General features: G+C 42.1%; 1 protein-coding gene across 3 annotated transcripts; it reads left to right on the plus strand.

The window, feature by feature from the left end:
- The first annotated feature begins 1307 nt into the window (after positions 1-1307).
- TTC8 (tetratricopeptide repeat domain 8) lies at positions 1308-60081 on the plus strand. 3 transcript variants are annotated; one of them, XM_044229715.1, is made up of 16 exons: positions 1980-2123; positions 21140-21260; positions 22574-22637; positions 22745-22904; positions 23124-23213; positions 26674-26718; positions 28858-28929; positions 30717-30722; positions 34991-35076; positions 39263-39350; positions 41476-41586; positions 51076-51215; positions 52554-52728; positions 53029-53151; positions 57306-57389; positions 59372-60081. In XM_044229715.1, exons 1-16 carry the CDS (start codon positions 2010-2012, stop codon positions 59486-59488), a joined length of 1596 nt encoding a protein of 531 aa, XP_044085650.1. In that variant the 5' UTR covers positions 1980-2009; the 3' UTR covers positions 59489-60081. The 3 variants fall into 3 exon arrangements, with proteins under 3 accessions (XP_044085649.1, XP_044085650.1, XP_044085648.1); XM_044229714.1 differs by lacking the exons at positions 1980-2123; positions 28858-28929; positions 30717-30722 and adding an exon at positions 1308-1334; XM_044229713.1 differs by lacking the exons at positions 28858-28929; positions 30717-30722.
- Positions 60082-144179: the final 84098 nt, after the last annotated feature.

Genomic DNA, 144179 nt, shown 5'->3' on the forward strand with positions numbered 1-144179 from the left:
AGATTTCCAGACATGCTACAAAATACTTGACCAATACTCTTCAGAATTGTCAAGATCTGAGATATAAGGTCTGAGAAACTGCCACAGGACCAGAGAAGGGAAGGGAGACAGAGTAACTAAATGTAATAAGGTATCCAAAGTGGGATCCCGGAATGGAAAAAGGATATCAGGGAAAACCTACTAAAATCAGAATAAACTATGGAATTAATAGCAATGTGCCAATATTGGTTCCTTTGTGGTGACTTATGTACCACAGTAACATAAAATGTTAACAATGTTAACAATAGGGGAAATTTAAAGTAAAAAATTTTGTTTAAAAATCTGTCTAGGGGACCGTATTTGGCTCAGACAGTTGAGTGGTTGTCCTCAGTTGGGGTCATGATCCCAGAGTCCCAGGATCAAGCCCCACATGGGGCTCCTGGTTCAGTGGGGGACTCTGTTTCTTCTTCTATTCCTCACCCCGCTCTCGTCCTCTCTCTCCTTTCTCTCTCAAATAAATAAAACATCTTTAAAAAAAAAATCTGTCTAATAAGGATCTGGAGTTGAGAATTACTTACATACCATCTGCTTACATTTTATCAGAAAATAAAAAGTCCCTTTGAAATACTGAGCCCAATTGCAATTGGCAGCATATGCGGTCCTAAAGCCCGACTGCCAGAAATGGTAGGCTGCTTAGGACAGCATACATTTCTAGAGGCACTTTGAGGGAAACAAAAATAGGGTAATTACAAAAACCATAACTATTTGCTTCTAAGATGCAAAAATTCAAGAAAGACTGCTTAGTAAAGGAGAAAAAAAAACCTACTCTTATTAACCCATTTCTCAGTAGAAAGTTAGTTTTGATATCTATGAAAGATAGAAATGTCTGGATTATAGATAATGTCTGCACTATGGTACTTTAGCATTTGAGAAAACTGAGTGATTTATCTTTGCTAAGGAAATTCAGACCTGACCAGAAAGTTCTTCAGTATCAAGTTAATTTTTTCTCTCTTGCTTCTCCTAGTCCTCCATAATGAAGTCTACCTGGATTTAATCCGGTCACACTTCTTTTGTCATAACCATTAAAGATATTTGTCATCTGTGTAAATCTCTAGAGCAAAGTCAGAACTGTGCCTAAAGAAATCATTCTGCACAAGTAAGCATTTGACACACAGTAATTGCTTGGAGACGGGGTTTCAGAAAGCTGCCTTTTAATTTTTTGTGTTGCGTTATTTCGTTTGTAAAAACGTCACCAATTTATAATCCAGAATCTGCACGCATTGTTGAATGAACTGTATTAACAGTCTGTAGTCACCCGGATTACAGTCCAGCTTCCTAACTTCATGAGACTTCAGGTAAATCATTTCTCTTCTCTGAGCCGATTTCAGCTTCTCTTACGTAAAATGCGTCGTTTGGACTAAGCCGTATCCAATGCCCCTTTTTATTTGAACACTGAGTTGTTGTTGTTTTTGAGGACTCGAAGAAACAAACTGGAGAATTTTAGGATGTAAGTCTTTGGGTTCTGGTGGACAGTATGGCATTGAAGAAACTGTTCTCATGGTTGTGAACATGAGAACACGTGAAGGGTCAATGATAGGGGCAAGGATGCATGCACGGGAAGAGTAGGACAGGGACCCGTATGAGGGTCAACTCCTGCGACTTCTCTCAGATTCGCCAAGTAAGCCGAGCGTTCGGCTGCTAGGCAACCGCTTCTCCTCAGCGACAGTGGAGGGCCCTGGTTGTAGGTGTCTAAGTCACTACCTGTTCATTTATCCATGGCGCCCTCTTCTCGAAATTAATGAAATATGTATCCTCTAAAAGTACACCCTCTTTGCAAACAAGGTTTGACAAGCCTTGTAGCTGTGTTCTGCTCGAGCCGGGTTTTCATTTTCCTGATCTCAGGCGCGACGCGGGCACCCCTCAGGCAAGGCCCTTGCCGCCGCGTTGCCGGGCAGAGCGGGACGCCTCCCGCTCCCGACTCCGCCCACCCGGCCCGGGCCCTGGTCCTTCGTGGGCCGCCTTCGGCCGCCATGGGCTCGGAGATGGAGCCACTGCTCCTCGCCTGGAGCTATTTTAGGCGCAGGAAGTTCCAGCTCTGCGCAGATCTGTGCACGCAGATGCTGGAGAAGTCCCCTTACGACCAGGTACCAGCCGGACCCTGTCAGCCCTGTGGATCCCAGCGAGAGGCAGAGGGCACTGGGGGGTCCCCAGGCCGCTGGGTGGGGGCTCCGGGGAGGAAGGCCCAGGGCGAACTTGACCGTGTGGTCAGCATAGGCATCTGGAACCCCTTCGAGCCCGGCTGGCTCGTCCTTGTTGGCGGCGTCCCCGAGTCCCCGCGGGACTCTCGAGTGCCGTGCCATGGCCGCCCCTCCTCAAACTTGAGCAGCCCCTTTCCTTTACGGGTCCCTTAGAGGAACACTTTAAAAATCCCGAATTTTACTTTGGTGAAGAACTTTGATAAGTCATTTATACTTGCATATGGATGGGCCCTGAAGTTCGCTGCGTGTGTATTATTAATTTATAAGACAGTGATGTATAAACAAAATCTGTAACTTCTCACCTCTTGTTGAAATAGCAGCTTTTTCTTTTCTTTTTTGGACCAAACATTGTGATCTCTCCACTTCATCTTAAGATTGTTTTCCAAGAGTGAAGGAGGCTTTGATTCTGCGGTATGAGTGCATTTTGAGGATAAATACAAGTTAGAGAAAGGTGAATCTAGGAGAGGAAGATGAGGGGGAAGACCCCTTAAAAGAAGGAATGATGAGCGTGGTTTTAAGAGAACTTAAGTTAACTATTGCTGTACTGCAGTAATAAGATGAAGTAAGATATTAAAGAGCGAAAATGGTCGTATACTCCAGTGCAGGTAGTTCCTGGAAGAGGCAAAAAGGAGAAAAAAGAAGAGCAGAGCTGTGGCAGTTTGTCAGTGCCTCTGGTAAAAGCTGGTTTTCCAACTTTTCCTCTAGTGGTGTTGCCCTGGAGATGTTAGGAAAAAAAGGGGATGTTGAGGGGAGTTACCTAAGTGCAGGTATATGTGTGAACACTGTTACTAGGCTCTGCCTTAGTTCCCAGCAAGTGGCTGGAGGATAACCTGTTGAGGTGAATGTTTTGACTTTTAGATAGATAGAACAATCCTAGAACAATCCATGCTAGTGGGAATACAAAGCTAGATTCTTTTGTGTTTGTTCATGTTAGTTAATAGGATTCCGTTTCCATGAAGAACATCTGGCCGGGAGGGGAAGGGGGAGCAGAGAATCCTCAAGCTGACTTCCTGATGAGTGTGGAGCCTGCTTCTGGCTAGGTCCCTGGGACCCTGACCATGACCCCAGCCAAAATCAAAAGCTGGTCACTTAACCAGCTGAGCCACCCAGCTGCCCCAGGAAGCATTTTTCTGAGTGTATTTTTTGCCACAGTAGTCCTACAGATGCTGCTAAAAAAAAAAAAAAAGATTCCAAAATTGAGTATGTCTGGGAATGTTACAAAATCATGACCCCTTCACATCTGTATAGCAAAAGTTTGTTAAAACTCTTTGTGATGTACCAGACATTGTTCTTGGCACAATGGTTTGCAAGTACTTTACATGCTGTTTCTGTTTTTCCATCAGTTTAGGGCAGTTTCCATTCTGTGTTCCACAGAGCAATAGTCCCAAGAACTGTTCAGTGAAAGGAAGTTTCCTCAGTCAATGCATTTGGGAACTGTACATTGCCTACTTAGAGATTCAAGATTCATACTAAAGGCCCTGGGTCTTGAAGAAAAGGAACTTAATTTTGCCCAATTTTGATTAATACAATAATTCTGAAACTTACTTTTAGAAGTGGGCAAGGCTCAGATATCTTCATTGTTATCATACTAGGGAGATGCAGTCTTATGGGGATACACTGTTAAAGGCAAAGCAGCACTGTTTTTATTAATGGTTAAGCTCCTATCATCTTGGGGGACCTGGGTGGCTCAGTTAAGCATCTGCCTTCAGCTCAGGCCATGATCCCAGGGTTCTGGGATTGAGTCCCGCATCAGACTCCTTGCTCAGCAGGGAGTCTGCTTCTCCCTTTCCCTCTGTCACTCCCCCTGCTTGTGTTCTCTCTCCCTCTCTGTCTGTCAAATAAATTTTTAAAATCTTTAAATAAAAAGATCCTATAATCTTAGTAACATAATCATAGTGAATTCACTACAGTACTGTGCCTGTGAATTCAGACTTAGTTTGTGGTAGGCACTGTGATCAGAATTTTATATGTGTTCAATTAAATTACCCTTTGTTGAATGCTTGTTACTTACCAGGCATAAGTTGTGTCAATTACATGTATTTCTGTGCTTGGAATAACACTGCAAAGTAGGTAACAAAAGTAATAGCTAACATTTATTATTTACTCTGTGTTGGGCTTGGTTCTGAGGATTTTATAATTCATCTCATTTAATCCTCGGCCATTTTAGGAAGTTGGTACTATTTCCACCATTTTGTAGATTGACTACACTGGGGCACAAGGTGAAGTAATTTGTCCAAAATTACTAAGCTTGTAAACCCATTGTCTTTATACTGTGCTGCCTCTTTGGCCCTTATGTAGCCAAATTTTTCAAAATGGTGTGTTTCTCAACATTTCCCAGTACATTTTCCCAGTCGACATGTAATGTTACATTAGTTTCAGGTGTACATTTGCCTTTTTCCAGATTTTAGCTAAATGGTAAAGAATTTTGACATATTTATGTACTTGGATTAAAGGCTCTGGAAAGTCCTGAAGAAAGGAAACTAACGAAATTCGATTAAGACAGTATTCTGCAACTTACATGATCTCTGGCGCCTTTTGGGGGATGGGGCAGAGGAACAGATGGCTCCCATATCATCTTGGAGAGAGATCATTTTGGAAAGTGCAGGGCAAAGCAGCAGTATTTTCATTAATGGTTTAGATGGGGCTGTAGAGATCTTCTTGCTCCTTTTTATCTAGGAAGAGTAAGATAAAGAGATTAAGGATTTTGTCTACAACTCCTGAATTAGCAGCTAAATAAGGTAAGGGCTTGGGTCTTTTTATTTGGTTTCTTGTACAGCTCTCATTAGGCCTCATGGACCCTCTTGGTGGATTAAAGACTTGTTACAAAGTATATTTGGTAGAACTGTGATTTTTTTTTAAAGATTTTTATATATTTATTTGACAGAGATCGCAAGTACGCAGAGAGGCAGGCAGAGAGAGAGGAGGAAACAGGCTCCCTGCTGAGCAGAGGGCCAGACGTGGGGCTTGATCCCAGAACCCTGGGATCATGACCTGAGCTGAAGGCAGAGGCTTTAACCCACTGAGCCACCCAGGCGCCCCAGAACTACGATTTTTGATAATGATAATGAAGAAAAAGACACAGGTTTCTATAGGGAAATATTGCTGTTGGCATTGGTTAACCATTGACATGGTTAAGATCATTAGGGTAGTAAGTCTTGTTAGGTCTAGGCCTATTCTATTGGCCTATTTGTTGTGGATTTGAAAGAATAGTCTATAATGTGATATAGTTAATGTCTAATACCACAGACATTAAAAAAATGTTACTCTTTGTTAGTATTTTCTTGTTTTGAGCAGGGGTTGATATGTTCAGCTCCTATAAATATCAGAGTAGGCCTAGGAGAATTAGTACCAGATCTAGAAGAAATTGATGATATTCCTTTCCTTTGTAATCCTTTTTATTTGTCTTGCTCAGGTAGTTTAATTAAGTAAGAACTATATATATTGCCAGAACAATGCACTGTTTCATCAGGAATAGAAGTTAACCTTACCAAACTGGGCTTTTGATAGCTGGATAGGGCTGTTGAAAAGTTTATAGGGTTCACTCATGTTAGTTATTTTTTGACTCAACCTTTGAACACTGTGCTTTTCCACTGTATGCTTTTTTTTTAAGTAATTATTTTTAATTTTTTAATTTGAGTATAGTCGACATGTAATGTTACATTAGTTTCAGGTGTACAACATAGTGATTCAACTTTTCTATATTATGCTGTGCTCACCCCAAGTGTAGCTACCATCTGTCACCATACCATGCTGTTACAGTATCATTGACTATATTCCCTAAGCTGTACCTTTTATTTCCATGACCTATTCATTTCATAACTAGAAGCCTCTATCTCGCACTCCCTGTCACCCATTTTGCCCACTCCCTGCACTCCTCCCCTCTAGCAACCATCAGTTTGTTCTCTGTATTTGAATCTGTTTCTGCTTTTTGTTTGTTTTGTTTTAAATGAAATCATACGGTATTTGTGTTTTTCTGCCTGATTCATGTCACTTAGCATAACACCCTCTAGGGTCCATCCATGTTGTTACAAATGGCTTGCAATTTTTTTTACATTTTTATTCTTTTTAAATTAAATTTAATTTTTATTTTTTAAAAATTTTATTTATTTATTTGACAGACAGAGATCACAAGTAGGCAGAGAGGCAGGCAGAGAGAGAGGGAAACAGGCTCACCACTGAGCAGAGAGCCTGATGCCAGGACCCTGGGATCATGACCTGAGCCGAAGGCAGAGGCTTTAACCCACTGAGCCACCCGGGCGCCCCACCTCTTATTCTTTTTTTATGACCATATAATATTCCATGGTACACACATACCGCATCTTCTTTATCTGTGGTTATGGATATGGCTGCTTTTGTATCATGGGTATTGTAAATAATGCTGCAAGAAACACAGGGGGGCATATATCTTTTCAAATTAGTGTTTTTGTTTTCTTTGGGTAAAGACCCAGGAGTGGAATTACTGGATCGTATAGTATTTCTTTGTTTAATTTTTTGAGGAACCTCTATGCTGTTTCCACCGTGGCTGCATCAACTTATATTCCCACCAGCAGTGCTTGAGAGTTCCTTTACTGTATGCTTTTCTTAGCAGAGATTTGTGTATTTTGTGCCCATTTGTTATTTCATTTTGGAAATATTTCCTGGTATGGTCTCCCTCGGTATGTAGAAATCTTGCCTTTTTCTTATTTTTATTTTATTTTATTATTTATTTTTTAAATTAACATATATTATTAGCCCCAGGGATACAGGTCTGTGAATCGCCAGGTTTACATACTTCACAGCACTCACCATAGCACATACCCTCCCCAATGTCCATAACCCCACCACCCTCTCCCTACCCCCCTCCCCACAGCAATGCTCTGTTTGTTTTGTGAGATTAAAAGTCTCTTATGGTTTGTCTCCCTCCTGATCCCATCTTGTTTCATTTATTCCTTTTCTACCCCTCAAACTCCCCATGTTGCCTCTCAACTTCCTCATATCAGGGAGATCATATGATAATTGACTTTCTCTGACTGACTTAAGCTTTGCTCAGTATAATACCCTCTAGTTCCATTCATGTCGTTGCAAATGGCAAGAGTTCATTTCTTTTGATGGCTGCATAGTATTCCATTATATATATATATAAAAAATGGAATATATATATATATATACATACATATATACCACATCTTCTTTATCCATTCATCTGTTGATGGATATCCAGGTTCTTTCCATAGTTTGGCTATTTTGGATATTGATGCTATAAACATTCAGTTGCATGTGCCCCTTCAGATCACTACATTTGTATCTTTAGGGTAAATACCCAGTAGTGTGATTGCTGGGTCGTAGGGTAGTTCTATTTTCAACTTTTTGAGGAATCTCCATATTGTTTTCCAGAGTAGTTGTACCAGCTTGCATTCCCACCAGCAGAATCTCCATATTGTTTTCCAGAGTAGTTGCACCAGCTTGCATTCCCACCAGCAGTGAAGGAGGAACGTTCCCCTTCCTCTGCATCCTTGCCAGCATCTGTCATTTCCTGACTTGTTGATTTTAGCCATTCTGACTGGTGTGATGTGGTATCTCATTGTGGTTTTGATTTGTATTTCCCTGATGCCAGGTGATGTCAAGCACTTTTTCATGTGTCTCTTGGCCATCTGGATTTCTTCTTTGCAGAAATGTCTGCTCATGTCCTCTGCCCATTTCTTGATTGGATTATTTGTTCTTTGGGTGTTGAGTTTGATAAGTTCTTTATAGATTTTGGACACTAGCCCTTTATCTGATATGTCGTTTGCAAATATCCTTTCCCATTCTGTCTGTTGTCTTTTGGTTTTATTAACTGTTTCCTTTGCTGTGCAAAAGCTTTTGATCTTGATGAAGTCCCAATAGTTCATTTTTGCCCTTGCTTCCCTTGCCTTTGGCGATGTTTCTAGGAAGAAGTTGCTAAGGCTGAGGTTGAAGAGGTTGCTGCCTGTGTTCTCCTGTAGGATTTTGATGGATTCCTTTCTCATATTGCGGTCCTTCATCCATTTGGAGTCTCTTTTTGTGTGTGGTGTAAGGAAGTGGTCCAGTTTCATTTTTCTGCATGTGGCCATCCAATTTTCCCAACACCATTTGTTGAAGAGACTGTCTTTTTTCCACTGGACATTCTTTCCTGTTTTGTCGAAGATTAGTTGACCATAGAGTTGAGGGTCTATTTCTGAGCCTTCTGTTCTGCTCCATTGATCTGTGTGTCTGTTTTTGTGCCAGTACCATACTGTCTTGATGATGACAGCTTTGTAGTAGAGCTTGAAGTCTGGAATTGTGATGCCACCAACTTTGGCTTTCTTTTTCAACATTCCTCTCACTATTTGAGGTCTTTTCTGGTTCCATATAAATTTTAGGATTATATGTTCCATTTCTTTGAAAAAAAATGGGTGGGATTTTGATAGGTAGATTGCTTTAGGTAGCATAGACATTTTCACAATATTTGTTCTTCCAATCCAGGAGCATGGAACATTTTTCCATTTCTTTGTGTCTTCCTCAATTTCTTTCATGAGTACTTTATAGTTTTCTGAGTATAGATTCTTTGCCTCTTTGGTTAGGTTTATTCCTAGGTATCTTATGGCTTTGGGTGCAATTGTAAATGGGATTGACTCCTTAATTTCTCTTTCTTCTGTCTTGTTGGTGTATAGAAATGCAACCGATTTCTGTGTGTTGAATTTATATCCTGACACTTTACTGAATTCCTCTACAAGTTCTAGCAGATTTGGTGTGGAGTCTTTTGGGTTTTTCACATAAAGTATCATATCATCTGCAAAGAGTGAGAGTTTGAGTTCTTCTTTGCCGATTTGGCTGCCTTTAATTTCTTTTTGTTGTATGATTGCTGAGGCTAGGACTTCTAGTATTATGTTGAATAGCAGTGGTGGTAATGGGCATCCCTGCTGTGTTCCTGACCTTAGTGGGAAAGCTCTCAGGTTTTCTCCATTGAGAATGGTATTCACTGTGGGTTTTTCATAGCCTTTTTGTTATTTAATTAAAACATTTAAAAATATTTATGTTGGAGTGATGATACAAATAATGAAGAGCTTTACGAAGCTTAAGAAGTTTCATTTGATTAAGAAATTGAAACCTCTCCTTCCTTCCCTTACAACATGAATCCAGGATGGCACATCTGTATGGTTATGGCACAGAGTCTGCTACACAGGGGTTCTCATTATGTATCTGCTGAATGAGTGTATTGATTGTATTCATGTTTGTGTGTGTGTGTGTGTGTGTTTTAAAGATTGTATTGTTAAGGAATCTCACACAATGCAGGACTCGAACCTACAACCCCAAGATCAAGAGTTGCATGCTCTTCTGACTGAGCCAGCCAGGCACCCCTATGTATTTTGATGGCATTATCCTTGTGTACCACCTTCCCTTCTGTTTACAAAGATCATCCTAGTTGCCTGAGGACCTTTGTGTCCTTCTACCCCCGTAGGTTCCTAAACACACATTTACCTTTTCAAATAAATGTAATTGCATTATGGACATTCTTAACTCATTTCTTGATTTGTTTTGTTTTTTTTGTTTTGATTATTCCTACCACAAAATAGAAATGGTAATTATGTGATGTGATAGGGGTGCTTTTGTGTTCCACATGACGGATGTGATAGAGGTGATAACTATCATCATAATGACAATCATCTTACAATATATAAATGTAGCAAGTGAACATGTTGTATACCGTGTTATTTTTTATTATAATTTTTAAAGATTTTATTGATTTATTTGAGAGAGAGAGAGAGAGAGCATGGGCACAGTGCGGGTGGAGAGGGTAGAGGGAGAAGGAGAAGCAGACTCCCCAGTGAGCAGGGAGCCTGATGTGGGGCTCGATCCCAGGACCCCAAGATCATGACCTGGGCCAAAGGCAGGCACCCAACCCAACTGAGTCACCCAGGTGCTCCCATCTTATTGTTTTTTTAATCAGTTAAGAAAATTCTTCCTAGATTCCTCCAAGAGAGTATTTTTGATAGTAGTTATCATCACTGGCATTTCTTATGATGCTTTCATTGTTTCAGTGGAGGAAGTTAAATGATGGCAAGACTACCGATCTATGAAAAGCTAACAGAAATGTGATCAGAGCAGAAGCAGATGGTCCTCAGCTCTGCAGTTAGCTGATTTATCTTCACATGTTCGTTTAGCCTCATGGGCTATTTTTTTTTTTTTTTTTTTTGAGGCTTCTACATTTAGAGTATTTTTCCCCCACAGCTCTCTGAATTACCATTCCTGTGCCACCAAACCAGTTTTAGTACAAATGAATGACTTGGAAGCAGTGTCTGGACACACGGAAGAGCAAGGAAGTTAAAATATTTTTTTGGTGTGCCAAATGGATTCCCCCCTCCCACTCCCAAGACAAAAATAGCTTTTGTTTGGGATGTTATTTTTCACTTTTGGTTTGCTTATTTTTGTCCCAGGTGAGGAGAACCTCTCTAAAGTGATTTGTTATTTGTTCATCTTTCTTTAAGCTGGTCCAGGGAGCTTCTCAAAAATCCCATTTTGGTCCCAATACATTAGCCTTTTAGGATAAGCCCACCTCTGAGACTGTTCCTTTTATTCCTCCTTTAAGAGATACAATTTTGGTACTATTAATCAAAAATATTTAAGTCGTGCCTTGTACTTTCCATTAGGACATCTGGATTTTATTTAATTTTGATTCTTGCCAAAGTCAGAGTAGTTAGCCTGGTCAGGGAGGTAGAGCATGGAATAGCATGTTTCCTTAGAGTAATACATTTTTATTTGGACACAAAAGGACTGAAAGATAGGTTGACTATTAAGAACATGGTATTTGGTAATGGGGCAAGGTTCTTGAAAAAGATGGATTGTGAACTGTTTTCCCCAGGTACGGAATAGTGAGAAATAAGAAGGCAGGGTCTGTAAGCATGACTTTAAGATTCTGATCTCTTGGGAATAAAGAAAGAAAGATAACTGGTTAATTTATTGTAGCTTCCCTGCTTGATAAAATACAGCAAGAACAAGAAATTCATAGAGAGGTTCTATCTTTTTTCAAAGTGTTCTTTCAATCATGATTGAACAAGTAGTTGTAAGTTGTAAGATACAAAAGGGAGAAATATAAAACGGTCTTCTTTCCGCACAGCAATGTGACCCAGAGGGAATGCTTGCTGTTACAGCTCATGTCCATCATCCTGATTAGTTGCTTAATCTGATTACTGTTCTTTGTGTTCCATATGTCAGATGCATGGCTTTAAAACCAGCCCCAATTTTTTTTTAGCTCCATTATAATTAAACAGTTCATAAAACATGCAGATTTTTTAGGCAGTGAGGTTTTTAAAAGACAGTATGCTTTTATTATAGGGTAGATTTCTGATGGATTTTCAAATTATTAAAATCAGTGATTCTGGGAGTGGGAGTGTTGGCTTTGAATGGGAATTCACATTCTCCTCCCCAATCTCTACTTATAATGAGAGATGATACAGAGAGGGGATTATTATTGTAAATGATTTGGAGATAGAGAAAAGGCTGAAAGCCACTGGCTTAGAGGAAAGACATGGAACCCCGGGGTCCCCAGTGGGCCACATCTTAGTAGTTGATTGAGACAATGATCTGGTGCTCCAGGCAAAACAAAACAAAACAAAACAAAACAAAGCCATCTTTCTGTATGATTATCTAATTTCTTTCCTCTTTGGGACCATGGAGACTCAGCCAAACTTAGTCTTTTGATTCTTATACTCTGTGGAGCAGTTCATTTTATGAATTTGTTTTCCTGCTGAATTCTAGATTTACATTCCTACTTGGCTGCTTGGTCCCTAGATCTCCCCAAACCTTCTGACATCCATCCATTTCTCTGTTCTCTTACTTTTTTTTTTTTTTCCCCTTCTTGTTACTGCTACCTTCTGAATAATGTCTCAGTAGTTTCAGAACAGAGCTGGGTCAGACTCATTAGCCAGAGTAGGTATTGGTGGCAATTAAGAAGTCACATTCAGAATTAGCTAGAGATTTGATTCCCTGAAGTAATAGCAACACCCTAAGAGAGAAAGCCTTACCCCGGGGAGGAAGGAAGGAAGCAAACTGATGTGAATTGAAGTTGATGCTAATGAGTATTTGCTGGTTCTAGGCAGTGTCACTGCTCCCTGTCCTCTCACTCACTCACTTTGAAGGAGAGTCAAAGGGAGGTCTTAATTTGATGTGCCACAACTGGGAGTTAGTTCTTTGTTCTGAAAAGGGAAGTACTAGCGAGTTTGGTGCCTTTCTATTTATTATAGAATTGTTTATGTGACTGATACTTCTTATTGAAAGTGATAGCACCTTACATTTTATTAACTGTGATAGCATATGTGAAAAGACTCTGAAAATTATGAAATATTCTTAAAAATGCAAGCTTTTCTTTTTAAAATCTCCCTATAGACCCTACTGCTCCAATTCAAGAGGAGGACTAGGTTACAGAGATTGTATGATTTGTTCAAGGTCATGCAGCTAAGTGACTCCCTGAGGATCGAGCCCAGCTCTTCTGACTCTAGGGCTAGGCATGGTGATTCTTCTTCTTTTTTTTTTTTTAAGAGAGGGGAAAGAGGGAGAAAGAGAAAGAGAGAGTACATTTGTGGGGGAAAGAGAGAGGGAGAATTTTTTTTTTAATTGTGTTATGTTAGTCACCATACAGTACATCATTCATTTTTTATGTAGTGTTCCATGATTCATTGTTTGTGTATAACACACAGTGCTCCCTTCAGTCCGTGCCCTCCTTAATATCCACCACCAGGCTCATCCATCCCCCACCCCCCTCCCTTCTATAACCCTTGGTTTATTTCCCCAGAGTCCATTGTGAGAGGGAGAATCTTAAGCAGGCTCTAGCAGGCACTAGCATGGAGCCTGACAAAGGGAGCCTGACACAGGGGTTGATCTCACAACCCTTAGATCATGACCTGAGCCGAAATCAAGAGTTAGATACTTAAAAAAAAAAAAAAAAAAGAGTTGGACACTTAACTGACTGAGCCAACCAGGCTCCCCTAGCCTCAACTGTATTGATGCCCATGGAAATAATCTGCTAGACCAAATGAACCTGACTGGTGGTTCCCTATTTGGATGGATTAATTTAAATAACAGACTCTAATTGAGAGACCCACAGATGAAAGTCCCCGTGATTAAAAAAATTTTTTTTTTGCCCTACCTCTACATTTAAAAATCCTGACTCTTCCTTATTAGCCCTGCTACTCCTGATGGATCTCCAGTCCAGACCAGCCATACCCAGCCTTGGTCTCCCTCACCATATAGTAGCCGCTTTCATGCCTTGCTATGATCTCATATACTCAGCAAAGTTCAGGCTCTTGAGCCAGAGTGTCTGGGTTCAAATACTGCCTATACACTGCCTATATACGGATGAGTGTTTTCTCATCTTTAAAATGGAGTGATAGTATGCCTCAAAGGGTTGTTGTGAGGGTTAATTAAGTTCATTAAAATATGGTGAGTGATCACAAATGTTAGCTGCTATCGTCTCTAGATAGCTAGAGAGATTTCCACGCAGGATTCATGCAATTTCCATGCAGGATCAAAATCTCTGATATTTTTCTGAAAGGATTGTTGGTAACCTGGAACGCATCTGTGAGGAAAGTGTTCAGTGAAACTGATGACAGAGTGATGTTGAATCTAGTTCATAGATCAATAATTTCCAGAATAATCTCCTTCCCTTTTCTCTGACTCCCTTCTTATCTCCCATGTATTCTGTTTTCCCCCTCTCCTATCTAAGCCCTATCTAACTGGCCCCTAACTAGAATATAGCATTTGATACATTTTACTGCAAGGTATATAACTCTGCATGCCTTCCTCATAATGTTTTCAGCACCTAGCCAGGGGACCAGCTATGTCAGGGACATGCTGTGGGACTAACGTGTTCTCTGCCTCACTCCTGGTTCTGTCTTTCCCCTTCTCCCATCTAAGCAACCTCACCTCTCTGTCCACCTTCCCATCCTCTAGGCCTCTCATTGTCTTCTCTGACCCTCTCATTGCTTGTCATTTCCCCACATGTTTTACCTGTGTGGTATGTCACAGATGTGTTCCTGTGGAGCAAAAGAACCCCAGAGAGCACAAAGACCCTTATCAGTGAACAGAACACCGAGGCTGAGCTGGTGGTTTGAATTTGGGCCACTGGAAGCATCTTCTTGCTCTTGGCAGAATAACAGGCATCCAGCTTTTACTTAACGATTAGAGGCTTCTAGCTCTTATACCTGTTTTTGTTTTCCTTTCCAAGTATTATCTGCAGTCACCTCTGGTTAACGTTTCCTCCCCTTTCTATATGGACTTATCTTGTACTCTGCTACACTTTATGCTTCAATCCTGCCTTATTATGTCCAAGTCATTTTTTAATCTCCAAGATGTGCTGGCAAGGAAGAGCTCTGGCTTCCTTGTGTGACCTCGAGCAAATTATGACCTCTCTGAACTGGTTTCCTGATCTGTCAAATGGATAAGAACATTGACCTGCCTCCCTCCGGTGGTTGTTATGAGACTTAAATGAGAGACATGTGTCATTCAGACGTGTCCACAAATAAACAGAAGAAAGAATAGACAGGGTTATGTCTTCTGTCATCTCATTGCCTGTATCAGTATGTTTAAGTATGGACTGTGAGTTCTAAGCAATCTGTACTTTTCCAGATCTTTCTTATACACACTGGACTTGAAAACCTCCAATTGCGATGTATTCTTCCTTGCTGTTTTGTGTTTGGTTCGGCTGCTTTCCAAATATTCTCTAAACCCTACCCTCTGAGGCCTTTGCTTTTCTAGCCTAGCTTAACCTGTGCCTCTCATGTTCCTACTGGGTGTCATGCTATAGAAATTGCTTATCTTTGTATGGTGACCAGATGGCTTACACATTGTTTGCGTGCATAATGTATTCTTAAAAAAATATTTAGGGTATTCTTTTGGGTTTTAGAGCTATAGAAAGCAAGGCAAGGAAGGATCTTTTCTTTTTCTTTCTCTATTTTGTTTCTTAGTAGCTTCCTAATAAAACATGCTGCCAACTGAGTGTTCAGTGCAGGTTGCTAACTGTAGATAAATAAATGTAAATGTTTTGTTAAATACATTTGTTACAACTCTGACTTTTTCCCAGTGGATTTCTATTTAGTTTGAACAGAAAAAACCCTGAGTTTATTAACACCTGACATTAATATATGTGACATAGTCTATTTATAAACATTTCTCAGAGTGCATTACAGTGAGAATTAATTTTTTATCATCAGGCACTAATCCCATTATTTATATGTGGAGCGGAAGGGCTTATAGTATGTGGATTTTCTTCCTCCTCCCCAAGTGATTAAAGTCTGAATTTTTTAACCACCATGAACTTATTTTTGAGTATAAAGAAATGTTCCCTTGGTATAGTTAGAAAATTATTGTAATTTCTGAGATTTTGTGTCTTCATTAAATAAGTAGTTAAGATAACTTCTCTGTGCTTTAAATGAGGTTAGAGTAATTAGAATTTCCTACTTGGAGAAAATTCAGCACTTGTCACTGTATATTAGTTTTACACTAATACCAATATTAGTATTAGTATATCCAAAACTCTTGAAAACAGTTGTGGGGAAAGATTGAAATTAATATTTGAATTTTTATTGAATGAGTTTGAGTCCACCTACGCATACCTAATTAGTCACTAAGACTTTTTATTTTAGAAACCGTATTTCTTAAAAATGTTTACTACCTTCTTAATGCTTTCCAGGAACCAGATCCTGAATTGCCAGTGTCTCAGGTAAAGGTTTAGTTTAGCAACCTTTAGTTTAGAGAATACTATAATTTCAATTGCTTACTTGGTCCTATAGATTAGAAAACCCGCTGCATATCTATTAGTGCTGTTATAAAATTAGCCATCTCTACCAGACGTTCTGTACCTTTTTATGTAAAGTATTATATTTCCAACATTTTTGGATGAGTAGTCTTATGGTCTTAAGACTTGGAGTTTAAATAGAAATGACCAATATTGACCAGAGGATGAGAAAATTAGAGAAGGAGGCAAGGGGAATCAGGAGTTAGAAAGCGAGCGAGCCAAGAAATCAGCAGAACCCAAGGTGTCCAAAAAGACCATGATGGATAGGACAGTGTCTGGAGCAAAGATTAGGCTAACTCTGCTTGGGAAGGGCTTGGTTTTAGAGAGCGGTGCCTGCCACCATGAGGAAGAAAGGAAGGAACACTACTGGCCAGATAGCCATGTCTACCAAATTCTTGCAGGATAGAGAGACCTGCTTAACTGGATGAGACCCAGTGAATGAGTCTGGAGGGAATCCAAGGAGAGGAGGTGAAGCTTTTAACTCTGAGGGTTTCCAGTAGGTCTGGGAATACTGTGAAGAGACGAAAGTGCTACAAAGCAGAGAGCTTCAGTATTTCCAGGTGTTTGCCCCACCACATGACAGAAAATTGTAACAGTGGTTTTTAGGTAAACAAACAGTTTGGAACCTCATATGTGGTTCATGTGAGTAATCATCCAAACTTGTAGAAGAAAGCAAGATACAAAGTACTCTGATAGAGGTCTGTGTGGCATTAAACAAGCCTGTAAATGGGTTAAAAGGTAGCACTCCATTCTTGAAAAGAATTTCAACATTGTCTACAGTGTTCATAATCATTACCAAATTGATAGATGGTACAGAACTGTTTTTTGCATAATATATGGTTGAGAAGGACCTACACTATAAATAGAGTAAGTACTCTGCTGTTTGTTTTCAGTAATTTTGGAAGATTTTGTTAAAATTAAATTAAAACACCAGTAATTTGCACTGTATGGTTTAAAAACTGTAAATGGCATTTGTAAGTTTCCAGCCAGCGCAGGAACTTGATGAAGGATCTGTATTTAGTATTGCTTTTCTGTTCTGTTACTGTAGACTGAATCATCCACTCGATAGTGATCTAAAAGAATAAAAAGGGAACAAGTCTGACAGGATTCTTTTGAGCTCATTATTCACACATTTTGCCTTCCTCCTTTGCACATTTTTACAACTTCAAAATAAATGAGGCTTCACAATAACAATTCAATATTTTGTGCCTCAGTTTTTCATTTTCATAGAGTAGGCAGAGTGTCAAATGTTACTGATTCTTATGATGGCTCAATCAGGTTAGACACACTGTTCTTTGGTGGCCTTATTCTAATAATAACCTAAAATTGTTTCTTTTATGTCTTCAACGAGTGGCCTCAAATCCTGTATTAAAAGGAACAGGGCAATTTAAACATGTTTTGCTCATTCACTAGAGTTTTCACCTTGTTTATTTTCATAACTAAAATTGGATCAACCTCACAGAAGATAGTACAAGCAAAGCATTACTTCCCTGATGTTATTGCCTCAAGAGGAATGTCCTGTAGACTGCCTCAGTAGGCGAATGAGATGGGATTATGTTTCACAGACAAAGAAGGACATAACTGACGTGATGATTACTTGCTTAGATTGGGAGAATATGTGCTTTTTCCCTTGAGAAAAGTTCCGACACTTCTATGATTTTTTTTTTAAGATTTTTTTTCTTTATTTGGCAGACAAAGATCACAAGTAGGCAGAGAGGCAGGCAGAGAGAGAGGAGGAAGCAGGCTCCCTGCCGAGCAGAGAGCCCGATGTGGGGCTCGATCCCAGGAACCTGGGATCATGACCTGAGCGAAAGGCAGAGGCTTTAACCCACTGACCCACCCAGGCGCCCCACTTCTATGATTTTTGTTGATTTCACAGTACTTCCAATGGATGGGTATTCAAGTATATTTACTACATGACCCTGTCATTTAGTAACAATTTAAACATTATCTGATAATACCAATTTATGTTTTTATGCAGATCCAAGGGGCAGTTTGGGATCATCCATTATGCTTTGTTATGCAGTTTACTTTAATCACTGATTAGTTTTGAACTTTTTTTTAAAATTTCAACAGAGGATTTTAGGGCTGTAAAACATACTTGGCTTGTTTCCAAAATAAAATTTTTAATTTTTTTTTAAAGCCAAAGCCCCATCTGCTGTTTTCATCAAAATCCTAAGAATTGTTCACATTGCCAAGAGCAGTTCTTTGAATACAGTCTGATGTTTAATCAAGCAGTGGTATGTGATTTTCAAGGTCATTTTTGTTAGGACAGAAGGAAAATCAAGAAGATTAATATTCTCAAATACTGATGAAATTTAAAATTAAGTAATGGTTAAATAGATTTTATTATAGATCTTTAAATATACAAGATTCCCATCATTATTTCTACTTCGGAAGAATTAGGTTCCAGAAACTGAAATATAGATCTCTTTACCTTTTTTAAAAAGTGAATTCTTATGGAATCACATTTTCCAAAAGATGTGAAGCATTTATTCATTTGGTGGGGAGGGAACAGTGGATTTACTTCCTTTTGTTTTGCTTAGCCTAATATTAAAAACAGTTGCACCTTCTTAATATTTAATAGTAGGTAGATAGACGTGAGGAAGCATGATGGAGTAGACTCTGACAGTAGATACATGCAAATTGTTAAAAAGATATGTGCAGGGATAATTAATGCCCAATATATAAATGATACTATAATAATTAGAACATGGCTTTTAGAAGGTCGATTTGACTGGGACTCCAAGTCATAGTTTTGAAGCTTCATGAGCTCCTCCTTATCAGGATGAAAGTCCATATACCTCACTGTGGCATCCAGGGTCTGTCATCAGCCCCTTTATCTTTTTCTCCAGTTTCTTCTCTGACTGCTGCCTCAGCCCGAACCCAATTCAACCATATACCAACTGATTTGGGTTTGTTAAACTTGTCATGAGCCTTCAAGCTAGCCTGTCCTGGTCCCGTTGCTTTGCCTATCACATGCTTTCCAGTCTTGGCCACTAGCAAACTCTTTTCTCCTACCCTTCCTCCACCCTCCAGGCAGCTGGGTGCCACTCTCTGCCTTCCCACAGTATGCTCCAGACTTTCATTATTGCGTTTTTCCAACAACACTGAAATTTGTGTGAGCTGGGAGAGCTGTGCTTTACTCATCTCTGTTCCCAGGACCTGGCATGTAGGTAGCAGATGCTCCCTAGTAATATGGGAGTGAACCTGCAGAGCCCACATCTTGCTTTACTGTTTCAAAGAAGATGCTACAGTCCTTCCTGTCCACCAGGCTGCTGAACAAGCAACGCCCTCTTGAGAAATGAAAGCCGTCAGATGCTTGCAGGGTAGTATGAGCCGTGGGGACTCAAGATAAATCAGGATTACTTCTTTGAAGTTAAATTAAACCATTAGTTCAAGCGAGGGATGACTTCCCTGACCATACTTGTATAGATCTGCCAACCTTCCTTGATCTTTGAGGATTGAAAACCTCCAATTGTTTCCACACTTTAGTGGCTCTCACAGTTAGATGCAGTTCCAATTGGAATTGATTTTTTTTTTTTTTACAAATTCTTTGATTCTGTGTTCTGCTCATTCAGTTGTGTTAAGTCCACAAAGTTGAGACATTTTATTGTAAGTTATCTGATGAGAATCCAATAAACCTTACCCAGCAAAGTATAAGCCTAAAAAGCCAATCATCTAACCAAATATAATTTCGTTTTAGGAACCTAAGTATGCAATGAAGGCAGCCTTCTTTAGTCCCATTAAAGTGAAAGCATAAAGATTTTCTTCTTTCCTTAAACATTTTTGTCTGCTGTATGCATTCCAATTATTTTAGCCCACAAAAGGATCTCTGCTTTTTAATTCCTATAAAACTTATTTTCTACACCACAAACCTGTCACTTATCATGCACTGCTTTGCCTTGACACTTAATTCAGATAGGTGATGTGTTCAGGGAAATTAAGATCCAAGTTTTAATCTTCTCGTGTTTCCTTTTCAGAACCTAGCCCAACGCCCTGTAACTAGGAGGTGTTCAGTAGATATGGACTGAGTGCATGAGTGGATGAATGCATCTTGGGTTCTTGATGTGAGGACTTTTGGGACCTCTGTAGCTCTCTCTGTTTCTCTCTCAGTCCCTTTGCCTTTCCTTCAGCCTGCTTCACAGCCTGATGTGAGAGCCCTCCTCACACCATACCCCAAGTTCCCATGCTGCTGCTTCATCTGTACTATTAGAGTCAATTCTGTGCTTCTGCTCAAGAGTTGCCTTCTTCCCAGCTCCTCCACTGGACAAGCTTTATTGCTCTTTGCTTCTATTCTCTAGTGAAACAGAAAGGTAAACATTTCTGATAAAGCCATTTTAAATGTGTAAGAAGATATTTAACTGTGTAGACCTTGACACCTAATTTCTCAAGGTAGAACAAAGCTGATATTTTCCAGATTCCTTATTTGCCTTTTCTATCTCCCCCGCCTCCACTTTCTACCAGGTTTTCTACTGGCTAGATCCCAAAGCAACCAAGATTGTGTTGATTAGTTATTGGGAATTGGGAGAAATTGATCTTAGTTCAAGTCAACATTTTTGGAATACCAATGTGTGCAAAAACCGTAGGTGTTACGGAAAATTCAGAATTGAACAAGGTAAAAAGGATTGTGTTCTGGGGAAGGGAGGGCTAACTTATGCCCAATAATTACAGTTTCTCGAGTATGGTAAGTACATAAGGACCATAAAGAGAATGCTCTGTGAGAAAGACAAGAGGGAAGCAGGTTTAGAGCTAAACCATCGAGAAGGTCTTCATGATGGACTCTGGTCCTGAAGGAGGAAGAAAGAGCACTGTGGTCGTAGCTTTAGTAATTTGTTTTCAAATTACTATTCTAGTAAAATTTTCTCTTAAGATCTTCTTTTACTTATAAAAAGTCACGTTAGAAGACTACCAGGTAATTATAACACTTTTATTTACTAGATAATTGATCTAATGGATGTTTCTTGATTAGTAATGACTTTGCCTCCTTTTATTAGTTTCTTGACATAGCTATTTAAATTAATATAATGCACTAAGTGGTAAACAGGCCCAATGGAAACTTAGACAATAATAAAGCTTCTGTAGGCAGTACTTCTAATACTACTTAATATATGCTTTATTTTATCCACGCTTATAGGCAGCTTGGATTTTAAAGGCACGAGCACTAACTGAAATGGTATACATAGATGAAATTGATGTAAATCAGGAAGGAATTGCAGAAATGATGCTGGATGAAAATGCTATTGCTCAAGTTCCACGTAAGTATTGGTTTTTCCCTTAAGTAAATGAAATGCCATTAGGAGGAAGAATCATACTCTTTGTATATGAAAGAAACATACGACATTATATACATGAAAAACATGAGAGACCATTTATGTAATAGGATATTACGTAATAGGATATTACGTAAATGGTCTCTATCTTGCCACACAGTACAAAGACTTTCCTTCCTCAATTCAATTATATTATCTTAAACTTAAGATATGAGATTGAGGTATAAAACCATTTTTCAATAAAAGCTATACTATGCATTTAAAAATTTTATATTTAAAAGGCATTCTAGCTGAACTGCTTATCTAACCTATCAGAAGATTGTTTATCTCAGAGTGGAAACACCGGAAGCACCCAAACAGCAGAAGTGTTCTAAAAGGATTATTAAAAAAAACGATGACTGGGGCGCCTGGGTGGCTCAGTGGGTTGGGCCGCTGCCTTCGGCTCGGGTTGTGATCTCGGGGTCCTGGGATCGAGTCCCGCATCGGGCTCTCTGCTCTGCAGGGAGCCTGCTTCCTCCTCTCCCTCTCTCTGCCTGCCTGTCTGCCTGCTTGTGATCTCTGTCTGTCAAATAAATAAATAAAATCTTAAAGAAAAAAAAAAAAAACAAAAACGATGACTGTAATAACTGAAGGTGGTTTGCTCTCATGCGTGATGTGAAGTGATGGGGTGATACGCTGGCCCATGAGTGCCTCTCAGTGTCGTCACAGAAGCCGGGTCCCCAGCTTACGGATGTGCTGGTGCAAATGGTATTGAGTGATTGCTGTGACACATGGTGGTCTTGCTAGAATTTGATAGTTATAACAGTTATCAGCCATTTATATGTTTGAAAGATAATAACTTTTAAAGCTTCAAATGAAAATTGAGGGAAAAAATACATATGGTTCATGTTAAAAATGAACTTTTGTCCCCCATCGTTTTGCTCTTTTGGAGCTAAACATCTAAATTCTTGATTTTGTATCAGAAATAAACTATGAGTATCTTTGGGGCTTGCTAGCCTTACTTGGAACCCCAGCTCTGCTAACGCGATGACCTCTTTGCTTAACCCTCTAAGCCTTTGCTGAATGGGTGAATATTACTTGTCTTTCAGACTTAGTGTGAGGATTACATGTGATAACATAAAATAACATGATAGATATTCAGTAAATATCAGTCTCAAACCCATTTTTTCCCTAAAATACATTTCCTGTTATTAATGTCCTTTTCACTAGACCGGCGCATTCCTGAAAATTACATTAGCTGACAGTTTTTACAGATTAGTAACTCATATATTAATTGAATTTTCCATCTCATCTCATAGGCCCTGGCACATCTTTGAAACTCCCTGGAACTAATCAGACGGGAGGGCCCAGTCCGGCTATCAGGTATGCACTTCTCTTTCATACCCTCTATCCTTAAATAGTGACCAGACTGTAGGAGAATCTTCCTTTATTGATCTTCTTTGTATTTTCACAACGTACACTTTCCACAGGCCAATCACTCAAGCTGGAAGACCCATTACAGGTTTCCTTAGACCTGGCACACAGAGTGGAAGGCCTGGCACTATGGAGCAGGCCATCAGAACTCCCAGAACTGCCTACACAGCTCGCCCCATCACCAGCTCATCTGGAAGATTTGTCAGGCTGGGAACGGTAAATTCTGACCGCTTTATTACCACAGTTTTCTATTACCAAAGTAACTTTAGGGTATATCATTTTTTGCTCTTGTTATAGTGGAAGGTTATATGGAAGGTTTTTTACAGTTAATTCTTTTTTTTTACTTCTGTTGCCTTTATAATTTTTATGCTCATTAAACTCAATTTATGTTTCAAGAGAAAGTTTCAGATCTTGTTCTGTCATTTTCCCCCATAGGCTTCCATGCTTACAAGTCCTGATGGACCTTTTATAAACTTATCTAGACTGAATTTAACAAAATATGCCCAGAAACCTAAACTGGCAAAGGTATGTACTTAAAATGATTGTATGTTATGAAGTAACATTTAGATATATTATCATAACAACATTGTAGGAAATAGCAAAAAAAATGGTGAAGGAAAGGCGGTGTCTTTTTTTTTTTTTAAAGATTTTATTTATTCATTTGACAGAGAGAAATTACAAGTAGATGGAGAGGCAGGCAGAGAGAGAGAGATAGGGAAGCAGGCTCCCTGCTGAGCAGAGAGCCCGATGCGGGACTCGATCCCAGGACCCTGAGATCATGACCTGAGCCAAAGGCAGCGGCTTAACCCACTGAGCCACCCAGGCGCCCAGGAAAGGCGGTATCTTGATTGAAATGGAAATGTTTAATTACTGAACGATGTAAAACTTCTCTTAGTCTTTTGAGTTAAGAAAAGTCCATCAGAAATAAAGTCTATATACCATCATTATAGGAAATTCTTTTTCCTCTGATAAACAACAGCAATTTTTAAAAAAAATTTAAATTCTAGTTAGTTAACATACAGTGCAATATTGGTTTCTGGAATAGAATTCTGTGATTCATCACTTACATACAACAAACAGCCAGTGCTCATCTCAACAAATGCTCTCCTTAATCCCCATCACCCATCTAGCCCATCTCCCATCCACCTCCCTCCATCAACCCTCAGTTTGTTCTGTACTGTTAAGGGTCTCTTATGGTTTGTTTCCCTCTCTCCTTTGCTTTTTCTTTCCCCCTTCCCATATGTTCTTTTTTTAAATTCCACATATGAGTGAGATCATATGGTATTTGTCTTTCTCTGACTTGATTTGTTTCACTTAGCATAACACTCTCTAGCTCTAGCCACATCATTGCAAATGGCAAGATTTCATTCTTTTTTGATAGCTGAGTAATATTTCTTGTGTGTGTGTGTGTACGTACACACCACATCCTCTTTATCCATTCATCAACCATTGGACATTGGGGCTTTCTCCATAGTTTGGCTATTGTTGATAAAGGAACAGCAGTTTATAACAAAGAAAGCAGATAGGCAGAATCATCTTAGTGGAAGGGAGCTTAGGAGGTCATCTGTGTCTGTGTTTTCTTTTTCATCTTGAACTCTTCTCAGAAAAATGATTTGCTATCCTTGTAGAGTTTTAGGACTGTCAAAAGGAAGATAAAAAAATATGTACTTCTAATTTGTAATTAGGCAGGCAAATCAATGTCACTGTCTGGCCTGAGTGATCCTTATGGAGAATTATGTTAATAATTCTAACTATTCAAAGAGTAGTTGCTTGGGGCACCTAGGTTACTCAGTCAGTTGAACGTCCAACTCTTCCTTTAGATTCAGGTCCATGATCTCAGGGTCGGGACATGGAGCCCTGTATCTGGCTCTGTGCTCAGCAGGAAGTCTGCTTGAAGATTTTCTCCCTCTTCCCCTCCGCCTCCCTCCCATGTGCACACGTACTCTCTCTCTCTCTCAAATAAATAAATAAATCTTAAAAAATAGGTTAGATGCTCCTTTAAATTAAAGAGAAAGAGTGAAAGTAAGTGTGTGTATGCATGGTAAGAGAGAGTGAGAAAGAGAAAAAGAGCCTGAGAGGTCCATGACCTTTTCAGTCTAAAGATAAACTTGGAGTTGTTTGGACTAGTTCAGAGACATGAGCACTTAGCTGGTGATGAAACTGGCCTAAGCTTAGCCCAGGTTTGTAACTGTAATTTTTGTGAATTCTGTGCATTAGCGCTGAGTGCATTCTGAATCTTAGTTCTAATGGTGTTTAACATATTTACTAAATGTCAAACACTGGGGAATGTAAGAGTGGTTGTTAGCCATACAGGGTTGAAATTAAAATCTGAAAAAGAAATGTCACTTTATAGGGAATTATCCTATAATAACTCTGATGACATTTTTCTTAATTTCTTATTTGAAAGCAATCTGGTCAACTACACTTAGCAGAATTGCAAAGTTATACTTATTTCCCTTTGTGAGAGTGGTATATTAACAGGAACTCATACGGAATATCTAGTTCCCCTGCCCTTTTAGGCCATTTACTTGAGGTGGCTGGATGGCTAGTTGGTACCATTGCTGTTTTCTTTTTCAAAGATTTATTTATTTGAGAGGAGAAGAGAGAGACAGAGGTGGGGGGATGGGGATGCAAAGGCAGAGTGAGAGAGGGGAACTTAAGCAGACTCTGCACTCAGTGTGGAGCCTGATGTGAGGCTCGATTCCATGATCCTGAGATCATGACCAGAGCTGAAATCAAGAGTCAGTCACTTAACTGACTATGCCACCTGGCCCCTGCCCACCCCTCCCCTGCCAACAGTGCCCCCCATTGCTGTTTTCTGTCCAGGGAGTGCAGTCCCATGAAGGCATCTCTGGTAAACTCAGATGCTTCCAGAACAGACCTAGTCTATGTTAATAGACTTAAACTGAACTAGATTTTGTGCTTTTTTAGTGTGTTGTAGAAATAATGCCCAGTAAGGGTGTCTGAGTGGCTCAGTCCATTAAGCATCTGCCTTTGGCTCAGGTCATGATCCCAGGGTCCTGGGACTGAGCCCTGCATCGGGCTCTCTGCTTCTCAGGGAGCCTCCTTCTCCCTCTGCCTCTGCCTTTCTCTCTCTCTGTCTCTCATGAATAAATAAATAAAATCTTAAAAAAAAAATAAAAAGAAAAAAAGAAAGATTGCCCAGTTTTCCTATCTTTGGTTTCCAATCCACGTTTCCTCATTGGAACACATTTCTAATGAGCTTCGTTTCACAGCAATGGTAGCACCAACCACACTTTTAACTTTTCCTTTTTATAACAGAACAAATGGAGGGTTAGGTATCGTTTTTAAAAGAAGGGCCTGCTCCTGAGTTCTTTTTTTCTTTGGTTGCCTCTTAAGTTTTCTTTGGTAATAACCTTGATACACTAGCCTCTTTGCAAGTGTACAGTAATGGCTTTATGGACAAATGTGATACCATCAAGGGGTAATTCAGTAAATGCTTACTTACCCAGATGAGCTGAGGGAAGTAGCACAGTAATGGGTCTTACAGTCATCATCTACACAGCCTGTTTTACACTCAAGCTCTACTTTGTTTCAAAAGGAACTTCCAGATCTCCCCCATGTCTAAAGTGTCATTATCAATATCGTAATCACTATACTACAGATGTAGAGTGTGTAATAGAATGGACTGAATCTGTTTTGGGCACTTCCAAAGTTGGTCTTTTCGTTTGTCTCTTTCTAGTAAAATAGTATGTGTAATACAAAAAACACTGTTTAGTTATTTGAGTTTTCCAGTTCGTATTCTATAAAAACAGGAATCAGGTATAAATCGCTATATTTTAAAATGGTGGTTGTAATAATGGATAGACCCTTAACTTGTAAAGGTACTTTTATTTATTTATTGTTATTGTTCTTTTGGTTCAACCCAGCTGCTGTCAAAATGGTCTTTCAGTCTTGATATAACAATACAGTGCTTTTGTTAAAATAAAATCTAATGTATTTTTGGCATTTTTTTTCTTCACAGGCTTTGTTCGAGTATATCTTTCATCATGAAAATGATGTTAAGACCGTAAGTTTTGAATTCATGCCATTTTCTCTTGTAATTTTTTCTGACATTGGGGATTTTGATTCTGAAATGTTCTATTTTTTACCTTATAAACAGATGGAATTATTAAAAATTGGAGCATTACTGATACTTTCAAATCCACTGTCAGTTACAACAGGAAAATTTATTATAAATATAGAATTGGTAAGAACTGTGCCTGGTCCAAGAGAGTATGTAGATATCCACTGAAGAGCAAGATACAGATAACTGAGAATATTGCATAGTGTGTTTATGCTACAGTATCTTTTTCATGCTAATAGTTAGCACTGTTGATTCATTTTTTTCCTGTAGTCCATATAGGGTATTATTATAGGTCATGTGAGTGTTTCTTATTTCTTTGTAATGCACCCCTTCCCCCCACAACATTATATGATAGAAAAATTCAAACACACACAAGTAGAGAAAATAATAATAATGAGCGAGTATCACCCATCACCGAGCTTCAGTAATATTCAATTACCTTGGTAGCTTCTTAGCAGAGTTTTGTTATATACTTATGACTTTATTTATTTCACTTTTACATGCTAATATGCAAATGACCACTTACCTCACAAATTTTGTCAAATTAAACATAGTTAATTCTGCAGTGTCTAATGATAGTGTTTTCCCTCATTTTATTTTTAGTTTAGGGAAAAAGCTTTATAACCATATGTTAAATATTCAGGAAAATAAAAATGTTTTCCTCAGTTGTGTTTTCAACCACTCTGCTATGTACTAGGAAAACTAATAAAAATATTTGTTTCTTGACTCTATAAGCTGTGCAATCTAGCTGAGAAAAGAAAATTGGCATAATGAAACAATTAAAGAGGTTATTGCCAAGCTGTGAAATTGTCACCAGGTAGCAAAGGGAAAAAAAAAAATCAGAGGGGTGATATCAATAAAGAGCCAAAAAATCAGTCAGATTTTTTGGGAGAAGGAAGGAAAATAAATGTGAAGAAAGAGTAAAAACATGAACAGGGTATAGAGTGAGAAATAAATAGGCCATCTACTAAGAAATGGGAGCATCAAAGAGACCTTTTAAAGGAAGAAGTGACAGAACATGATGATAAATTAGATGTGGAGGACAGAGGAAAGACACACATCAAGTCTGCCTCCTAAAAATGTTATGAGAAGAAGGATTGTTTTAGTAACAGAAATGGGATAATTAGGGAAGGAAGTCAATTTCTACGGAAGCTGCGTAATTCACTTGAAGGCATTTTGAGTTTGAGATTGTGACAAGCTGTCCAAGTGGAGATACCACTGGTACTAACTGTTGGCGGAAACCTGCACACCACACGCACAACGTCGTGTCTGTTGTGAGGTGCTAGTGCGTGTGGCCATGTAGGGAAGAAGAGAAACCAAGTCTGGAGCAGGTGTCATGCACGTTTCCTGTGAGTAAGTCGGTACATGCCACTTTCACTTAATACAAAGCTGGGCAGAGGCTTCCAGTGAGACATGTAATATCATGTAGTTAAACTGCCCTTATAAAGAAACATCCGAATAAGGGAGTCAGTCTCTATATAGCAGAAAGCTGTGTCTTGGACTTTTTGAGGATTAATTCAGTGATTGAAGAGACATATATGCTTTCATCTAAAACCGTCTGGACCACGACAAGGTGCCAGCCACTGTTCTAAGCCCTAAGATCACAGAGTGAAGTAGGAGACAAAATCTCTGCTCTTGTGTTGATTATATCCTGGTTGTGCAAGGAATAGAGAGAACTAGCAAATTTAGAAACACATCACATGTCCTGGGATGAGACGTACGGCGAGAGCAGCAGAGCCCGAAAGTAGGGAGGGGATTGGACAACGCTGCTGGGGGAAGATACTGTTCTGGGGGTGGAGGGTGGTAGGTGGTCAGTGATATCCACTCTGCAAAGACACTTAAACAGAGATGTAATGGAGGGGCACAGACCCTATAGTCCTGTGTAGGAAGAATCTGGAAGTCAGAGAGAATTTGAACTGCAAAGGCCTTGAGTGGAAGCACGCTTGGATTGTTCAAGAAATAGTAAGGAGGCCAGGGTGGCTGGGGTGCGGTCTGTGAGGGGAGAAGTTGCAGATGATGGGTTCAGAATGTAGACGGATTGTACACTGTTTGTAGATCATGGTGATGTGTCTTTAGCGATAGATTCATCTTGAGGCTGTCATTCTACATCTTGGCATTGATATGATGGTGTTGAGGAATAGCAACCACATTGAAATAAAATAGGGTTTATTCTCTGCACTAACTGAACTTATATTCTATATTCTAAAGATTCTAAGGACTCTGTAGAGTCTAACAGACTTTGACCTTTACTTATTATCTGAGTATTTTAGAATGTTTTCACCATTCTTCATATTCATTGATTGAAAAAAAAAATCTGAACATCTTAAAATTTGAAAACCTTAAACAAATAGAGCAGTGACTTTCAAATTTTTTCTTGAAGCAGCACAACCTTTCTATTCAAATGAAATCTCCTCCAGATCCTGCTGTGTAAAACACACATAAGCAGGGCTGCTTGAATTCAAGCAGAAGTAGCTGACCACGAACACACCCACCTGGCCTCCTCCTCACTCCACTGCGTGAGCTCCAGCCCCTCAAAGCCTAGGGCTCTTAAGTATTTCCTAAATCCTACTGTTTCTGCACCACCTGGTGATTTTAACATAATGGATTTCTGGATCCGTGCTAGACCCTCTGAATCAGAATCCCCACAGGTATGTCTGGTAAATTTGTTGTTAATAAAAGCTCCACAGGCAATGTGAATTTTCAGCCAGGGTTGGGAACTACTGCTGAAGAATATGGTTTGAAAGGCATTGATTAATAGAAAGCTGGAATGCTAGACCTCCCAATGTAGGAAAATAGACCTGGGAGCATGAACAGAACTTGAAGGCCAGAGCTCCCTATAACAGACAAATAGGAGGGAGTGTGTCTTCTTTCTTTCTTTTTTTTTTTTTTTAAAGATTTTATTTATTCATTTGACAGAGAGAGATCACAAGTAAGCAGAGAGGCAGGCAGAGAGAGAGGAAGGGAAGCAGGCTCCCTGCCGAGCAAAGAGCCCGATGCGGGACTCGATCCCAGGATCCTGAGATCATGACCTGAGCCGAAGGCAGCGGCTTAACCCACTGAGCCACCCAGGCTCCCTGGGAGTGTGTCTTCTGACTCAAGGGAGAAAGTCCACAAATTAAGAGAAAAGGCACAGCAAAAATTATTGTCAGATCTCAATAGTAAGGGAGTATTACAAAATTATGTTTGAGAGCTAAAGTTTCCACCTACAAATTTTTTATTTTTATTCTTAGGAACAGTGAAAGACTCTTTAATACTCCAAAAACAGGCAACATTGAGTGCGTTTTTTTTTTTTTTTCACTCTTTTTGAAACAGAGCCTTATACTTCAGTAAACAACACTGCTGAGAAAATTTGTTTAAAGACTTCCTTGTAGACATTTGATGACTGAAGAATTTTTTAAAAAATTAAACCAGGGGCACCTGGGTGGCTCAGTGGGTTAAAGCCTCTGCTTTCGGCTCAGGTCATGGTCCCAGGGTCCTGGGATTGAGCCCCACATTGAACCCCACATCAAGCCCTGCATCGGGCTCTCTGCTCCGCGAGGAACCTGCTTCCTCCTCTCTCTCTCTTCCTGCCTCTCTGCCTACTTGTGATCTCTGTCAAATAAATAAATATAATCTTAAAAAAAAATTAAACCAGTAAGCAATAGAATAGTTCACAGATTTGGTTGGATTTATGAAGCAATCACAAAGGATAAAGACTTAACTGATTCATTTATATCTCTGCACAGTGAGCAGAAACAAAACAAAATGAAACATAGAAGGACAACAGAGGGGTGAAATATGTATATGAACATGATTTTAAAATGTTAGTGTTTGTAAATAGGAAAAAGCTCATCTGACTTTGTTAGGAAATGTTTTATGGAAATGGAAATGATCCAGTAACAGAAAATTTACATTAGAGAAAAACCAGTAAACAAGCACATTAGAGGTGTACTTTCTAACACAAAAATGTAAGTTAAAGGAATTTTGGACTTACAATTTTATGTTTATGAAAGTTGGGAAAAATGCTGGGAGAGAGAAGAGTAATTTTTATACTGATACTTTATAGATAATATTTTAAATGGTATAATATTTTGGAAAAGAGTATGATAGTATGAAACAGATAGCTGTAAACATACTTAATTTGTTTCTGTAATTTCCCTTCTCAAGAAATTTCCCAAAGAAGTGCTGTAGTTACAAAGATGTTCATTGTCACATTGGTCGTAGTAGCAAAGACGACTACGATAAACTATATGTTCAATGATAGAAGATGAGCTTAATAAATTATAACATACTGCATGCTGGGTCTTTATGCAGCCCTTAAAAGTTATAATCATAAAAATTGGGCAGAAACAGAAAAGTGTTTATAATGTTAAGCCAACAAATATATACTTTAACACATACATTAAAAAGAATTATCACTCTAAACATATATATTTATAACATATACTAGAACGTATTACCAAAAATTGGAAATAAAAGCATTACAGGGTTGATATTGTATTAATTCTACAAATATTTATTAATGCCTTCATGGTGCCAGTAGCTTACATTACAATAGTAAATAAAAATCTATACCTCATGGCACTAATGGAAATTATCTAATTTGACTAGAATTTTATCCAGTTTTTTCCAAAATTTTTAATAATATTTTAATGACATTTCATTTGTAAGTTTAGCTACAAATTAGGGGCAGTAATAAATTAAAATGCTTGTAATTGCATGCTGCTTGTTATTTTCATCTGCTTACTCTCAATACACATATTTTACGGAACATGAAACTAAGCAATTTTTGTTTTTACTTAGTAAAAAGCACAAATTGTTCATTCCTCTGTTTTTCTTTTATTCATTAATTTATCAATTGGCTTTTTGCTTGATTGGGTTATTCTTCAAACACGGAACTGAGAGCCTGCGTACTGGTGCTATGATGCATGTGAGCGGTATCGAGTAAGACAGACGCCCTGTATCTGTTTTTTTACTCTGTTATGGGCTCATCACATTATAGTTCTGTTATGGATCAGCTCGTTCCATTAAGATGTCATTTTAGATTTTTACCACAAATGTTATTTTCTCAATGGGGGAAGGATTTAGGAAATGAGCAGAAAGCATGCATTTGTGCATTTTTATACCTTTTTTTCCCCAAACTATGTTTTACAACTATAGCTGGAAAGAGAAGAGAGAAATTGGTTTTTTAATACCCTTAAGAAATCAGAGGTGCTTTTATATTAGTTACTTTGGGTGGCCTCCAAATTTCTTTTTCAGTAAACTATTTCACACAGATACAGAGAATATTATAGACAAATAGGATACTGTGAAGTTGTACTTAAATGTTAAAAAAGAATAAAATTGATCTTCCGTGGAAAACTATCCTCCTGTCTTTCCATTCTTAATGCTTCTTCCGTTTGTGTGGGCAATACTGACAAAACTAAGTGCCATGTGGGTTGATGATTCTGTATTTGTCTATAGACAAATCTGGAGGATAGTGTACGTAACTATAGAGAATGTTACGAGTGACAGGCGATAAGTAAAGTTGATTTATGGAAAACTCTGTTTCTGCCTTTGAGTCCTTACTAACCCCCTTCCCTCCTCGCTTGTGCCTTTTGGGGTGATAGTGGCTCTACTGGCAAAATTAAAGTGGCACGTGGGCTGATTCTGGAATCTTTTATTTCCATATGCTCTTTAATTTCATCATCCTAAAGTTGTTGCAACTCAAACAATAGCTAAAAGATGGCTGTTTTTTAAAAAAAATATTAGTGGTTGGAGCACTGTTAACTCAGAAATACACTGGGACCCTCAGTTGGGCATTTTCACAAACATCATGTGGTCTAGATCTGCCAAGGTCCCCTCTCCTTATGGACTTTTATAAACATGTCCTTTTAAGGACATTCTAGACCTTCATTAATATCTAGATATCAGATTGATTAAATTATTCAAAGATTCTTAAATATTATGTAGTCATTTGTTTTTAAAAATTGGGAAAGAAAGAAATATAGATCTGTCATTGCTTTAACATTTTTTTTTTTTAAAGATTTTATTTATTTATTTGATGGAGAGAGATCACAAGTAGGCAGAGAGGCAGGCAGAGAGAGAGAGGAGGAAGCAGGCTCCCTGCTGAGCAGAGAGCCCGATGCGGGACTCGATCCCAGGACCCTGAGATCATGACCTGAGCCGAAGGCAGCGGCCTAACCCACTGAGCCACCCAGGCGCCCCTTGCTTTAACATTTAAAATGTTAATAGCTTTTCATTATGAATCTTATTACTATGACAGTTTGTTTGGCTCTTAAGTTATTTTCAATAAAAGTCAGAAATAAGGAACAGAATTAATTCAATCAATACATCATTCCCGAGTGCCTTTTAATGATATGGTGAGTGCTATGAAGTGTGTAAGCCTGACGATTCACAGACCTATACCCCTGGGGCAAATAATACATTATATGTTAATTAAAAAAATAGAAAAAAAAATAGCATAGAAACATATCAGAACAACAGAGATGTGTAAGAGGAAGTACCTTTCCTCAGGGAGCTTAAGGCCCATTTGAAATGTTCACAAATAGTTTTGTCTAGTGAACCCTTAGTGTCATATGATGAATGATCACTAAAATGTATTTTTTTTACAATTTTTATTCTATATCAACAATTCATGTTAATCAGTTCAGTACAAACATGAGACATCTAACATAGGAAGACTTGTTTTAGAACCATCAGCAAACTCAGCAGCCTGTAGTAAGTGCTACACCTAATCTTGGGAAATTGAAATATGTGACAAATTTAGAGTGACATATTTTTCTGAAAAACTAGAAGGTCTGTTATATTAAACATGAGAGTGAATATGATCTATCTGCTGGAAGAGTTCTTTGTAAAGATTAAGTTAAAATTAATATGTTCAGATATTTACAATGGAGTCCTCAATTGAGCTGATCAAAAATACGATTTTTGAGTATTTTCAGAGATAAGGCTAATGAAAGTTATACTTCCCCCCTGCATTTTTTGGCTTCCACTTTTATTTCTGGCTTGGGGAAAAAGGAAAATAAGCATATGTGGCTTGTTTTAAATTCCCATAGCTTTCCAATAGAGGTGTTGATTTTTTTCAGGTCCATTAGAACCTCAATGTGGTGATATCATCCCTTTATAAAGAGCTTGCATATTTAGAAGTCTCCCCTGGAGCAAGAAAAGATAGGGAAACACAAAGAAAAGTTATTAATTCTGCGGTAGGAACTCATCTGGCTTGCATTTCAGGAAAGAGTTCATATTAAGACATGGACAGTAATATGGGATATATACTGAGCTAATAGAACTGAAGTCTGAGAGTTACTTTAACTGTTGCCTAGCACGGTAATACTAACACTGGCTAAAGAATAAGAGCTTTCCAACCTTGAGAGAACGAATCATAAATATAACAAAACATGAGAATTCTCTTTTAACTAATAACCTGAGTTTTAATTCACCAGATCTTCACCTGAGCTTCAAATTTGTGTAAAGATGGACTTGCTTTCCTTTTTGTCCAAAAGGTTTCCGCTTCTTTTGTATAAAATCCTAAGTCCCTTTTAGTCATCTCATGTCTGACCTTGAATAAACACTAGAAGGAACAAACTAGAAGACATGAGAGAGAAAGGGATAAACACATGTAAAATAAGAAAGCAGCTCAGCAGATCTGTTTCAGTCTGCAGCATCACTGGATGTGAGCTGGGGTCAGAATGATAGAACAGTGGTCATGGAAGATGACGGATATCCAAGTGCCCTTGCTCCTTTGGTGCTTCATGATGCTGTTTTCCAGACCTCCTCCTCTCTGCTTACTTGCTCTTTGTCTATTTCTCTACATCTGTCTTCAAGTGGGGCCTGCAGTTGGACCTGGCTGGCACACCGAAGGCTTGGCTGCCACTGAGTTTAGAGGTGCTTTGACCCATTGGATGGTAGATAAAGGGTGGGGAGAGCATGCAACTTAGGGGATTTTTTTAATAGCCATTTTGTGCTCTGTATATTAAAACTGTATTCTAATATATTGTACATCTGCTTTTCTTTGATCAGTTTTTACTATTCATCTGCTGCCAGCCCTCCAGTCTGGAACTGATTATTTAGGGAAAATTGGTGGAGCCATCTGGAAACATGAGCAACTTGAGTTTCTGTCTGATTTCTAATGCATGTTTTGATTGATGCTAATTATATGGTTTATTTCATTATTTATTGTTTCTGTTCATTGTTCAAAAAGAAAATCCTAATCCAAAATGAATTGTTTTCGAAGGCTTTGGACTTGGCTGCCCTTTCCACAGAGCACTCTCAGTACAAGGACTGGTGGTGGAAAGTGCAGATTGGAAAATGTTACTTCAGGTAAAATTTTGATTATTTGTGAAGGGCTTAGACAGGTAGCATATTTTAGAGTCTCAACTCTGATGTTATTTTTTTGTGGGTTGATTTCCTTGGGAAGAAATGAGAACTGTGTCTTTGATTTAGGTGTGAAAACATTTAAGCACTAAGAACTCCTACCTTTGGAATAATAAAATGGTAATGCTGGCCAGAGGAAACTCTGAGACCATCAGATCCAACACCCCTTTTCAGGTGAGGAAGCTGAGGCCAGAGAAAGCCTGTGATTTGCATCAGGAACTCCTTAGTGAAAGACTAGTTAGTAACGGACCTGTTAGAACAGTCTGGTGATTCCCATTCCTCTTCTCTTGCTCGCACATCTTTTTATGTCCCTTGATGCCTCACATCTGTAAAGTGCTTCACAGTTGAGAGCTTGCTTGTCCGCATGTAACATTATCTCACTTAAATCTCACAGCACCTGGAGATTATTGCTATTATCATTAGCTCTTTGGCCAGATGAGAAAAATTGAGCCTCAGAAAGGTAAAGTGACTTGTCCAAATTCACACAGTCCATAATTCTTGCAGAACAAGAATTTGAGCTCAGCTTTCTGACTCCAGTTCTTATTACTTGTATAATTCCAGTGTTTAGGATCTGAATATTCTTACATTAATTCACTTAATGTTTAAACACACTTTTTGGGGGGAGGGGGAGAATGTGCACACAAGTGGGGATGGGTCAGAGGGTGAGACTCTTCAAGCAGACTTCCCGCTGAGCATGGAGCCCCACACAGGGCTCGATAGCATGATGCTGAGATCATGACCTGAGCTGAAATCAAGAGTCAGACGCCTAACTGACTGAGCCACCCAGGTGCCCCTACACACATTTTTAAGCAAATTAATTGAAAGGTCAAAAATTGTAATTAATTTTATAATATTATACAGCAAGTAGTAAATGAGAACTAAAACTTGTTGCCTGGTATTGGAACACTTGAAAAATAGAGACAAATGGGCAATTACTGTATTTTACAAATATAAATACATTTTTTAATACATTGTTTGATATTCAAAACAAGGTAGACCAGTTACTGTGAGCATCCTTTAGTACTTATGAACTTTACTTACCAAACACTGTGAGGAAAAGGAACTATATAAATGGAATAAAAAGGATGCTTATTCTTTTTTGGTTGAAATTAAGACTACTTTCCACTTAGATAATTTACATATAACTTAAGTGTTTTTTCTGCTGCTAGACTGACGAAGTATTTTCTACTAAAAGGTAGTTTTATAGCATTATACCATTAAATTTTTATGAATGTAATTTCTGAAAGCAAGCTTGAAATCTTGAGCTTCTAAATAAAACCTTCAGAAATCTTTAATAATTAAAGAAAAGCACAATTTGGGTTCCTTCTGCCATCTGTACAAGATGGCATTTAAATGCGTTTACCTTGCCATATTAATCCCAGTTCTCTGTCCCTTAATAGCCTCTCATCTTTAGTATGTGCTCAGCACTCCTGACTCACTAAGATATTTAACGAGCCAGGCACAGGGGTTACAAATATTTATTAGATAGCCCTTCCTTAAAAGGATTTACAGTCCAGTGTGGGGAGAGGACAGTAAACAGTGATAAGCACGGCCTCCACTGTCATAGAAGCAAGCACAGGAAGCATAGAGAAAGAGCTAACTTGGGCTGGAGAGGTCAAGGATGGATTACCAGAGGATGGAGCCCCAGTTGACTTGTTTCTCTTTGTTCCTGACTGATAAATTCTGCCGGATGGTCTACAGTAGCTCCCCTACCACCAGATTCACACTCCAGTGCCTAAATTCTGACTGTTAGTTTGTTTGAATTGTTCCATTAGCTTCTTACCTTGGTTTTCTGCCCCCATTTTCTTGCTCCCCCAATCCTTCTTATATACCACCACCAGCATAACTTGTGGAAAAAACAGCTCTTGTTGGATTCTTTGGCTAATCTCCATGACCTCTAGGATGGAGTCTGCATTTTAAGTGTAGCATGTCTGATCTGGTCCCAGTCCATGCTTGCCCCCTCACTCCCTTCTCCAGTTATTATGTCCTCCTCTCCAGTTAAACCAAACAACTCATTCCCCTTCCATGCTGTGCACTCTGCTGTGTGCCTGTGCTGATATTTCGCTTCCATCTAAGCTGTCCCCCTGCCCCACCTCTCCCCACCCTGTCTAGCTCTCAAAATTGTGCCTGTCACTTCCTCCCTGAAACTATCTTGGCCCACTCCTCCTCTGTGCTTTCAACGTACCTTTTTTTTTCTCTTATTGGCCATAATACAATTCCGTTTATTTGTGAACATGTTTTGTTCCATTCTTATTTGTGCTGTTAGTTCATGGTTTTAATCTTCATTTTTGCATCATGAAATGTGCATACAGTTGGTGCTTGACAATATTTACTGAATTAAATTGGAGAAAAGGTTGGCAGTTGGTGGGTTTATCTTGGGCTTTGACTCTCTGACATTGACCTGTATTCATGAACTTTACTGATATTTTCCTTATTCCTAGACTTTATACATTGCCCACTTAATTTCCCCTGCAGAAAAAGGCATGTGGTTATTCCTTTTTGTTAGTATTAGAAGAAGTTATCTCCTGAGGCTGCAGTCTTTAAAAAATGTATATGACCCATCCTTCCTTTTTTTGGTTTCCAGAGTAGCTAAATGGCTTTGATTGCTCTTTTTTTATTAAAAAAATTTTTAATTTGTTTACCTTTCCATCACTATTGTTTAAAAAAAATCTTTGTTTTCATATTCTTGTTTTATATATGTATCTTACAGGATTATAATTTTTTTTTTAAGATTTTATACATTTATTTGACAGAGAGAGGCACAGTGAGAGAGGGAACACCGGCAGGGTGAGCGGGAGAGGGAGAAGCAGGCTTCTTGCTGAGCAGGGAACCTGATATGGGGCTCGATCCCAGGACCCTGGGATCATGACCCAAGCTGAAGGCAGATGCTTAACAACTGAGCCACCGAGGGGTCCCTATAATCCCTTTTAAATCATTTTTGGGAAGAGACAACATATTAGATAGAAATGTATGTACTCTCCTGGATAATTAAGTATGGCTGAACTTTAGCCACATGCTTAAGATTTGAATGCTCAGTTGAAGCTTTCTATAGAACTAGGCTGTGTTTCAGAACTTGAGAGCTCTTTGGTAACATTTTGTGAATATTCCTGGTAAAAGCTGTGGGAACTTTGAAGAGGTAGGGCTTTTGCCATCTCTAAGCAGTTTTGGGGGGGTCCCTTTTAACCTCCTCAATCCCATATATTCCAACAACTGTTTGGGTGTTGCCATAGCAGTGCTCAACTTAGACAACCTGGGTAGAAAGTCAGAGCTCTTCTGTCAAGGCTCTGAATGAACGTTCTGGAATGAATGTTCCAGCTCAGTGGAACACCTCATGAAACAATCATTTCACAGAATGAAAGCATCATAAAGTGCCTACGCAGTTCTTGGCTGGCTAGGGAGGATTCATTAGAAGAAAGCCCAACAGATCTAGAGCAGGCTCAAGTGTGCTTTAATGATTGAGCGTTAATGCTAAAATGACTGATTCAGTAGTAATAAAATGTTCCCTGGGCAGAAAAATGGGGCCAATATCAGGACTAACTATTATCGTTAGACAAGGAACAAATCTCACATTTGTAGACTAGGACAATCTGTATCGGATACAAAGAAAAAAGGAAAAGAAAATGTTTCTAGAATCATAAAACGGTATAACTGTATCATTCAAGAAGCAATTACTACTTACATCAAAACAGTTGAAAAGGGCTTTAAAAATGGGCCTTTGTCTCAGAGTAGACCATGTTTTCAAAGAAATGCCATCTTTAAGTTCTAATAAAATGGAGACCCAGCGCATTTACTCAGGTCACTTGCTGTAGGTCCAGCTGACTATGAGTTCTTTGGGTCGTAAACTGATGCGCTCTGGCTGCTGGCAGCTATCAGTCCTGCTGTGTCCAGGCTGCGGACAGACTTGTTACGCACCACTGGAGGGTTACATGGACAGGAATGTGGGAAATGGGCACCTTTGTGCTCAACTATCTACATATAATGCTGATAATTTGTGTGTGGGACATTACCTTCTTCGGTACACGCTTACTCTTAGAAATGTGATTTGTCTCTGTTCATATCCTGTGTGTGTGAATAAGTGCTGTAGCATTTATTTTTAAGTTGAATGTCTCATTTTTAAAATGGCTGTTCTTAGGTTAGGAATGTATCGTGAAGCAGAAAAACAGTTTAAATCAGCCCTGAAGCAGCAGGAAATGGTAGATACATTTCTCTACTTGGCAAAAGTAAGTAAGTATTCTTAACTGGAGTGAAATCTGTCTTCTCAAAATAAATGTTCAAATTCTGGCCAATGTATATGGAGAGTTGCCAGTTTCTTCAGGAATTGTTGGCAAGTTAATGTGCTCAGACTTATTTTTCTTTATAGCAAGTGGAAAAGTGAGAACATATGGAGGGTAACTGTCTCAGGAGAAATTGATCGCCATGAAAAATAAGAAAACCCCTTTGAAAGATTGCCCATTAGAGCAGAAGAAACTGCCACAGGCTTATTCCCACCCTCTGTGGGTAACGGGCCCCAGAGAGGTCGTCTTCTCTACAGCATGCCCGTCTCCCACCGCAGCAGACTGCAGAGAACCAGAACTGTTTTCATGGAGGTCCTGGGCTTCTTGGTTCTGCCAGTACCTCGCATTGATTGAACACCTGTTCAGGAGGAGGTATTCTGTCCAGTCTGTCCCACCCGCACGTGAATTTAAGCTTCGTGTCACCCCCACAACGTAGGTTTTAACATTTCCTTTGTATTCTTATGATCTGGATACTTAAAGAGGCGAAACAGGATTTTCAGGGTCACCTGGATGTTCAGAGCCAGCGCTCACAACGCCCCCTACGGCCCCCTCACAGTTACCCCCCAGAATTTTCAGTCCTGGGAAAAAGTGATTTCTGGGCCCTCACCAGGGCTATTTGAAACATTTGATGAAGTGGTGGTTAGGACATCATCTTGCTGTGTCTTGACGAATTTTTTAATATTAAAAAGTTTTGTGAAAGGAGGTTGAAAAGAAGAGCTATCAAAGGAAGTGCCACTACTTCCTAAGTATGGTTTTAAGAATTTGCATACTAAAAAGAAACAGAATGAAGCTGCACTCTGTAAACTTACGGTGCTAAATAATCTCACTATAGTTTTAAGAGATGTTTGAGACTAAGTCCACTTTCTGTACATTATATATTAAACCTAAAATTCTTAAAGAAGTTTCTAAGCATCACAGTGACTTTTAGACTTTTCAGATACCTTGAAATTAAAACTCAGGTCTCGCTCTTCAACTCATCTTTTTAACTGATAATCACTTGCCAGGTGGTTAAAAAAATGTGCTTTTTAACTCTTGTTGAATACATGGTTTGACATATTTTTCCATGAATTGATTTGCTTAAATCTATTACTGCCTATGTGACTGTATAAAAGTAAAATTTCTACTTTTCTTTAATATATGAAAAATAATTGCTATGAAATAGAGATCAATCTCATTTAGGAGCAATATTATTTCTGAAAATACTAGATTGTTAATTTTAAAAAAATAAATGTTATATTACTTGATATACTATTTATTGTATTTAGAAAAGCAGTTCAATAGTGTATAAAGTAAAAGTTGAAATATTTTCATCCATACCTCTCCCTTTAATCTCATACTTCAGCACTAAACACTACAAACAGTTTTTCTGTGATTCCATCTGGGCCACCTTCAAAGCACAGTCTATTTGGAAAGAAACAGAGGATCCGAAGAAAAAAATGTCTTACTCTTATGTTTCCATGCCTAAAACTGTAATTCCCTATTTTAGAAATTCCTACAGAATATAGGATTTATTTGTGCTAATGTCCTAATTGCTAATTAAGTGGAAGCCATTAAGGGCTACCTTTCTCAGCTCCATGACACCATTCCTCACAAATCTGTTCCTCCTCTATTTCCGAGGGCCCTTGTCCAAAACCACCTTCTCCACAGGCGCTCCACTGCTGCTCTTTCTCAGACCTTCTTGCTGCTTGGTCCTCCCCTCTTTCTCCTGTGTCTCCAACTTCCATCTCATAATTGGTTCCTTTGTACCTGCTCATAGACATACTCCCATCTGTTCTATCCTAAAAAAATTTTCCCTCATTCCTCTCTTATTGAGTTACTGCTTGGTCTCTGAGGAATAGCAAGTCCGTCATGAGTGTTTATTGAAGGAATAAATGAATGGATGTTTCATATATGATGTGAAGATAAAACTATAACATCACTATTGAAAAATGATCCGTGTTTCTGAAAAGATTTTACTTGTAATACCTAGGAGCAATAATTATTGAGCAATGAGCAATAGTTATAAACTTGTCATAACAAACACTGTTATTTTAAAGACCAGTACTTTTATTGAAATGTGTCTTGGTTTTAGGTTTATGTCTCATTGGATCAACCAGTGACGGCTTTAAATATTTTCAAACAAGGCCTAGATAAGTTTCCAGGAGAAGTAACCTTACTTTGTGGAATTGCCAGGATCTATGAGGTAAGGTTTATATTATTCAAAAAGTTGATGTGAAATTGAGGTTATATGATACTTAAGTAAGCTCATAGGCCCTTGGGATCCTAGGAAGGAGAACAGTTTGTAAAATTATGATTACTGACCTGTGTTTTACTAACAGAGTAAGAGATTTTAGTGTATGCATTTCGTCAAATTAAGTTTTTATTATGATGTATTTCAAACATACAGAAGAGTAAGGCGTGTGGTATGAAATAGGGATTTCAGTGAGTTTCCCACTATAGATAGCTCTTTGTCCAGCATATCTGATCTTTCTCCCAAGGTCTGTAATGTCAAATATCAACTTTTTTCCATATATGGTCAATATGTTTTGGGGGCTTTCTGTTCTTTTGGTCTGTTTGTCTATACTTGTACCAGTATTATACCGTCTTAATTATTGAGGCCTCACATCCTACTTGGTATGGTTCTTCATCTTTACTAGGAATGTTTTATCTATTTTGGACTTATTCTTACAAATTTTAGAATCATGTCACATTCCATGGAAAGCCCCAATGAGATACCTTCTCACTGCCTAATTACTATAGCTTTATAGCAAGTAATTCTTGATTTCAAGTTGGACAAATTCTACCACCTACCCTCCGTCACAGCTGGTTATTCTTGGCCCTTTGCTCTTCCATATTGATTTTAGGATTGACTTATCATGAACCATTAAAAATCAAAACAACACCTACAAGCATAGTGATTGGAATTGCATTGAATATATGACTGATGGGGGTGAGTGGCTGCCCTTCTTCACACTCTCCATCATGGTAAAATTCTCCATTTATTTAGGTCTTCTGTTTTTTATTGAACATTTTGTAATTATCTCCATTAAGATGTTATATTGGGGATTCCCCAAACCACCGTGAGTTTCAGTGATTTATTGGAGGGATTCAGGACTCAGCATTCAGTGGTACTCACGACCGAGATTTATACCAAAAGCCTATAAAGCAAACTCAGTAAAGGGAAAAGGCACATGGGTCAAAGTTCAGAGGAAATCAGGCATACAAGCTTCTAGAAGTTGTCCCTTAGTGGAATCACACAGGACACACTTTATTCTTCCAACAAGTTGTGACAACTTGTGTGAAGAACTGTCTGTAAGGAAAACTCATGAGAGACTTGGTACTCAAGGGGACTCCTGGGCATTGGTCATATGGGCACCCTCTGCCTACCATGTACCAAAATACCAGACTCCCAGACATAAAGCAGGTGTTCCTACACCATATCAGGTTTATGCACCATACTGTTTGTACAAAACATTTACATGTATGAGCCCCTCTTGTCATTTGTGGGAAGTTTTATATCAATATAGAGAACTCACCAAGTTCTCAGATGCCCAGGGACCAATCTTATAAACAGGCCTTTCTAAGAGCAGCAGTTTCAGGCCTGTAACACTCTTTCCTGCAGAGATCCATCCCTAGGTATAACAATGGATGGAATCCTTTTTTTCTATTGTATGTTCTATTTGACTATTTCTGGTAATTAGGAATACATTAATGTTTTAAAGTTCATTTGATACTAGAAAACAGGTCCAATACTGGAGTACCTGGGTGGCTCAGTCAGTTAATCATCTGCCTTCAGCTCAGGTCATGATCCTGGGATTCTGGGATGAGCCCCACATTGGGCTCCCTGCTCAGTGGGAAGTCTGCTTGTCCTTCTTCTTCTGCCCCTCTCCCCTGCTCATGTTCTCTCTTTCTCTCAAATAAATAAATTTTTAAAATCTTTAAAAAATAGACCTAATACCCTTTTTACATTTTAATACCTTATCCAAAAATTCTCCTGGATTTTCTTTTTTCTTTTTTTTTTTTTAAGATTTTATTTATTTATTTGACAGAGAGAGATCACAAGTAGGCAGAGAGGCAGACAGAGAGAGAAGAGGAAGCAGGCTCCCTGCTGAGCAGAGAGCCCGATGTGGGCCTCGATCCCAGGACCCTGAGATCATGACCTGAGCCGAAGGCAGAGGCTTAACCCACTGAGCCACCCAGGCGCCCTCTCCTGGATTTTCTAAGTCAATAAAATAGTCATCATCCGCAAACATAGCTTTATCTCTTCATTTCAATTATTTTGCCACTTAGTAAAAAAAAAAAAAGTTATTGTTTAGGACTTCCCATACAATACTGACAAGCATCTCTGTACTCTCTCCTTGAAATCCTAGGTACAATGTTGTAAAATTATTTTGTTAGGTAAAGAGTGGAAGATATTAATAGTTGCTATAACTAGATAATAGTATATGAATGACTTTTATTTTCTTTTTCATACTTTCTGTATTTTCCAGATTTTCTCTCATGAGCATGCATTACTTTTAAAATGAAAAGCAAATTTTATTTTTAAATTGTCTGGAAATACTGTTTCCCCTTTTGAAATATAATTCTGGTAAACACAGAAGGAAAAGGCTGTGATCATTCAATAAAAATAAAATGCTGTATTTGTATCTCTGTATCTGTCCTTGTGTGACCCTAAATTGAGCATGAACAAAATTTTGACCAAGAAGCTTAAGAAATATAATTGTGGTGTTCATACAGAGCGGTGACTGCCTCAATATAATCAGAGTTCTCTGACCTTTAAGCTCCGCCTTCTGCCCATTTCAGTCCTTCTGCCCTTCTTTTCAGGCAGGAAGTACTGGCAGAAAGAGCTAGAAATCTATGGAATCTCTGATGGTTGCTAGTTGGAAGAATTCCTGCCAACCCTCTGTTATAGTCACCATTGCTTGGGCTAGGACAGGGAGTAGACCCTTAACCAGTTCCCTTCATCCTTCCTGTGCTCAGGATCTGACCAGGCTTTGAAGGTTCTAAGTCTACAGGGAAGGTTTGGGGAGAAAAGTAGAATTGTAGTTGACTCTCAAAGTGGAGAAGAAAGCATTCAAGTTGTGGTTATGATATATCATCCACAGAAAGCACGATCAAGGACTAAACGCAAATTTGAAGGAGTGAGATACAGTATTTCCCACTGAACCTAACAGTTAATTTCCCTTGTGCCAAAGTTTACCATATAAAGACAGATTTCCAGTGTATTCTTTTTCTGTGACAATGATTTTGGAGTTAATTAGTAAAGTTAACATTGCAGCCTACCCTGCATATGCCTTTGGGGTTTTTGTATGTACATCAGACTTTTCCCTTGAGGGATCCTCTTCCTTTATGTTCTTTTTTATTTATCACATTCATTTTGATCTTCTATCTTTTCAGTATTCTCCTATTTTAAAACGGACATATAATACTGCCTAGTGTTCATTCGCTTATTGTTTAAAATGATTTATTCTTGCTAAATTTATTTGGTTGTGGTTTTAATTGTTCTTGAGGAATTCTGTTTATCCATTCAAAAGGCAGATCTCTGGACTATTCTTTGTTGAAGATATTTGAAATTGGAAATGTTACCTTAGGAGACATTATTCTAGTGTCCCCGAAGTTTTCTGTGTGTAAAAATAACTTTAGGAGTGGTTGAAAAGTGCAGCCTATCCTCTGCCTACTGAATCAGATGTATTGGAAGGCAGGACTCAGGCAATTATTTGTATGTTTGAGCTCACTAGGTGTTTCTGATGTGTAACAATTTGAGAACCACTGCAACATTCACCTCAAGTTATTTGCCATTTTATTTTAAATAACTTAAATCAAATAATAGTATTTTGTGAATTTGTTCCAAAATAACCACTATCAACATCACTTAAATGATACTATGGTTATTTATGTACTTGAGGTGACATTTATATATTTGAAAATATTTTTAAAATCTACATTGACAAAATTTATTCTAGAGTTACTATAAATTAAACAATTCTAATGCAGGAATAGATGAAAGGAGCAAAATAGAGTCTATGTATGTTCATACATATGAAAATTTACACTGTTGTAAAGACTCTCTATTAAAACCAATTGGATTATTGGATGATTTAAAAAAAAATAGAGCTGGATGAATAATGATTTCTTATACTAAGAGTCTCGTGCTCTACCAACTGAGCTAGCCGGGCACCTTGATTTCTTATACTAAAAGAATCTATTACTGCCAGATAACTCAAAGATTTAAAACCATGAAAGTTCCAGAAAAAAAGATGCAGATGAATTATTCGTATAAACTTGGAATGGGAAGACCTAAGTGTGATAGAAAGTTGAAAGCCATAACAGAAAAGATTGAATTTGAGAAGATAAAAGTTAAATTTTCTATAGAGTTAAATAAGTTTTTTATAAAGTTAAGTTTTCTATAAAAACAAATAGGGGTGCCTGGGTGGCTCAGTCTGTTAAGCAGCTGCCTTCAGCTCAGGTCACAATCCCAGGACTCTGGGATCGAGCCCCGCACTGTGCTCCCTGTTGGGCAGGAAGCCTGCTTCTCCCTCTCCCACTCCCCCTGCTTGCGTTTCCTCTCTCACTGTGTCTCTTTCTCTCAAATAAATAAATAAAATCTTTAAAAAAATATAGAAATGAAACCAAAACAAATAAACAGTGTAAAAATATCCAACGGGAAAATATTTGCCATACCTGAGACAGACAAAAGACTACTTTTAATTTCCTCAATCTATACATTGCTTAAAAGTTGCTGAATTTCAGGTGGTTTCCAGATTGGTGGGAGAATTACACATGCATATGCACACACACATGCACAAATGTGGATTCACACAAACTTACAGGTTCTCATTTAGCCAAAATTGTAAACACTTATGGAAATGAGGTGTTTCCTTAGAGCAGTTGTGGGTCAAAATCGTGGGGTGGCTTTTGCATAGGCCCTGCATCATGGCTGTTGATCCTCTTCCTGCAAGTAAAATCACCCTAGAGATGAGACAGCAGCCAATTCCAGCTACACTTTGGCAATACCAAAATGCCTTTCATACTGGGGCTCAGTAAGACCCATCTGGAAGAACTTAAACCATCTATACTTGTCTTCTGAAGGAAATGTTTATAAACACCAGGACTTCCTGGATTTTGAACTTAAGTCACATCAGCAGACTCGTTTAATCTAAAAGGAGAAAGCAGAGTCAGTGTCCAGAGATTTCTGAGCTACATGTCTGCCCCCAGCTCTCCTGTATCCAGGAGGACAGTTTCCCATCCAAGCCCCCATTACACAAGCCACTAGTAAAAGGACAAAAGATAAGATAGGAAAATGGGCAAATGACATGAATCGGCAGTTTACAGAAAAGGAAATATAAAGAAGTGGTGTATGAAATGCCTAACCTCAGTCATAATTGAAGAAATAAAAACTAAAATACTGAGATCCCTTTTTTGACTTAATCAGGTTGACAGAGATGGAGAAGTTCCATGACATGTAGGGTTGTCAAAGTTGTGAGGAACACACCCTATGCACGTATAAACACTGGTGCTGGGAGTGTATGTTGGCACAACCCATTTTGAGGCTGTTTGCGATTACTGATGAGATTTCCTAACGTGCATACTCTGGCCCAGCAATTTCGCTTGTAGAATTTTCCTTAAGGATGTTTTCATACAAGTTCAGAAAATTATGTACAAGGACGATTTTATAGTATTTTTGCAGCCAAAAAAAAAAAAAAAAAGGAAACAAATGCTTTATGAAAAAGGGGCTGGTTAAATAAACTGTGGTCTATATAGATGGAAAACTGCAGAAATAAAAAAGTAATGGGGTAGAACCCTTTGTGCTGATATGGAAAGAGTCAAGACACAGAGCGAAAACAATAAGCCATGTATCGGAATGTATAGAAGGAAAAAAAAATCTGTGTAGAATGATTATGTTATGGTTAAAACTTGCATACATCTACACTTATGTGAACAAAATTTCTTGAAAAACGCTCAAACTAGAGGCACCTGGGTGGCTCAGTCAGTTAAGCATCTGCTCAGGTCATGATCCCAAGGTCTGGGACCCAGCCCCACATCGAGCTCCCTGGGGAGCCTGCTTCTCCCTCTGTCTGCTGCTCCCCTGCTTGTGCTTGCTCTCCATCAAATAAATAAAATCTTAAAAAATATATAATAGAAAAATACTCAAACTATTTACAGAACCTCTGACTGGATTTGGAGAGGGGACTATTTTCATTTTATAACCTTTTGCAGTGTTTAAATTTATTTAGCATAAGCACACATTTTACAACAACACATTTTAAAAACTACATGTGAGGTTGCCAAAAACATAAATTAGTTTCAGTCCAAAATTCCTCAAGATGACATAAATTATATGCCTATCAATCAAATATACAAACATTCCAAGGTAATTTTATACAACTGAAAGCCTTGAAACAATTATCCATTCAGGCTGGAGTCTTTTTGCATTAGGCTGAATCGTGTCCCTCCCAAATTAATATGTTGAAGCACTAACCCCCAGTGTGATGAGGCCTTTTTAGACCCTTGTGGGGCCCTCATGGTGGGATTAATGCCCTTAATAGAAGAGACACCAGAGTGTGCTGGTGCTTGCTCTGCCATCTGAGGACACAGTGAGAAGGTGGCCCTTTGTAAGCCAGTAAGAGAGTCCTCCCTAGATCCTTACCGTGCTGGCATCTTGATCTTGGACTTACAGCCTCCAAAATTTTGGGGAAATACAGCTCTGTTGTTTAAGCCACCTAGTCTATGGTATTTTGGTATACCAGCTGCAGCAGACTAATACACCAACTTTGACAACAGTAGCACTGAAGCCTTGCATGGTGGGATGTTGTTGCCTGGAAACCAGAAGAGTCATGTTCCTTGGAACCCAGGCTTCTCAAGGCCATTAGGCTCAGTTAGTCGCTGCCTAGGTGTGGAGATTATTCTTTGGAAGGACAATATATTAGTCTGCTCAGGCTGCTGTAACAAAATACCATAAACTGGGAGGCTTAAAGGACATATATTTATTTCTCATAACTCTGGAGGCTGGGAAGTCTAAGATCAAGGTGCTGGCCAGTTCATTTCCTAGTGAGGGCCCTTTCCATAGTCTGTAGATAGACACCCTCTCTGTGTACCTCACAGAGAGATTATCTCTCTGGTATCTCTCTCTCTCTCTCTCTCTTTTTTTTTTTTTTTAAGATTTTTTTTTGAGACAGACAGAGGGAGAGAGAGAGCAGGGGGAGGGGCAGAGGGAGAAGCAGCCTCCCTGCTCAGCAGGAACTCGATCCCAGGACCCTGGGATCCTAACCTGAGTGGAAGGCAGACACTTAACCAACTAAACCACCAAGGTGCCCTTGGTGTCTCTTCTTTAAGGGCACTAAACCCTTTCATGAGAGCTTCATCCTGATGACCTAGTTACCTCCCAAAGACCCCACTTCCAAGTACTATCATGTTGGAGATTAGGGCTTTAGTATGAATTTAGGAGGGACACAAACATTCAGTCTATAGGAAGGAGGGACTATAGGGGAGAGAGTTAAGGTGCTCATCTATTTTTTCCTTTTAAATTTTACAAGGGTTTTCTGGTTTTTTGTTTTTTTTTTTTTTCACCAAAAAGTAGAAAATACACTTCTGGTAAAATTCTTTATTATTCATGCTTTTCAGTAGATTCTTACATTCTTAAATTATTAAAGACTATTTGGAATAGTTGCATGTAAAAGCAGTACAAAATTCAGGAGAGAATGAACTCCCAATTAATGAATGTATCAACAGCCTTGTGTTTTGAAAAAAAAAAAATTACTTATTTTTCAGCTACAAACAATGAATGAGAAAGCCTCTTCTCTTAAGGAACTAAATCCTGGCAGGGCTTTGAATAAGAATTTCAGATAGAAAGTATGTGAACAAGTATACATACAGAATGAATTTGGATCAACTCCTGAATGTTTTATGGAACTAATATCAACCCCCTTCACTCCAAGCTGAGAAACAACTGCAAGATAGAAATAAGATTCAGAGGGACGCCTGGGTGGCTCAGTTGGTTGGACGACTGCCTTCGGCTCAGGTCATGATCCCGGAGTCCCGAGATCGAGTCCCGCATTGGGCTCCCAGCTCCACGGGGAGTCTGCTTCTCTCTCTGACCTTCTCCTCACTCATGCTCTCTCTCACTGTCTCTTTCTCAAATAAATAAATAAAATCTTTAAAAAAAAAAAAAAGAAAGAAGATTCAGAAAAATAGAAGATAAGCCACTAACTTATCACTGATAAAAGCCGAATTGGAGCAAGTGGCTTTAGCTCTGTGACCAAAATCACTTAATAGAATTCTGCCCCTGAGTTAGACAGCCTGATCCACCCAGATCACAGACATGACCATATGACCTGCAGACCTTCTCTGCCCAGAGATCCTGCTGCACATGGCAGGGCAGAGCAGCTGGGCCCGTCGCAGCAAGGCTGGCTTCCAAAGAGATCCCGAAGGGGCTGAAACGAGCATGCTGAGATTGCCTTATGGGAATGAGTGAGGAAGAATGGGAAGAAAGGCCCCAAACATTTTAATACCAGCATTTCTCAAAGTGTGGTCCAGGGATTCCCTGGGGTCCCTGAGACCCTTTCAGAGGGTCTACAAGGTCAAAACGGTTTTCACATTACTAATAATGGATGAGATTGGGGATAATATGAATTACTATAATTTTTTGATATTGAACAAAATGCATTTATCTTTGTACTGTTCCCTCAGTTGTGGTATGAACCTAAACCTGCTCTAAAAATAATAATAATAATAATAATAATAATAAATAATAAAGTCCTGAAATTAAAAAAACATAGTGAAGTCCATGGAGGTTAAAAAAAAAGTTCTGTGTGATAAGAAAGTATTCTGTGGTTCTTCTTACAAACAGTGGAGTGTCTTAGATTTGATAAAATGTTATAAAAATCTAATGAGAAGTAGGAGTCCTCATATGATAAGACCAAGTGAGAGGTTCCCACAATACGTGTCATATAAACTGAGAGGCAGAAGAGAGTTATGTGTATTGAGGGCATTAGGGATATCTCTGTGAGGACTGTGGAGCCTGCACTGGCCTTGAAGGTGGACTTGAGAGCTAGGACATTAATAACACTGAATGCATTGACTTAGGATTACTGGGGGGACTCCGGCTCTTCCTGCTACCATTCTTCCCCACTTCGGTGTATCCTGTGTGTAGCCATCAAATTATTCTTCAAAAACGTAAATGCAGCCATGTTCTTCCTCTGCTCCATCCTTCCCTTCCTCTCTCTCCTTGCCTTTTTTTTTTTTTTTAAAGATTTTATTCATTTGAGAGAGAAAGAGCAAGAGAGCTAGCCCAAGCTGGGGGTGGGGGGGGCAAAGGGAGAGGGAGAAGCAGACTCCCCGCTGAGCAGGGAGCCGGACGCACGTTCCATCGCAGGACCCAGATCATGACCTGAGCCAAAATCAGAGGCTTAACTGACTGAGCCACGCAGGTGCCCGTCTCCTTTTCTTCCCATCAGTTATACTTGTCTGACATTATAGCGCCCATCCGTTCGTTCATGTGTCTTCCTTGCTAGCTCTACCCTCCTTGAGGATATCTAGCTTTGTCTTTTTATTCATATTGTGTCCTCAGGGCCTAGAACACAGTCTGGCACAGGGTAGGCTCTCAATATTTGTTGAATGAATGAACATAAATCAGCCGGAAGAAAAATAATTTCTTGGCACTGAAGTATTGCTCTTCTGTCTTGATGGAGAATAGGAAATGAACAATATTTCATCAGCAGCAGAATACTACAAAGAAGTTCTGAAACAGGACAATACTCATGTGGAAGCCATTGCCTGCATTGGAAGCAACCACTTTTATTCCGATCAACCAGAAATAGCTCTGCGGTTTTACAGGTGTGCTTTACAGTCTCTTTGTAGAACTTTCCTGTGAAGGATCAGTACAGCAGCAATAAAGACAGAGTGGACATGCAGACAGATAATATATAGGCCATGTCTCGAGGAGACTAAACATTCAAGCACACAGAGGTTTTATGAGCTTTCAGGTGACATGTAAGAATTTGAAAACGCGTTGGTATTTGGCATCTTGTGGACACGTACCTGGATAAGTGAGTTTTTAACGCCATGTCATCGGATGAATTAGCCATTTTGTTGTCAATGAACAACTGTTCAATAGTTCCCGGAAACACTTCTGCCCAACACGGCTTACCTTAATACACCCCACAGCATATAAAGACCCCGAAGCTGAAATAGCAACGAGATTTGCAAAGAGCACTGGGTACCAGGTCCCGAGCTCTGACGAGGACCTGAAACAGCTTCCCCTGTTTTGTAAAGTATTGTCAACTCCTGTCCAGATAAGTATTCCAAGCCTAAATAAGTTCTGATCTCTAGTTTTCTTTTGAGCGTGTTTTTATTTCATCCTACAGATGGCTTGCACGATTAATTTTTCAAGTTTTGATTTCCTCTTCTGCCCTTAGGTAATATACAAGGAGATAACTGGCTACTGACAAGAGTTCTTTCCAAATATATGTCAGCAGCATAAACTAGGATAAAATGAATGCTGTTTGAGGCATAGGCAGCTGCCTCTACTCTCCCACCCCAAAAATGGGTCATGGGTTCCTCAGAGCTGCTGAGGTGGATTTTCATTTGCTTATGTGAACGATCTTGTCTTTGGGGATTAATGATGAGTAGAAACAAATGGGTTTTTTGAGCTCCAGCATGAGAGCTCAGTGGATAAGGTAAGGATTGCACTGATGTTCTTGTCTTCCTTGGTGGAAGGTCACTGGAAGGTCAGTAGACACAGCATATATATACTGCAGGTAACCAAAACCAAGCTTCATGTTAGCTGAAAACTTGAAGGTAAATCCTAAACACAGCCCTCAAATTAGAAGGTCTTAGGGGTTTACTGACTGACACCAAACCGTTATGAAGCACAATGTTGTGGGTTTTACTCTATGCGACTCGTGTCTTGGGTCTTCTAACAGTTTTTTGGGGGGAAAAGAACGTACGTGAGTTGATTCTGACCTTGCCTCTGATACACTGCCCATGACCAGGACCTTTAAAAAAGACATGCTTTTGTATTTGCTTTGACATTTTAAAGAATTTCTTATAATACTTTGTATTCATCAGGGATGTTAAAAGTTATAAAACATTTCTAACTTTATCTAAAAAAATGGGTCTTAATATTTATCGAGTTGGTCTGACACCAAAATATGTGTGCTCTTTTTCGAAAAGGCGACTCCTGCAGATGGGTGTTTATAACTGCCAGCTTTTTAACAATCTGGGGCTCTGCTGCTTCTATGCCCAGCAGTATGATATGACTCTGACCTCGTTTGAGCGTGCCCTTGCTCTGGCTGAAAACGAAGAAGAGGCAGCTGATGTCTGGTACAACCTGGGCCACGTAGCTGTGGTAGGCTTTTTCTCTAATGTAATTTCTGGTATAGAAAAGGTAGCCGTAAGTTAGTTTGAAGAATTGTTCAGGTAGCGTAAATCCAGATTTGGTTACGGTCTTCTGTAGCAACTGCATGATTTCTGAGAGTCACCCTAGAACTCATTTTCTCAGGTTGGATCCTATACATACAATTCACACTTGATTATGATCGGTCCTTGTTGCTTGGTAGCAGAAGAGACACCACAAGGAAAGAAGGGAGGAGATGGTGGGTGTAAAAGTATGGAGCTGTGTGTGCGAATACCTGCTTTTCTGTTCAAGGGCATAGGAGACATGAACTTGGCCCATCAGTGCTTCCGGCTCGCTCTGGTCAACAACAACAACCACGCCGAGGCCTACAACAACCTGGCCGTGCTGGAGATGCGGAAGGGCCATGTTGAGCAGGTCAGTGAGCTACTGTGGTTCCGTGGATGATCTGCTTCAAAGAAGAGCTCTCAGGTGTAGCTGTCTTTATATGCTGCAGTTCATTTATTTTTAAAGATTTATTTATTTGAGAGAGAGAGAGGTCATGAATGGGAGTGAGCAGAGAGAGCGCAGAGAATCCCAAGCAGAGTCCCTGCTGAGTGCAGAGCCTGGGCTCGATCCCAGGACCCTGAGATCAGGACCTGACCCGAAATCAACAGTTGGTTGCTTAACCCACTGAACTGCCCAGGCACCCCTACATGCTACAGTCAAATGATGAGCTCTAGAGACTGACTGACTGGACTTGAATCCCAGCTCTGTCACATATTAGTGATGTGACTTTGGACAAGTTGCTTAACCTTTCTATTTTCCCCTAACCATTACTTTTATCAGGACAAATCTGTACCTCTCTAGTCTTCCTGGCCTTAGTGAACAGTTCATGGTTCCCAGTCCCCCGTCCACCAGTAGGGTGGTCCAGCCAAAAGCCTAGGAGCCACCCTTGAAACCTGTCTGTCCTAGTTGCCCTCACTGCCACCCCAGGCTCATGGCGTTCGGCAGGCCCTGCCAAGTTTTACCTTCAAGCCCCATCCCAGACCTGGCTACTTTTCCCCGCCTCTGCCACCCTTCTCCAGACTGCCCTCCGCTTTTGCCTGGACTCTACAACAACAGTCTCTTGCTGGTCTTTTTGTCTCTACTTATGAGCAAGGAGTTGTACCCTAGACCACGCCCTCCTCACAACAGTGGAAGGGATTTAAAAAATACAAAACAAAAAAACAAGAATGCTTTTATCACTTCTTTGCTCAGCATCCTCCACAGTCTTTCCTTTTCAGTTAGCATGAAATGTGGATTCAGATCTTGGTCTACAGGGTCCCACATAATCCGGCCTCTGGCTCTCCCTCAGACCATATCTTTCATCACTTCTCCTTCACACCGACTTTCGGACACATCAGCTGCCTCCCCGCTCTGCAAATACACTGCGCCTGTTCTTAGTTTACAGCCTTTGGGATGTTCTTTCAGATCCTGCCGTGACTTTTTGTCAGTCGGGTCTTAGCTTAATCACAACCTCCTAAGAAAGGTCATCTCAGATGTCAGTCTAAAGGAGCCCTCAGGCACGATCACATCTCCTCCTATTTTTTTTCCCTCACAATACTTACTTTATCAGATATGTTCATATTTCTATGTAGAATGGAGCATGGCCACCATGTGAAAATAGGGGGACCTTCTTTGTCTTCCAACTGCTGTTACTTTTAGCATCAAAACAGTGCCTGCCTACTGGGTGTTTACCTAAAGATACAAATGTATGATCTGAAGGGGCACATGCACCCAAATGTTTATAGCAGCAATGTCCACAATAGCCAAACTATGGAAAGAACCTGGATGTCCATCAACAGATGAATGGATAAAGAAGATGTGGTATATATGTACCATGGAATACTATGCAGCCATCAAAAGAAATGAAATCTTGCCATTTGCGATGACGTGGATGGAACTAGAGGGTATTATGCTTAGTGAAATAAGTCAATGGGAGAAAGACAATTTTCATATGCTATCTCTGCTAAGAGGAAGTTGAGAGGCAACGTGGGGGGTTTTGGGGGGTAGGGAAGGAAAAAATGAAACAAGATGGGATCGGGAGGGAGACAAAGCATAAGAGACTCTTAATCTCACAGAACAAACTGAGGGTTGCTGTGGGGAGGTGGGTGGGATAGGGTGGCTGGGTGATGGACTTTGGGGAGGGTGTGTGATATGGTGAGTGCTGTGAAGTGTGTAAGCCTGATGATTCACAGACCTATACCCCTGGGGCTAATAATACATTATATGTTCATAAAAAACAAAACAGTGCCTGGCATGTGATGCGTAGTGAGTGTGTAGTTGTGAAGCAAATGGACAGCACAGACAGTGAGGTAACAGCAGTACCTGAAGGTCTTCTGGGAGGATGAGCAGATCATGCACGGAAAGCACTGGGCATGGTAGCCTCGTACTGAGCACACATAGATGCTTAATACATTATATTATTTAAAAGGTTTAAAATGCTAAATATCCTCCTACAATATTAATGACAATCAAGGAGAGATAAGTACTACATGCCAGACTTTAAAGATGAAGAAACAGGGACTCAAGGAAGGTAAGGAGCTTTACCTGCAGACATAGTGTTAATCTCCCAGCTGGTGTCCTAAGCACCGTGATGAACTTGTAACACAACAAGGAAAGAAGCATCCTTGGATGTTGCCTTTGTTTCACAAATTCCCACAAATAAGATGGGTTAGTATTTTAGAGACAAAAACTAACTACAGTGGGGTGCCTGGGTGGCTCAGTGGGTTAAAGCCTCTGCCTTCGGCTCAGGTCATGATCCCAGGGTCTTGGGATCGAGCCCCAAATCGGGCTCTCTGCTCAGCAGGGAGCCTGCTTCCCCCTCCCTCTTTGCCTGCCTCACTGCCTACTTGTGATCTCTATCAAATAAATAAATAAAATCTTAAAAAAAAAAAAAAAACTAACTACAGGGCCTCTTGAGCAATTCAGAATTAAGGGTGCTGAATTAGTAGTGGAAAATCCAAGTATTACTTTCGAACCCTCCAAAACTTAACTACCAAGAGCCCACTGTTGACTAGAAGCCTTACCAAGTATGTACACAGTCAATTAAGACACATTTTATGTCCTATGTATGTATACTGTATTCTACAAGAAAGTAAGCTAGAAAAAATAAGATGTGATTAAGAAAATCATAACGAAGATAAAGTACATTTACAGTACTATACTTATTGAAAAAATCCACACCTAGGTGGACCCATGCAGTTCAAACCTGTGCTGTTCAAGGGTCGACTATACTCTAAAATGGGAACTTACATGGCGAGTACTGTGAAGTGTGTCAGCTGTGAAGTGTGTCACAATTCACAGACCTGTACCCCTGGGGCAAATAATACATTATATGTTCATAAAAATAATTAATTAAAACCAAACAAAAATAAATAAAGTAAAACGGGAACTTGTTCTGTGATGGAACAAGTGCTTTTAGGAGTTTTCTCTGTTCCCACGTTGGTGATTTTGTTTCCTACTTATTACACTTGCTCTACTATGAACTGATTTGAAAGGTTTTGGTGAAAGTTTTCATGCTACTAACCTTTTTTTTATTATTAAAATTATACCTTGATTAAAACAAAAATAGCTAACTATTAAAAGAAAATCAATATCTACCATCCCATATGTTATTTCCCATTAAACAAAAAAAAAGATATGTCCACAGGCCATGGATGGAGGTTTTGGGTTTAGTTACAAACTGGAGGGGTGCTCAGCAACTTGGAATGGTGAGTTTGTGGTCCTAACTCTCCTTTCAGCCTATAGGGGATACAAACTTTGTTTTTTGAGTACTTGAAAGAACAAAAAGCTTGTCATTTTAAGTTGCAGTCACTTGTTATTTTGATGTCAGCACTGTTACAAACACTTATGACTGTCTTCCAGCACTGAACTGGGGGCTTGGAAATTTACTATGTGTTTTTTTTTTATTGTTGTTATTATAGCATTAGAGAACAGGTAATTAGAAGGCTAAGAAATCAATCAGCAATAAAAGCTAGGTTAATAAGACTTTTTTTTAGCATTGAGAGGATTATATTTTGATTTGTCATATTGAAATATAAACTTCATTAAGAACTGTGGTTCTCGACTTTAAATCTACTCTTAATTTGCTTCTTATTTTGAAGCAGTTTTATCGTTAATTTTGGCAAGATATAAGTATTAATTGTATTTCAGTAAGTCATATTTCACAAGGAGTGTCACCTGTATTTCTCACAGGATCACGTTTATTAAGGTCTTTTTTTTTTTTTTAAGATTTTATTTATTAATTTGACAGAGACACAGTGAGAGAGGGAACACAAGCAGGGGGAGTGGGAGAGGGAGAAGCAGGCTTCCTGCTGAACAGGGAGCCCAATGTGGGGCTGGATCCCAGGACCCTGAGATCATGACCTGAGCCGAAAGCTGACGCTTAACGACTGAGCCACCCAGGCGCCCCTATTAAGGTCCTATCTCAGGTAAAGGATTCTTTTACCAAAAGCAAAACAAAACAAATCACAAATATAGTGCTGATAGATGCTCATGTACTTTTGGTTTTCTCCCCCCAACCCCGTTTTTTTTTTTTTTTAATACAGGCAAGAGCACTGTTACAAACCGCGTCATCCTTGGGACCCCATATGTATGAGCCACATTTTAATTTTGCAACAGTCTCTGACAAGGTACTCTCTTTATCAACTCATCATCCAGTCGGTTTCTTTTTCTTCCCTGGGTTTTTAAAAAAGTACAGATGAATAAGGAGAAAGATAAATAAGGAAATTATAATGATGTTTTGAAAGAAATGATTTTTAAAATATTGTATGCACCTCTCTTTCACTTCAAGGGAGAGTTTAATAAACTTTAAAGAAATTTATCACTGAATATGGACTAAACTTACTATTATAGATTGCTTTGTAGATTGTTATCAATTGCAGAATTATTTTATTTTTAAAATATGACATTTAGGCCTGAAAAAAATACTCATTAAGTAACTCCTGGTCGAGGAAGGATTTAGTAATTGGGTTTTATAGCAAAGAAATCTTGTATTTTATTGTAGACCATATTGCCATCAAGGCTCTGCCATAATTGCTATAAAATTAGGGATATGAGTGAAAGCTATCTTAGCTATGAACAATGTGGGAAAAATCAACTCAATACTATGTTACAAGTCAGTTAATATGCAAGAGCTAAAAGGAATCACGCCATTTTCAATAAGAACAACAATAAAAGGTATCTAATAGCTAATTTTTACTGAGAAATCTTCCTTTAACATGGAAAGTAAGTTTGAAGGGTAAGGAAATGGCTAAAAGTGTTTGCTGATGTAAAGACACTCAGAAGACATTATGAAAAGGTCATTTTTCAAAGCACAAACACGAAGCCATCCTCACTTTCATTTCTGCTTTGGAACCAAGCAGTCATTTCTAAGGGGTCATTTTTGAGGGCTTGTCAAGTGCCAGCCACTATTCCTGGGACTCTACACACCCTCTCTGATTCTTCCAACAAGCTGTCATGTAGGTCGGCCTTCCTGATTCGTTTTTTTCATACAACTGATGTTTCATTTATTGAGCCTCTGCTATGTGCCTGGCACTGTTGTCAGCACAAAGGATGTCAGCTGTGAATAAAACAAAACCTCTACCTCATGCAGCTTACGTTCTAAAGGAACCCAAGGCTGGTTGAGCTTCTAAGGCTCCCCGAGAGTCGCACGACCCTGGCGGGGTCAGAATTTATACCCAGCATCCAACAATCCCCATGCGTTTTCCACTGCCCTGCATGGCCATGTACTTAAACCACAAAGACTTGATAACTGTTTTTCACTTTATCACATTTTAATAATATATAACTCAAATGAGATATTTCTTTAAGCAAAATGCTGTATTTTCAATAAAATGGTATGTTAAAAAGAAATGCTATGAGTTTTTTAAAGAAAGAAATTTATGTTTTTAATATGTACTACGTGTTTCAAACCAAAAATCCCTGCCGGAATTGAATTATCTAGGTTTTGTGTGCGCGCACATACTAAAAAGCTCTCACTTTTTGTAAACATATGTGTGAATCCAGATCTATTCAGATGGATCCAGATACTGTGTGCTTTTTTCTGGGACTGGACTTTAATGCCAGCTTTATTGAAAATCAGATACCCTTAATAAACTTCTAAAGACAGATATCTTCTCCCACATTACTTGGCTAGCTCCATTTAAAACCTCCCTGAGCGTGTTATTTTATCTTATGTACAATCGTTTTTGCTTGAATTTTCTGTCTAAAAGATAATGCCCGAACCACAGTATCTTTATGGCACATTACAAATAGTTGTCCAAGGGCTTTTGGAAACTATACAGAGCTGGCTGTTGTAGAATGCAAATGTTATCTTATTTTTATAATACTACCTGTGACAGGAAAAGAAAACAAGGTTTATGAATTCATAACTAGACAGCTGTAGTGGAGCAGAAATTATTTGTGTAATTGGATATTTTATTTCTCTCCTGTTTTTCAAGATTGAATTGTAATCTAGGTGAAAGAATTCTAAAATTAAAGAGGCATAATCCAAGCAATTTACACTTAAATCCTTTAATTTTCTACGGTATAAGGTAGTGCTTTTTTTTTTTAAACTTTCTTACTCATTTTTTCCTGGTCTCATCCTGTGGTCTTATTCTGGTATTTCTTACAGATTGGAGATCTGCAGAGAAGCTATGTTGCTGCTCAGAAGTCAGAAGCAGCATTTCCAGATCATGTGGATACCCAACACTTAATTAAACAGCTAAAGCAGCATTTTGCTATGCTCTGACTGTCCCACAGACCAAGTATATTCTTGGGCATAGGATATATATGAGGGGGCATTACACAATGGGAAAAGTAGTATGTTTTTATGTATATATATATATATATATATATATATATATATGCATGCTATACAGACCTGTGCTTAATAAGAGGGAGTTTACATAAGAATTCATAAGCAAAAAAAAAAAAAAAAAGAATTCATAAGCAAACTTATTAATAATAACTTGTATAGTATTACAAAAGATAGGATTTAATGTTTGTAAATAGATCGTGAAAACTTCTCCCACATTATGTGGTAGATGTTTATAAAAATGTTTACAAAAAGTTTTCATGAATTTCCTCGAATTTTTACAATGCATATTTTTAATGTTAAGCTGGCCATTAGCTAACATGTAGCTTCAAAGGTCTGAAGCTAACATGTAGCTTCAGAGCTTCAGATCACACTTCTTTGGGTAAAAATGTGTATATTCATCCCAGTTAGATACTTTATTTAGAACTTAAAAATTGTATTTAAAACTGTTTCTCAAAGGCTTTACAAGACACTACACATTTTCTTATATACTATGCTTTAAAATAAATCAGTATGTAATACACCAATATTCTGTCATTCTTCATGAGTTTTTATCTTAGACATCTCAGCTAAAAGAAGTTTTTCAGAAGTCCTGTGACCTTAGAAATCAGGTCTTTTTTTTTTTTTTTTTTTAAAGATTTTATTTATTTATTTGACAGACAGAGATCACAAGGAGGCAGAGAGAGAGGAGGAAGCAGGCTCCCCGCTGAGCAGAGAGCCTGATTCGGGGCTCGATCCCAGCACCCTGGGATCATGACTTGAGCCGAAGGCAGAGGCTTTAACCCACTGAGCCACCCAGGCGTCCCTCAAGTCGTTATTTTAATTTCACTTGATGTACCGCCAATTTTGTATTTCCCTGAGAAGCTATTTACAGACTATCATATTATCAATATAAGACTATCGGTATTAGAAACAGTCACAAGCCCAGAGCCCCACCTGCGGTCAGCCTGGAGGTTAGGTCAGATCCCAGGACCCTGCACTGCAAAATCCTGGAAAGACTCTTAAACTCGTCTCCTTCCATATTTAGTGGAATTCTCATCCATGCGTTCACACAAGGAAATGTGTTAAAGGGACAAAGCCACTCAGTCAGATTTAGGACTGTGGGACTCCTCACTGTTATTCTTTCGGTTTTTAATGTCATGAAAATTATTTTACAGATACTTGTTGCTGTTCAGATTAGCTGGAAAAGCTGGGAGTTTGAGGAATGAGGGCAGGGACTTCAGAGGATGTGTAGTTGAAGGTCTTTGTGGCACAGATGACCAAAGCCAGGCCTGGGGTCGCACTGCCGGGCGGTGGTACGGTCTCTACTAGAACTCAAGACCTTGTTCGTGTGCTTTTTTTCCTGCTTCTCCAGGACATGCTTTTTAGCTCATGAGAATTTCCTCACGTGCCATCCAATGTCCTAATACTGTATTCAATATTTAGGTTGAAATTCTGTCATGTGAATCATTTAAGCTAAAATAAGCGCTAACAGCAGCTTGCATTTATGGAGGATGTTGTATGTGCCCAGTACGGTTCTAAGCACTCGATGGGGATTATTCCTTTGATTCCCGCTGCAGTCCTAGAAGGTGCTGTTACTCCTGTCTTCCTTGGTAGAAAAATGAGGCACAGAGAAGTCAAGGAACTTGCTCAGGGTTATAAAGCATGTAAGTGGCAGAGCTGGGATTCAAATGCAGATGATGTGGGCCCCCTGAGGACGTGCTCTTAGCCCTCCTGAGAGATCACCTCAGGGTTTCTCCTGTAAATAAAGCTACGCCCATTTCAAATGAATGTTCTACGCATTAATAAAACTGGATAGTATGGGAATATTCACACAGCAAAAAATAAATGAGTCAGTATTCCTAAGGTAACATGGAGCTATTTTTGTCTGGAGTTTATGTTAATTTAGTGTGAAGAGCAATGCAAAGAATGAGTCAGGACAGCTCCCGGCGGAACGATGGCAGAAAAGAACACGGTGCAGCCGGAGCTAGATACATCTTTGTAATAGTTATTTCTGGACCGCGTCTCTGGCTTTGGTGCCAACATTTCCGTAGAAGGAAGGTTACCAGTTGTCTTCTGCCCTGGCTTAAAAAGTTTGAGTTACAAATTGCTCCACCAAAATTAACACCATTGAGCTTCCCACTGATGAAAAGAAGACCTGGCAAGACCCCAGCCAACACAGTAATTGCTGGGGTTGGAAGGTCTTCCTTCCCAAATAGGTCAAGTCCAAACCAGTCCTCTATGGTTCTCATTGCTCTGTTACGTTTCTGAATGACATGTCCCAGTGTCAAAGCACCCAACGTCATTTATGGCCTAGAGATAAGAAAATTCATAAAGAGGGCACATCACTACACTTTTAATGTGGTTTCCACCACTAACTCTTCGTTAACATGAGGGATTCCTATCAAGAGCTTTCAGCTGGGGTTGAGTTTAAGCATTCTGAAAAACAAAGATTTCCGAAATACTGTGGTAGGACCCGACACTGGAAAATAATGAACCCAGAAATGGAGTTGAGTTAAAAAGCCATTACTGGATAGTTTTAAGTTCCAGGAGACAGATAAATGGGAATGGTCTGCGGATATGTTCCAGACTCCCAAAATGGTGATCGAGGCTCAGATATTAGGGGAAAAATTTGATTCAGCAATTTGAAAACTACAGCATTTCTACATCTTTCCACACAGACGGCATTCATCCTATTTTTGGCTGACTAAAAAATTAACATTTCTGAGAGATGCTGTGATTTTATATCCTTGATATTAAAGCCAAATTCTTGAGATGAAGGAACAAAGACTACTAAAGGTGGAATTATAATTGTGGGGGACTATACTATTTCCTGCACTGTGACCCTTCCCAGTCCCCGAATCCTGACTCGTCAGGAGTAATTTCTTAGCGGAGTGTAAAGAACAAAGCTCTTGGAGCAAACCACCACTTTATCTCAGGGAAGAAAAGGCCAAACTTAGACACATTTTAGGAAGACAGGTTTTTTTGTATTTAGATAAAGCAGACCCTTCTCCAGTATTTGAAACTCAAGTTTCTGTGGGCTCCAAGATTCCACATCTGCCGACGCCTCGCACCTCACAGGCCCCTCTGATGGAACAGCTTGTTTCCTTCTTTACAGGATTGTTTCTCTCTTTTTCTAAAATCGCGGTCCCTTTAAAGCTTCTCCCTTTCGAGCACTACCCTATCTCCTTTGTCATAACATCTTGAAAGAGCAGGTGATGTTTGTTGCATACTTCATTTCACTTGTTCCATGGCCCTTTGCAGTCTGGCTTCAACTCCAACTGCTGCTGGAACTCCTCCCATCGAGGTGGTTAATAACTCCCATTTAGCAAATCCAAAAGATTTTTTTTGTTTTAACATAACAGTTTTTAATATTCTTTATATACCACACAATTCTCTCTTTTAAAGTGTACCATTTGGGATGCCTGGGTGGCTCAGTCAGTTGAGCGTCTACCTTCAGCTCAGCTCATAATCCCAGCATCATGGGATCGAGTCCCGCATCAGGCTCCTTGCTCAACGGGGAGTCTCCTCCTCCCTCTGCCTGCTGCTCCCTCTGCTTGCGCTCCCTCCCTCTCTCTCTCTCACTGACAAAGACATGAATAAGGTCTTAAATAAAGTGTATCATTTGATAGTTTTTAATATATTTACAGTTGGGCAACCATAATTATAATCAATTTTAAAAGACCTGTATACTGAAACTATAAGAAAACTACAAAACATTCACGAAAGACACTGAAGATGTAAATAAGTAGAAAGATATTTTGTGCTCATGAATTGGACTACTGTTAAAATACCCATGCTATCCAAAGCAATCTACAAATTCAATGCAATCCCTATCAAATTTCCAATGATATTTTTTCACAGAAATTAAAAAAAAAAAACAATCTTAAGATTTAGAACCACAAAAGAGCCTGAGAAGTTAAATCAATCTTGAAAAAGAATAACAAAACTGTAGGTGTAATGTATCCTGAGTTCAAACTAGATTACAAAGCTGTCATCAAAACAGTACGATGTTGGCATAAAAATGGGTACACAGGGCAGGGGCGCCTGGGTGGCTCAGTGGGTTAAGCCGCTGCCTTCGGCTCAGGTCATGATCTCAGGGTCCTGGGATCGAGCCCGCATCGGGCTCTCTGCTCAGCAGGGAGCCAGCTCCCCTTCCTCTCTCTCTCTGCCTGCCTCTCTGCTTGCTTGTGATCTCTGTCAAATAAATAAATAAAATCTTAAAAAAAAAAACACTACCTTGAAAAGTTCTCTTGTACCCTCATGTTCATTACAGCATTATTTGCAATAGTCAGGACATGGAAGGAACCTAACTGTCCACTGTAGTAATGCTGTATTGTATATTTGAAAGTTACTAAAAAGAGTAGATCTTAAAAGTCTTCATCACTGAAAAAATATTGTTACTATATGAGATGATAGATGTTAACTCCTTATTGTGATCATTTTGTCATATGTACATATTATCGAATCATCATGTTGTATGTCTGAAACTAATATGTTCTGTATCCGTTAAACTTCAATTAAAAAAATCTTAAAAATATAATGGAAGTTTTAATGTTTTGTATTATGAAATGATGACATTTTGCATTTTAAAAGTCTATCCTGAAAGAACCAAGATGCCCTTCAACGGACGAATGAATAAGGAAGATGTGGTCCATATACACTATGGAGTATTATGCCTCCATCAGAAAGGATGAATACCCAACTTTTGTAGCAACATGGACGGGACTGGAAGAGATTATGCTGAGTGAAATAAGTCAAGCAGAGAAAGTCAATTATCATATGGTTTCACTTATTTGTGGAGCATAACAAATAGCTTGGAGGACAAAGGGTGTTAGAGAGGAGAAGGGAGTTGGGGTAAATTGGATAGGGAGGTGAACCACGAGAGACTATGGACTCTGAAAAACAATCTGAGGGGTTTGAAGTGGCGGGGGGGGGGGGTGGGAGGTTGGGGTACCAGGTGGTGGGTATTATAGAGGGCATGGATTGCATGGAGCACTGGGTGTGGTGAAAAAATAATGAATACTGTTTTTCTAAAAATAAATGAATTGAAAAAAAAATCAATTAAAAAAAAAAAAGTCTATCCTCCCAGATCAGACATGTGGAAATTTTTCCTATCGGAAGTGCTTATTCTCACTAGATTTATATCTTAGAGCTACCTCCTGTATTGTATTTTGACTTTTTTCTTTTCTGTGGAAAACAGGTGTAGATAAAAACCAGGTGCAAGTAAGACTTTTGGATGCCGTTGGTGGAGTAAAAGTTAGAGAAGCACATTTTCCGCCCAAGAAAAGACTTTCAAAGTTATGTGTTGGCCAAGTTACTAATTTCCAAAAATTTCAAGAACTATGTATAGCACGTAAACGCCAATGGATTTTTGTTATAAATTGAACTCTCTCAGTTTGTTGCAGTGTCCTGGGGTCATGTTCAAATCTACTTGGAATTCCACACTTTTCCCACCTTCCCTTTATGCCACCAAACATAATTACTAGTTCTCAGCATATTGAGAATAACCGTATGAAAGCTTAGGATCCCTTCAGAACCAGCTCCCTCAGGAAGCACACCCTGATTGGGCAGAATAAACATCCCCTACCTCTGAAGTCCCACAGCAGCGTGCCTGTACCATGCAGGTGACAAAGGAAGACGAAAAAGAGGGAAAAGGGAACAAAGAAGAGAAGGCGCAAACTGAAAACAAACAGTACGGTCGATTTAAACTTAACCATATCCATAATTGTATTAAATGTAAATGGCCTGTCTCAGCGCGGGCTGCCATAATAAGCCCACCACAGATGCGGTGGCTTAAACAACAGAAATTTATTTTCTTACAGTTCTGGAGCCTGGGAAAGTCCACGATCAAGGTGTCAGCCAATTCCGTCCCCAGTGAGAGCTCTCTTCCTGACGTGTAGATGGCTGCCTTCTTGTTGGGATCTCTCGTGACAGAGAGAAAAAGAGTTCTGCTGTGTTTTTCTTGTTTTATAAGGGCACCAGCTGTACTGAATTAAGGTCTCAACCTTATGAGCTCATTTTGCCTTTCTGACCTCTTTAAGGCTCTGTCCCCGAATGTAGTCTTATCAGGGGGTAAGGGCTTCACAGATGAATTTGGGAGGGCACAATTCAGTCCATAGTCTGGTCTAAATGAAATATGGTTATCCCCAGTTAAAAGGCAGAGATTTTCAGACTGGCCAAAAAAAAAAAAAAGAAAGAAAGAAAGAAAGACCCAGATACAAACTACCTACAAAAAACACATTAGGGGTACCTGGGTGGCTCAGTGGGTTGGGCCGCTGCCTTTGGCTCAGGTCATGATCTCAGGGTCCTGGGATCGAGTCCCGCATAGGGAGCCTGCTTCCCCCAAACCCCCGGCCTGCCTCTCTATCTACTTGTGATCTCTCTCTGTTAAATAAATAAATAAAATATTGAAAAAAACACACACACACATTAATGTAAGACATGAATCGGTTACAAGTATCAGAAAGGCTATACCATGCTATATGAATGTCAGGTGAAGAAGGATTCTGAGCAGCCAGAGGACAGAGAAGCTAGGGAGGGACCTTCCAGGCAATGTTAATGGGCAAACACATTTGGGAGCCACTAGAATATGAATTTGTCGGGATGGAGCTGGGCAGTAGCAGCAGGAGCAGGCTAGTCATGAGAGCAAAATTTGGAGGCCTAGGAAGAATTGGAACAGAAGGTTTCGAGTCCACAGTTAAGGAGTTCAAGCTTTACCTGAGTTCAGGTTGAAGAGGAGGCAGGTGTTTTGAAGAAATGATGTAGAGGGGGAGCCTGGGTGGCTCAGTGGGTTAAAGTCTGGTCATGATCCAGGGTCCTGGGATTGAGCCCCACATCGGGCTCTCTGCTCAGTGGGGGACCTGCTTCCCCCACCCCCCGCTCTGCCTGACTCTCTGCCTATTTGTGATCTGTCTGTCAAACAAATAAAAATTAAAAAAAAAAAAAGAATTTATGTAGAGGCAATGTTTAGGATCAGCTGGAGAATATAAAGTTGGATATAAATTTTAAATTAAGTTTTCTGGGGAGAGTGTGAAAATGAATACCCTTATACTAGATAAAAAATAAAAATTTCTCAGCTGCATAGTACATGCAACCAGTCAGATAGTTTATGCCACACTTCATGGATTCACCCTTTTGTCCTCCCATTCGCATTCAAAAGCATAAAAATTGCCTAGATGGCTCTAACTCATGAGTAGCGCACTGAATATCACAGATGGTGCTTCATTAATCATGGTTTGCAACAAGTAGTGTTCTTAACAAGATTGCTATCTTTTTACAAATGCAGGGCTTCTAGTTATATGATATTTTTGTATTTCATGAGACAGGAATTTGGGGGAAATAAAAACAGTAATGCTTACCCCAGGCTACAGTTTTTTTCCATTATAGTATTTGTTACAACATTAAAATTAGTGTCTAGGGGGAAGTGGTGGTTACTCTGATGTATTCTAAAGTTTGAGAACCAATTTGCTAGGATTTTTTTTTTTTTAAGATTTATTTATTTGAGAGACAGAGAGAGAGTATGGGCAGGGAGCGGTGGAGGGAGAGGCAGAATCTCAAGCAGGCTCCTACTAAGTGCAGAACCTGACATGGGGTTGGCTGCCGGACTCCATCTCATGACCCTGAGATCATGACCTCAATGGTAATCCAGTGTCAGACACTTAACTGATTAAGCCAAGTGGTTTCTAAGAGCACCTTTACCTTTAAATTCCTCAAAAGACAAACTATCGAAGTTTCCTCAAGAAGAAATAGATAATCTAAATAGCCTTATATCTATCTATTACAGAATCTACCTATTACCACAACTCAAATGAGAGATGTCCAGTAAATCTCCAGTGGGAGATGTTCCAGCTTCCTTTGGAGAGAGGACTTCAAATTGAAAGATTCCGAGTACCTTTCAAGACCCTCATGATATACTTGTGAACAGAGGTGGGGAGAGAGAACACCATAATGAGGTCATTACTATGGATTAGGTGCCCACTGCTTGTAATCTTTACAACTCTACAAATTAACTGACATGATTCCCATTTTCCTGGCAATAACCCCAGAGGAATTACCTACCATTCCCAAGGTCATCTGGAACGTAAAATGCAGAGCTGGAAGGAGGGGCACCTGGAGGGCTCAGTCGGTTGAGCGGCTGACTTCTGATTTTGGCTCAGGTTGGGATGTCAGGGTCCTGGGATTGAGCCCAAAATAAGGCTCCACGCTCAGCGAGGAGTCTGTTTGAGTTTCTCTCTCTCCCTTCTTCTCTCTGCCCCCCCACCCCCCTTGCATGCTCTCTCTCTCTCAAATAAATAAACCTTTTTAAAAAACCTTTTTAAAAAAAGGTTTTTAAATAAACCTTTAAAGGTTTATTTATTTTTTTGAAAAAGACCTGGGAATCTCTGCCTCTTGGTGGGCTAACTCCTTTAAGCCAATTAAGAACAGGTGAACTGGCAAAAGTAGAAGACAAGGAAAAAGCTCCCCATGAATGCGATAAATGTCAAGATGAGATGGAACAGGGGTGCCCAGGTGGCTCAGTGGGTTAAAGCCTCTGCCTTCGGCTCAGGTCATGATCCGAGGGTCCTGGGATGGAGCCCCACATCTGGCTCTCTGCTCAGCAGGGAGCCTCTCTCTGCCTGCCTCTCTGCCTACTTGTGATCTCTGTCAAATAAATTTAAAAAAAAAAAAAGATGAGATGGAACAAATGGTTCACACACATGAGAGTCTCCTGTGTCCTATTTCCATGAGTTCTATAGGTCACAAAGTGCTTGTATGATCTTCTCTGACACCATCAGCAGCCCTGTGGGCCTGGTGGTCCAGCAATTCAGATCCCCATCTGACAGATGAGAAACAAAGTTAAGAGACATAAAATGGTCCCCCCAGAGCTACACAGCTGGTAAGAGACCAAAGGAGGAAATAATGCGTCTATTCCCCACTAGACCAATACATTTCCACCTTCCCAACCAGGCAGCCTTCTAATAACGCAGATACTCCCTGGAAGGCAAAGCTGAATGTGTTCAACTTCCCAGGCTAGGGAGTCCTGTGACTGGACACGGTCACCTCAAACAGCACTGAGCACATCTTAGTTACGTTACGGTGACTAAGCATGTACGAGGTTCATTCATTTGAAAGACAACGGGAGGAAGTCACAAATGACTCTGACAGAAGCAGGAGGCAATACACCCCCTCCATGCTGACCGGCCAGGCTTACAGGGGGTTAGGCTGGTTTTATAGCCCCTGACAGGATGTCAATCGAAAAAAAAAATAAATTTTTTTCTTGGGAACTTCCATTGAAAACAACACAAGTTCTCATGACTTGCCCTGTGTTCTTGCTTTCCCAGGACAAGGCTCCTTAGTTTTATGTCCTTGAAGCTTTTTAGCCAGCAGCCTTTCCAGGTGCTTGGTGACATTCACTAACAGGGGCCAGCGAGGTGGCAGAGCTGAGAAAGTCACCCCAAGAGGTCCCCAGCGAGCATGACATTTGAGGCTGGAGCCTTCTGGTTTGTTCTCTTTAAAATAGCCATGTGGATCTTGCAACTAACCCTAAAGCGTATCTGTATTTGTTTTAATATAAAAATAACATGTCCCTCACATTTTCACACAAAGCAGCTATTCCAGGGCGAAGGTCTATAATTTAGCCTGTGGTTTTGCCAGCAGTACCCACACTATCCTTCTATTTTCTCAGCTCGAGGTGGAAGAATTAAGTGGGTGGAGTTTGCCCTGTTTAGTGCCTCCCTCCCCTCCCCCTCCCACCCTGGCTCAGTCCGCCTCTTTTCCTGCTGCTCAGGTCTCCGGGTTCTGCCCTGCCCTGCCCATCAGCACCTCCTGTTCTAGACCTTTGTACCCCTTCCCCAATATTTGCCAGTTCTGTAAAAAAAAAAAAAAAAAAAAAGAGGATGCCAAAATCGCTCTTGAATGTTGGCAGCTTTATGCGTTTCTCCCTCCTGAGTAGAATACTTGTAATTTCATATGAGATCTCAGGCATCATGGCAGAATGATATGGGAGACATTTGAGGGCGGGAGGAGCCCCACAGCAGCCCTAAGCTCACATCATGAAAGCAGCCACCTTGGCAGAGGCACTGTTCTAGCAGATCCCCAGACTGGGAGGGGGGCTGGTGACGTTAGCCCAGCCAAGAGCCAAAAAGCTTTCGTTTCTATCTTTTTAAATAGCTTTCCTGGGCTTTCACTGTGCTGTTGCTTGAAGCTCTACTCGGTGCACTTTAATTTTCAAATGGGACGCAGGGATAGGACAACGATGACAGCAGGATTCAAAAAAACGTTGATCTAAGCCCTTGACGGTCTCCAGGTTCCCAGGAGACCAGAAAACGGTGGCTCTACTCAGTTTATCCTTCAGGTAAACCATTGCTCATTGAGATTTGAATCTGTTTCTAGTACATCCTGTTAAAAAAAAATCTCAGGGCCGACTCTCCCATGAATAAAAGTGTTAATTACATTTTCAAAGCTGTAAACTCAACGCAATGTGTTTGGAAGGGGGTGGGAGGATGAATACGTGTTTCAAGACACTTACTGGGCTGACTTTGCTCACACATCCATTTCTGCCCACACAGTGCCACACAGATTACACCTTTGGGGTTCTTGGTGTATCTCTGCGTGTGTGTGTGTATGTGTAGGTGTATTTACGATGGAAAGGATCATATGCTTTTTTTAAAAATTGCAAGTCACTCTGAAGATCCTAGAAGTTGCTATGTAGATACCATTTGGGAATCAAAGTCTTCTGTTCGCTTTTTCAAAAAATGATTTTATTTATTTATTTGAGAGAGCATGTGTGCACATGAATGGGGGAGGAGGCAGAGGCACAAGCAGACTCCCTGCTGGGCAAGGATTCCCAGGACCCTGAGGTTATGACCTGAACCGAAGTGAGATGCTTAACGGACCGAGCCACCCAAACGCCCCATTCTATTTGCCTTAAAGACAGAAACAATCTTTATAGCCTCATATTAGTTGCATCAATCCTACTACATGGAATAAACATATTTTTATGGTGCCAGTGGAGTCCATGATGTCTCTTGGAAGTATCTGCTCCTTACCAGCAGACGTGGTTTAAACAGGTCCCTGTTCCCACCCCCTGCCACAGCCAGTGGGAGTGAGGAGCAAATCCCTCGGCCAGGCAGCACTCGTCTGGTTCTCTCACATGGTGCTCGTGCCAAAACGGAAAGGCAGCGAGGATTTGATGTGGCCCTGGAGGAGAGTCAGAGAACATTCCTTTTCTTTCCTTCTTCCTTTTTAAAGATTTTATCCATTCATTTTACAGACAGAGAGAAAATGCAGGAGCAGAGGGGAGGCGCAGAGGGAGAAGGAGAGGCAGATGCCTGCTGAGCTGGTAGCCCAATGTGGGGCTCATTCCCAGGACCCCAAGATTATGACCTGAGCCCAAACCAAGAGTGGGATCCTCAACCGACTGCACCACCCTGGTGCCTCAGTAGTTAATATTAAAAGGCATCCACAATTTAAGCCTCTATTTAATATTTCCAACCTTTTCCTGGGCAATTCAAAACCCTCCAGTCTGACATGGTAACATCTAGCTCAGTGTTCTGCTCCTGACCCCATGTGTGCTCCAACTTCTCCTTCCTTCTCCTCAGTTCCGCTTCCCATAATGGTCCAAGCCTTTGTTGACCTACAATGGCACGGCACAAAATCCAGTGCCATGCTGTCTTATTTTAAAATATACTTTTATTTGGGGGAATCCCACATTGCAGGAAGAAGTCCCAAATCAGGATATCGGCAAGGCCCTGATGACTCTAAGAGCTTCTTCCTTGGCGGCCAGCAATCCTTGGCTTGTCGCTGCGTCTCTCTGGACTTCACCTTTACTGTCACATGGGCTCCTTCCCTGTGTGTCTAGAGGTGTCCTCTCTCACTTACAAAGACATCAGTTATTGGATTTAAAGTCCACTTTAATATGACCTCATCTTAACTAAATTACATCTGCAAAGACCCTATTTCCACATAAGCCACATTCTGAAGTCCTAGGAGGACATGAGTATTTGGAAGATGTTAGTCAACCCACTATAGGGGATCCTGTGTGCAGGGTTTAATGGTCTCATTCTCTGTATGAAGTCTGTCCTTTCCCATCACCTTCAGTGGGGCTGGCCCCATCTGAAAGAGGATGTTCAGGAAATCTTGAGAACCAGAGTCTTGATGGCTTGTGCAGGTAGAAAGCTGCTCCGGGCACAGTGGGTCAGGATGGGGACATGCTCTCATGAAAGAGAGACTCAAGTTCCCTTCTGCAGATTGGAAAAGCATGGGCGCACACCCTGCAGGCCGGGAAAAATGAATCTCATCCTCCCCTTCTTTTTTGTGCCCTTGATAAAGGGCTCTGACTCAGAGGAAAAATACAAAGGCAGCCGGGGGCCATGTTTACACCGAAGTCCACATGGGAGTAACAGACGCCTGCTGGGAGGACTCAGGGCTGTTATGTGTGTGGCAGAATCCGTGTGAATAGTGGCCCACGCCTTTGTCTGTGGTGGACACGTGGGCTCCGAGTTCTGGGCCAGGAATGGCTGGCTCGTGAAGGGACATTAGCAGGCAGTAAGCAGAGTTCTGTCTTAGGAAGAATATTAATTAATTTATTTAGAGAGAGTGTGCATGTGCATGTGTACAGGGGACGGGAGGGGCAGAAAGAGAGGGAGATGGGAGCATCTCAAGCAGACTCCTGCAGAGCTCGGAGCCCCAGGCAGGGCTGGATCTCATGACCCAGAGATTATGACCTGAACTGAAATCAAGAGTTGGATATTTGGGGTGCCTGGGTAGCTCAGTGGGTTAAAGCCTCTGCCTTTGGCTCAGGTCATGATCTCAGGGTCCTGGGATCAAGCCCTGCATTGGTATTTCTGCTCAGCAAGAAGCCTGCTTCTTCCTCTCTCTCTGTCCACTTCTCTGCCTGCTTGCTTCCTCCTTTCTCTTTGCCTGCTTCTCTGCCTACTTGTGATGTCTGTCTGTCAAAAAAAAAAAAAAAAAAAAAGAGTTGGATGTTTAACCGACTGAGCCACCCAGGCACCCTGTCTTGGGAAGAATATGTAGATGGCAGCTATTTATTTATTCAACGAACTCTGCCTGAAGACCCACTACGTACCAGGCACTGTATTATATTGTGTCTCTTCTATCAGTGTAACTCAAAGACTATGTATAGGCAGGTTTCCTATGGTTAAATCCTCAAAATGTGCGGAAAAGCGCGTGTGAAGATGACATAGCTTTGCTTCCAGCTGTGTTAAACCAAAGCACAGGGTGTTGATATAAAAGAACTAGGCATTGGGCTCAGAGTTAAATGGGAAATGTCAGAGTTTGTATGAGGCTCAAAGAGCCGGCTGAAATCAACATGAAGTACAGAGCAGATGGCACTGAAATCTACTCACCTAAGATGATCCCTTAGCCAGGGTCGTTTGAGGTGTTGTGGAAAAGTCTAGAAAAAAGAAACAGTGAACTTCATCATACATTCAGGAAAATGTATTGCTTTTTGGGTTTATGTAAACAGAATTCCTAAAGGAGAAAAGTTGACCCATATTCCACTACCACAGCTTTGCTCATACCCCATAACAATGTGCTTTTTGCTAGATAATTTCTTTTCTTCCTTTCTTTTGTTCTTTTTCTTTTCATTCCTTTCCTTTTCTCCTTCCTCCCTTCCTTCTTTCTCTGTTTCCATTTACAGTTGCCTCAAATATTTTTAAGAAGATTTTGTGCATTTATTTATTTATTTATTTATTTAACAGAGCGAGAGGGCTCGCATGGGGAGGAGCAGATAGGGGAGGGAGAGGGACAAGCAGACCCCACACTGATTGTGGAGCCTGACTTGGGACTGGATCCCACGACCCTGAAATCATGACCAGAGCCAAAACCAAGTCAGGCACCCAACCGACTAAACCATCTAGGTGCTCCTGGATAATTTATCTCAAAAGTGTGCATTTTGAGACAGGATCTGGAAGCTTGTAGAGACCCAGGGATTTCTTTCTCTTTATGGGTGCCTAATCCATGTAATCACCCATTCAGACATGTTTCTGGAGTGACAACCAGGGGCCAGGCACGATATGCTCGTGGAGTCATAGCATTTCAGAGCCAGAAGAGCTTACACAAAGTGTGTCGTCTCTCCCCTTTAAGTCTCAGATGAGGACATTGCTCACAGTGTTGAAAAGCCTGCCTCAAAACCATCACCGCCAGGGGACCAGGTCTTCTGAGCAGTGTTGAATTGGTTTTTTTTTTTTTTAAAGATCTTATTTATTTATTTGAGAGAAAGAGAGAATGTGAGCACGAGGTGGAGGGGCAGAGGGAGAGGGAGAAGCAGAGTCCCTGAGCAAGGAGCCTGATGCAGGACTCAATCCCAGTACCGCAGGATCATGACCTGAGCCAAAGGCAGTCCCTTAACCGACTGAGCCACCTGTGTGCCTCCATGTTAAATACTTTTTGTGAAGGCCATTGTTATGAACTGAATGCTTGTGCTCCCCCCAAAATTCATATGTGAAAGCCCTAACCACCCAATATAATGGTATTTGGATGTGGGGCATTTAGGAGGTGACTAGGTTAAATGAAGTCATGAGGATAGAACCCCCATAATGGGATTAGTGCCCTTATAGGATGAGCAAGAGACAATAACACACCAACACACTCTCTCAACACAGTGAGAAGGCATGCTTCTCTGCCAGGAGGAGGGCCCTCGCCATGAATGGAATTTGCCGGCACCCTAATTTTGGACTTCCCAACCTCAAGAACTATAGGAAATAAATACCTGCTCTTTAAGCCACCTAGTGTACATATTTTGTTAGAGCAGCAGAGCTAATCTTGCCCTATTATCCCCTACTTGTGTGTGTGTGTGTGTGTGTGCGTGCGTGCGCGCGCTAAAGTCCTGGTTATCAGCTTGTTTTTCTGTTATTTCAAACAACTCCCTCCATCTGACCCCATTCTCTAAAGCAAAACAAAACAAACAAGAAAGCAAGCAGAGTCTGAAATGTACTTGTAGAAGTCAAATCCAAATACTGAAAAATGGAGAAGCAACAAAGTCTAAATGACAAAAATACTTGAATTCAAGCGGACCTATGATCACTCCGGATCACCCCAGAACCATGCAAGGATCCAGATGGTGCTGAGAATTTTGCCCAGGTGTGACAATAAAAATCTGCGAGTATAAATAATAGGAATGGAGCCTCTCAGGGTTTTTCCAACCTAAAATTCTATGATCCAATTTTTTCTTTCCTTTGTAAAACAGGTAATTTTGTCTCTATGATATAACTGACCCACAGGTTGCTCTTTTTCAAGGGATAGTAACCAATAGGTTTAATTAAATTCCAGCAATTAATTCAATTCCATCCACTACTCTGCAGCCCAATATAACCATATATGTAATGATTTTATGTCTTTCACACCAAGATACAGATGTATGTAGGTACCCTTAAGGCAAAGTAACAAAAAAGTTTCCATAAAACCTGTATGACTTCTTATTACAGCAGCTCTGGAGACATGAAGATAGAAAATCCATTTCTTTTTGCAATCTCAACATCAAGCTAGGAGACTGGGCTTTTTTTTTCACATGAGCATGGGAATCTTTTCTCCCAAATCATTATTAAAAGTTTTTTTGCAGAAGTAATGTCTATTTTAATATGAACCAGTCTGGAATCAAATTTTCTTTGTCTGCCTGTGCCTATGTTTGATATTCAGGCTGCAGTAATTTTGTATTAGGTTCTCACTCATAAGCAATCCAGATTTCCCCTGTGTAAGAGGAGATCTACGTCTTAACACAGGTAAGAAAATTGAGGATATGCAACTAGCTCAAGAGCATCTAATTAAGTAGCATACCCTACTGCAGCTGCGTGTTCCTACCCCAACGTCAGCTGAGACTCACTGGCATGTCAACCAAAGCTGTACTCATACAGCCCAACTTTACTCACGGGGGAAGATTCTGGGTGGGTGGTGTTTCTTCCAGTGTGGTGTGAAGCCCATCTAAATGAAAATCGCCACGGGAAGGGTGTGCTTTTTAAAAACCACCTGAGACTCTTGACCCTGGGAAACAGACTGAGGGTTGCCGAAAGGGAGGTGGGCAGGGGGATGGGATAATGCAGTGATGGGTATTAAGGAGCGCACGTGTTGTGATGAGGACTGAGTGTTACATGCAACGAATCAATCACTGAATATTATATCAAACACTAAAGATGTCCTGTACATTGGCTAATTGAATTTAAATTAAAAAAAATTTTAAACCCTACAATTCCTAGGCCCTATATCGATCTCCACTAAGTCAGATCCTGGGGAAGGGTCCCAGGCATAAACATTGTAGGCATGCTCTGTGGTTGATGCTGAGGCTTATTAAGGTGTTAGAAGTGTTTTTAGAAGGGACATTGATTCGTAGCAGAGTGATTGCCATAGCAACCTAGGAACCCATCACCTGAACTGTATTCCACATGATTTCATGTTTATTGTCTTCTACTTTAAATGATAGATCAGAGAGAAATAAAATCCACAAGAATCTGGACAAGTCATCATTTATTCATTAACACGACGCCACGTCCAGAAACAGCCTGACATGACAACTTCCCTCTTCAGACAATAGAATGACAGGGTCGTGGATCCCCTTCAACAGACCAGAGATGTACTTGCTCTGTAGTGGCCTCTTTGGGGACACATTGTCATTCTGCCAGCCTTCCAACGTGCGACATGGCAGGGTGAGCCCCGAGGAAGCTGCCGTGTGCTCATTCTATCCCAATCCCTCACCTCATCAAGTGCAAGGATCCATGAATCAGAGATGGAAAGAAAAAGGCATTCCGAGTAATTTTAGAAGAGCCGGGACGGGCCACTCTTAGACCTCCAGTACTAAAACATAAGAAAGGACGAGAAAGAGTGGGAAGATGAATTTTCCATCTTCCATTTTTCTGAGTTTGGGTGCAACAATTCACTCCTGAGAAAGCAGTTTGAATAAAGCTCAGGTGATGGGCCTTTGGTTGCCATGGCAATTACTCGGCTGTGTGCAGCCGCCTAATGCTTCTCTAATTTCCCTGCAGAAGTGCACCCAAGGTCAGCAGAGGAAACAGTGCCTGTCCCAGGCTGGGGACAAAGTTGGACTCTGCCTGGCATGTGACCAAAATGTCTTTGAAACCCATTCCATTCCTTGGTATATTAGTGATCATTTTGACATGACATAAAACCAGGCATATTGGAGCTTTGGAGTGCAGGAAATAGAATTTTATCTTTACATAACTCAAATTTCTATCTTTATCCCAATGGGGTGGCGGGAAAAATCCAATCAGTCTCTAGGGATCACTGCACTTTCTTGTGGTTATGTGAAGGTGTGGGAGGGGGGCAGTGAGGGGAGGGGCCGTCTGGACACACAGGCTGCCGCTGAGACCTCTCTCCTTCCCATCCACTCCTTGGGGCATCTTCAGTCCCGCACCTCTGTCTGCTGCTCCACTCCCTCCTGGGTAAACACCTCTCAGAGAGGCTGTTTTTCATCCCCTCTGCACAGATGCAACCCTGGACATCCTCCATCAGTGTGGTTTTGAGGTTTTCCCTGGGACTCTGTCCATGAGGCAAAGCATAGGGTTCACTCTCTAGAACTCACTAAACTCAGGTTTCATCAGTTTCCTTCAATCCGCTCAGCCGTTATTCTAGTATATGGGTAGGGAAGACTCCTTCCCCCTTTCCAGTTTCTCCCACACATTTTGTCTGCACCCTCTCCTTTCTCTTGTCTGTGGGCTTAGAGTTTTAGAAACTCAGGAAACTATTTTCTGCCCAACTGTACTTTCCCCTTGAGACATTTAGTCAAGAAATGTTTATTGAGCATCTACTAAATGCTAAGTACCGATCTAGGCTATGGAGACATAGGAGTGGGAAAAATACATGAAAAAGCTTGTGATTATGGGGTGTATGTTCTAGCAGGGGAGACAGACACCTGTCAATAAATGTGGCAACAAAGGAGAAGGGTGAAAGGGAAGCAGCAAGTTGCAATTTTAAATAGAGAGGATGGGGTAGGTCTTGTGGAGCTGACATTTGAACACGGACTTCAGGAAGGCTTAGGGAGTCAGCTAAGTGGGTATCCTAGGGAAGAGTGTTCCAGGCAGAGGGAACAGCTCAAGTGAAGGCCATAAGACAGGAACATGCCTGGTGTTGTTCAAGGGCGACAAGCAGACCATGGGTGAGGGGAAGAGTATCGCAGCCTGAGGTCAAAGGTACGTGTGTATGAGTATGTGTGTGTGTGCATGTGTATGAGTGTGTGGAGGTGGATGCTGACAGAGTAGAGGGTCTTGGAAGCCACAGCAGCGGCTTTTCTGCATGGGGTGGGGCATCTGTTGAGTTCTGCATAGGAACATAAGTAGGACTTTGGTTTTAAAAGGATCACTCTGGCTGCTGTGATAAGAACAGACCCTGAAGAGGGAAAATAAGGAGACAGAAAGCCACTGCAGAGCCCCAGGGGTGAGATGGTGCTGGAGGAGAAGAGAAGTGGTTGGATTTTGGGGTTACAGCCCTCCTCCACCTCCACCAGATTTTTTGTCATGGTCTCTAACTTTCTTCTTTTCCTCCACTGCTAGGAAGTCAGCACAAAGCGGTGTTTTATAGGTAACATATGGTCGGTTTTCCAGCAGCTTTGCTTCCTGACAAGCAGAATGCCCTTCCGGGATAACACAGGCAGTCCTTTGTCCCCCAGCACTTCTGGTAACATGAGTCATTTTCAAAAATGTTATCTCGAAACTTGATTTGCAGATGACCTCACCGTGTGAGTCCTATGATCTAAATTTCATTAACTCCAGGAGGACATGTCCTATTACATGCTGTATCAATTAAGCACTTCTTTAAAAAAAAAATAGTTGGACTTCCAAGTTCTGTAGCAATTTGTCTCTCTTATCTGCTATGTTACAGCCCAGCTATTATCTCGGAGGGCCTCCTGTGACGTTTGAATGAAATCTCATCTATTTGCTGCGTATATATCGGTATCTGTCCTATGCATGACTTTGAGATTGTTGCTCTGGTTTAAACTACAGGAATTTTGGGGGGTCATGGAGCAGAAGGGGCTGGCATCCTACTTTTATTTCAGCAGCTTTTTGGTAACATTAATTCTGAAGGTAGCCATTTCTGCTTGGGAGCCAGCTAAAATGTGGTCGCGGGCACCTGGGTGGCTTAGTCGGTTGAGCGTCTGACTCTTGATCCCAGCTCAGATTGTGATCTTAGGGTTCTGAGATCGAGACCTGTGTGGGGCTCTGCGCTGAGCAGAAGGTCTGCTTGAGATTCTCTCTCTCCCCCTTTCCCTCTCTCTGCCCTCTCCCCACCAATACCCTGCATTTTCTTTCTGTCTCTTAAAAAAAAAAAAGTAGTTGCAATAACCGTATACTTAGAAGAAAGCTTATCTGTCTGTTTTCACTACTTCAAAATCCTCAAAAACAATCAAATACCTTGGTTTCATTCATGTGTTTTTGTTCTGGGTCTCCTTTCCTAAGTCTCTGCAGACTTACAAAAGTCTGCACATTAGGGGCCAAGCCAGTTCGGGTTCCTGGCTGTGAATAACAAAAATTCGAATGCAGTGTGAGTCACAAGGATGGGAGATGCAGCCCAGAAATGATGAGATGGCAGGAGAACTAACCTCGAAGGACAGGCAGGGGTCGTGGGAGGAAAGGGATGGTCAAGGTCACTGCGATGCATGGGATGTTCGTGTTCCCTCCAAATTCCTAGGCTGACTGCCAGTGTGATGGTATGAGGACGTGGGGTATGGGGCGTAATTAGTTCATGAGAACGGGGCCCTCATGAATTGGGTTAGCACCCTTATAAGAGATCCCCTCAAGCTCTGTAGCTCTCTCCCCGCCCTGTGAGGATACAGCCAGGACAAATGCAGTCTGTGGTAAACAAGAGGGCTCTCATCAGAACCCGACTGATTCCTTAAAATGTCTCTTGGTTCCTTATGGTCATTGCTAATGACACCATCTTTGTTGACACCCTAGTGACACAGTGCCTGAGATCCCTAAAACTCCTCAGTATTCTCCTGGACTCTGATTCCTCCCTGCCCCAGTGCAACCACGCCATTCTACAGGGTGTCTGCTAAACCCAGAGGACAACCTGGGTTTCATTAAAAGTCTTTAGCCTGCTGTCGAGTGCCTCTCCTTCCGTCATCTCCATCCCTGCAGCTTCCGTCTGCACTCATCATGCTCCTGTCTCAGCGTGTTTTCACCTGTGGCTAGAACCTTCCCATCGCCCCTCCGTCCCTGCGGGAATGAGCTTCCCTCTGGGGCACAGAATCCCCTTCCCTGTGTCTGCCTACAGTTGGCTTCTTCCACACAGTCCAAAGCTATTTTATCCCTCAGTGCCGATTACATATGCTCTTCTGTTGTCTCAGACTAGAACGCCTGCCCATGTTGTTGTTCTTTAAAATCTCTCATTTATCTTTTTAAAAACATTTTAATTAACATATAATGTCTTATTTATCTTTAAAGCTTTAACTTGTTCACTTAGTCCGTAAGTACTGAGTACCTAGTGTATGTCACACACTTCGCATACTCTCCTGGGTGTGGCGAGCTGGTCAGACAGGATTTCTGCTCCCGGATCTTGTGTTTCAGAAGGAAACACATTTATTTGGAAACGAATAAATGAGGCAGCTGATTATAATGGTAAGATTACTTAAAGAAATAAAACAAGATGTGCTGGAGAGCAGAGGACGGGATGGCCTTCTACCTTCGTGTTTAGAGAAGGCTCTTCTGGAGAAGGTGCCATTTTATCTGAGAACTGAATGAAAGAAGGAACCAGCATGCAAAGTTCAGGGGAGAGGATCACTCCAGGTTGGAGCACTTGCTAAGGCCCTGAGGCAGGAAAACTTGCTGCACTGAAGGAACAGAGAGAAGGCCAGGGGGCTGAAGTACAGTGAATGAAGGCGAGAATAACAGAGACTGAGCCCAGAGAATTGGTAAGGGCCAGATCATACAAGGTCTTATAACGCATTGAAGGAGTCTGGATTTTTCACTTTCTCCAATAAACCTTCCCTGACCTTCTTTCACTAATTTAAGCACCATATTTGATCCTAAGTGACTCTATTACGGAAACACCTAGCTGGCCACCCAGCATTCTCATCACAGCTTTCTTTGTGGATCTCTGGTTGTTGTTTCATGTATTCTTCAAAAATGAAGCAAACTGTGGCAAAATAGCACTAGGTTAAGGGAAAAGATAAACGAAAATTGAAAAGACAGTGAGGATATGCATAGGAAAAAAGAGAAATCACAATGAAAACATTATCCATATTTGCAAATTTGGGGTCTCTGTAGTCTCCAGAGACTTTCCTCTTAAATGTTTAAAGGTCTACTCTGCCATGAGTTACCAACCTTGGTTATATCTAGTGGTCTATTTTTTCAACTAAGCTGTAAAATCCTTCATAGGTAGGTTCTGTGTCTGAAACTGCTACACACATAAACCTCCACACAGCACCAAACAAACTTCTGATTTCATTGTAGATGCTTGCCAAGTCTCTGAACAATTCTGCTTTGGAAATCTTTGCTTACACCGACAGAGGGATGGTGTACAGATAACATATAGTAAATGATGGTGGGAGTTTATGACCATCCAGTATTTGGGGAAGAATGGCCCTAATATAAATCCCTCCCCGACTAGCCAAGGTAGAAGCCATCCTTCCTTTTCCAAGTGCCCTTGCAGCCAGGGTGCAGACAGGTGACCTTGACTTCTCCAATCCGATGTGCTTATGTGACATTTTAATTTGGGAGAAAGCAATGGGAGGAAACAGCTGTTTCCCAGAATCCAATTTTCAGATGACAGGGCAACAAAGGAATCCAGCTTTCAAAAAGCTGAAGGGAGGAGGAGGGAGAAGTCTGGCATCGAGAACCTGAAGTATGAGGTGGCAGCCACACAGAGTACCTGTGTCTAGGGCTAGGGACCATGTCCTTGCCTGAGCTGCCCTGCAGCCCGGCTCACATGTTCATCGGCTCGGAGCCTGACTCTCACCCTCCAGGAATTTCTGTACGCTACCTCATCTCCTTTAATAAATTCCCTTTCTGTGTGAACCGCTGGTATGCCTTCTATTTCTCAGCTAAAACTCTGGTTGCAGGCGGGGCAAAGAGAGCAGGGAGACTTTCGATTAAGTGTCAGGGTTGAAAACGAATCAGGAATTAAAAACAAAACCTCCGCAAGTTATCATTTAAGCCAGTGGGGGCACGGTAGCTGATTTATAAAAATTCAATGTGCTCATTGTCTCTTAGGGAGTAAAACTATTAAAATCATATTGCCTTAAAATGGAAGGCGGGTATGTGGCAACTGAAACTCGTAAAGACATTTTGACTGTGGAGCACCCCAGTGGGACGGATGCACAGACAGAGGCTGCTCTCTCACTTCCACGCCCACTGGCTTGCTGCTTGATAGTATTACATCCTTTTCCAACCTGAGCTGTGTCTCTTCACCTGCAGACCCCGAGCATGTGAGTGTTTCTATATTGAGTTCCTGGCAACTGAAGGGGAGGTTTTGAACTCCTGGGCAGAACTGGTATTCTCCTACTGTAAACAGTTCAGTGTCCACCCCGCCCCCCACCCCTGACTCTTTCTGTAGTCTGCTCTTCATTTTTTTTTAAAGATTTTATTTATTTATTTGACAGAGAGAGATCACAAGTAGGCAGAGAGGCAGGCAGAGAGAGAGGAAGGGAAGCAGGCTCCCTGCTGAGCAGAGAGCCCGATGTGGGACTCGATCCCAGGACCCTGAGATCATGACCTGAGCCGAAGGCAGCGGCTTAACACACTGAGCCACCCAGGCGCCCTGCTCTTCATTTTTAATGTAATCACAGTACTAGCTATGATCAGTGCTGCCAGTTAGGTTCTAGGGATAAAAGTCAGCATCAGTCCTGGGCTAAACCCTGAACTAGAATCGATAGTTATTTAAGTCTGTCAATAATCTTATAAAGGAGGCGTTATTTCTCCTACTTTCCAGATGGGAAAGGGAGATTCAGGAAGTTGGTGTTTCTTGCCCAAGTACTTGGGTTGTGGAATCAATAGAGCGCTAGGTGACCATCGTCGTAGTCTGTTGAGGCTGCTCTTATAAATGAGCAAAGTCAAGGTGGTTCAAACAACAGAAATCTCTCTCACACATTTCAGGAGGCTGGAAGTCTGAGATCAGGGTGCCTGCCCAGTCGCGTTCTGGTGAGGCTCTTGGAGTGGGTTGCAGACTGCTGACTTAGCATGTCCTACACAGTGCATAGAATCTGGGGGAACTCTCTGGGGTCTCTTTATAAGGGCTCACCCTGTTCAATAGGTCTCCACCCATGTGATCGCTTCGCCAGCCCAAGACTCTACCTCCAAATACCATCACACTGGGGGGTAGGATTTCTCATGCGAACTTTGGGGGAACACACACATTCAGCCTGTAATAATTACCACGAGCATTTAAAAAAATAAATAGAATACAAAGAACATCAGAGCATATTGTGCTTCTCAAGGGTCTTGTTTCATGCAACCCTAGTCTTAGGTTTTTTTGTTTGTTTGTTTGTTTAATTCACGGAGATGTAAGTACTGGGTAGTGATGTAAAATGTATTTATCTAGAGTTGTAGCAAAGACTGTTTGAAAGCTAATGGTTGTACTCTAAAGTCTTCATGTTACAGGGGAAAGAACGGAGGCCTAGAAAGATGAACTATATTGGCCAAAATTATTCAGTTGTTGAGAAGAAAAGACGGACCCAGCAATGAGGCTCCTGCTATCCCGTTTTTCTATTCCCCATATGAAAATGGTCACTATAATCCCTGTCTTTTCAACTTCATAGAACTGTTACAGAATTTAAATAAGACAATTCAGGAGATTTTTTTTTTTTTAACCACAAACCATGAAACAAATATAAGGTACAATTTGTATCAGTCAGATTTATCAGTTGAAGACAGACCCAGCTCTAGGTCTTCAAGCAGAGAGGAATTTAAATAGGATTTAGGTCACAGAGTTACTAGAAGGGCTGGGGGAACAGAGAGCGGGGAAGGATTATGGTATGTAGAGCCCAGAAAATGCAGAAACATACTGCCGGACCAGCAGGGGCCCATGATCTCTGCACTTGCTGAGTGACAGCTGGCAGAGGCAGAAGAATAGTTTCTGCTTTCTTCCTCCCTTCTAACCTTGGTCCATGCTTCTTGTCTGGAGCACCTAACAGAATTGTTAGGTGAGAGATGCTTGTTTCCAAGCCAGGAATGTGGTTATGGACCACAGAGGATGCTCAGCATAATATTTAAGCCAAATTTTCACATCCTGTACTAGAACCTCTTCATAAAAACAAACAGTATTTCTCTGGCTCCACCCCCTCCACAGTTAACCGGGGCTTCAGCTCTCACTAAGATACCTCCTGCTATTCCTGTGGGTCTTCTGGCGTGTCTCCAGGTGCTGGTGAACACACCACTCCTGGGTACTATGTGTCTCTGACCTGGTCTTCTCTGGAGAACCAATTTGTGGTACCTGCTGCTGGTGAATTTCATGATACCTGCTGCTTGGTGAATTTCGTGGTACCTGCTGCTAGTGAATTTCCACGCTGCCGCAGCTGTTGGTCTCCCCCTGGTTCCGCTACTCAAAGGCTGGCACCCGCTAAAGCTCAGGTGCTACCACGTGTGGTTTTGCCCATCACTTGGGTGCCACTGCTACCATCTACAGGAGGTGTTAATGCCACCATGATCTGCCCGTTGAAAACAACAGCATCAGCTGCCTGACCCACGGCTCTGCCCCCGCTAGGCTCTGCTCCTGCCATCTGCTAAGTTTGCACGTTATCCTGGGGCCAGCTCACCGCCCAGCCTTGCTGCTTGTGGCGGCTTCCAGCAGCGTGCTCTGTGGATGTTACTGAAGCCACCTTGTAGCCATTCCACACTCCACTGCTTTGTTCGGCAGATGGTAGTTCTTGTTGTCCCCAGTGTATTGTTCCATGTGAGTCTGCTACCATATGTCACAGTTTTTGTTCGAAAAAGTGATCTTTGGGTATTCTTTGTTTTTAGGATTGTTGCTCATTTTTCTCTGAGAACAGGACCATGAGAGCCTGGGCTCAGAACCACACACCCACTCCTGTGGTCAACAAATACTTGTTAAGACCTGGCACTGCCAGCCCCATGCTGGGCTCTGGAGGTAAAGCAGGGAACAGAACAAAGTTCTGGCTCTTGGGAGCTTATAGTCAGGTTGGAGGTTGCTGATAAAGGCAGACCATAAACAATTTTATAACATATCAGGGTGTAACGAATGTCATGTATCCCAATAGGAAATCGAGAGAGAGAGAGAGACAGAGATTTTAGCAGTGGTTAGGGAAGACTTCCATGATAAGGTGACATTTGAGCTCTACTTTTGCTAGGATGTAAATTTTTGTATTCCTCTCCACCCTCCAGCAATACACACTGAAACCTAATTCTTAATCCCAAATACGATGGTGTTAGAAGATGGGACTTCTGGGAGGTGATTAGGTCATAAGAGTGGAGACCTCATAAGTAGGTCTGATGTCTTTATAAGAGAGACCCCAGAGAGATGATCTCTCTCTCAGCCATAGGAGGACACATCGAGAAAGCAGCTGTCAACAAATAGGGAAGGGGCTCTCATCAGACGCTGAATCTGTGGTATCTTGATCTTGGACTTCCCAGCCTCTAGAACTATGAGAAATAAATGTTTGTTGTGTAAGCCACTCGGTCTGTGGGAGTTTTGTGATAGCAGCCAAAGCCAACTGAGATAGCTCTCTATCTATTGGCTCCTGCCATTTATGCTATTTCTGTCCACGTCCAGTCCTCTCAGGGACCCTCCAGCAGTCAATCCTCAGGGACACTAGGGGCACAATATCCCCTCTGATTAAAGAGAGTATTAGACAACCACAACAATCACAATCACAACTCCAATGGCTAATATATTTTAAGCATCTCTTATGTGCCAGACCCAGACACTGTTCTAAGTGTTTTGCATATATAATCTAATTTAATGCTTATTTCCATTCTACGAAGAAAGTACCACTGTTATTTCCACTTCATGACAGGAAAATGGAAACCTAGAAAGAGGAAGTTCCTGACTCAAAGTCAAACACAGTCCGGCTCCAGAGCCTATGATTCTGAAGGTTATCCTGTATGACACAAAGGTAGACAGAATGAGCTATGGGAATGAATATCCAGGTGATGGAGGTTCAGATAAAGATAACAGCAAAACCCCTGGGAGATAAGGCTTGGTATTCTGGAGTAACTGGATGCCAGAGTGGCTGGAGTGGAGAGACAGAGATGTTCTGGGCTGAGTTGTGATTCCCCCCCAAATCCATGTTGAAGCCCTAACCCCCAGTACCTCAGAATGTAACTATATTTGGAGATAAGGTCTTTAAAGAGGTAGTTAAGCTAAAATGAGATTTATAGTGTGGACCCTGATCCAATATGACTGCTGTCTTTGTAAGAAGAGGACATTTGGACCCAGACATGTCCAAATGCACAGATGCACAGAGAGACAACAGGTGAAGATACAGAGAGAAGCCGCCATATGCCAGCCAAGGAGAGAGGCCTCAGAAGAAACCAACCCTGCTGGCACCTTGATGCCAGACTGGGAACCTTCACAACTGTGAGAAAATAAATGTCTGTTGTTTCAACTGCCCAGTCTGTGGTATTTTGTTAAAGTAACACAAGCCAACGGAGGCAGGAAGGGCAGAGTGGAATGAGATGAGGACCGGGAGGCCCAGTGCAGATCTCTGAAGGCCTTGGTGGCCCTAGTGAAGACCTTAGATTCTCTCTGAGAGAGGCAGGAAGTGATCTGGGGGTTCTGAGAAGAGGAACGACACAATCTAATCTGAGTTAAAGTCTCATCCTGGCTGTCAAAGGCCAAAGGGTGAATCACAGGATGGATGGCAATGATCGGGGTGAGGGATGGTGGGGGCTGGGATCAGGGTGGGAGCCGTGGAGCGAGGGAGGAGTGAGCAGATGCTGGATGTATTTTTGGAAGTGGAGCTGCCAGGGATTTGCTGGCAGATCAGATGTAGAGAGTGAGAGAAAGGAATGACAGACGCCTCTGTGGTTTTTGGTCTCAGCAGTTGAGACATGTGATGGAGGGGAGACATCAAGAGTGAACTGTTGGTCATCCAAATGGAGACGCTGAGGTGGCAGTTGGATGCAAGAGTTGGGGTTCGGGCTGGAACACGTGTGGGTCCTTAGTGGATAGATGGGACTTAAAGCCAACAGATTGAGATTTCCTAGAGATCATCTAAGAAGTCCATGTAGAGAGAGATGAGAAGATGTCCAGTGACTGTAGCCTCCAGACCTGGGGGATGGGAAAGCCATGGGGTTGCAGCAGAAGAGGCTGAGGAGTCGCCGGTGTAAGAAGGAAAGAAGAGAGTGAATGGTGGAGCCTCTCGAAGTGTGTCTCAGCGGGGGAGGTGTCTGGCGGGGTAACGAGTCTACCGATGAAGTAAGAGGAGAGCTGAAATTGACCATCGGATTGAGGATGCTCTCACAGGAGGGGAGCGATGAAAATCTGACCTGAGGAGTTTCATGAAAGACTGGAAGGAAAGGAAGGGAGTAAATAACCTTTTGGGAGTAAATAACCTTTTCAAGGTCTATTTCTATAAAAGGGAGAAAGAAAGGGGCCCTATTGGGATTAGAGATAGGTGGTCAGGGGAGGTTTTCGTTTCTATGTCTTGTTTTGCTTTGCTGTGTTTCATGTTTGTATACTAATGAGAATGGTCCAGTGGAGGGGGGATCTTGGTGAGACAGGAAAGAGAGGGGCCACTGCAAGAGGGGAGAGGGGTGGTGTTCTGGGGAAGGGTTTAGCTTCAGATGAAGCGTAGAGAGTTCTATCCATAGTAAGTAGAGGGAAGACAGAGAGCAAGGGCCTAGACACTGTCCCCTGGACAGGTGTGTTGGTGGGAGCACGTGACTTTTGCCTCTCACTGCTCCTGTTATTCCAGGGAAATCTTTATTTCCCATGTTAGGATCTTCAGCTGAGAGTAAGGAGAAGAGAGGATATACTGCAGGTTTGAGGAAAGAGAACAAAGTGTGATTATTCAGGGGTACGCGAGACGGGATGGCCAACTGGCAGTGAGAGACCCCTTGGGGACGGATGAGGGCTGAGAACCTGAGAACAGACAGCATGGCCATGGGCTTCTCTCCTGCCACATTCACAAGATTGGGTAGAGGTGCAGAGCAGGTAGAGGGGTGAGCTTTTGTGAGGAAAGAGAAAGAGAATGGCAGAGGCAAGGCAGTGACGATGAAGGGCGCTGGGTTTCAGCGTGGGAGGAGTGGCGTGACAATGGGCATGTCACCGGGGAGGGACAATGGAAAGGAGGTAGGACCAATGGGTTGGGGGTGCCAGTGGGCTTGAAGTGAGGGAATAACTACATTTAAGTCATCTTCCCTCCATTTCAGGGGTCAAGCTATTGGGCTAACCTTATGATCCAGGTTTTTGTTGCTGCTGTTCATAGGATGTTATTTTTCCCTAGAGACTGAAACCCTCATACCAACAGGATTCCGACACTCCCTCCCACCCCAACACGTGGGGTGCATCTGGGCTATCTGCTCCGTATTTTGAACTCTGTATATCCAACTTGGAATTGTGGTTGACATGCTGTGTCTGGATCTATCTTTAAGTGGGCCGCTTATAAAGACATGTTTTCCCCTCCTGTAGCCCCAAATACCACCTTACAAGCTAGATGATTCACCTGAGTTGACTGTCTTATTTAATCAAGCTATTAAAAACTAAACTGCCGTGTGAAAAAGTACAGGCTCAATTTAGGTGCCAACTCATTGAAAAATTGGCCCTTATAGGCTATAATTAGGAGAGCAAGAGCCCGCAATTGATCCACGTGGAATAAAGGAGAGGGAGCAGGAGGTGAAGACTCGGGGGACAGGGAAGTGTCGTCTGGGCATGCTACCCCTCGCAGAGAGGCTTCTTTCCCTTCTCTCCTCATCATCTAGGCCAGTGACTGCCCTGATCCCCCAGGAGCTGCCTCCAACTTCCTACCCTGGCTACTGAAGCCTGAGGGTGAGGTTGGGGGCAGGGTGTGGTTGGACAGAATCTAACATCCAGTGCTGGTGTGAGTGCTGTGAGCCTGGGCCCCTCCAGAAACCACAGGAGAAATCACTGGGGAGCCTCCCCTACTCTCTGTTCCTCTCCCCTTCCAGGACTTTGATTCAAAGCAAAAGAGGCTTCACTGAATGTCAGGGTCAACCTTCAGAGGAAAGAGTCACAGGAGGTGCAAAAAGAGCAGGGGTGGAGGTAGGAGGTTTGTAGGTGACCCTGCCCACTGCAGTCCTGTGGAGCTGGCTCTAGTGTAGTTCCGTAGTTCTGACCCAGGAAGGAGAAAGCCGGAGCTTAAGAGAAGCTTGCCCTGGGGCTGCCTTCCTTGGAGCTCCTTTCAAGTCCCCCAAGTGATTTTCACATCATTGTTCTGAATTTCCCACCCCCAGCCCTGAGCAAAGGTGACGGTCACCTAGTTCTTGGTGATCCCTCACACTCAGGATGGCTGTGAGATGCAAAAGGCATGCCCACTTGTCCTTTATCCCCTCTGCACATCTTTGGTTCTTAATAGTCACAGAGGAAAAATGAATTCAGCTGGTTTGATCACCAAATTGAAAGAAACACACCTATAAGAAGCAAGTGTCAAGGCAGCCTACCAACAAGTGGGGTGTACATGAGCATGGGGGTGTTGCTTCATGTCTCACTGTCTCTCTGATGTTTCTCCTACGCCGGGGACCACTCTGTCTTAAGCCATGGAATGGTGTCTTTGAATGGTGTCTGAGGGGGCCGCTCTTCTTATGGGTTGGCAGGGAAGGTCCCCTCGGAGAAATGAAGCAAGTTGCCCAGGTCAGACCTCAGTAGAAAACAGAGGAAGAAACATTCTGGGGCTGCAAAAGGAGAGCCTGCAAATAAATTTGGAATTACTCTGAGTACCATGTCCTCTCTCCACAGTTCCTATACCCAATGGTATGCTAGTAAATGTTGGCTCTCTGCGGGGGTGGAGGGGAGGCTTTATAGTCTGTGTTGACTGCTGTGGTCTAAGTCCTCCCACCATGGCCACTTCCACACTTTCCCCTGTGAGCTCACTGGATGCAAGGTTGGGCAGAGATGTGTGCTATTGGCTCCTGAGAGTCCCTGGAAACTGGCGCAAGTCCCCAGTGTTTCACTGTCAACAATGTGAGGGCAGGCGGACTTCATTGCTGGCCCTAATTAAAGCTGTGGTAGGACCCAGAGAAATAAGTGGTATAGGGATGTCAGCCTGGAGAAGGAGTCGGGCAATAATGTGATTCTGAACCCAATTCCAACATGGGATGGGAGGGTTTCCTCACACCATGGAGGAAAGCTCCAGACACCAGCTGGGTGTCCTGAATTGAACTCAATTCCGACACTACCTATTCATCTATCAATCTATCCAGAGATACCATCCAATTCCCTAGATTAAGGGATTAGTCTCAAAGACTGTCCCCTGCCCCAACTGCAGATGTCAGTTGCAAGTCTTGGTTGTCACCTGTACTTCTGACCAAATGACTGTAAACCAGCAGTTTCAACAATCCCCTCCTTGGGTTTGATTAATTTGCTAGAGCAGTTCGCAGAGCTCAGGAAATCCATGTACCCACTAGATTACTGGTTTATTATAAGATGATAGAACTCAGGAGCAGCCAGAAGGATGACATACATGGGGCGAGGCATGGGGAAGGGCACAGAGTTCCCATGAATGGTGCCCAGCACACACTGAGTGTGGTTGAGTGGCTCTCTAACATCTCTACAGTGCTCTAACCCAGCACAGCCCAACAGAATGCTCCGTAATGATGGAAATATTCTAGATACGTGCTGTCTGCAAATGGTAGCCACTAGCCACAGGCGGTTACTGAACACTTGAAATATGGCTATTGAAATTAACAAAGTAGATTATAAGTTTTATTTAATTTTAATAATTTAAATCTAAATGGCCCCACATGACCACTAGCTACCATAAAGGATGGTACAGCAAACATCTTGCAGCTCAAGTTACATATGATCTATGGACCGGCAGTCCTGGCATTAGTGTCTGCAAAGCACAGGAACATGGAATACAAGAAAACAGGGCATGCTGGTACTTGGGAGCTTGCAAAGCATTCAGAATCTCAGGATCTACCTCTGACAGAATCAGAATCTGTATTCCATTCCCATGTGTTTGTATACACATCAATGCCAGAGAAGCTCTGCTCTAAAAAATGGTAGCACCGGGGCACCTGGGTGGCTCAGTGGGTTAAGCCTCTGCCTTTGGCTCAGGTCATGATCCCGGAGTCCTGGGATCGAGTCCCGCATCGGGCTCTCTGCTCAGCAGGGGAACTGCTTCCCTCTCTCTCTCTCTCTCTCTCTGTCTGCCTCTCTGCCTACTTGTGATCTCTGTCAAATAAATAAATAAAATCTTTAAAAAAAATGGTAGCACCTTCATAAACTTTATTTCACTTGATCCTCATTAAAAAATCTGCATTGTTATGGTGACGCTTCCCATTTTAGACATGAGGTCATTAAACCTCTGGAAGGTGATGTGATTTGCTCAAAATCACTAAAGGGGAAGGAGAGACAGAATCTCCAAGCCCAGCATTGCTTCCGCTATCACACATAGTAGAAACAGTCCAGTCTCTGGCAATTTCGTCATCATTGTTTCAAAGATTTTATTTATTTATATTATGGGGGGGGGAGAAGCAGAGGGAGGGACAGAGGGAAAGAACCTCAAGCAGATTCCTGACGGAGCACAGAGCCTGCAGTGGGGCTCAACCCCAAGACCCTGAGATCACGATCTGAGCTGAAACCCAGAGTTGGACACTTCATTGACTGAGCCATCTGGGCGCCCCGATTCCAGTACTGCTTTAAATGGAAGACGATCTCAGCACTTTGCTGCTGGAAACATGAGCTACAGATGTGATAGTGGGGATTGTTTGTGGAATGGGATAGAACTGGAGGGGGCAGGCAGGGAATTAGCCATGAGTGCCAGTCTCTTCCGCAAGTACATCGAGTGAGGAGGAATGAAGACATGGGTGCAGGTAATGTCAGGCTGGCTTTCCACCAGAAAAGGAGGTCATTCTGCTGTCTGGGCTTTATCTAGATGCATCAGTCAAGCTGCAGGTCTGGTTTTTTTTGTTTGTTTGCTTGTTAGTTCATCATGTGAAAGGGCTGTAGAGATTTTCAACAATTTGGGGATTAAATATTGATTTGGCTTGGTTAAGAATTTTCTCTGGGAAGTCCCAGGAATGAAGGGTGAGAGTTCTCCTTCCAGAATGGCTGCAGGTGAGGTCAAATGACAGAGAGGAATGAACAGTGGGTTCAAATATGAACCCCATGCCCAGCTGACTGAGTCCGTAGAACACGCAACTCTTGATCTCAGAGTCACGAGTTCAAGCCCCACGTTTGGTATAGAGATTATAAGTAAATAAACTTAAAAAGATCCCTGGAAACCCCAAATATGGACCCCAAATCAAAAGGTCACAAGGACTGAGCTCTAAATTATAACTCTAAATTATAAGACTTTTTTTTTTTTTTTTTTTTTTGCTGTCTAGCAGGCTTATGGAAGCATCTCTCTGAAGGAAGCTCCAGGTTCATATTAAATAATACATAAATGCATTTAACACTGATAAGTGAGTCTCCCAAGCAAAATAATGAATTCTGCAATATGTATGTGTTGGCGAGTCACTGACTTTTCATTGTGGTACCTTTCTTTTTCAGAGGAATACATTCCCTGATCAGCCTCACACTATTTCACCAACCCTGTCTTTATAGAACTCACACCCTTCAGTGAAAAGCTAGGTTACAAATAATACCAGCTAAAGCTAGGTGTATGTAGTGCTGGTTTGCAAACCAGTAGTGAGAGAGCAAGCAAGAGAATAAGTAAACAAAGAGGAAAAAAGGAAAATAATAAGATTCAGTTCTCATCCAAGGCCTGAAATGACAGGCATCACTTCCCTCTGACCTACCTACCCCGTGACCTGCTTGCTCCTGCTCTCTTCCTCTGGCATGGAGAATGACACCTGAGCTCCCAGCCCTGTGGTCACTATGGATTCATCTCTGTAGGCACTCTTGACTCATTTCTCTTGCACTTTTCACATGTAATTGATCATCAAGTCTGGTCAGCTCTCACTTTTAAATAACTCTATTACGTCATTTCTATTCATAGGGTCATAGTGCATGTCTTTATCATTTTACCTGAAATTCTTCTCCTAACTACCCCTCCCATCTCCACCTTTAATCTCATCCATTAACAATCCATCATTTTTGCAAAAACAGAAAGCTAAGCACCAAGGATAATTAAATAATCATCTATATTTCCATCATCCATAATGGCCATATTGTATTAAGTCATTTATAAACTGATCTAACAGTCTAGATAACATCCCCTTTATTCACTAACTCCTGTTTGCTTTCCCCTTCTTGCTCCTCCAGAGACAACTGCCATCATCAGTCTGGAGTGTGTGGCAGATTCAATTACTTTTGTCACAATAATTTGTTGCCTCCTCATCCTGTTGTTCTCCCCAGAGGCAGAGCATAAACCCACCATAGTCCCAGCACAGCCTGGTCAAGCTGATCAGAGCTATGGCCAACCTATAGCTCTCATATGATGTGAATAAAAAGAAGTTATTTGTTATTATAATCCAGTAAGATACTGAGGTTGCTTGTTACCCAGCAGAAGCTAACTAATTCAAAATATCTATGCATGTGAAGGTTTACAAAATGAACGAAATGTTTCTATTGTGTTCGTTTTGTGTATTTTGATACACATACATGTGTTCTTTTTGTATCTCTTGATATATATATATATATGTATCTGCAAGCAGTATATGGTTCTGCTTGGTATGTGTTCCATGTTTTATACAAATTGTTACATTCTCTGTATATTTTTCTACATTTTTTTTTAAGTGAGGGAGGCAGAAGGGACTGGGAGAGGGAGAGAGAATCTCCAGCAGATTCCCCACTGAGCGTGGAGCCCCACACTGGGCTCGGTCCCACGACCCTGAGATCATGACCTGAGCCTAACTCAGAAGTCTGACACTTAACAGACTGAGCCACCCAGATGCCCCTGTATTTTTCTACATTTTGATTTTTACATTTAAGATTTGTTTGGGGTGTCTCTCCACGTGTGTGTGTATGGATCTAGATTATTCCCTTCAACAGCTGTCAGAGAAATCTTTCCAAATCACAAATTGGGTTCTGTCAGTTCTCTGCTATGAAGGGTGACAGCTGAAGGCAGTCACCAGCAACACTCCCAGCCTCGGGGCAGCAAGCCTTTCCCAAAAGGGGATCTGGGTGATACGTCACAGCCACCACCACAATCCACCCTTCGTGCAGCTGGATCCACTCTTCATGTGCCTTCTGGACGCAGGTCCAGGGTCCAGGAGCCTCTTTCCACGAAGAATCTCAGAAAAGGAAGGTTTGTAAGATGAGCTAGAGTCCCTGCTTGGCACTTGCTCTTGGAACCACAGCCAAGACCCATCCTGTCTCTCCTCTACCAGCTGTCCTCACACTCCCAGCCAGCACCTCTGCTCAGCTCAAAGGCGTATGTGGTACTGTGGCCCAGATTTGCAACCCTGAGGGGTCTGAGCCCCTGGTCACCATGCCCTTCTCCGCTGGGCTTGCCGCCCTCGTGCACTCAATGTCAAAATGGTGCACGTAGCAAGAAGCAATCAAGCAGATCGCCTGGGTGCCAGACATACTCCTCCTTGCCCCCATCGCATGGTGGCAACCCAAGTAGGTTTTGCACAGAAAAAATCGAGTGAAACCCAGGAAACTCATACTAAACCATCTCCTAACTGCATCCTCTGGTAACTGTCCATTGATTTGACTTCTTCTCCATTGTTCAAACTAGCCCTATTTTAAAATTCTGATAATTATACGTAGGTGTGTATAAAAGCATACATGTATAGTTTATGTCTATATATCAGAGGCTTTAGAAAAGTATAAGGGACACCATAAAAATCACTTAGGACACCACCATCCAGAGTGAAATACTATTATCCTTTTGCTGTCTTCCTTTGCAATCTCTTTCTCTATGTACTTAATTTTTCTAAAATGAAAAACTACACATAAAAATTGATCTCCTGCCTCTTCAAAAGTTTGAGAGTATATTGTGAATACTTCTCAACCCCTCTATCTTGATACTGTATTCAGATGTATACACCCCTGGTTGTGGTTACTTCCAGACAGCATTCCTTAAAACAACCTTTGTGATAAGAATTGATTGACTTTAGGGGCACCTGGGTGGCTCAGTCGATTAAGCATCTGCCTTCAGCTTGGTTCATGATCTCAAGGTCCTGAGATCAAGTCCCACATCAGGCTCCCTGCTCAGTGGGAAGTCTGCTTCTCTCTCTCCCTTTCCCTCTATGCTCTCTTTCTCTCTTGCTCTCAGGTGAATAAATAAAATCTTTTTTTTTTAAAAAAGAATTGATTGACTTTGAAGTACTACACAAAGTTATTTCTCTTTAGAAGGCAAAAAAGTAGTATATACAATACAGAGCATAGTATAATACTAACTACCATAATAATAAGTATATTATCTCATTTAACTCAGCAGCCATGTTATGAGTTCAGAGTATGTTATTACCGTTACTGTATATGAGAAATGAAGTGTAGAGAGATCAAATCACTTGCCAGGGGCACACAACTAGAACCCAGAACTGAAGTTCAAATCTAGATTTCCTGTCCTTAAATTCCACACTTATAGCTACTAAAGGAGGTTGAGATGAGTTTGCAAGGGGGACAAGAGCCAAGGGGACACAGCTACCAGGGATGGAAAAAGTCCATGGCATCAAATGAAGACAGGGACATGCCCAAGAGCTGTCAGTGAGGTTAGGAGTCGATTCTGAGGACTCTCTGGGGGCCCAGGAGCTCTGACTTGCAGGTTGGTGGAAGGGACATGGCTGCACCCAGCCCAGGAGCTGGGGACCGAGGCAGCAAGTGCATCATCAGGAAGGCAGCCAGTGGCTGGGGCAGGTCAGAATGCCCGGTGTGAGGGAGCTGGTGGAGGAAGGTGGTTGGATAGGAAGGAAGGTGGGAGCTAGAAGTCAGGCCATCAGAATGCCGTTTTCCTTCTTTCCTACCCACCGCCCACTCTGGGTTACCCTGTCTCACTGTGACAAGGAGAAGGACCCTTGGCAGAAAAGAGGGCAGACAAACCAGCTGCACAAAGCTGATGACACACATTTACCAGAAGACATGTACCAGAAGGTTCCTAGAAGCACCATCCAAAATAGGTTCAAACCAGAAACTATTCAGCTATGTACACAATGGAATGCATAAACAAATGGTAGTAAAGTTGCACAATGGAATACTATGCAGCATTGAGCATGAACAAACTGCAACCACATGCACTAATGAAACAGGCGAATCTCACAAACACCACAGTTGGTGAAAACAGACCTGAAACCAGGCATTCTGTAGGATTCCATTCATGTAGGATTTCAGAACACTCACAGCCTTTCTAGGCCCTTGGAAGTAGGGTTGTGCTTGGGGGCAGTGATGTGCAGAAGAGGTCATGACGGGGCTTCTAGGGGCTTTGTGATGTTCCCTTAAAAATATTTGAGTGCAGGTTCAAGTTGTGAGTGCTATTTTATCTAAAACTCCAACAAGGACCTGTTAGATTAAAAATAAGGAAAGAAGTAGGAGAAAGAAAAGAAATGGACAAGAGCAGTAATGTTAACAGACAGAAAAACCTAAATCATTATGATGAAGACATCAAATGTCACTCCACTTCCATCTACGGGTAGAAAATTGCACTTTTCTGGCCATGTTTCTAACAGTTACCCCCCAAAAGTGTCCTAGCCCAGCGATCATATGAGAATCAACAAGGGAGAAGTTTCGTGTAGTCGAATAATTTACACATGTTCCAACCCACTCTGGAAGGTTCAGAGCTCTGGGCTGCCAGGCACAGCTCCAAGTAGCTCTGAAGTCCTATTGCGTTATTTCTATGTAATGCAAATTGACAAGGTCTCTCAATTAGGCAACTAACTAGAAAATGAGGTCTGAAAGCCAGCTTTATCAGCAGCCAGAAATCTGGTCTGAGAGACTGGTCTGTTTGTGGCCAGGGCATGGGTGGGGAGTACATTTTCCATGCAGGGAATCAGGATGAGAGCAACACGGAGGAGATCAAATGGAGAAGCCAGAGAATAAATCTGGGGGTGGCTGATCTTTCTGGGTTTTACTTGACAAATACTTTTAGAATGGTTTCTAGGTGCCTGTTGGGGTCTGTTATCAAAGGAACGAGAATGAGACAAAGTGAAAGTTATGCAAAGCCTTATTCTATGCCAAGCATTAGAAGTCAGACTGACCGGCCAGGGGCTCCTCCAAAGAGAGCAACCCCCTCCCGATCTCACAGGCTGGTTTTTTTTTTTTTTTTTAAAGATTTTATTTATTTATTTGACAGACAGAGATGACAACTAGGCAGAGAGGCAGGCAGAGAGAGAAAGGAGGAAGCAGGCTCCCTGCTGAGCAGAGAGCCCGATGCGGGGCTCGATCCCAGGACCCTGGGATCATGACCTGAGCCGAAGGCAGAGGCATTAACCCACTGAGCCACCCAGGCGCCCCTCACAGGCTGGTTTTATAGGGCATAACTGCAGACCCAAGGTACGTGGCTTTTATTGTTAAGGCGTTCACTCCCAGAGTCAATACCCAGAACCATACCAGGAACTACAGGGGCGTTTATTCCTGGAATGAAGTATGTGGATGTAAACAATATGGCTACCTAGGCGATATGGAGTTGCTCTGGAGTTGCGCAGGCCCTAATAGTTAAACAGGTTTTAACATTAAATTGTCCCTAACAGTGCCAAGCACTAAGTACTCACTCTATAAATAGTCACTGAATCCTTACAACAAACCTATGGGGGGGGGTGCTATCACCATCACTCTTGTTTTAAAGGCCACACAGCTGCACAGTGGCAGAGCCAGAATCCAAATCCAGTTTCTTGGGAGCCCCATGTCCTTGTTCTCAACCCCGAGCTTTGTAGCATCATCCACCAAGACGGCAGTATAACTCTGAGGATAAGGAGCCTGGTTTTCCTTGCCGACTTCTCCACTGGCGGACTCTGGCAGTGAACCTGGCATCTGCCTGCATACTGTGATGAATGATTGCTAAGAAGACTGCCCCCCCAACTTCTGTCCCTGCCCCCAACATATCTTCCACGTTGTACTACTGAGGATGGCTGAAATTCCATCACTGGTATTTATTCTTTTGAGTTAGTGCTCTGTTGCCCCCAGGGTTCCTGATAAAAGGGCAGACAGCCCTGCAGAATGTCTGGGAATCACTATCTGAGTGTACAATTTCACCTAGTTTTCGGGAAGGGGTGAAAGAGAACCCTGAAGGCCCAGCAGGCTAAGAAGATACCCAGATGGGTGGCGGGGCCTCACTGTTCTGGCTCACGAAGTGGGTCAGTTGCTGGCGGGCGCACATTTCTTCATTCATCCACTCAGATCCTGCTTTAGTTCTTAAATAGATGCAAGATCTCCTTCTAGGTGTCATGTGGGACACAGCGGCTTCCTCCTTATCCCTTCTGGGCTGTCTACTTAATTCACAAAACCCTTTCTCATGCTTCTTATTATTCCCAATTATCCCTGAAGAAAGTAAGGCTCATAATTTTTTTTAAGATTTTTATTTATTTGACAGAGAGAGATCACAGGAGACAGAGAGGCAGGCAGAGAGAGAGAGAGAGAGAGGGAAGCAGGTTCCCTGCTGAGCAGAGAGCCCGATGTGGGACTCGATCCCAGGACCCTGACTGAGATCATGACCTGAGCCAAAGGCAGCGGCTTAACCCACTGAGCCACCCAGGCGCCCAAGGCTCATAAAATTTTTGTGAGTTTCCCAGGGTCACTTGGTTTCTGAACGGCAGCTCTGGTTGGGGAAGGAAAGGGGAAACCATTCAACTGGGGATGGGTTTTGGATGTTAGTTTGTTTCTATTGTGGTAAAATACACATAACATAAAATGAACCCTCTCAATCATGTTTGAGCATACAGTTAGTCGTGTTCCTAGCTTTACACTATTGGGCAACCCATGTCCAGAACTCTTGTGATCTTGCAGAACTCTAACTCCATACCCATTGAACAACAAACTCCCCATTCCCCCCTGCTCCACAGCCCCTGGAAACCATCACTCAGCTTCTGCTTCTCAGAGTTTGATTACTCCAAGGACCTCATATGAGTGGAATCACACAGCATTTGTCTACTGGTGACTGGCTTCTTTCACTTGGCATCACCTACACGAGGCTCATCTGTGCAGCAGCCCATGCCCGAACATCCTTCTTCGTAGAGGCTGAAGAGCTTCCCCTTGTACCCACGTGGCTCCTTTTGTTCATCCTTTCCCCTGTTGATGGGCACTTGGATCATTTACAAGTTGGCTGTTGGGAATCATGGCCCTATAGAGGGACAGGTGTTTTTAAGATCAAGTACTAACATGAAGATGATCAAGCCTGGGGTGAGACATTAGAAAAGGTGTCAGGAAAGCCAAGGTCAGTCTGAGGCACAAATGACTGAGTCTTTAGGGTCAGAGCATGAGACTTTCAGCGAAGCGTCGGAGTGAGGCACCTTCCTGCTTTCCATGCGGGGTCCTCCCCCTCCTGCAGTGCAGTCCCCATCCCTGGACTCTCTCTTCCTCCTGGGAGGACTGACCAGGGCCTCCAACACCTCATGTAGCTGAGCAATTTGCCCATTTGAAAATAGGGTCCAGGATGCCCTGGGCTGTCTTGAACTTCTCAGAGGACTGATTCTTGATCATCTCTTTTCAGGCCCCCATGGCTGACCGGTCACCTCCAGCCTGACCCCCAGCCTGACCCACCACTTGCACAGCTGGAGGTCATGGCAGGTGACACTCCTTCCATAAGACATCTCACAGCTCAGGTTCCACACTGCCCAAAGGACCACCGTCCTGGTGAACAATATTATAGTAGGATAGAACGTCAAATAAAACTAGCTCTTAAAATTCCAAGAGGAAGAAAAAATAATGATGTCACCTAACTCTGTATTATCTATTATGGGCAAACTTGAAGACTCCCATTAGACATGCTGTGTTTCAAATACAAGCTGTTTATGGTGTCAGTGAGCCAAAGTCACACTTCCCATTTCTGCCTTGGCCACTTAGCTTGGCAGGGAGGAACAAACCTTTTTCATCACCAAAGAGTTAACAGATAAGCTGGGATCGTCAAGGACCAGGCTGGCCACGGGACAGATGCAGAGGAAGGAGTATGGGAGGTTCACTCACACATGAAGAAAACTCTAAGCACACATTCTCCTGAAAGCCAGGGATGCCTCTCTGACCTCATGAATGCCTTCTGCTCACTTGCTTGGACACGTGAGTGGGCTAGTTGGGTGCGGGCTCATGGAAGGCAGGGCTCACACCCATGTGTCTTATTTCATCTTGGGCACATTTTTTCATCTTAATCTCATGATAAGACCCATCTTTGTACCATCGCAACATGGCAAGTGGCCTCCAAAAGAACAGTCCATTGACTGTTAAGTCCCAAGCAATCCGTTGGTGACCTGGTCTTTGATGTACAAAGGGTGTAGAATTTTGGCCAATACTCTACATTTCCTTTCCTTGGATATTCAAGACCACTCTGCAGATGAACAAAAGCACACGACAAGGACAAGGAACCAGTGAGGGGGAATTGCCTAGTTATGGCTTGGGAGTGAGCGTCCAAGTCTCCGTCCTGTGTCAGGGGCTTTGGCTGTGGACCCTCTGCCTGGCTCTTCGTTTCTCTGACTCTTCTTTGTGAGGCAGAAACATGGTTCTTTGGAATCAGCAGATGAAATAATGGGCCAGAGAAACACAGGTGGGTGCCTGTGCTGCAGGAACGTAACCACGAACCCCTCCCCATGAAATCACTGGGGTTGTTTCATGGCTCTCGGGGTCTGTAGCTCTGATGAGCCTTCTCCATCAGCACTTGGACAGGCCCAGAATGCATGTTGCCCCTGTCTCTTCCAAAGCGAACCCGAAGTCCCCTTTGGGTCAAAGAGAGATGGGGCTCCTGCAGAAGGTGAGATTTAAGTAAAAAATGGAAATAAACCCTTGGACAAAGGGCACTTTATTTTTAGAAAAGAAAAGGAATTAGGAGATTAATGGTTGCCATGGCAACGGTGGAGTGCTGTATGTATGTAGTCTATACATACCATGATGCAGGGAACAAAACAGCTTCTTTGGCGACTTCCTGAGAAAATATAGGTGACAATAAAAAGGCCGCCCAGAAAACAGCCTCTGCCGTTAGTTCGAGTGCTATTTCCCTGCCGCCTTACAAGCTCCGTACTCCATGGCCCCACCTTCACTTAAAAACTCATTTTAATGTTTGGCACAGAATCCACGGTCAAAGAAGGTCTCCTGGTCTTCTTTCTTCTGTGTTCCTAATTGTGCTTTCAGAATTGAACTGGGAACGGCAGACCCAGGAGCAGGGGTTGGAACCCAGTGGTTCTCAGTCTTGACAGAGAGCTGATGTGGGCAGCATCTGTAAACTCTCCACTAACGGAGAAGGACAGCACGGATTGTTGGCTGACATGTGAACAGGGGCAGGGTGCACATAAAAAATTCACATTTCTGTCCTTTCTTGAACATTTAGAAAAGATGACCCTCCTGGATCTTCCTTTTCATGTAGCAGAAACCGGCCAGAGCTCACTCATGTCTTAATCACAGTTCTTTCTGCCTAATACCCTTGATACTACTGCCTGGTCTCTGTGGGCATTCCATTTGAAAGCCCCACCTAGTTATAGCCAAAGGCCTCCCTTAGTTCTCAAACTTGAGAACACATCCGAATTACCTGGAAGGCTTGTGAAAGCATAATTTTTGGATCCCACCCCCAGAGTTTCTGTTTCTGTGGTTTTGAGGTGAGGCCTGAGAATCTGTGTTTCTTTTTTTTCCAATGGAAAAATTTTTTGAAAGATTTTATTAATTTTCTTGTCAGAGAGAAAGAGAGTGCGCACAAGCAGGGGGTAGTGCTAGGCAGAGGGAGAAGCAGGCTCCCCATAGAGCAAGGAGCCTATGCGGGATTCAATCCCAGGACCCTGGGATCGTGACCTGAGTGGAAGGCAGACACCTAACCGACTGAGCCATCTGGGTGGTCCTGAGAATCTGTGTTTGTAACAAGTTCCCATGGGTACCCTTACACCTAGTCTAGGGACCACACTTTGAGAACCATAACCCTAGATTAACAGTTCTTACACTTTTGTTAGTAAAGATGCCCCTTTTTGAATGATTTTCCTCATAGAAATTTACATTAAGCTTAATAAGATGGGAAAATTTTTTCTTCCTTGCTATTCATTCAAGGAAGATAGCCATCTTGTGCAGGGGGAGAAGAAACACAATGCTCTAGCTACAAAAGCTGTTGCCTAGAGCGCTTTGCTGAGATGAAGCAAGAAATGAGAAAGGAAGGGAAAAGGGAGACAGAGGAGAAAGGGAATTTTTTAAAGATGAAGTCAGTAAGAGGAAGGGTCCTTGCCAGTGACACCTCCATCCTTGTGACTCCCTCCCCAACCCTCAGCAAAGTTAAATAAAACCACGAAATGCACGGTGCTTGTGTGTGTGTGTGTGTGTGTGTAAATGGTAACAAAGCTCAAACCAAAGTGGAATCAAAGAGGAACCAGAAAGGGAGCCAGGTGGGTGAGGTCACCACGGGAACCAAATCCCTACAGGTCTACAGATGCCTCATGAAGGCTTTGGACTTTCCTCCAACTATGGAATTGAGAGACTTGAGGCATGTTTCCTCAGATATCAGAGCCCCCAGCTGACCTCTGGATTCCATAAGATTTCATCTGTGCTGTGGTCTGAGTGTTTGTATCCCTGCCACCCCCCACCCCCGCCGCCACGCTCAAATCCCTTTGTTGATATCCCAACCTCTGAGGAGATGGTATTGGGAGGTGGGGCCTTTGGGAGGAGAGGAGGTTCTGAGGGCAGAGTCCCTGTGAACAGGATTACTGCCCTTATAAAAGAGACCCCAAAAGAGATCCCTTGTCCCTTTAGTTAAGTGAGATTACAGAGAAGTTAAGGAAGTGGCTCTCACTGGACACCGAAATCTGCCAGCACCATGACCCTGGACTTCCCAGCCTCCAGAACTATGAAAAACAAATGTTTATTGTTCATAATCAACCCAGTCTATGGTGTTGTTATAGTCATTTGAATGTGTGGAGACAATCTGAGTAAAAGTGTATACTTGATTTTGCCTGTTTTAAATCATCAAACACATGTAAGGCAAAGAATATGAGCTTCTGCTCAACATGAGTTAACACCTGGGTTGACTTGATTTCAGACAAAAGCAACAGCTCTTGACCTTTTAGTCTGTACAGGTTTCTAGAGGTATTTCTTTCTTTGAAATACCAATGATAGCTCTTGGGAAATCCATTATTTCCTTTGCAGACTTTTAGGGGTCTGGGGAGGCCTGAGGAGGTCCTGGCCCAATGTGGGGTCTAACACAGAGGAGGATTCTGTGATGACTGGTGCTTGGAGTGCCATGTCGAAGGCCTTGTACCAGAAGAATATCCAAAAAGACCATTTAACTTGACGTCTCCAATATATTCATATATGTAGTATATACAAGTACATATATGGAAGCATTGTGTAGATACCATGTTAGTCATATACCTCCCCTTACTCACCATCTATTATATGTCAGTGCTTTATGTGAACTTTCTTGTTTGATACTGACAAAACCCACACAGATAGGCATTTTATTTCTATTTTACAGACAGAAACCTATGCTCAGAGAGGTTTCGTAAATGTCCAAAGGTCATTCAGCTGGTAAGTGGTGGAGGTGGGATTTGAACCCAGATCTGTCCAACTCCAAATTCTCCATGGTTTTCTTACAACCACCCCACTCCTCCCTGCTTCTCAAATAAAAGGGATTGCCTTTCTTATTATTTCTATAGCTTTTGAGTGTGACGAGCGATATTCTGGTTGACTTACATTTCTTCAACATTTCAAACCTATCCTCTATCTCCTCCTCCTAGCTCCAAGGAAAGCATAAAATAAGATCCGTTTGAATAATAACACTGCATTCCTGAGCCCAACCTTAAAAAAGAGTCTTCTCTGTAATGATGGTATTTGAAAATGGCTGTGTGTTTCCAGTCCTCCAGTCCTTTTTTTTTTTTTCCCCCAGTGAGCAGTTCCAGCAGAACATAGATGTGCTTTGCAAGTAAGAAAGGTCTACTTGGCTCACAATGGATTTAATCTCTCAATTTTCCTCAGTTGTGGACATGCAAGAATGAAATTCAGATGAGATGCTATGATAATGACCCTTCTTGCCTTAGTCTCTCTCACAGCTGGGCTTCATTTATGAGCCTACAAACCAGCTCCCCTTTGCAGCACTGGAGTGACTGCAAACTGGGCAACAGAGCTAGACCCAAAACAGCAGCCGAACCCTCCCGGTTCTGCTGCACTCCTCTCTGGTTGCCAGTTTGTTTGAAGGGAAAGAAAGAGCCCATGTAGGGCGCAGCTGTTGGCTTTTCCTCTATGGAAAACACTGACCGAACTGAGGGGAACACTGTCATCTTGCCATGAGGTCTCTATGGAGAGAGCTCTCGGGCACTGGGCATTGTCTTAACCAGAACTCCCAACGAATACGCATTCCTGCTTCTCTAGAATAAACTATGTAGAGATGCTTAGAAGGTTGACACTGAGGAAGAGTTTGAAGTGTTCTAATGGTCACTCACCTGCATTCCTCCCACCGCACTCTCTTCAAGGTCACTCTCCACAGTGGCCAGTATGATCCTTCTAGCGTATGAAATGGAGCAAGTCACATTCTGGCTTCAGTTGTTCCCCTTGAAGGTCTTTTACGATCATAGCCCTGCTGACTTTTTCATGTGTTAACATGTCTTCCTGCTTCCCCATGCTTTGGAACACCTAAACTGGATCATGTTACCCCTGCTGCTCAGACTCCCTCCACCATCATCACCACACCCATAAGGCATCCCCCTGCATGCAGAGTGAAACCTCAAATCCTTACATTGCTCTGGGAGAGCCTCTTATTGGCCATTTTGAGGTTTTTTTGTGGGGGGTGGGGTGGGCAAAGTTCCTGTTCAATTCTTCTGCCCACTTTTGTCTATTTCTTTAAAAAAATTTTTTTATTTAAACTCAATTTAGTTAATATATAGTGTATTATTGGTTTCAGGGGTAGAATTTAGTGATTCATTAGTTGCATATAACACCCAGTGCTCATTCCCTCAAGTATCCTCCTTAATGCCCATCACCCAGTTACCCCATTCCCCCCCACCTCCCCTCCAGCAACTCAGTTTTTTCCCTATAGTTAAGAGTCTCTTATGATTTGCTTCTCTCTTTCTTTTTATCTTATTTTTGCTTCCCTTCCCCCATGTTCATCTGTTTTGTCTCTTAAATTCCACATACAAGTGAAATCATATGGTACTGATCTTTCTCCAACTGACTTATCTCACTTAGCCTAATACTCTCTAGTTCCAACCACATCATTGCAAAGGGGCACTCCTTCGATTTCTTACTGATTTTCTGGAGTTCTTTATACAGTCTGGATACAAGTTCCTTGTTGGATATATGTTATATATCTTCCAGCCTGTGTTTCACCTTTTTACTCTTCCAATGTTCTGTTACCAAAGTTTTAAATTTTAATTCAATTCAATTCAATTTATCATTTTTAAAGTTAGTGGTTTTTTTCTGTTTCTTTTAAGGAATCTTCGCTTATCCCAAGATCATGAAGATATTTTCCTATCTCTTTTTCTACTTCATGGCTTTTACTTTCACATTTAGTTCTATGATCTACCATAAATTAATTTTTGTGTCTGGTGGGAAATAAAGATTGAAATTCATTTTTTCCCCCATATGGAATCACAATGACCCAGCATCAACTACTGAAAAGACCAACACTTCTTTACTGACTCACCATAAAGCTTTTTTGTAAATCTGGTGTCCGTATACGCCACACCTCTGTGGTTTGTCCACATGTTCTTCCCTCCACCTGATTGGCCCTCCCTTCCATTGTCCTTTATTTCGGTTATTTTCACCTTTCAAGGCCCCTCCTAAATATCGTCATGCTTGCAAAGACTCTCCTGCCCTCGACACCCACCCCGCGGCTTCCCAAGCATCTCTGACATTCTAGAACACTGTGTCATGCCTGTGATACCCCCTGCACACTAGCTTATGTGTGCCTCCATCACAAGACTGAGAGCACCTCCAGGGCATGGTCTAGGCAGCACTGTTCTCTGGAGCCTGGGCCCAACATTGTACCTAAAGTAGACTACCTGTCCATGTTTGTCCAGTGAGCAGAGAACTTCTGAACAGCTAAAAATAAAAAGGTGAAACTCCCTTCAGTGAATTAAAAGCAATCTGTGTGTGCACCTGGGTGGCTCAGTTGGTTAAGTGTCTGCCTTTGGCTCAGGTCATGATCCTGGAGGCCTGGGATGGAGCCCCACATCAGGCTCCCTGCTCAGCGGGAAGTCTGCTTCTCCCTCTCCCACTGCCCCTGCTTGTATTCCTTCTCTTGCTGTCTCTCTGTGTCAAATAAATAAATAAAATCTTTAAAAATAAAATAAAATAAAAGTAATCTGTGCTGGGAATCTCACTCTGAAAAAAAATCAGTATGCAATGACCAGCATGTGGTATAACCCAGCATTTAGTGGTAGATGGGTAGTTTGTAAACCAGTCACTTAGATGATAAAAGGGAAGCCTTAGTCATGAATGGGGGAAGGAAGGAAAGAAGCAAAAGCAAGGTGTTTAAACCAGAATATTCCTAAGGACATAAAATAGAAAGTATCTGACCAGTGATACATGAATTACTGTATTTTTCCTTGTTCTCTGCCAAGTCACACCTCAATTTGCCATCCCATCCCCTGACTTGTAATTGACATATAACATTGTATTAGTTTAAGGAGTATAGCATAATGATCTGGTATATGTATATACTGTGAAATGCTAACCACATTGAGTCTAGTTAATTTCCACACCTAACATAGTTACAGTTTTTTTTCTTGTGACAAGAACTTTTAAGAGCCACTCTCTTAGAAGCTTTCAGTATACAACACAGTATTGTTAACTGCAGTCACAATACTGTAAATTATTAACTGAAAGTTTTTATCTTTTGACCCCCTTCACCCATTTCTCCCAGTCCCAGATCCCTACCTCTGACAACCACCAATCCACTCTATCTCTGTGAACTTAATTTTTTTTTTTAGATTCCACATATAAGTAAGGGCATACAGTATTTTTCTTTCTCTGTCTGATTTCACTGAGTACAATGCCCTCAAAGTCCGTTTATGCTGTTGCAAGTGCCAGGATTTCCTTTTTTAAAGACTGAATAAAATATTCCTTTTATATATACACCACAGCACCTTTATCCATTCATCCACTGACAGACACTTAGGTTGTGTTCATGTCTTGGCTAGTGTCAATAATGTGGCAGTGAGAATGGAGGTGCAGATATCTCTTTATTGAATTCATTTCATTTCCCTTAGTCAAATGCCACTCTAGAGTTCCTAAGTTCCTTTCATCAGAGTCATAATTTCTAGGAGCAATCAAAAGGATGGAATTTGGAATCAGATCTGGGTTCTAATCTATCATTGATACCTATAATGTGACCTTAATTTATCTCTCCCTCAGTTTCATCATCTGTAAAATGGGTCATTACAACATTTGCATGAGACAATGTATGCAAAGCACAGAACACAGTGCCTGACATAGTCAGCACTCCACAGAGGGTGAAAATATCTGGGAACTCCTTCCCCAGTGCCTTATTCACAATCTGTAAAGATGAGAAGCTGCAACAAGGACTTTTCCAGGAAACTTACAAAACTACAGAAAGATCTTTATGGTGTAGTCATTTCAGCGAACCAAGGCAAGAGCTGACCTTCATTTCTATTTGTTAGAGCAGTGACAATATAATTACGTGCTGGGAGTGCTTTTGCTTTGTGCCGGAGGCTATGAATCCCAATGCCCACTCTTCCCTTCTCCCTTTTAGAGTAGAGCTTGTTGCCACTGCAGGCTCTGTCATTAAGTTCTCTCCCTTGGTGCTTGCTAACCACTTCTGTTTTCCCCCTCTGGGATGAAATGCCGATAGGGTTTCAAGGTGAACCGGCTTTGATTATGTGGATAAGGAAAATACCCTGTGCCCTAAGGGAGATGGCTAAGCAGTAAGATGGAAGATGCATGGGTCTTTCAATGACCTGATGGAGCAGCAATGCCTATTCATTCTAGATGGTTCTCAGGAAAGAAACGAAAAAATTATCATCTGAGTTGTGTTTTGGGGGTCTTCCTCATAGCAACTTAGCATCAAGCTGAACTACTGCACGTACAGTATTTTTTTGGCCTGTGTGTGTGTTCTCCTCCACCTCTGCCAGGACATTCTACTGCTACCCTTCTACCTAATTAGCTCTTTTTCTTCTTTCAGATTCCAAAGGCTTCTTTCTTTCCTTCCTTCATTTTCTCCTTCTTCCTTTCTCTTTCTTCCCACCCTCTTTCTCTCTCTATCTCAATCCCTCCTTCTTTTCCTCTCTCTTTTAAAAACATGATGTCCTCCAAACTCAATCCACCTAGTCTGAGCAAGCTGAGAAGGGAAAAGAATTCTGGAGACCTAGAACTTTCCAGTTCATTGGAAGTTCAAATCTTCACCTTCAAGGGGAAGGCTGTGGCAGACTGCAGGTGCTGCACAGCTGCACAGAGAATGAGGCATCCGGGGGATGTACTTGGCCTTCAGTACCAAACTCCGTAGCGGGGCCAACCCATCTCTTCCAAGTCTCTGCTGTCACAGAAGGGGGCTGTTCAAGGGACTGAGAGCTTCCAGCATATGGACAAGAATTCTGAGGACAATCACCCAAACGGTAATGCTATCTCCCTGAACCTGCTCTTAAGATAGGAGCTTCTGCCAAATACAAGTTCTTTTGATGGAGCTGGAAATATGAAAATTGGGCAGTTGCCCATATGTGGCCACCTTGAGCTCCTCTTCCCTTCACTTCTGGGGAGATGCAGTCATCACAAAGAGACACAGTCATCCCTTTGCCTCCCACCAACCTGCCACAGAGATGCAGAGCTTTGCCATGGGAGGGTAACAGAGCTACAAGCTCCCTGCCCCTGATGGCAGCCTGTGAGACATGATGTCCTTGCAGGAACAAGCAGGTGTATGGTGTTGTTTCAGTGCCATCAAATTAAGTGTCCTTGTGATTGTCCTGGGAATTCTAGAGGTTCCAGTCTTGCAGTGAGTGAACTGGGACAGGACAGAGATCTGCCCTCCCGTCCAACCCCCAGGTCGAGCCAGAAGGGCCCTGCTCCTGCTTCCTCAAAAACCAGGTCCTCTCAGGCTTTCTCTGCTGGCTCAGTGGGCAGCAGTCCCAGGGTAGGGACAGTGCAAGCACTGACTCAGCCACAACTGTCCCTGTCCAGGAGTCAGGAGGTGTGTGTTCAGGTCCCAGTTCCCAGCCCTACAGCTCAGAGACCTTGAGCAAACTCTTCCAATTTTGCATGACTCAGTTTCCTCCTCTGTAAAGTGAAGGTAAAAGACCGGCCCCACCTTTAAACAGTGAGATGGTCTGAGAATAAAACCAAATAGTACATGTACTCTGATGGCTGGCTCAGTCGGTGGAGCATGCAACTCTTGATCTCGGGGTTGTGAGTTCAAGCCTCACACTGGGTGTAGAGATTACTTAAAAATAAAATCTTAAAAAAAAAAAAACACTCTTGGGGCACCTGGGTGGCTCAGTGGGTTAAAGCCTCTGCCTTTGGCTCAGGTCATTATCCCAGGGTCCTGGGATCGAGCCCCACTTCGGGCTCTCTGCCCCGTGAGGAACCTGCTTCCTCCTCTCTCTCTTTGCCTGCCTCTCTGCGTACTTGTGATCTGTGTCAAATAAATAAATAAGATATTTTTTAAAAAGCACTAAGTTTAAATCTTGGGTCAAAATAATGTATTTTTTTAATTGGGATATATATAAGAGTACTCTAAAAACCTGTTTAGACAGCTGTTCCATGAATTTCCCTAGGTAAGCAGATCCATGGAAAACTCAGGGTTCACCTGACAACCCATGAGTGCCCCTGGGAATGTCTAGGGTAAGTTACAATAAAACAATATGAATTCAGGGGCGCCTGGGTGGCTCAGTGGGTTGAGCCTCTTCCTTCGGCTCGGGTTGTGATCTCGGGGTCCTGGGGTCGAGCCCCGCGTCGGGCTCTCTGCTCAGCGGGTAGCCTGCTTCCCCTCTCTCTCTGCCTGCCTCTCTACTTGTGGTCTCCGTCAAATGAATGAATAAAAAATCTTTAAAAAAAAAACAACAACAATATGAATTCAGTGATGTGTAGGTGAAATTGGCAAAACATTCCTTCTCCATTCTACCAAAGTCCTAACTTTGTTTAGGATTAATTAGTTCAGTGATACTGGAGGCACAATTAGCCCCCAAATCTCAGTGGCTTAACCCCTCTGTCCCATGTCCCCATGTGATTTGGGAATTTAAGTGTTGGGCTCTCATAGATTTCAGATACTTGTTTTTTTATTAAATTGAATTTATCTTGTCTTCAGTGACTGTATTTTTCCCTTCTCTTCTGCTGATTTCATAAAAGGCAACTTTATGAGCGTGTGACCCGTGTAGTGACCCAGGCTCTCTGAAGGGCCCCAGGCTAGGTTTAATGCCTTGCTTGCCAATGCCGTCTTCAAATACTTTGTCATTTTTTAAAAAGGGGCATGCATTTTCGTTTTGCACTGGGTCCCGCAAATCACGAAGCCAGTCCTGGTGGCAGATATAGTGACGAGCAATCAGCCCCCTTCCTCCCAGACACCTTCCACTGGGAGACCCAGATCATAGGTTAGTCCTTACGAGGACAGTGGCTTGGAGCCTTCCTGCAGCTGGGATTCCAGCCCTGTGTCTTGCCTACAAGGCGCACCCCTAATGTGTCATCTTCATTTCCGTTTTCTGGGTGGGCACTTAAAGACACAGCCACACATTTGTGGTACAAATCCTCCCAATATGCCCCACTTAATTATAGTAACTTTGCCTAGCCCTCGGTCCCCTCTGATTTATGAAGCCTTTCTTATGTACTCAAGGCAGTTTTCACAGACACAGCCCTTTATCTTTGTACCCATACTGCATCCCTTCATGATCCTTCCTGATATTACGGGATGACCACAATAAGCACGAATGCCACAAACAACTTTGGGAGCACAGGCTAGGTGGGCGCGGCCAGGTACAGACCACACCCATCTGCACAGCCCACAGGCCTGCCAGAGGGACCACAGCTTCAGGAAACGGATTTTATGGAAGAAAAGGTGGTTAGTTCAGTTCGGTTGGTAAAGAGGACTTTTACTTTCCTGTGACTGATCCAGCCGTGTGACTGGACATTTTGGTGCTTTCCTCCTATATTTTTCTATTATAAACAATGCCTCACTGAACATCCTTGTCCGTACATCTCCGATTTACTATTTCATACAAAATGAATGATTTAAGGTAAATTTGTGGAAGTGGAGGGACAGGGTCCACCAGTCTGAGAGCTTTTAAGGCTTGTGAGAAGATTTCCCAAACTGTCCTGCGAACGGCGCCGTTTGCTCTCAGGAGGAATCTGCTCTACTCTCCCCCCAGCTCTGGAGCGCGCAGGGCACTTGCACTGGGTATGTATTTACTCTGAGGAATGCGATTCTGTGTGTGCAGCAAATCTTCCGCAAACATACAAACCATTTTCGGGACAAACTGGCAGTTCGACTCTGCTCTAACCTTGTGGGAAAGGCAGTCTTACTGGAAAGGAAATCTCCCAAGAGGGGCCCCGGTGATCAATCCACGTAGTCACCGCAGAGGGGGCTCTATTCATCTCCACGAAGGTCCTTCGGGTCTGGGAGGGCTCTCCCCACGACAGACGGGGCGCAACCAGTCACCTGCCTAGCCACACAGACCAGCCATCTCCTCTCTGGGTCCTGCTGATTGTAGCAGGAAGCCCTGTTTGGGAACGCACTGGTGCCTGTACCCTCATCACTGACCCTTCCTTTCTTCTTCCCACAGTCTAAGGAACACCTGCTTGGTCTTCAGAAAAAGCCCCCCCTGATCCAAAATCCTGACTGATTTGTCATCATCAGCCCAGGGGTTGTAACAAAAATACCACAGGCGGCGGGGGAGGGAGGGTGATGATCAACAGAAGTGTATTTCTCATGGTTCTGGAGGCGAAAGTCTGGGATCAGATGCCAGCATGGCCAGGTTCTGGTAAGGACCCCCCTGCAGGCTGCAGAGGGCTGGCTTCTCGTAGTACCTTCACGTGGTGAGAGCAGAGAGGGGAGCAAGCCCTCTCCCCAGGCTTACAAGGGCAAAGATTTCATCATTGAGGGCTCCACCCTCCTGACTTCATTGAATCCCATTTACTCCCCAAAGGCCCCTCCTCCGAGTACAACTCTGCACTGGGTCTCAACGTATGACATGTCAGGGGACGTCAACATTCACAGTGGTTCTCTTCAACTGCCACCCAGGTGGGGCCTCAGGCTTTCAGAAACCAACGCGAGGGAGAGTGGGAGGCTCCTGGGTGGTTGTCACTGGGAAGGCCTGGCTGCGCCAACGAGAAGGGCAGTGAAAGAAAACAGCAGGATAAACAAAGTTCAAGATGCTCCTGTCCCACAGCTCTCTGCTTATAGCCAGCTGCTGCTCTGGGACGACTCGCCTTTTCGTGGGAGGTCATAGAGTCAACTCTATTATCATTTGGAACCCAATATTTTCAAGTGACCTAAAATAAGTTTAGAATATTAGATCACTGAATCTTTCTTTTTCTTTTAAAAAAGATTTTATTTTAGAAAGAGCACGCACGTTCACAGGGAGAAGGGTGAGGGAAAGAATCTTAAGCAGACTCCCCACTGGGCCAGGAGTCCAATGCAGGACTCGATCTCATGACCCTGAGATCATGACCTGAGCTAAAAATCAAGAGTAAGACGCTCAACTGACTGAGCCACCCGGGTGCCCCTCCAGCAATCATTCATTCAGATAATAATTACCAAATTATTTTATTGACAGGCTTTACTGCTTTGAGTTTATAATAAAATTAACATGGCTTGAATTCTTACTCGTTTTCAACATCATGTAGGGATGCAGAACAGAACTCAAACATTTTTTGAACATCAACATATTTATTATGAAAACTGAAATGTGTACCAAAACGTAACATACCTCACAGGGGAAGAAGCTTGTCTGAATTCTCTACTGCTTCCTTTTCTCTTCCCTTTTTTTATTGGGTTAAAATACACATAACATGAAATTGACTGAGCCATATTTAAAGTGTGCAGGTTGATGGCACTAGGTTCGGTCACATGGCTGTGCCACCATCGTCACATCTATCTCCAGAGTGCTCTCATCTTGTGAAGCTGAAACTGTACCTATTAGACACCCCACAGACTCCCCTCCCCACCCCAGCCCCTGGCAACTCACCTTCTCCTTTTTGTCTTTATGACCTTGACTACTCTAGGTATGTGGAAGTGGACTCCTTATCTGCCCTATTGTGACCAACTTATTTCATTTAGCACATTGTCCTTAAGGTTAATCCATACTGTAGCATATCCCCTCCTTCTTAAGGCTCAATAATATTCCATTGTGTGTATATGCCATATTTTGTTTATTCATTTATCCAGAGGTGGAGACCGCGACTACAGTCTATCTGCATCTATCCACATTTGGCTGTGAATGATGCTACTGTGACCGCGGGTGTACAGATATCTCTCGGAGACCCTGCTCTCAATTCTTTTCTGTATGTACCTAGAAGTAGAATTGCTGGGTCAGATGGTAATTCTATTTAAAATTCTTTGAGAAACCTCCATACTGTTTTCCACAGCAGCGACACCATTTTACATTCCCCCCAGCAGTGCACAAGAACTCAATCTGGTCCAACAGAATCCTACTGCTCACCTACTGTAACTCTGGGAGCAGGGCTAGAAGAGATGCAGAGCATCCTGCCTTTATCCTAAAGAGTATGCAAATTTATCTTACTAATTAGATTGAGAGGAGTTAGTTTAAATATTGCAGTTAAAAGATTAAGTTTTCAGATAAAATATGCAATTAAAATACTTTTTGGAGAAAATAAGCAGAGTATGACCATCTGGTTATCTGCTTCCCCCAATCAGGGAGGCAATACCACCCGGCGCTCTAGGATGCCTTCTGAGAGAGGAGCCTGGAATATTTTGTTATTTCTTCCCCCGTCTTCAGCAGCCAGCTGAGACAGGTGATATTTCAGAACAGGAGATGAAGACAAATGCTATGTTCACCCCCTTGAGACATCCCAAGAGCTAATATGGATCAGGTCAGACTACCTGGGGTGCATACTTCTACCTCATTAATTTTGCCCTTGCACAAATGTCTTCATGGAGTTGAAAGAAGATTAGGAACGTTTTTGGAGGTAGACAGACTGGGATTCCCATTCGAGCTTCTTTGCCTAATGGCTGTGTAATCTTGGGTAAAGAACACATACCTCCTTATAAAAGCATCTCTGGGTCCTATCTCTGCTGGAAATGAATCATCCCCTCCTCTCTGGTACCCCATAATACAAACTCTATTACTGTAACACTCACATCTTACCATGCCTGTTTATTTGATCACTGTCTGGTCTTTTTCTAGCACCTTGGCCTCAGAGAGCATGGTTACATTGTACCTGTATCCCCAGGACACTGCACAGATCCTGGTACATGGTGGAGGTGTTAAGAGGCACCCCTACAGCTGACGTTCTCCAAAAACTGCCACATCTGTTAGGTAACACTGTTAGTGACCCACCTAACTCAGACTGAGTTGGCCTCTGACAGTATCAACCAGTATTGCAGAGATCAAAGTAATGAGAACTAACAAAGCAGAACCAGATCCTAGCCACAACACCATTATTATTTGCTTTGTATCTATCTTCCTTTAGCTCACTGTGATGTGATTCTCTGTTCTGCTCCCTACACAGTTCCTCCAAGGAGAAGGCAGTCCTGGAAGGGAGTCAACCTGGGCACCAGAGGACTATCAGAAATTCATTTTTTATTGTCTTCTCCCATATCTTAGCAGTGGAAGAAAGCTAGAAGGAAGAAAGCTGGAGGCAGGGGCTCTTGGCATTTTGGTTTGTGTGAAGCTGAGTATGTCCTGTTTTTAAGGTTCATAGGCTCTAGGTTCATTCTCTAAAGCACAGGTGCTATCCTTTACATTGCCACCCACATTCATTCTGTCTAGCCCCCAAATTACTCTTTAAGTGCTCTGAATCAGAACCCAACCTCTCCATATTAGACTGAAAGGTAGGTAGTATCCCAAAAAGATATGTCCAGGTCCCAATCCCAAGAGCCTGTGTCACCTTATTTGAAAAAAAGATCTTTGCAGATGAAACTAAGTTATGGATCTTGAGATCATCCTGAATTACCTGGATGAACTCTAAATCCAATGACAGGTGTCCTTGGAAGAGAAGGAAAGAAGACACACAGCGGACAAAGTGGCACAAAGATGGAGGCAGAGAACAGAACAACGTAGCCACCCCAGAAGCTGAATGAGGCAAGGAATGGACTCTCCCCTAGAGCCTTTGGAGGAATTATAGCCTTGCCAACACCTTAATTTTGGACTTACAGACTCTAGATCTCTGAGAGAATGCATTTCTGTTGTTTAAAGCCACCACGTTTGTGGTGATTTGTTATGGCAGCCCTTGCAAATAAATACACTTTGCAAGTTTCAGGTTCCTTAGATTCCAGATGAAATAATAATCTTTCCCACCAGATTTTTTATATGGATTTAATGAGAAACTATACACTAAGTTGTTCATAGCAGTGGTCCACATAGTAGGTCCTCAATAAATTGTAGCCACTAGAGTCTTACATTCTTGACATTTACGGAAGCTCTTTTATGACTGTACTTGGGGATTTCACTGCAATGTCCCCACAAGACTCTGGATTGCCTTCTCAGAGTTAACCCGTGAGAGAAAGAGTTGGTGAAGAAGGGCAAAGGAGTAGAAGGCCACCCAAAAGAGATAAAGCCTTTTCAGGTATGCAGGATACCACTGAAGTGCACTATGACCCCAAAGAGGTTTGGGCAGCTATGAGAGCCTAAAAAAAGAAGAGGAAAGGGGCAAGCGATGGCTACTCCTATTTAGACTGTGTTTAGGAAAGAAGGGCCTTAGCCAAAAGGTTTCTATGATTTCCAATCTTTAGGCAAAAGTATCCCATCTATGTGGTAACAGATGATCTTTATGCCATCAATATTTAAATATTAAACATTTCAAAGCAATCTTTGGATTTCCATGTAGCTCTGCTTATAAGGAAATGAAATAATTGTCGGAGTTTTTAGTAATCCTGACCCCCATGATAGAGATTTTTCATGACAGATCCAAAGTGTGGCTTTGGGTGAAGATTTGTTCCCCAAGCATCGTAACTGGAGAGAATGCACATATGGTGCCAATGAAGAAACTCTTAGTCTTTGCGACAACTGCTCTACTTACTGTTGGTTCTTGTCTCCATTTATGCAGTTCAGTTAGGTTGATTTAGTCTTCCAGGATTTGATCACGCCCAGCATCAAGGATGTCCTGGAGGCCTATAAAATAAAAGGCCTGACACGGATCACCCCACTGTGATATTTCCGGTCCATCCCTTCCTCTGATTCCCACAGAACCACTTTTCACACCCCCTTGCAATACTCATTAAGAACATTCAATCGTGCCTCTCACTGTTTCCTATACCCACAGTAACCATGTTTTCTAAGACAGAGGTTGGACATGCACAGGTGAGTATACGTGTGGAGAACACTGGGATAGAATATTTTTTAATGAAGGTAACTGAATATGCAGAACAGGTAGCCATGATGCTTACATGTGGTGCTAGAGAGAGAAACATCATAGAATTCAATTCCAATATACACTTGCTTTACTGAAGAAGAGATATATTTGCTTCTTTGGTAAAAATAATGCTTTCTTTTCCATGGCTATCAAGACGCTCAGTGTTAAAGCTGTTAGTCATTGTAACTGCATGAATTATTCTACTTTCCTTGTTCTTAATTTTCTAGTTCTTCCCCTCAGATTATGCTACCATTTTAGCCGCTCCGCTGGCTGGCAGGCTATTTGTTCATGGCAGGGACTGGTTGGTTCCACCCCACATCTGTTCTCCTGTTCTTCCTTATTAACAAAAGCTCCCAGATGTAGCCATGTGACTAAGTTTTGTGTGGGATTTCCAGGAAGGCTGCTTAAAGGGTGCTGACCCATTGGAGAGGGAATCTTTTATCTTTCCTACCTGTTGACTAGGTAGTATCCCCAGCACACCAGAAACTACCCCGGACCACAAGGTGTCCCAAAGGACACAAGCCAGCACTGGGATGGTAAGACAGAAAGATGGGAGCTGAGTCACTGACACTTGAAAGGTCATCCTGTCAGCTCTGGCCACCTAGCTAGAGGTTTCTCTTAGGTGGATCAGAAATAAACTTCGGCTTTTTGGAAGTCATTCTTATATTGGGTTTTCCTATAAAACTGCTACACTTTTTTTTTTACAGCATTTCCCAGAACTCTATCAAAAATTAATTTCAAATTCACTCCATTTTTTAAGACAGACCACTCCAAAAATATTCTCTAAATTTAATGAAATCTGGTTCAACATTTGTGTTCAACCACATTGTGATGTGGTAATCAAACAAGCATTTAATTTTATCTATATAGAGGTGCTGTCTGTTAGAGGCTGGTTTAGACACTTTGGAAGGGGGCAGAGTATAAATAAATAAACAACAGTAATAGTAAGTAGGAAAGTATTTCAAGACGTAGCCTCCGTCCATCTTCTTTAATGAATATATGAAAAATTTTGAAATTAGCATAGTACTTGTATGTAAGAGAAAGTGTCTAATGAATATTCTATCAAGGATATAGAATATCCCCTTAAGACTTATTGATATCATTCACCTGCAGAGAAAAGTCACTTTTTCATAGATTAAACCAAGATAAATACCAGCCCACTGTCTGTCCAAAGTGTTATAAATTTTGTATTACTGAACTAATGAGATTTAATAAAATCCAAATTAAGTCTTATAGTACTTTGGAAAGAATCTTTCTTTCCTCTCAACCCTAGGTCTTCCCACTCATCTTCAAAGGAAGCATTAATGAGAAGCAATAAATCCCAGCATGATCGTGATTAAATTTCATGAATTAAACAGAGGTAATTTTGCAAAATGTTAAATTCAATCAGCAGAACAGATACTTTTCTTTCCCAGCCAAACTGAGGGCCAAATGTGTCTCCAGATCTTGGCATAAATGATGACATTTTGATTCTTTCTATAAGTGAATATAATGCTTTTAAATACCTTCAAGAGTGAGGGGTTTGAAGTGGCGGGGGGGTGGGAGGTTGGGGTACCAGGTGGTGGGTATTATAGAGGGCACAGCTTGCATGGAGCACTGGGTGTGGTGAAAAAATAATGAATACTGTTTTTCTGAAAATAAATAAATTGGGAAAAAAAATGATATAAAGGCAAAAAAAAAAAAAAAAGAGTAAATTGCAAAACTGTAATTTGTGCCTTTAAAAGTATGGTTTAGCACTCTTTCCTTGCCTTCCTTTCCCCCTACGTCCATTCCCACCCTCTAACACATGTACATGCAAAGTTAGTGGCTATCTGGGCAGCACTGAAGAATAATCATGACTCAGATTTATAGAATGCAGCTTTAAAATTCTGGATTCTCTGTTTTAAGTGAGAAGCACCAGCTTGGAGATAATTTCTCCTAGTCACTATATGTTTTCCAGCGTCTTGGCAGTTAAGAAACACCAGCTTGCTGACGGCATTTTAAATGACCTAGATTTGTGTGGAAAGCAATGTGGTCCAGCCCAGCAGGATTAGAGACGGGAGAAGATGCTCTGGCACTGATTGCTTATCAGGAGAAGCCGACTCCAGACCTTTCCTGCTTGGTTTCTCCATCTCGCCATCTGCGTAACTGCTGATTCATTAGGCAGGTGTCTCTCCTGCTGCTGGAAGGGACATTTGTTCCCTATAATTTGCCACTTTTCTAAATGGTTAAGGGAAATTGGACTCACTGCTGGATACTGCGAGTGATGTGGATGAGCTAATGCCAGCACTTCCCCCGCGTAAATGTCATTCATAGAATCAATGCTCCGATGGCTAATGACTTCCCAGCTAACCTGAGTGGACACCTACAGGAGAAACCAGCAACCATCGTGACATTTTGGGAACAAGCCTAATTTAAATGTTGCATCCTGTTGTCCCCACATTTATCAGACTGTGCACTTGAATTTTGGTTTGGAGAATAGTATCACTTGCCCAGACTCTGTGTCTTATAAATATAGTCAAATCCCTGTAACTGAGAAGCCAGGAGATTGAAGAGAACAATGCCCACATATATCCAAGGAGAGCTCAGGGCTGAGAACCGTTCACATCCAGCAGGGTCTAAGAGACTTCTTTGTGCCGTTTGCCCTTAATTTTGGCCAAAGATCTCCTCTTTGTCCATAGATTTTTTTCCTGTCCTGCTGTTGGTTCCATATCTCCTCCCAGACATAGGGGCATGGCTCAAGAGGAGATAATCATAGTACCTCAAACCCCTGGATACAGTGTTTAGTCTCAGAGGCGGACAGATTGAGACAAAGTCCTTGCCTTTTGCATGAAAAAACCATTCATCCATTCATAAAATTTTTACAAAGCCTCCGCTCAAAGAGAGGCCTTATTTAGGGTGCTAAGGAAGTAGGAATAAACAAGACAGATGTAATTCCAGGGAGTTTACACAATAGGGCATGGAGCAGGGAGGCAGACAACAAACAAGGATATGAACAAGATGATTTGTGAAAGTACTGCATTAAGGAGAATATAAAAAGCATGAATGATAGCAACAGGGCTAATACCCACAGAAAAGTGGAAACTGGAGGGAATAGAGGCCCTAGGGGGTGTTCAAATGTTGGCTCTAGCTATCTTTTTTTTTATTTTAAGGATTTTAATTCTTTTTTAAGATTTTATTTATTTATTTGACACACAGAGAGAAAAATCACAAGTAGTCAGAGAGGCAGGCAGAGAGAGAGGGGGAAGCAGGCTCTCCGATGAGCAGAGAGCCCGATGCGGGACTCTATCCCAGGACCCTGAGATCATGACCTGAGCTGAAGGCAGAGGCCCAACGCACTGAGCCACCCAGGCGCCCCAAAGATTTTAATTTTTTTAAAAGATTTTATTTATTTATTTGACAGAGAGAGATCACAAGCAGGCAGAGAGGCAGGCAGAGAGAGAGAGAAGGAAGCAGGCTCCCGGCTGAGCAGAGAGCCCGATGCGGGGCTCGATCCCAGGACCCTGGGATCATGGCCTGAGCCGAAGGCAGCTGCTTAACCCACTGAGCCACCCAGGCGCCCCAGATTTTAATTTTTTTATTTGAGAGAGAGCACATGCAAGCACAAGCAAGCGGGGGTGGGGACTGGCAGGTAGAGAGAGAAGCCGGCTCTTGGCTGAGCAGGGAGGCCAATATGGGATTCCATCCCAGCACCCTGGGATCATGCCCCGAGCTGAAGCCAGATGCCCTACCGAATGAGCCACCCAGGCATCCCAAGCTCTAGCAGTCTCTTAAGGACAGTTCCACCACTGCTCTTCCTGGGTTTTTTAGATTGTGAGCCAACAAATTCCTCACTGGGGCTAACACTAGCTCAGTCTCCACTATATGTCACTTATCCACTCTTTGATGCCAAGATCTTGACTTGAGAATGGTCATTTGGTCAGCAAGTCTGTGCTGACAGCCTGGTGCTGGGTATTGCAGGGGGTTCAAAGAGGAGCAGGGCATGCTTGCTCCCGTTAAGCAGTTCTCCATTTAAGAGTGGGCTGGTGGTGGATATTAAGGAGGGCACGTATTGCATGGAGCACTGGGTGTGGTGCATAAACAATGAATTTTGGAACACATACACAAAATTAAATTAAATTAAATTAAAAAAAAGAAGTAATGCACATTAAATCAATAATAAAATACCTTAAAAAAAAGTGTGGGCTAGGGAGTGGGCACAGATGCCCCCGGACGATATTAAACTGTGATTGTGCCCACTGCCAACTTGTTCTTCCCTACTTTTCTTTCTCAACAAGTAGTTCCATCTACCAGGTTGCTCAAGCAAGAAAAGCTCATTCCTTAATTCATCTCTGTCTCCCTCACCTCCCATTTCCAATCCATCAAAATTACTTTTTGAGTCCCTTCCCATGGACACCACGATGGCCTGATACCACCTCTTCCATGGACTGGGGCAACCAATACCCTGTGTTCTCCTCCGGAGAAGAGACAGCTTCCTTGGAATCACGTGGATCTCCAGATGGAAACTGACTGCGATAGGAGAGGGGATGATAGCAGCCAGGAAGCATTCCATTACTGACCCCAGGAAGTCACAAATTCTAATGCATTCCTAGACCAAACAGAAACAATGCTCAGATCTTCCAAAGCATTTGGTAATTTGTGATGAGATTCTCATGAGCACAGGTATGGCCAGAGTTGAGAATACTTGATGAAATGTTAGCCCTGGAAATCACCTTTTTTTTTTTCCCCCAAAGATTTTATTTATTTATTTGACAGACAGAGATCACAAGGAGGCAGAGAGGCAGGCGGAGAGAGAGGGAGAAGCAGGTTTCCCGCTGAGCAGAGAGCCCGATGTGGGGCTCCATTCCCAGGACCCTGGGATCATGACCTGAGCTGAAGGTAGATGCTTAACTAACTGGTGCCACCCAGGCGTCCCTGGAAATCTCTCTCAAGTCACCCAGACCAACTACATCCTGGTACCAGTGGGGAAACTGAGGTGCAAATAAGTTAAAGGTCTTATCTGAAATCATGAAATCATGATAATTACTTAACTATATCTATAGATCTATATCTATAGATCTATATCTATAGATCTATATATCTATATATATTCACACACACAATGTCTCATTCCAAAAGAGATTAAAGATACCTTATCTGTGGTTTAAGACTATAGGCATAGTACTTCTTCAAGACATCATCACAAACATTATTTGTATAAACTGGGTTTCTGATAAGAATCAGGTAGCAAGGGTGCAAGGGTATATCCGATGAGTACTGGGCAACATGTACTCTGGAATGGAGTAAGTGCTGGGACATAAGCCAGCTCTTCAGACAGTCTATGCCCTTTTGTAAAAATGCAGCCGTCCCACTCCCTCACATCTCCCTGTAAGTGCATTACCCGGATATGGCCGAGATTTCCACTAGAAAACATCTCTGGTCCCACACTATGCTAGATAAATATATGATTGAGGGCTTCAGTTTCCTACTAGAGGAAACAATTATGGTCATTTTAACTTAAGAATTTTAGGGTCACCTAGGTGGCTTAGTTGGTTCAGCCACTGCCTTTGGCTCAGATCATGATCTCAAGGTCCTGGGATCCAGCCCAGGGTCAGGCTCCCTGCTCCCAATGGGGAGCCTCCTTCTCCCTCTCCTTCTGCCCTGCCCTGCTGCTCTTGCTCTCACCTGTTCTAAAATAAATAAAATCTTTAAAAAAGAAAAAAAATGTTCAAATTAGTACCAACTTGGCCATAAAAATAAAGTATTCACTGACTATCCAATATTATGCAGTTAAAATCCTGCAAGATAAACTAATTGCAAAGTTTGCGAATGTGCAAATAAATGAATTGACTTTCTATTTGAAGTAGAAAGCTATAAAACAATAAAACTATAAAACAACTAAAGGCTGGGGGACATCTACTCCAAATGAGATTTTTTAAATTTTGGAGTGGTTACTTTATGTCATTCCCTTCCACTTATTTGTCTGTGGGACACATAATTGACCTAAGCCTCAGTTTACTCTGTACAGTTGGCCAGTAATATTACTGATGTTCCAGGGTTGCCGGAACAGATGAGAGGATTCACATAAAAGGTTTAGCATAGCTTTCAATAACTGTTAACATTGTATTACAAAAGGGCTATATTAAAGTCAATCTTCATCCATGACAACAAAATCGAGTAATCAGTATACAGAAGCTTGAGGCGAGGGGCTGGGAATGTGTCCAGGTCATGCTAAAAGAGCCTAGGCACTGAGCAAGATCTAGGCAAAGCCAAGACTAAAGCTAATTATCTGCAGAATGCAGGACACCTGTCATCAGCTCAGCAAAACTGAGATGACAAAGTTGAATAGGACAATGTCCCTGCTTTGGGTGTCCTCCCACGTAGAAGGAAGGTGATTGATTAGTAATGGAGGGCTTTCCCTACAGAGAGAATTTTCATAATTGAATTAGATATTGACCATAAGGTCAGTGACTTAAGAAACACAATTTACATTATCCTGATTGCCATTGGTAACAACAGGCTTGTCTCTGGGGATCTGTCCTTGATGAGGAGGTTGATGGGTAACAAAGCATGAGGACACACAGCAGTGTGCGTGCTTCCTCCTTTGTATACCAGCTCATGCCTGTGGTATGAATTGTGATGCCAGCAAAGTTGCAAGGTCACGACCAAGATGACTGAGGTTTGGAAGGCTCTCGGGTGTGTGGTTTCTGAGTCAAGTGAGATGTCTGGGTTTATTTTTTCTCTCTTGATCAAGCAGTTTGATATTTTAGCTTGCAGTTAAATGCTGTGATTGCTGTAAAGCACCTTTATTACTGAAAATCCTGCAGGAGAGCTAACTTTGATATTGTAAGCCTTGAACACACTAACTGCAACCCCTTTTGTCTCTCACCAAATCAATTGGTTTTTAATTCAGTTTTGATAAAGTCAATTTTCTTAGGAACCCAATTACTTTTTATAGTGTATCAGACTGTATAAATACGCAATGTAGGAATTGCTACGGCAGTGGAATGCATAAAAGAGGAGGGTAGCCCAAAATAATTCTGCCTCAGGGTGTGTGGGTGGGTGAAGGGAGTGGCAGAGGAGGCTATGGAAAAGAGCTGACATTTGAGTTGGAGGCTTAGGAATTAGTACCTGCTTCCCTGGCAGATGGGATGGGAAAGGCTATTCCCAGCAAAGGGAAGGGCTTGAAGGCACAAAGCCTGGAGAAGTGTAAATGCACACCCAATACAGGAGATGAGGACCGGTATGGCTGGTTAGACGCCGCTGGACAAATGTAATTGAAGGCATAGCAGGTGCTGTGCTCGGCAAAGGCCAGTGGCTGCCAAGAACAGAGATGAGGCAGGAAGGCTAGCTGCAGCCAGGGGGACGGCTGGGAGGCTTTGTGCCCCTCACTTTGGAGTTTGTCTTCCTGAAGACAGGATGGTTTTTAAGCAGAGGAATGGTGGCATGAGAACCCAATGCAGTAGAGCAGGAGCAGAACTGCAGAGAATGGATGGAAGAGGAGTGAGGAGTGACCAGAGGGACACATGCTAGTCCAGACTGGTGTCGTTGGGGACTGCAGTGACGTGCGATTTGGGGGAGGCCCGCTGACATATGCAGCCCTCTTTCCTGGTGCCCACAGGACCTACTTCCCCAGATTTGCAGTTCTTCTAGCACCTGTTCTAAGTCACAAGGAATTTAAAACACATACACACACACACAACCAAAAAACCCTAACCTAGAAAGTTAAATTGGACTCTTGCTCTCTCAGAGCTGAAATTACTTTAGCAAAGATAATGGCTTCTTTTAGTTTGCAGGGTTTCGTCTTCTCTTCGAAAGGTTAAAAATAGAAAACAGATTAAAATCCTGAGTATGAATCCCAAAAAGGATTTCTACTTCCTTCCTGTGGGGTGATAAATTTAAAGGACCATGGGATCTAGAAACTGCCTGAGAGATGCTCTTTTGCTGGCTGCATTCTTTTTTTAGTCAAAGACCTGGCCATGTGCTCTGGTGCAGAATCGGTCACCGTCCGCGAAGCAGGTTTATTCCCTTTCGCATAGCAGACCTGCTCCTAATCATTTCTATTCTTATCTCAGATTAGGTGGGGGGCAGGAGGGTAGTGAGAAAGGAGAAGAGGGAAGCCTATTTTAGCCTTTGCTTCAAAAATTAACTTGGTTTCCAATGAAGACGTCTGGTCTATTAGCTTCATTCCCTTGGGGCATGCCCAGAACAGCAGAATCTCCTTCCCACTCTCTCAAATGCTCCTCTGTCCCAGAACTGCAACCCACTTTGTGCTGCTGTCCGCTCCCAGAACAACCACTCCGGAGCCCCTGGCTGGGGGGCGGGGCTGTAAGTGGGCCTTTAGGCTCACGTTGAGTGAGCCAGCTAATCCAGCCTAGAAGTAATGAAACTCTCTAAAAATCTCTCTTAATCCCTCTTTGCCCTGAAACCATGGATATTAACTGCAAGGTGGGGCCCCAGGGAGAGAGGGCATCAGAGGCTCTGGGCAATTTAGCCTCGGTGGTTATGTAAATCAGAAAGTGAATCCTAGCACATTACCTTGCTGGGGGAAGGGAGAAGAGGGGGGAAGGTGGGTGGCTGGCAGCCTTGGTTCCTTGACATCCCCCTGAGAAATATCACCCTATGCTACAGTGACAAGGCACATGTCAGCACGCTTAAAGCCTCCTTCATCCTTCCTGAAATTTGTGATAAAATCAGAAGTTGTCATTGTCTGTTATCTCAGGCAGGTGTTATTTTAAAAATAAGTTGCCAATGACTTAACTTTCCAAAACTCCTCTGCAATATTGTTATTCTTTGATTAAAGCCCAAAAACTCTTTTTTTTTTTTTTTTAAATTTATGCCTTTCGGACCAAAGACTTTTTAGAGTCAGAAACAGTCTATTCGGCATTGCAATGAGAGTCTGTTTTTTCCTACTTGGCACACCTCCCTGTCTCTTGCAGTAATTGATCCCTAACTTACTTTTGGAAAACTAAACTCCCCCGCTGCCCCATATCCTTATTCTCGAACCCGAAGACAATTTTCCAGCCTTCCTTGCTAATAAATCTCAATTCTGTTTGGGGAACAATGGACAAAGATACTAGCTTCCACAACTTTCCTTCAAGCTAGCAGTGACCATGAGACACAATTCTGGCCAGTGAGATCTACAAGAAGCTTGAAGGCAGCTTCTGGGAAGGCTTCTGCCTTTCTTGATAAAAGGAGGGGCAGATCCACTGGGGCAGCCCCTCCATTCTTCCCTTGAATGCAGATGTGAACTGCAGCATTCCATCTATTGGAAAAGGCCAATAAAATCACAGTTCATTGCCCATTGATTTAATTTCATGCTGGTGACTGCTTGCCTCTGGATATATTATTATATGAGAAAAATAAATTCCTGCTTGTTTCAGCCACTGGTAGTCATTCTGTTCCTTGCCAATGACTGCTTTGCTGAGACACTTGAACTTATGCTAACAGGAAACCAGCTGCTAAAGCATTGCATTCCCAGAAGGGCAGTTCACCCCAAGGTCCACTCTCCTATGTTGATGGAAAGCATCAAGGAGAACAAAACCCAAGGCAGCTGGACTGGCTAGTCAAGGAACTCAGTCCACTGCCAGTGCAGGGAGCTTCCCTATCGCCTTCCAAAAGGATATGGTATAGATCACAGACTAATCACCACTGTTTTCTGTTTCCCTTTTTCAAATGAATGTTTTAATAGCAGTCACCTTTTTTTTTTTTTTTTTCTTCACTGGTCTTACTGGGTGGGTGGGAAAAAGTGTCATTTATTCAAAGGGTATAGGACTTGAGGAGCCACACTCAACATGATGGAAAAAGTCATGCATCATCATGAAAGCTTGGAGGGGCAGCTGGTAGGCTCAGTCAGAAGAGTGTGTGACTCTTGATCTTGGGGTTTTGAGTTTGAGGCCCATGTTAAATGTAGAGATTACTTGAAAATAAAATCCTAAAAGAAAAAAAAAAAAGAGGGACACCCAGGTGGCTCAGTTGGTTAAGTGTCTACCTTCAGGTCAGGTCATGATCCCAGATCCTGGGATCGAGTCCTGCATTGGGCTCCTTGCTCAGTGGAGAGCCTGCTTCTCCCTCTGCCTGCTGCTTTCCTTGCTTGTGCTCACTCTCTCTCTGACAAATAATTAAATAAAATCTTACAAAAAAAAAAGAAGAAGAAGAGGAAGAAGAAAAGAAAAAGAAAAAAGAAAGTCTGGAAGTACATGGATATGGTAGTCAGACAAAACTTTGGGCTATGTCTTTTTAGAGAATGTGCATTGCACACAGAGCAGTTACATTCTGTTTGGTGGGGCACTCTGCAGCTGGGTCTATAGGAAGATTGTTGGATGGGAAGATTTTCAGCTCAGAGGTGGACTGTAGAAGGATCTAGTATTTTTGCATTCTCAGAATGCATTGGCCCTTCCTCTGAGAGCAGTACCCAGACTTTTCTTTAGAGAATGATCCCTCCACTTGCAGCCAATGGATTTTGATGGGGTTGGCCATATCCCCAGATCCAAGGGTAGGCATGTGATAAAATCTAGACAAATCAGAATATTTATTCTTCTGGCCACTGTGACTGCTTCAACGATGAGCTCATGCCTCAGTGCCACCTAATGAAAGTCAGCCTAGAGAGTTTTGCTGACATTATTAGAAAAGTAGTTATTGATTGCCAAAATTGATGATCATCTGAGCTCTGGATCCACCTGACCTGAACTCTAACCTTGGACGTTTCAGTTATATAATGCAATAAACTCCCCCCCCCTTTTTTTCATCTAAGATAAACAGAGTAGGTTTTTTGTCATTTGTAGCAGAAAGTATCCTAATTAGAGAATTACTAGTTTCACTGCCTTATTTTTTTTATTTTTTTAAAGATTTTATTTATTTATTTGACAGACAGAGACCACGAGTAGGCAGAGAGGCAGACAGAGAGAGGGGAAGGGAAGCAAGCTCCCCGCTGAGCAGAGAGCCCGATGCGTGGCTCAATCTCAGGCCCCTGAGATCCTGACCTGAGCCGAAGGCAGAGGATTAACCCACTGAGCCACTCAGGCGCCCTCACTACCTTATTCTATAGATGGGGAGGATAAAACTTTTGCAGGGTAAATGACTTGCCCGAGTCACATAGCTTTGTAGTAGCAGAGCCTCCTGACTCGTGGACCACGAGCTCTTTTCTGGCCACCAGTTAGCAAGTGGACCAGAACTATGGGAATTCACAGGAGGGAGAGTCGATTTCCAATTGAGATGAGCAGGAAATATTTCACAGTGGAAAGAGTGTAGAAACTAGGAAGGCCCCTGAAGTTTTAGATCAGCGGTAAGAAGGGGAAGGCACACTAGGAGAAAGGGATGATGTGAAGACGTGTGGAGATGAGAAAGCCAAAGGAAGATTTAGGGAGGAGCAAATGCCAGTTTTCCTGGATCAGAGTTTGTAGCAGGGAACCACTTATTGTCTCAAATGGGAGAGAGCGAGAGAGAACAAAAGGGAAGAGGAAAGGCAAGAGAAGGGAGAAAGGAGAGGGCAAGGGGGGACGGGGAAAAAAGGAAAACAAACAAAGCAAAGCAAGAGAAACAAGAGAACGAAATTATATTTACGCACCCATTACATGTTCCAGAAACTACATCATGTCCTTTAGGTCTGGATTTCAATTCTCACAAACCTTAAACGAGGGCTTCTATTCCCCATTTTACTGCAGGTGAGCTGTTACATAGATGGCCATGTTAGAAGACCAGAATTCCCAACCAGACCCCTGATCATAAAACCCCCCACCTGCATCACTGGGGTGTTTAGCCATAGAGCTCAGGGCAAGGAAAGTGACATACCAGTCAACTCTACAAGGACAGAAGCACAGTGAACAGAGTTAGCCCAGGCTGGTAATTCAAATCAACTTGATTCACCAGATTTGCCCGTTTTAGAAGCCAGCAAAGTCATTGCTTTTGGTCTCAGGAGCACTCCTAATTTACTACTTAACTACAGCAGCCTCTCTCCCTCTGCCTATGGAAACCGATGCTCATACTTCCAAGCAGAGGCCACGTCGGCTGATAAGGGACTTCCCTGTCACAGCACTGCAGTTTGGTCTCAGAATGCTAAAAACTGTTTCCATTCAAAGCTGTTTTGGGGGCGCCTGGGTGGCTCAGTGGGCTAAGCCGCTGCCTTCAGCTCAGGTCATGATCTCAGGGTCCTGGGATCGAGTCCCGCATCGGGCTCTCTGCTCAGCAGGGAGTCTGCTTCCCTCTCTCTCCTTCTGCCTGCCTCTCTGCCTACTTGTGATCTCTGTCTGTCAAATAAATAAATAAAATCTTAAAAAAAATTTTAAAAAGCTGTTTTGGAAGAGCTCCCACAAGTTGGACCACCGCATTTTCTTGGGGACACAAAAGATCTATGCTCTCCTCTCCTTGCCTAGGGAGGACTGTTAACCAACTGAATGCTTGTGTCTCCCCAAAATTCACTTATGGAAACCTAATCTCCAAGGTGATGGTATTTGGAGGAGGGGCCTCCGTGGAGAGGGGCTTAGGTGAGGAGAGTGAAGTCCTCATGAATTAATATTAATGCCCTTCTAAAGAGAGTGCCCTTGCCTCTTCCCCCATAGGAGGACATGGCAAAAAGACAGCCATCTGTGAACAATAAGGCAGCTCTCATCAGACTCCAAAGTCTGCTGGCATTTTGATCTTGGACTTCCCAGGCTCCAGATCTGTAAAAAATAAGTTTCTGTTCTGTATAAGCCATCCAATCTATGCTATTCCATTATAAAAGCTCCAACAGACAAAGACAAGAATTACAGGTTGCCGTACATTCTTTGACATCCCTCCCACTGAGGTGGGTCCATCTTCTGTTCCCTTTTACCAACAGAATAAGTGAGGTCAGTGCTGTTGTAGCAGTTTCCAGACCTGAAGGGGCAGCATCTCCTACTTTCTGTCTCTGGAAACAAGTACTTCTGGAGCCCTGTGCTAGGACTGCTAGAACTTCTGCTAGAGAGGCCACAGGAGAGTCCTAGGATGACATGCGAAGGCAGGAATCCAACTGTACCCAGAAGGCCCCAGACATGTGAGCCAAGACTTCCTGGACCCTCCAGGCCACACCATGTTCCAGCCCAATGCCACATGGAGAAGCACCACCCAGCTGAGGCTCACCCAAATTTTCCCCATAAATTGCAAACGTAACAAAACCATCCAGTAATTGTTATTTAAGCCATTTGGGGGTACCAATGGCAGCTGATAACCCAAAGAGAACATCACCAGACCGTGAAGACTTTTGTGGAGAGGGGGGCTTCTGAGGAAGGTCCTCCTTTGAGAGGAGGATATCGAGATGGTTCCACTCCTCCTTGAAATAGTCACAGAACCAAAAGACTGCAAGTACGGTGTAATTAGAGGCCTTGCCACCTCCCACCCAGCAATACAGAGTAATTTGGAGAGCAGGAAGCTAACTGCAGGTGTCCTGGAAATGAGCATGTCAGCACGTGGGTTGCGTGAACTTCTGTTGTCATTTTGAAAAGGCCTTCTCGCCTAGTGCCAACAGAGTGGCTGGCTGGGGACACCACGCTGAGGCTTCTGCCATCCCGTGGGCTGATGCCTCTAACTGCCCATCTGAAAATAGAGTGCATATGCCCTGGAGCTGCTGGCACCTGCTTAGGGGTTGGTAAGAGAAGGTTCTGGAAGAACTGGGCAAAGCTTGGCATACACAAGAAGAAAACTCCTCTGCCCCGAAAGAATATGGATTTTGATGTACAAGGTGCTCTGGAATCCTGGGCAAACATGACAAAGGAATATTCTTCCTAAAAGATTGTCAAAATACTAATTCTTCCTTCCTTCCTTCCTACCTTCCTTCCTTCCTTCCTTCCTTCCAACGATATGTGCAGAGCCAGGGCAGGGACGTAGTAGCTCCTAAGCCGCCACCACCATCATCATCATCATCATCATCATCATTATAATTAGGATTTCTGATATGGATACAGGTACAAGCTGAAATCAGTTTGGATGAAATGATAGCTTACTTGGGATTTGCTTCAAAATAATCCTGGGATAGGGGAATATAGATACTCTTAAGATTTGCCATGAATTGACTAGTTAGTCTAACCAGGAGATGAATATGTGGACCTTTAGTAAAGTCTGTTTATGTACATGTTTGCAATTTTCCATATTAAAATTAACATCAAAGCTTCTAAGCAAGATGTGCGTGGTTCCTATGTGGTACCTGGAAGGGCCAGGAGACTTTGAGTGATAGCCCAAGTGGGTTCCAGCTCCTCCCCACTTATCTAAAGGGCTCCCTATGTCCACCCTGGGCACCTCAAACCCATTCCTCATAGGATGCTAGAGTGAAATCTTCAAACGACATATCCAGTCATACACCCACTCTTCACCTAGGAAAGACCAAGGCCAAAGTCCTTTTCAAGGCTGTGGAAGCCCCATCCCTCCCTACTCTCCAGCCTGCTTTCTCACCTTCTCCTCCCACCCTCTGTACTCCAGCCAAAGCTAGTACTAGCTTTTTAAAATTATCTTCAGCTTGTCACCCTCCCTCCTGCCTTAGGACCCTTGCTCATACCGTTTCCTCTTGAAGAATGCTTTCTCACCCCCCTTCACTCCCTTCAATCAATTAACTCCCCCTTCTTCCATTTATGGGCCAGATGTCAATTCCTTGGTGTGGTAAACTGAATCATGCTTCCCTTCCCCCACAGATGTCCATGTCCTAATTTCCTGACCCTATGACTATGTCATCTTCCATCACAAAAAGGACTTTGCAGATCTGACTGAGGCATAGATCTTTTGATGGGGAGATTATCCTGGATTATCTGGTAGGCCTAAAGTAATCACAAGGGTCCTTTTAAAATGCAGTGAGGAGAGTCAGAGTCAGGTGAGATGAGACCATGTAAGCAGCACAGGTCAGAGCAATGTAACTGCAAGCTCTGAAGATGGAAGGGGGCCATGAGCCAAGGAACAATAGGTGGCCTCTAGATGCTGCAAAGGCACAGCACACATTCTCTCCTAGGGCCTTCAGAAGGAACACAGCTGTGCAGACATCTAAATTTTAGCCCAGGGAGGCCCATTTGGGACCTCAGTCTTCTGGAAAATTAGAGAAAACATGTATGTTGTTTTAAGTCACTAAGTTGGTGGTGATTTGTTACAGCAACAATAGGAAATTAACACAATTGAGAAAATCTTCCCTGACCCTAACTCTTTAGGAGGCAAGGACCCTGGTGGTGTGTTCATCATTGTGTGTACAGAGCAAAGCCCTTGCTCCATCAGGGGAGCTAGGGGCTGACTGTGACCAGCCTCACTGATGGGCCAGCTAAGCCCAAGGCCCCAGCTCTGGCCATTGCACTTTCCTTGTGTTTCTTCAAGCTTTGGTCCCATATGCACTCAGTCCTTCCAGGCTGAAGTCATGTCAGTTTCTCCTAGGCTTTCCACATCTTATTCCTGTGGCTGGGGCCACAATCCTAAGAGGCTTTGGAGTCATACCAGCCTGATTTGGGTCAGGCTTTGTCGCTTACAAGCTGTGTGACCTGACAAAGTTTTTTTTTTTTAATTCTTCTGAGGTATTATGTCCTCTATATAATGGGGACACAATACCTGTTATGTGGATTAAATAAGAAAACAGAAGTAAAGTATCTAGCATAGAACCTGAGCAGAATAGCTAAACCAGAGTGTTAGTTCCTTCCCATTTTCCTGATGCTGGGCTCTGTTCATCCACAAGGACTATCTTCTGTTGCCCATTGTGGTCATTTCTGATGACTCCCATCTTCCCCACCTGCCCTAGTCACCTATCCAATCCAACCACAGCCGTCTCTTAGTCTTCCAGGACCCAGGCCCTGCAGGAGGCCTGGAACCAAAAACAGTTTCCATGACGTAAGGAAGAATATTAAATTCTAAGGCCCCAACCTAAGTGATCCCCACACCAAATGGTCTTCTAGCCCCTTAGGCTCACTTCCCAGGTACATGCACTCGCTGGTTTGCTTTTGTTCAAAGCATCCCTTGAACAGTAGGGAGGAGGAGGGGGAGCCTTCCTAAAGTGACAAGTACTTTGATGTTGGGCCCTTGGATCCCAGAGTCAACCCTAACATCCACGTCAGTTCCCATCTGTCCTTCAATACACTCAGCCACATTGGCTGCCTTTGACTTCAAGGGTCAGAAACAATGGAGATGTACAGGTCCCTGGGGACACCCCCACCTACTGAAGGAAAGGCAGCATCTGGTTAGGCAAAGAGTATGGCCCTAGGAGTCAAGGACAGGATCACGAAGCTGAGGTGGAAAAGAGTCTGTCGACACTTTTTCCAGTTATGGGATGTGAGGCCTGTAGAGAACTGAGGACGCAGCTGGTTACTAGGAGATGCTGTGTCACTGAATTCCCAGGGCAAGGCTCCACTCCACTGCAGCTCTTCAGGCTTCTTTACAAATGGAGGGAGTGGTTGGCTTATGAAAGTGAATTCCTAGGTGAAATTGGCTTCAGGAACAATGGGATCCAAGAGTTTAATTCATGTTCTAAATCTCCATCACTCGGTATAGTGACTCTGCTCTCTTTCTTTCTCTTTGTACATAGGCCTCATCCTCTCCTCCTTGAATGGAACATTTTCCCAGCGCTCTTTGGGGCATGGCCCAGAGACAGCTCTTCCTGGAGGCCTCTCCACCTGGGGAGTCCATTGTCCCATGAGGTCTGGAGAGGCTGTGTTTCCCAAGAAGATCCGGGGATGGAGGAGGGTAATGGTACAGGAAGGAGAGAATATATATCAAATTACTATTCTCCACATTTTTAGCATAAGGTTGCTAGTGTTATTTTTAAAAACATGGCCATGTACCTCACTGTTTTTAAAATCAGTTACATAAAAGGGGGTGCCTGGGTGGTTCCATCAATTAAGCAGCTGCCCTCCACTCAGGTCAGGATCTCAGGGTCCTGGAATCAAGCCTCATGTTGGGCTCCCAGTTCAGCGAAGAGTCTGCTTCTCCCTCTGCCACCTCCCCTTGTGCTCTCTCTTTCTTTCTCTCTAATAATAAAAACCTTGGAAAAATCAATTACTTTCAAAGTGCATGTACTGATTTTTTAAAGAATCAAATAATATATGATGTAAGAGAAAAATTAAAATTCTCTTCCCCTTGCCACTTAATTCCCCATCTTCACTCCCTAGAAATAACATCGTTAACACTTTCCCACTGACTTTGCCAGAAAACTTTCTACAAATAAATGTATGTCTATTTAAAAAAACACAAATGGGACCACCTATATATATATATTAGCCCCACTTGAACCATGTTTAAGCCATTGTTTGCTAAATTTATCTGCATGGAAAATTTTTATTAACATCTCTATTAACATCCTAAAAAGCAGTTTGGAAAGCCCTGAACTATTTATTAAGCAAAAAACATCTACTCTGTGCTAGATGGTAGGAAATAAATAGGATATTTGTTCCTATGCACAGATTTGCTATGACCTTGGGGAGTCAGAAGTAAATACATGGAGACCATACAATGTAATATGTTAGAATGTAAATATACACTATGGACAAGATTCTAGAGATTGCCTAACTCTGCCTGGGGGGAAAATAAGAGGCTTCAAGGAGGAGAGGCCATTTGTCATTGGGTCCTAAAGGATGAACAGGAGTTCAACCGGCTGGCCACTAGGGTGGGCATTCTAGGAAGAGGGAGCTTGTGCAAGAGGATTGAATCCAGTGTGGTTTCAGAATAAGAGTCTGGGGAGATGAGGCAGGGTATTAACTCAGAAAGAAAGTCTAGGGTCAAGGATTGAGAAACCTGCAGGAATTTGGGCTTTAGCAAACCCTGGGTGATATGAAGTCACTGTTTTTTCCCCCCAAGTATAGAAGACATGACTGGATTTGTATTTTAGAAAGACTAACGAGACTCCAGTACGGAAGCTGGATTGGAGGTGGGATGAGCCCAGGGACAGGAGAGCAGTTGGAAGGCCATCATAATGGTCTAGGTAATACTATTCAACCAAGGCATTGCTAATGGAGGGCAACAGGCTGGGACATGTGGGGAGCCTGTTAAAGTGTTCAGTCAGTAGAACTTGGCAACTGACTTGAAATAGGGTTTTTGACAGTAAAAAGTGAATGGCAGATCCATTAGCAGAGGCTCAGGAACTCTGGTTCTCAAATGACCTTTTCTTCTCTGGGATACTGGGGGAGCCTCCTGGATGGTGAGTCCCATGAAGGGAAGTGTCATTTTTTTCTCATCTTTGTAGATCTTCTACATTAGCCAAGGAAGGACACATGTTCAGTCTTGCTCTGCAGGATGTGCTTAATAAATGATGGGCCATGGTATCCTCCTTTGCTAACAAGAAGGACAAATGGACCAGATGTCACTGCTGGAATAAACTGTTATTTCTGCCGTCAAGGCTGGGCATGATCTGGCCCTGACCTACCTCACTGATGTCATCTCCTACTGCCACCCCCCTTGACGAACACATTCCTGCCAGTCTCTTCCTCTTCATCGACCACCAAATTCACTCCCTCATCAGAGCCTTTGAAATTACTGTTCCCTCTGTCAGATACATCCCTCCCTTAATATTTTCAAATATTTTGCCCCTTCACTTAAGTTCTTCAGAGAAGCCTTTCTTAGCTCTAAAATAGCTCCTCAAACCCGCCACAACTCTATCCCCTTAAAATATACTCTATTTTATCCATAGCATTAATCACTCTGGAGGGTCTATCTTATATTAATATATAATTATATAATATATTAACCATAATTAACATGCTTACATTATATATTATATAGGTTACTTGTGTTATATAATACATATTTATGTTAATAAAGTATATTATACATTGATAATATTTTAATATATTATGTCACTCTCACTAGTTTATAAGTCCCATGAGAACAAGGACATTACAACTCTTATCCCCTGCTGTGTTTCCAGGGCTGGAACAGAACCTGGTGCCCAGGAGTTCAATAAAATTGTTGACTGACAAGTGAGAGCAAAGATTGAGTTCTTGGAAATGTGGTTTCTAAGACTCCTTTCAAGAGTCTTTTTGTTTTTTTCATGCTTCCCCCAGTGCCTTGCACCTGGGAGGTCTTCATATATTTCTTAAGTTGACTAAAGGCTATATTCTTGGTACTAAGTTTTTGATACAATGTATAAGTTTGTTTTAGATTTCTGCATGGCTTTTGCTGGGTTTTATTTATTTATTTTTATTCCCAAATAGTATCCTCTTGACTCTGCATGAAGAGCTTAAGAACTTATCAAAGAGAGCCTGATTGAGCCGCCCCTCATTCCTGCCTGTGTCACTGGCCTGGGTGGGGTTGAGGAAGGTGGGCTGTCTGCCTGGACTTAGCGCTGGTTGCTGGCTGTCAGTCCAGGCCTCAAACAGCTGCAACTGGGAGTTTGTCTTAAAATTCATGCCCGTGCCAACACTGCTGCCACCTTTCTCAAACTCTCATTACCATTTTCATGATCTTTCCTGCTCTGCATCAACATTTGACCTTTTCTGACCTATCTCAGTCTGCAGATCTACCCTGAGTATTGTAGGCTGGCTTATCACTCCAGCTGACTCCCAATTTTGTCAAATTTCAAGCAAAAGCTTGGCAGCAATTCCTTATGCAATTTCTCTATTAAACAGATTCGGTTGGGAGTAAAGGCACCAAGAGATCACAGTGTGGACTTTGGGGTCAGCCAGACTTGAATGGGAATCCTGACTCCACTGTTTTCTAACTGCGTGAGTTTGGCCAAATACACTGTCCTATCTCATTTTGGTTCTTGTCAAATGGAACTTTTAAAAGCATGATTCTTGTACAAGGATACAGTGAACATATATACAAGATTTATTTAACCCACTGTGATAGTTAATTTTATGCATCAACTCAACTGGCTCATAGTATACCCAGATTACCTGGTTAAACATTATCTTTGAATGTATCTGTGAGTTTCTGGGAGAGATTACCATTTGAATCAGAAGACTGAGTAAAGCAGACTGGCCTCCCCAGTGTGGGTGGGACTCCTTCAATCGGTTGAGGGCTTGAAGAGAGCAAAAAGGTAGAGGAAGAGATTTGCTCTCTCTCTGCCTGACGTTTTGAGATGACACATGGATATTCTCCTACCCTCAGCATCCCTGCTTCTCAGGCCTTCCAACTGCACCATGAGCTTTCTTGAGTCTCCAACTTCCAGATGACAGACCATAGGACTTCTCAGTCTCCATAGTCACATGGGCCAGTTACTCATAACAACTTTTATTCTCTCTATATATATATCCTATTGGTTCTGTCTCTCTGGAGAACTCTGACCAATACACTCATTAAGGAGGGACTCTGCAGGAGGGTGAAGCTGGCTCAAGGAGCATTCAAAACAGATACTTATTCAAGATATTTGGAAACACATATGTAGTCTGTCAGGAAAGGAGTGCTGACATAGAACTGCTACGTTAGATATAAAAGTGTTGAATATTCTACGGAGAAACATATCTAATCTTTGGGGCCATCTTTTCTACTGGGGTAAGAAAAACAGAAATAATTTGCATCTCTACTGAACAAAGTATTAGCAGCTTTATCAATCTTTCTCAAGCTAAAACAGAACTTTGGACAGTACAGACTGTAATTAATAGTAAATGGTAAATGAAAAAAAAGATACATTTTCCTAGAGTCAGATAACCCTTGGGAGTAGCTGCTAGACAATGCCTCAATATGACATTAAAGGACATGCAACAGGGGCACTTGGTAGCTCAGTCAGTTATGTATCTGCTTTCGGCTCAGGTTGAGATCCTGGGGTCCTGGGATTGAGCCCCATATGGGGCTCCCTGTTCAGCAGGGAGTCTGCTTCTCTCTCTGCCACTCCCCCTGCTCACACACACTCTCTCTCAATAATCAAACCTTAAAATAAGGGACATGTATACTATTTGCCTTTTTCCATTTTTTGAATAATTTTTGTTTCCTGATATAAAATAGGATACTCTGAGATAGATACATTTCATAGTATACTGAGGTACATATGAAGTCCTTCTTTCTTGGTCAACTGCACTGATAGCTTATCAAGCCACTTCCAGTCATTCATTTCTTATTATGTATTAATAGCATCATGGGGCAGAGAGGTGTCTCTCTTCCAACATTTGAGGCTCTGAAGACCCCACCCTCTTCCCTTTGTTGCTCCAGCACTAGGGGTTAGTAGCTTCTTCCTGCCATTACTCTCCTCTCTAAGTTACATCAATGTTCCCTTTTAGTTTTATCCCTCCTTTGGCCTCTGCTTAATAAATTCACAGTACTCTCTGTTAAAATAACTAGTATGGGTTCTGTTTTCCTGACCCAGCCCTGTTACAGGGAGAGCAGGAACATTTGTTTCCTCCATTTCCTGGTGACAAGGAAATGTCCTATTAAAAACCTGATGACTCCTAAAATTACCTTAATTATTATATTCAGAACTATAGATTTTTCTACTTCTGGAAAGCCTTTGTTGAGTTTTTCCTATAAACTCTCTCAAAGCACTTTGCATATATTTTCTCATTTATTTATTTTTTAAAATATTTTATATATTTATTTGACAGAGATCACAAGTAGACAGCAGGCAGGCAGAGAGAGAGGAGGAAGCAAGCTCCCTGCTGAGCAGAGAGCCCAATGTGGGGCTCAATCCCAGCACCCTCGGATCATGACCTGAGCCAAAGGCAGAGGCTTTAACCCACTGAGCCACTCAGGCACCCCTATATTTTCTTATTTAATCCTCAAAGCAATCCTACAAGCTATTTATTACTCTTATCCTCCCTCTAAAGATGGAGAAACTAAAATCTACAGAAGCTAGGCAGGCCCCACCAAGATCCCACTAGCAAATAGTGAGTGGGGGATTAAAACCCAGACTGTCTGAAGATACTCTCCTTCAAAAATTATGACATGTGACTCAGGTTCTATTTGTGTTGTGACAGTGTAAAAAGGGCAAACTCCTCATCAAGATTTAAAAAAAAAAACCATATACGTTTATAAAAAAAATAAAAATAAATCATTAAAAAAAACAGTAACAACAAAGAAAACCTATGAGCAGTGGACACATTTGACAAGAATCACTGGGGACTCTGAGACAGAAGACATAATGTCTTCGTAACTGGTGATTGTTCAGGACCACGGACAGTGGCCACGGCATTTCATGCCAATCCACCCATTTAGCAATGCAAACAAATTTCTTGCTGTGAGGTCTGCTCTGTATCACTCTCTAGGTTGTATCCTGCATAGGAGCACCTGGCCAAGGGAATGAGGATGAGCAGAGTCTTGGAAAGCATGAGGATGTTAGATGTAAGAGGAAGGAGATTGCTTAGTGAAAGCAAACTCCTCAGATGTGATGATTTTGTCCAAGGTTGGTCCCAACCTTAGCTCTGAGACAGCAAAGGGAAACAGGGCTTGGGATCAAAAGATCTGGTGAACTGCAGACACTTTTTCTTAATAAATGTTTATTAATCTTTAAGAAATATCTCAGCAATCTAGGAAGAGAAGATGAACTTCCTTAATCTGATAAAGGGCGTCTACTAAAAAACAAAAACAAACAGTCCAACAAACAAAAACGGGTTAAATTCTAACCATTAGACCTTGAACTTGAAGGCAGAAGTTATATTTAATTTTTGAGTCTTTAGCTCTGAGCACAACCTGAAAGGTAATTGTGTATTAAACCAAACTATCTACAGATTCTATGAAATCTTTGGCCAGTACTTCTAGAAATGTCTGAGACTGTCTCCTCACCTACAAAATAGGGTCCTGTTTATTCTTAGAGTTATTGTGAAGATGAAATGAAATAGTTGTATAGGGTTGTTTTTTTTTTTAAGATTTTATTTATTTACGTGACAGAGAACCCAAGTAGGCAGAGAGAGAGAGAGAGAAGGAAGCAGGCTCCCTGCTGAGCAAAGAGCTCAATGCAGGACTTGATCCCAGGACCCTGAGATCATGACCTGAGCCAAAGGCAGAGGCTTAACCCACTGAGCCACCCAGGCACCCTAGCTGTATAATTTTAATGATGCAATTGATGGGGCCCTGTTTTTATTTATGCAGAGTAGAACAGAATGTGGAATCCATTGGAAAGTGTTTTGGGAAATGGTAGCAGATTTAAAAGGCTGCCACTACAAATGCTATATGAAAACCAGATTCTACACTGAAAGCAAAAGATTCATGAGGCATTTTCATTATTAAAATGTTATAAACACGGGTGCCTGGATGGCTCAGTGGGTTAAAGCCTCTGCTTTCGGTTCAGGTCATGGTCCCAGGGTCCTGGAATTGAGCCCTGCAACAGGCTATCTGCTCAGCAGGGAGTCTGCTTCCCTCTCTCTCTGCCTACCTCTCTGCCTACTTGTGATCTCTGTCACAAGTAAATAAAATCTTTAAAAAATGTTTTATAAAAAGATGTTATAAACACATTCCATTTCAAAAAACCTTTGTTCAACATAGTGCATGCAACCTCTGTACCTTCTGAAGGGAAGTTTTCTCCTCCTTATTCTTTATTGGTTTGAAAAGCCATCATCTGACACTTCTTTAAGGTCCAAAATTCAAAACAAACCCACCAGGCAAATTCCACCAGGAAATATAACCCCTGATCTCCAAATCCAGACCAAAATATTAACAAGTTGCAAAAATTATCTCAAAACTAGGTAGTAATGGTAAGACCATGACAGGTAGTAAGAAAGTGAGGGTGACAAGAGGAGAAAAGGGAGAGAGACAGAAAAAGACCAAAAGATTCCTGAGTCCAAGCAAATTTAGAAGCTTTTCCATATCAGGACACCTGCTGTTTAAGACTAAAATATCCACTTTGAGGCTTTAAATAGATGAGCACCAAAGTGACACCACTGATGTCATTCTGGAAAACACTGATCCATTAGGGTGATTTTTCACAACATTCTCTCCAAAGATGTAAATGTTATTTGTTTCAAATGAGGAAGGGAACAACACCAGTCCAAGTCACACTTCACCCAGCTATTCTTTTTACAGCATAAATTAATGATCTCACGGTTTGCACTGACAGATACTCAGAGGTGTTTAATCAGCTGTCTCTGACAAAACATGGCATTTTTAAGGCTGGCACATTTACAAATAAAGAAAAAACAGCCTGTAATCCCTCATAAAGTGGAGCCATGGTTCAGCAACATTTGATGAAATGACATTATCTTGAGCACTTACTCATGAATGCATAAACAGGGCACAGCTTGGGAAGTTCAGGCACGTGCAGAGCATAAATATTGCATGGGATACATTAGCCGGGGCCCACAAGGAAGAACATCTCAACCTTCCTATCCCAGGTAAAATGAGGAAGGGGGAGATGATACAGCCAAATCAAGAGATCACCTGTTACCTTCCAATGAGTCTGGGTCATGCAGAGAAAAAGCCTTCATCCCCACAGAAGAAGCAGGGGTGGGAGAATGGAGGTAATGGTGATAGACATTTTCTTGGGCAGCAGAGAATCCGTGATTGCAAGACAGAGAGAATTATTATCTGATGTGATTGTTGCCTCATTGGAAGCAAAAGGATGAAAGTGTTCAAGTGTATAATGTCTCCTGGAGTTGGGCCTAGACGTTGTTGGCAGTCTATGCACAAATGAAACAATTACTGAATGTTCACTGCATGCTGGGACTGTGGATACAAAGACAATGAAGGTACTCCTGCTGTTGAGGAGCTCACAGTCTCAACAGGAAAAATACAGTCAGGGCTCTTAGTCACAACAGAACTCAGTTCAGACTAAGTTAAGTAGAAAAGGAATTTATTAAAATAATATTGAAAGCCTTACAGACTGGGGCAGAGCATAGGACCAAAGCCTGAAAGTATGCCCCAGCTTGAACTACGGTTGTCACCAATGCAGGATCCCAGTTGTGGCCCCTGGAACAGGTGCCACTGCTGTAGCCATCCTCATCAGCATGGGGTCCCCACCTCTCTGTGCTATGAATTTGCGGGTCAAGCTGAGAGAAGGGTATATACTGGAGGAGACAAATCAGGAGCCCTCACTTTAACAAAAGGAAGATTGGGTTAATGTGTATCTGTCATTTTCCGATTCTGTAGTGGGAATTAGGGCTTATAAGAAATGGGGATACCAAGTATCAGAAGAGGGTTCAGAATTTAGATGACCAAAAGGAAATACAAATATTTACTACAGACCAATAGGATATGTATTTCACAATATTATGGGAAGTGCTCAATAGAGGCACACACAGAGGGTTTTAGGAGCAATAAGTAGGGAGGAGGGGAACTTGGCCAACCACTGCTGGAGGGAATGATGCAGAGTCTGGATGAAGAGTAATAGTAGCCCAGTGAATACAGGAAAACAGGCACTGTAAACAGAGAAAAGCACAGGCAGTTCAGTTTCCATAGTAGAGAGGGTACAGTGGAGAAAGAGGAGCTAGAGCCTTTCAAAGGAGCACAGGGAGGACTTTGCATGCATGGTGGGAACTTAAAAATATGGTAAAAGCCTATACTCTAGAAGGACAATTTTGACAGCAACATGGAAAGGGGAGCAAGACAAGCAAACCTAAAGGCAGGAAGGCCAGTAAGATATTGCTGTAATTGCTAAGTATGGCCTCAGCTAAAGTGGAAAGGACTAGGTAGATTTGGGGAATATCTATGAAACTAAAGGAGCAAGAATTAATTTTTGAGTAGTTGTGAAGGGTGAGGGAAGATACATGAAAACTTTCAAGTCCAGGGTGGGTGACTGGGAAAATGGTGGTGCCACTAGCCAACAGAAAGAAGTAGTAGAAGAAGAAGAGACAGTTTCATAAAGGAGAAAGAGGCTCAGTTTTGGACAGACTGAGTGGAAGGTGTCCATGGGATGTCCAAGATGTGAAGTCAGCAGTTGGGTACATAAGTCAAAGTTCAGGAGAAAGATTAGAGTGAAAGTAAGATTTGGTATGTCATCCTGGTAGTCATGATTAAAAGGGAACCGCTGGCTTATCCAAGTCAAGCATGTAGAGGGAGAAGGACAAGAACAGAACCCTTGAGTGCAACACCCATGTTTAGAGTGGGCACTAGATCAAGGAAGGAGCCAGAACATAAGCTAGAAAGATAGGCCATTCCAATGATGTCGGTCCTAAGTGTTAGTGATAGCTGAGAGAACAAGCAGGAGCTGGACTGGAAAACCCTTCTTTGGGTTTAAAACTATGGAGACAATGGGTAGATTTAGCAAAAGCAGTTCCAACAGAATGGTGAAAATGAAAGCCAGATTTCAGGGGGCTGTGTCAGAAATGAGAAATAAGGAAGTAAAAACAGTAAGCATCAACTACTTCTTTGTCTTTCTAAGAATCTCTGTCAAGAAGCAATGGGGAGAAAGGAGGCTGTGGCTAGAAGGGATAGGAAGGTCACAGTAGTTTTTCTTTGAGGTGTGAGCAATGTGATGGACAGAATGTGCAGGTTGAGAGAACATAGCTAAAAGAAAGAGAACATGTAGAGATTTAGAAGAGAGAGGAGAGACTTGCTGAAGCAAAGCCTTTGGGTAAATGCATAAGCACAATGGGGAGGGTTTGGGGATTATCCTTAGCAAACAGATGTACATCTCAACCTCTGACACTGATGAAGAGGCAATCAAGGGTACAGATAATTAAGTAGGTGAGTAGGCAGTAAGGCTAAGCTGCTATAACAAAGAGACCACAGAATTTAGTGGCTCAGATAAGACAGCACTTTATTTTTCTCTCATGAGATGGTCCAGTAGACCATCTTATGAAGAGCAGTAAGAAGAGTAGTCAGAAGAGTAGGCAGGCTCTGCATCACAAAATCACCCTGAGACCCAGGCCAGCAAGGTAACACTGCCATCCTCAGCATGTGGCTCCCAAGGCTATAACCAGCCCATGGGAAGAAAATGGATGAGCAAGTCTAGGGTGAGATCTTTAAGAAAAGAATTTACACATCTTGCTTTTGTTCAACGCTTATTGCAGAGAACTTAGTCACATGGTCACCCTTACCTGAAAGAAGACTGGGAAATGTGGGCACTAGCTGCACAGCCAAACGACCAGTAAAACATGGAAAACAGATCTAGGGGGATGACAGCAGAGGCAGAGAGAACAGGGATGGAAAGGTGATTTGAAGGGAATGGGGGAAGGTATGGCATAGAGTGAGGGAGATAGAAGGACAACAGACTGTTGAGTGGTCCTAACATTCCACTTGGCTGGTGTGGTGCTAGGTGGGGGTGCCCATCTGTGTCAGTACAGCTTTGGCAGAGGCCAGATGGCAGCATTGATTCAGATGTGGCATTTGACAACAAGGAATAGATTTGAATTCTATAGAATACCAGCAGGTAGTAGAATTGAAGGTCAACGCAGCATTGGGACTTTCAAACAGACTGTATAATAGGCATGTAACATGCCTATTGTTTTAGTTGTATATCCAGTAGGGATAAATGGTATATAGGCTACTGTTCTAGTCTAGAGGGAGAAGCATGCAGGGCCAGAGATGGGTGTGAGAAAATAGAGTAATCAAGCTACTTAGGGATCTCTTGGAGGTCAAAGAGTACACATATTTAGGTTCTAAGAAGGGGAAGGACAGAAGACTGTGTTCAGAGTGAGGGATTCTAGAGTTTTAGACTTTGGAAGCAGTTCAAGAAATAATAAGATCTGGGGGAGAGTGGCTTAAGTAGAGGGAGGTGGAGGTTATTAAGATTGGGGCCAGGGAATTGGGTGGTTAATGGCATTCAGAATGGTGGCATCTGGTAGAAAGAAAGAATAAGATCCAGGTGCCAAGAGACTGAAGAATTGGGGGAGTGGCCAGGAATCCTGAAGAAGTAGGTGAGGGAGGTGTGAGTTTCAGGGGAGGGAGGCAGAAGCTTCCACAAGAGCAGAAACAAAAATGCAGCATGGAACCCACACCTAATGGAAGACCAAGCCCACCTCCAGATGTGAGCTATGCGAGAAAGGACTCTTGTATAGTAGATGGCTATAGGGGAAGGAATGTCCTTGTAAAAGCCTGTTGAACTAAGGCACAAGACACGGAAGTTGAGGATGCCAGGGAAGTGTGATGTTTACCACGATAAATGGCAAAGTATAAAGACTGGTGATGATCATGGTGGGACATGAAGGAAACAGCATTAAGGAGTGAAGATGGCCAAGAGGAGAAAGGGCAAACAGGGATGCAGAGTATGGTTGGGTTAGCTGCTTCAAGGTTTCTTGTGGGACTCTCATAGCTGCCTAAGGCAGTAGTGGCTGCTGAAAAGACTCCAGGGTACTTGCTGGTTCAGTGAGGCACGTACTGCAGTTGATGAACAATGTGGGTTTTACACATGAATGGGGAGAGTGAAATAAAGGAA

This window comes from Neovison vison, chromosome 13, assembly GCF_020171115.1.
Source record: "Neovison vison isolate M4711 chromosome 13, ASM_NN_V1, whole genome shotgun sequence".
Classification (NCBI taxonomy): Eukaryota; Metazoa; Chordata; class Mammalia; order Carnivora; family Mustelidae; genus Neogale; species Neogale vison.

Excerpts from the sequence above, each read along its gene's own strand:
- TTC8 (XM_044229715.1), top strand. The coding sequence starts at position 2,010 with ATGGGCTCGGAGATGGAGCCACTGCTCCTCGCCTGGAGCTATTTTAGG. Across the intron at positions 2,124-21,139 it reads AGAAGTCCCCTTACGACCAG|GCAGCTTGGATTTTAAAGGC; the intron begins GTACCAGCCGGA and ends CCACGCTTATAG. Across the intron at positions 22,638-22,744 it reads GGGCCCAGTCCGGCTATCAG|GCCAATCACTCAAGCTGGAA; the intron begins GTATGCACTTCT and ends CACTTTCCACAG.